Below are 144,179 nucleotides of genomic sequence, written 5' to 3' on the forward strand. Positions count from 1 at the left end.
GTTTGCTTTCCTCTTCTAATATGCCAAAGGAGGGAGGGAGGAGATGTCGTTTCTCTGACCTAATGATATTTATTTAAGGAAAAGATTTGCATATTGCACTCTGCGCATGGTGTGCAGTCCTAAATAGTCAAATCGCTTTGATAGAGTACAGGAAGACCCCTGTAATTATGAAACCCACCGAAGAGAAGGCAAAAGATCTTGTAAAATGACATCTCCCTGTTTCCATAGCATTGAGGCATGAGAGTTCAAGTGGTGCAAAACTGAATTAATTCTATACTGCAGATGCACTCATAGTTCTGGAATGGGACTAATACCAATCTCTAGTTAGATGTTGTTGGGCTGCCACTCCCAGCTGCCATAGCCAGCATAGCCAAGGGTGAGGGATGGTGGAAGATGCAGCCCAACAATACTTGTGTAGATGCACCCTAACAAATCATTTTGAGCTTCACTTTGAGCAAATAACCTAGCCACATCCTCAGGTGGAACAGATTGTAGAGAACCCCCAAGGCTTTATGAAGCTAGTGGAAATGATAGACTACTGCAATATGTTCTACTTGGGGCTGCCTTTGAAGACTGTCCATAAGCTCCAAGTAGTTATACAAGGAGCACACAACCCCCCCCCCCCTTTATGTCAGGTCTACTTGCTGCCAGTTTGCTACCAGGCTTTGGCCTATAAAGCCCTAAACGGTTCTGGCCCAACATATCTGGCTGAACATATCTTCCTCTATGAGCCAGTTAGAGTGTTAAGATCTGCTGGGAGGCCCTGCTCTCAGTCCACTGCAAATGTGACTGATGGGGATGAGAGACAGGACCTTCTCAGTGGTGGCCCCTCAGTTATGGAACTCCCTCTCCAGTGACATCAGACTGGCCCCCTCACACAGGTAGTGCAACTGTAGTGCAACTCAGGATAAATTGCTACTGTAGTGTTCGGGGAGTAGTGCAACTGTCTTAACTCAGGATAAATTCACCTTGATCAAGACACCACCACACACCAAGGCTGTAGGTTTTGTAGTTTATTGAGAAAAAGCAAAATCAAAACAGAGAAATAAAGATGTAAAGTTCAATAGGCAAAAGAGAGTCCTAAATACAAAGGCAAAGTATCCAGGTTCCAAAGGCAAATAACATGAAGCATAGTCCTTTGGCATTGGTTAAACAAGAGTCCATGGCAGCAAGACAAGGTCTCTAAAAATCAGGATCAAAATCAAAGAGTCAGAAGCTTTCCGCAAAAGCCAAGGTAATTCCACAGAAGTTAACAGGGTAAAAGCAACATTGGACTGGCAAAGAATGCCCTTCGATCAGAACATTAAATACGTTTTTCCAACATGAAAGCATTACGTTGACCTCTAGCTTCACGTTTGTTGGCAAGGCATTCACTTCTGCGAACTCTTAATTGTAAACGGTACTGTCTAATCAAGTCTCCACTATCTTCAAAGCCAGACAGCTCATTATCTTTGCCCTATTGGGCCTGGTCACCCTGGGAACCAAGAGGCCCTGAGCTCCCAGAAGGAGACTCCATCTGGAGTTCTGAATTTTCACTATTTATTTATTTATTTATTTACTTCGCTTATATACCGCAATTCTCAGCCTAATGGCGACTCATTGCGGTGTACAACATAGAAAAAGGTGCAAAATACAAACATAGTGAAAAATAATCCGCAGTACATCATTATCAAAACATCTCATCAAAACATCAACATTATTACAAAGCCATTCCGAGTCGTCTCATCGTCAAGTTCACAATCCGATATCATTTCCGTTGTTCCATTCCTATGGTCAAATTGCCAGTCATTGCACTTCTTAATCAAATACCTTCTTAAACAGCCAGGTCTTTAACTTCCTGCGGAATATCAACAGGGAGGGGGCTAGCCTGATGTCCACGGGAAGGGTGTTCCACAGCTGAGGAGCCACCACCGAGAAGGCCCTCTTTATCTTTATCTAAAACCACATTCTTTTCTCTGGGGAACGGAAATGCCGTCTCTTCTTCAGAATCAACACTGTCTGCTTCATTTGTCTCACTAACCGGAACATGTTCAGAAATCTGTAGCCCATCATCCTCCTCGTCCTGAGGAAACTCAGGCTCAGAAAGCTCAGGCTCAGACTGAACCACAACAGCAACATGGAATCCAACTTGAATGTAGCAGCTGGAATAATGACTCTGGGAGATTAGGCACTATGTTTTTAATTTGTTTTATTGTATTTATGTTTTAACTGCTTTATAACCAAGATGTTATATTTGTTTACCTGTTTGTATAATGCAGCATTGAATTCTGCCATAATCTGTAAACTTCAGGGTCAGAGGATTGGGATATAAATATAGTAAAAAAAAATCAATAAACAATGACTGGAGGATACTGGAAACGTTGGTCTAAAGTTACTATATCTAAATCATGGTTTATCTATTCTTTTTAAACAAAGAGTTCAACCAACCAGCAACCTTAGCAATAGCGGTTAATGTTCTAATGGCTTTCTGTTGGCACCAAGCTTGGAACAGACTCATAAAGATCATATCCATTAAAAAGGTAGTGTCGGTATGTTTGACGTGTTGTGTACAAAATGGTTTCCTAGCACCCCAGGTTTCTTTTGGCTGATAGCACAGTTTGGTTTGGGATTTCCAACTGTGGCAAGGAGATTGCTGGTGGAGATAGTGAGAGGATGCAAGGGCTTCCGATGCCGAAGATGCACCAATCTGTCGCCACCATCCACTTCCCCTGTCTAGACACACCTTGAGTTGAGCGAGATGACAAAAGGACTGGATCATGCCAATGGCTTCCTGGGAAATGAGTCACCAATCACAATCGACAAAGTTTTGAACTCTGAAAAACGCAAGGAGGGGCAGGCTGGCAAAGACACAGCAATCCCCTTCCCGGTCCTATCCCCATGACCTAGATATTTTGAATATCTTCGTCAGCCCGAAAGGCTAAATATGATCTCTATAGGATTGTCTTTCCTCTCTGCCCCTCTCACAGGTCTGGGTGCCTCATAATAATTGCTAGCATACATTTTTAAAGGATTATAAAAATCCAGAAATGACAGGTGAGTCATTTACTGCACTGCTGTTTCTTTTTTCTACCTGTGGTGGGATTTGCAGCCTGAAAAGTAGACTTTCAGGTAGAGTGTATGATCCTCTTAAACACACACCCTTGCCGCAATCGCCTTTCACAACTTCTCTCATCCCTGGTCACAGCTTAAATATGATGGTTATCTTAGCACAATTGTCGGATTTCTTCCTTCTTTGCAATGGGATCCTAATCAGTCAGGGATGTCATCGTGCCTCGGCAATGGTTCCCAAAACTTTGAACTTCAACTCCCAGAAGCCACAGCCAGCTCGGTCAACAGTGGAGAATTCTGGAGGGTGTCAAAGAATATAGGTGTCTCACCAAACTGGAAGAGAACAGTTTGGGAAACACTGGGCTCAATCAGGGATCTTGGGAAGATAATAATAATAATAATAATAATAATAATAATAATAATAGTTTACTTATACCCCGCCACCATCTCCCCAAAGGGACTCGGAGTGGCTTACATGAGGCCAAGCCCAGCAATACAGTAGAAAAATATACAATAAGAACACAACAGTAAATTATTTATTTTTTTAGCAATTTTGTATACTGGTCTTCTCCCCTCTATCGGGGGACTAGGGCCGGTTTCCAACAATAAAATCACAAAGCAATAATTAAAAACATCATATAACATATTCAATTAAAACGTTATAACAGCAAAATGCAATCTCATAATAACAATGGTCAGTCGTCATAGTGAATTCATTGTCCATCATTCATCGTCATCTATCCGATCACAGAAATATTGATTCACTCGTCGAAAGCCAAACCCCATAGCCAGGTTTTCACCCATTTTCTGAATGACAGAATGGAGGGGGCAGTTCTGATCTCCAGTGGGAGAGAGTTCCAGAGTCGAGGGGCCACCACCGAGAAGGCCCTGTCCCTCGTCCCCACCAGACGCGCCTGAGAGGCCGGTGGGACCGAGAGCAGGGGCCCTCCATATGATCTTAACAACCTAGATGGTTCATAGGGGAGAATACGTTCGAACAGGTAAACTGGGCCGGAGTCGTTTAGGGCTTTATAGGTTAACACCAGCACTTTGAATTATGCTTGAAAGCTAATTGGCAGCCAGTGGAGCTGGCGTAACAGGGGAGTAGTATGCTCCCTGTACCCTGCTCGTGTTAGCATTCTGGCTGCCGCACGTTGGACTAGTTGGAGCTTCCGGGCAGTCTTCATAGGCAACCCCACGTAGAGAGCGTTGCAGTAATCTAAACGGGATGTAACCAGAGCGTGGACCACCGTGGCCAAGTCAGACTTCCCAAGGTATGGGCGCAGCTGGTGCACAAGTTTCAATTCTGCAAAAGCTCCCTTGACCACCGCTGAAACCTGGGGCTCCAGGCTCAGCGATGAGTCCAGGATCACTCCCAAACTGCGAACCTGCGCCTTCAGAAAATAAAATTAAAGACAAGAACCAGTATAAATAAATTTTAAAGTTTTGGGAAAACCAAAGAATGCTAGTTTTATTTTTTGTCGTGTCAGGAGCGACTTGAGAAACTGCAAGTCGCTTCTGGTGTGAGAGAATTGGCCGTCTGCAAGGACGTTGCCCAGGAGACTCCCAGATGATTTTTGATGTTTTTATCATCCTTGTGGGAGGCTTCTTTCATGTTCCCGCATGAGGAGCTGGAGCTGATAGAGGGAGCTCATCCGCCTCTCCCCAGATTCGAACCTGCGACCTGTCGGTCTTCAGTCCTACCGGCACAGGGGTTTAACCCACTGCGCCACCGGGGGCTCCGGTGCTAGTATCTCACCAAGATGGAAGACCAAAGTTTGAGTAACACTGGATTCAAGAGTATTTATTATTTATTTATTTATTCCCAAAATTTCTACCCCGTCCTTCTCAACCCCCGAAGGGTGACTCGGGGAAGCCTACAACAGCAACAATTCGATGCCGATAACACATTACATACAACATTATACAAAAGATAAAACATTAGATTAAAATACATTTAAAACATTATTATTAGCATGTAGCCCAATCAAAGTCTGATTTAGAAACCAACGACCCAGTCCAAAACCTGTCATAGTCAAAATTCCAACATTATGATTACCGCCAAACGTACTATCCAAAGGCCTGGTCCCAAAACCATGTTTTAATCTTCTTTCTAAAAGAAAAGAGGGATGGAGCCAACTTAATCTCACTAGGTAGAGCATTCCACAGGTGGGAGGCCACCACTGAGAAGGCTCTGTCCCTCGTCCCCACCAAATGCACTTGTAAAGAGGGTGGGACTGAGAGTAGGGCCTCCTTGGATGACCTTAAATTCTGAGGCAGGACGTAGAGGGTGATACCTTTGGACAGGTAAGCTGGGCCAGAGCCATACAGAGGAAAGACAAAGATTCATCCAGAGGAAAAGTGCTATTACCGTACATCAAGGGGACCACTGACTGCAGAAGGAAGCTGAGGAAGAAACACAACCTACAAACTAGTATCTACCGTCCCACTAAGAAAATCTAACAAATGCTGTGTTCAGTAAAGGACAAGAGGGATCCTCTCAGCTCTGTGGGAGTCTACTGTATACTAGGCCTGGGTAACAACGGAAAAATTTGTTTCTAAAATCGATTTGTATTTGGGGGTTTTTTTTGTTTCGATATTTAAAATAATTACAAAATTTTCCTTTTAAAAAGTTCGATATTTACGAAATTTCGTAAATGGTAAAAAATTAACGAATCGATTTCCGAAACAATAACGAATCGATTCGTTAATGGCGGATGCGACCGCGAAATACGCTAAAAAACCTCCAAAACCTTCTGAAGCTTCCCTCTCCCTCTGTTGTTGACTGTTGGTGTGATATTATAATTTTTTTTCACTAATTAAACCATAAAACTGGCCCAGACATGCGGAAATAATAACGAAACGACCTCAAAACAATAACGAAACGAATACAATATCGAAATACGAAGTATTTACAAAACATTTTTGAAAATTCGTTTTTTTAAATAATTGCTCCAGAATGGTTCGTTATCATTTTGTAATTGAAAAAATTAACGAATTATTAACGAATTACGAATTAACGAAACGAAACCGCCCAGCCCTACAGTATACCATACAGCTGTGGACAAGTCTATATAGGGACCACCACATGCAGCAATGTCCAGACACGAATCAGGGAACATGAAAGGCTCTGCAGACGAACTCAACTGGAGAACTCAGCCATAGCAGAGCACTTGATGAACCTACTTGCACACAGCATATTATTTGAGAACACAGAAATGCTGGACTACTCTAACAACCACCATGTCAAACTACACAGAGAAGCCATTGAAATCCACAACCAGGTGGACAGTTTCAACAGAAAGGAGGAGAGCATGAAAATGAACAAAATCTGGCTACCAGTATTGAAAAACTCTAAAATAAAAACAGTAAATAAAGAACAACACACTAAAAACAGAGGAAATCCAGAAAAGAAGCGATGAGGGCTAGCTAACACCTCCCAACAAGGATGCTTTGAGGCAGGAAACAGCCAGGCTTTGAAGCTGCAAGACCATTCAATGCTAATGAAGGTGGCCAATTGCAACATTCACACTTGCCTCCAACAGACAAGAGTTCTTTCTCCACCCTGGTCATTCCATAGATATACCAACCTCACTTGCGTAGTTTCCAATAGATCTCACAACCTCTGAGGATGCCTGCTATAGATGTGGGTGAAACGTCAGGATAGAATGTTTCTGGAACATGGTCATACAGCCCAGAAGACTCACAGCAACCCAAACCAAAGAATGCTGGTATCTCACCAAGATGGAAGCCCAAGTTTGTGAAACACTGGATCCAATCAGATATCTTGGGATGAACATGGCAATGTAGTATATTTTTACACCAGTTGAGTTATGCTATGTGGGGTGTTTACACTGTTGACATAATGCAGTATGCAATCACCTTAACTGCCATGGCTCAATGCTATGGAATCTTGGGAGTTGTAGCTCGGTGAGGCATTTGCCCTCTTTGGCGAGGAGGCCAAAGACCTTATAAAACTACATAGCATAGCAATTCAAGGCATAGCCATTCAAGAGGTACAAAACTGCATGAATATCATTTATGGACTACTCTAGAATACACCAGTTTACAAGTTTGTAGAACTGGTAGGCAAATTATGTCATGCCAATGCACACTGCAATTTGCACATGAGAGTTAAAGGAAGTATTGAATAGGAACAACTCTGCAGTGTAGACACTTTCAAAGCACACTGATTCCAGCCAACTTTTCCTATACCTTGTTAGAAGCTTGTTTATCCAAAGTACCCTTCGGCTTGAAAAAGCTTGGTTTCCCAGCGGAACAGCTTAAATTCCCCTAGACTACCAACCTAGATATAAATGTGTTCTTTCTCAGTGTGCAGTTGCTGATTACCAGCTGCTTTTTCAATCCTCAAGTGTTAATCTGGATTTGAAAGGGGTTTAAAAAAAAAAAAAAGCACCCTGCATATTTGTCTCAGTATATCTGAGAACACGAATCTCCACCCTAGAACATTCTTGAATTGTCTGGAGTCAGTTTCCCCACGGCTATTGCCTTAAGAGATCATTTCAGCCCAAGAAAGGCAGAGCAAGGAAGGAAGAGGAGGAACTTCCCCTGATATATATGATCTTCAAAAACATTTGTCTGGCACTTCTGAAAAAGGAGGTGGAAAAAAGATATCACGTGTCCCAACAATGGATGTCCCCATGTCTCAAATGAATAGAGTTTTTGATATTTAGCTGCCATGGTTCAATGGTATTATTATTATTGTTGTTGTTGAAAGCTTTCATGGCCGGAATCACTGGGTTGTTGTAGGTTTTTTCGGGCTATATGGCCATGTTCTAGAGGCATTCTCTCATGACATTTCACCTGCATCTATGGCAAGCATCCTCACAGGTAGTGAGGTCTGTTGGAACTAGGAAAATGGTGCCCCCGGTGGTGCAGTGGTTTAAAGCCCTGTGCTGGCAGGACTGAAGACCGACAGGTCGCAGGTTCGAATCCCGGGAGAGGCGGATGAGCTCCCTCTATCGGCTCCAGCTCCTCATGCGGGGACAAGAGAGAAGCCTCCCACAAGGATGACAAAACATCAGAAATCATCCGGGCGTCCCCTGGGCAACGTCCTTGCAGATGGCCAATTCTCTCACAACAGGAGTAGTTGCTCCTGACACGACCAAAAAAAAAAAAAAAACTAGGAAAATGGATTTATATATCTGTGGAATGACCAGGGTGGGACAAAGAACTCCTTTCTGTTGGAGCTAGGTGTGAATGTTTCAACTGACCACCTTGATTAGCATTTGATGGCCTGGTTGTTTGGTGTGGCTTGTTAGTGCCTGGGGGAATCTTTTGTTGAAAGGTGATTAGATGTCCCTGATTGTTTCCTCTCTGTTGTTTTGCTGTAGTAATTTTAGAGTTTTTAAAAATACTGTTAGCCTGATTTTATTCATTTTCATGGTCTCTTCCTTTCTGTTGAAATTGTCCACATGCTTGTGGATTTCGGTGGCTTCTCTGTGTAGTCTGACATGGTGGTTGTGAGAGTGGTCCAGCATTTCTGTGTTCTCAAATAATCTGCTGTGTCCAGGTTGGTTCATCAGGTGTTCTTCTATGGCTGACTTCTCTGGTTGAAGTAGTCTGCAGTGCCTTTCATGTTCCTTGATTCGTGTTTGGGCCATTCTGCTGCGTTTGGAGGTCCCTATGTAGACTTGTCCACAGCTGCATTGTATACAGTAGACTCCTGCAGAGGTGAGAGGATCCCTCTTGTCCTTTGCTGAACGTAGCATTTGTTGGATTTCCTTGGTGGGTCTGTAGATAGTTTGTATGTTGTGTTTCCTCATCAGCTTCCCTCTGCGGTCAGTGGTTCCCTTGATGTATGGCAAGAATGCTTTTCCTCTGGGTGGATCTTTGTCTTTACTCTCGTGGCTTGTTCTCAGTCTTATTATTGTTTGAAACACAACAAGATGAGTCCAGAGCAGACACTCTGCTGGCTGTTGTATGGGATCACACGTTGGACACTTCCCAAGTGTACTAGGACTGTGTGATGGATCGGCGAATAATGCGTGCAGATCCCAGTAAGCTGGCTTTTTGCAGCTGGCAAATGGTAATTTTGTCAGCGCCAATTGTGTTTAAGTGCAGGCCAAGGTCTTTAGGCACTGCACCCAGTGTGCCGATCACCACTGCGACCACCTTTACTGGCTTGTGCCACTGCCTTTGCAGTTCGATCTTTAAATCCTCATATTGTGTCAGCTTTTTCAGGAGTATTGTGCTTCAAAACTCTGTCTGACTGAATCTGGAATTATTATTATTATTATTATTATTATTATTATTATTATTATTACCCTGCTTTATGTCTCCCAAATGAGACTCAAAGCAACTTGACATAAAAATTGGGTTGTAGGGTTGCTGTGAGTTTTTGTGGCTATGTTCCAGAAGCATTCTCTCCTGACATTTCGCCCATATCTATGGAAGGCATCCTCAGAGGTTGTGAGGTTGGAAATAGGCAAATGAAGCTTATATCTGTGGAATGATGTCCAAGGTGGGAGAAAGAACTCTTGTCTGCTTGAGGTAGGTTGCAATTGGGCACCTTGGATTAGCATGGAATAGCCGTGCAGCTTCAAATACAGCATCGGCCAAACATGAATCAAGGAACATGTAAGGCACTGCAGACTACTTCAGCCAGAGAAGTCAGCCATAGCAGAGCACCTGACGAACTAGCCTGGACACTGCATATTATTTGAGAACACAGAAATGCTGGACCACTCCATGTCAGATTACATAGAGAAGCCATTGAAAACCACAAGAAGCATGTGGACAATCTCAACAGAAAGAAGGAAACCATGAAAATGAACAAAATCTGGCTACCGGTATTTTAAAAACTCTAAAAACAGGACAATAAATAAAGAACAACACTCTGAAAACAGGAAATCCAGAAAGGAAAAATCAGGTTCAGTTAACACCTCCCAACAAAGGATTCCCTCCAGACAGGAAGCAGCCTGGTTTTGAAGCTACAAGATCATTCAGTGCTAATCAAGGTGGCCAATTGCGACATTCACACCTGTCTCAAGCAGACAAGAGTTTTTTCTTCCACCCTGGACATCATTCAACAGATATATAAACCTCACTTGCTCAGTTTCCAACAGACCTCACAACCTCTGAGGATGCCTGCCATAGATGTGGGTGAAACATCAGGAGAGAATGCATCTGGAACATGGCCATACAGCTCGGCAAACTTACAGCAACCGATTCATTCCGCTCATGAAAGCCTTCAAAAACACAAATTGAGTTGTAGTTTTATGAGTTCTTTAACCTACTTTGCCAAAGAGGATTGGTGCCTCACCAAACTACATCTCTTAGTTAAAAGTGATATCAAGCTTCATTAATTCTACAGTGTAGACGCACCCAGAGAAAGAGAGATCTACAGCCAATAGCAAGAAATGCATAGGATGGATATCTGCTTTTTGCTAATGGGTTGTCAAAGCGGTGCCCCTGTAACCAGAAAAATATTTTCTCTGACATGTGTGGAGGCATCTCTGCTATTAGTAGCACAATCCTTTTCTCATTCTCTCGCCACATCTTCTAATGTAAAGTGTGCAGATGTTGTTGCTTTTCTTACTCCCATCAGACAAATGAGACTTGCACTAAGGCATAGGAGTGCAAAGGACCATGCCTGAGATGGCGCTCAAAAAGCTGAAATGCTCAACTGCCCATATGTTCTGTTCCGACCCCGCGTAGAGAACCCAGATGGCCATAGAGCAGATTTTCACTTCTTGGAGGTCTGGAATTGGCATGCTCTTCCCTAGCGTTTTGTGTGAGGTGGCCAGCTGCCAATCCTAGGCTTCCACTTGCATTACAAGCCTGATGCTTCATGTGGACATACGCCAAAGGGAACCATCTAACAAAATTGCCTTCGACTCGACATCAACTGGACAACCCAGGCCTCCGAAAAGATTGCTCCACGCCTGCTGTCAATGGGGATCCCTTTTCAAAAACAGGTGGCTGAACTGGTTTCCGTGGCCTCTTTGTGCACGTTATTTTATTTTATTTTTGAAACAAATAAATAAATAAGTGGAAACGACACGTAAACAGATCTTCATTCCCCAACCTGGTCGGACAGGAATCTTCTTGGGTGTGTCAGCCTTATATAATTAGCTATGTAGCTGGATCTCTCTGATGTCTTTTGTAACATCTCTCGTTGGCTGGCTCTACCCAGCATAATTCAGGTGTTCGTTTTCTCCTCCCCGTTCTTCCAGGTGTGGCATTTTGGTAGTGCTTTCGCTGTCATTCCTCCTCCACTCCTTGCTGGGACAGGAGCTTGAAAAGGTTTGCCTATTTTTGTGACAAGAGCAGGTGAGGCTGAACTTTGACTATTTCCTAACAGGGACCCAAACTTGCAGGCCAGAAAGAAAGAGACAAAGCCCAGAAAGATAGAAGAAAGCCTACGGCATGGAGACGGCAAGGACAAATGGGACCACCGGGAAGCCAGAGGAAGGGAAGAATGTAACCTCTCCTAAGAAGGAGGGAGACGAAGGGAAGAAACCCACCAGCCCAAATCGAGGGGAGAAGGACACCAACAAAAGCAATGCCTCAGTGGAAACAGGCCAACTGAAAAATTCTATTTATGCTGGGGGTGACTGGAAGAGACCAATCATCCAGTTTGTGGAATCATCTGATGAGAAAAGGTCGACCTACTTCAACATGGAGCCCGGGGAGTCCAAGAAGTCCAACTTCCCAAATGTGCAAATTGGAGAACCTCGGAGGCCCCAAGTTTCCTTCCCTGAGAGAGGAGATCTGAGGAAGTCCCTATTCAACATGGAAGCAAAGAAACCCTTTGCTAATGAAGCGGAGGAGAAAAAGTCATTGTATTCAAGTGGGGCGATTTCAGATCTCAGGAAGCCCATCCTCCGAGAATCAGGAGAAGCCAAGAGGAACAACTACAACCGGGCCAGCCGAAGTCCCACTTCCAGGCCCCGTGTTCTGGAAGAGGTCCTCTGTGACTCCTGCATTGACAACAAGCAGAAAGCAGTCAAGTCCTGCCTGGTGTGTCAAGCCAGCTTCTGCGAGCTCCACCTGAAGCCCCACTTGGAAGGGGCGGCTTTCCGGGACCACCAGCTCTTGGATCCCATCAAGGACTTTGAAGCCCGGAAATGCCCCGTCCATGGCAAGACGATGGAGCTCTTCTGCCAGACGGACCAGGTCTGCATCTGTTACCTCTGCATGTTCCAAGAGCACAAGAACCACACCACGGTGACGGTGGAGATTGAGAAATCTGGGAAAGAGGTACGGTCCTATTTTATGTCTTCTTTGTTTACTTGCTGTATAGGTTACCCTTTTCTCCCTACCAGGACCACCGGGTGAGGCATGTTAAGCCAAAGACAAGTGTCCCATTTCTAATACAGCTCAGTATCTCAAATAATGATGGCTGATCTATCTTTCCTTGCTACAGAACCCACAGGTGTTGGTTGGTATGGGCATATCCCTCATTTGATTGCTCAACATATGATGACTTGCAGTATATGTTCAGGTTGTACTTAAAGTTGCATGCTATGTGAGGTAGATAAGAAAATAATATTATTCGAAACACAACAAGATGAGTCCACAGCAAACAAGATCACTCTGCTGGCTGTTGTATTGGATCACACATCGGAAACTTCCCAAGTGTCTAGGATTGTGTGATGTATTGGTGAATAATGTGTACAGATAATTAAAAGACGATTCAGAAGACTACTGCTACCGAAGTGAAGATGATTGGAAGCCGAACCTAAGCCCATTTTCCTAGCCAAACCCACCCTATACCTTCTACCCCTAACCCAACCATACCATTCCTGAGCTTACCCTCCCTCCTTTTTCTTTTAACTTAATCCTGTAATAAGAAAACTTCAATAAAAATATTTTAAAAAATAATCTCAGTAAGGTGGCCTTTTGCAGCTGGCATATGGTAATCTTGTCAGCGCCGATTGTGTTTAAGTGCAGGCCAAGGTCTTTAGGCACTGCACCCAGTATGCCAATCATCACTGGGACCACTGGGACTATCACCACCACCACCAATAATAATAATAATAATAATAATAATAATAATAATATACTAGACGCTTGGGAAGTGTTCGACTTGTGATTTTTTATATGAAATCCAGCATATAGATCTCATTTGCTGTGAGATACTGTGCATTTGTGTCAACAACAACAACAACAACAACAACAACAATAAGGTTTTCCAAAAAAAGGCAAATGTTTTTGTGAGTCCATGGAGCTGACTCATAAATATGTTAACGTTCTTGCTTGATGCCAGTTGAAGAACATGCAACTTGTCCATCTTCACAACCATCTCTTATTTATTTATCTCCTGCTTCCCCAGGATTGTGACCCAATAACTGAACCTTATCATTATCGTCTGCTTTCAAATAATCTCTGATTAACGGTGACCCTGAATAACTAAGATTTATCTCTTGTGTTGACTCTCCAACCAGTAATTGATAATTGGATCTACTCTACAATATTCAATCTGCCGAATCCTTGCTACCAATGTGGGCTTGGGGAGCTTTACTTTGGCATGGAAAAAAGTATTATATTTCAGCATTGTATTGTATGGAAACTGGGAAAGCCGACATCTTTCCTTAAGTGGTACAGGTTTTGTTTTGCTGGGGAAAGGATGAAAGGAAAAGAGAACATGGATCCTGTGCCTTTAACACTTAAGCAGAAGAGAGTTTCAGCTAGCGACTGGTTCAACTTGTCCTGGCACAGGCCTGCAGGCTGAGTAAGGCTGTACGTAGCGGAAGGCACTTTCTCCCTAGAACAGGCAAGAGTCTATTAAAAGAAAAAAAAGTTGGCAAGAAGAAGGAAATATAGATGTCGGGTGCAGATTTGCTCAGAGCCAATGACTTATGTGAGCCTGAAAGACATGGAGACCTGGACTATCTTTGAGAAGAAAGGCTGGATTCATACAGTTGGGAGAGACCTCATGGGCCATCCAGTCCAACCCCATTCTGCCAAGAAGCAGGAAAATTGCCTTCAAAACACCCCTGACAGATGGCCATCCAGCCTCTGTTTCAAAGCCTCCAAAGAAGGAGCCTCCACCACACTCTGGGGCAGAGAGTTCCACTGCTGAACAGCTCTCACAGTCAGGAAGTTCTTTCTGATGTTCAGGTGAATTCTCCTTTCTTGTAGTTTGAAGCCATTGTGTCTGAGTCTCCAGGGCAGCTGAAAACAAGCTTGCTCCCTCTTCCCTATAATTTCATAGAATCATAGTATCATAGAGTTGGAAGAGACCTCATGGGCCAACCAGTCCAACTCCCTGCCAAGAAGCAGGAAAATTACATTCAATGCACCCCCGACAAATGGCCATCCAGCTTGTTTAAAAGCCTCCAAAGAAGTACTCTCCACCACACTCCGAGGAAGAGAGGTCCACTGCCGAATAGCTCCAAATTCAGAAAGTTCTTCCCAATGTTCAGGTGGAATCTCCTTTCTTGTAGTTTGAAGCCATTGTTCCATTGCATCCTAGTCTCCAGGGCATCCTAGTCTCCAGGGCTCCCTCCTCCCTCTGACTTCCTCTCATATACTTATACATGGCTATCATGTCTCCTCTCAGCCTTCTCTTCTTCAGGCTAAACATGCCCAGCTCTTTAAGCCGCTCCTCATAGGGCTTGTTCTCCAGACCCTTTATCATTTCAGTTGCCTTCCTCTGGACACATTCCAGCTCGTCAACATCTTCCTTCAATTGTGGTGCCCAGAATTGGACATAGTATTCCAGGTGTGGTTTAACCAAGGCAGAATAGGCTTTAGACATTAGAATTCTTTTGATGTAGGCTAAAATCCCATTGGCTTTTTTTGCCGCTGCATCACATTGTTGGCTCATATTTAACTTGTCCACGAGGTCTCCAAGATCTTTTTCACATGTACTGCTCTCGAGCCGCGCATCCCCCATTCTGTCTCTTTGCATTTCATTCCTTTTGCGAAGGGTTTGCAGAGTCTCCAGAATCTCCTTGGCAACATACTCAAGAGTAATATCAATCTACACCTCCATATAGAATTCAAAGATTAGTCTGGAATATCACTATGCAAAGTGACAAGGTTCTTATAGCACCTTAGGGTCTGAAAGAACAAACTTGGTAGCATAAGCTTTCATTGACTTATGTAAGAGCAAGTCTCCAGAACTATAGTATTTATTTATGCTCTGAGCAGAGGCCAAAGCAACTATGATGGTCACCAGATGTACCAGGCTGGATCTGCTATGGAATCATGCTAGGCTTCGTCTACCCTTTTGTTCTTATAGTTTGTCCCTCAAACTTCATCTACACTGCCATATAATCCCATTTACGAATCCAGATTATGTGCTTTGAACTGGTAGATGCATGTAATCCAGTTCAAAGCAAACAATCTGGATTCAGAAACTGGATTATATGGCAGGGTATATCTAGCCTCAGGTGCTACAAGACACACATGTGTATGCTCTTTAATGGTTTTTCAGGATTGAGGTGCGCAACACCTCTGTTTGCAACACCTCCCTGTGCTTTTCATCTACCCATCTCTTGTTGGGCCACTCCTCTTCCCATTTTGTGGGAAGCTGCACAGTGGGCCGCTCAATTGGCATGGTGTTGGGCATCCCACCACCAAACTGATAATTAAAGAGTGCAGGAAATGGAAAGAAACACATCATTATTCCTGGTACCGCTTTGTGCCTTGCCAGTATAATCGAATATCTTGCGCTAGGTTTTATTTCAGAAGGTATACTTTCACACGTTCTCCTCTTATTCTCTCCTTGTCACTCTGTTTTTGAGAGAGGAGGAAAAAGGGAGGGATGAAGGCACAATACATGTCTAGAAATAACATGTATTTTTCTGAGAGGATGTACTTGGCATCTACTTACTTACTTACTTAGGTGATTCCTCAATGTCTGAGTAGGATAGTCTTCCAAGGTCAGTTTTCTGGTGGGTCCATAGGTGACAGTGGAGCCCTATTCTTGATCTGCATCTTCTCCCCCAGTGAGGGCATTGGTCTCCAGGTGAAAGGCAGTCTCAATCGGGGTTGGCTTGATGCGCCTTCCTCTTGGCACGTTTCTCTCTTTCGTCCTTCATCCGTGCCTCTTCAAATTCTACAGCACTGCTAGTCACAACTGACCTCCACTTGGAATGCTCAAGGGCTAGGGCTTCCCTGTTCTTAGTGTCTATGCCATAGTTTTTAAGGTTGAGCCCATCTTTAAATCCCTTTTCCTGTCCTCCCACATTCCGTTTTCCATTTTTGAGTTCGGAGTAGAGCAACTGCTTTGGGAGACGGTGGTTGGGTATCTGGACAACGTGGCTGATCCAGTGGAGTTGATGGCAGAGGACCATCGCTTCAGTGCTGGTGGTCTTTGCTTCTTCCAGCACGCTGACATTTGTCTTCTCAAGAGATATGCAGGATTTTCTGGAGGCAGCGCTGATGGAATCATTTCAGAAGTTGCATGTGACGTCTGTAGACAGTCCATGTCTCGCAGGCGTATAGCAGGGTTAGGAGGACAATAGCTTTATAAACAAGCACCTTGGTATCCCTACGGATGTCCCAGTCTTCAAACACTCTGTGCTTCATTTGGAAGAATGCTGCACTCGCAGAGCTCAGGCAGTGTTGTATTTCAGTGTTAATGTTGACTTTTGTGGAGAGGTGGCTGCCAAGGTAGCGGAAATAGTCAACATTTTCTAATGTTACACCATTAAGCTGTATTTCTGGCATTGGAGGGGGATTGGCTGGTGACTGCTGGAAGAGCACTTTAGTTTTCCCGATGTTCAATGACAGGCCGAATTTTTAATGTTAAAAGAGTCATTACAGTTACTGCAAACTGCAGACAAAGCTTCCCTGATTATATATCCTTTTGGTTACACTATGTAACATGATTTTTGTTATTGGGTTATAAATATCATTTCCTAATTGGTATGTGGTCCACAGTAGTAGTTAGATAGCAACTCCTACAACCCTTGATCATTGGTTATGTTGGCTAGAGCTGATGGGAGTTGGAGTCCATGAATATCTGGAACACTACATGATTCAGACTGCTGAGTTGGAGACTTTTGAGTCTGGTAGACAGTGGAACCCACAGCCTTTCCCTGTGGAAATCCATTTGTGGTGACTCCAAGCTTTCTCCGCTCCTGCAGCATAATGAAGGGTGTGTGTGGGAAAGTCATTTTGTTTCTGCTGCTTGTGAGTCGTTGGGAGTCAGGAGTCTTTGTCGGTCTGTTGCAAATCATCCTGGGATCTGCAGAAGATCAAGGCATGCTTCCCAACCCCGTTGTAGACTAAAGACTCAGCAATAATAAGCTGGGTCATTTCCATCCCCACCCTGGAGTTTATTTGCAGGCAACGCTTTGCTGAGTGTGAAGAACTTGGAAAATCTATCTGCAGGTTTCAGGCTTTGGATGTCAAGATGGTTTGGGCTTCAGCTTCCAGAAATCCTTACTAATAAAGCCATTCAGTTGAGAACACGTGGAACACCAAAGCTTGAGAACTAGTTTAAATTGGCCACCCAAATCACATGAAAACTAGAACCTTGGAATTCCAGCATAGCATTGAGCATCATGGGATAAGGTGTGTGAAAGAGTTAAGAGGGTATAGTGTGATGTAGGATTGAAGTTTGTATCTTACTTGATCCAATTCTCAAGTACACTTTTTCTGAGCAAGATCTGTAAGAAAGCTTCTATGGAGGTACTGTACATTCTTAATGAGATTCTCACAGTGGGAAGAATACTGCTAAAATAAGTCTTTGCTTCTTTTGAGAATGGAAATAGTGAAGCATCTCATAGTTCATCCCTGGTTTATTCTCTTGCATCTCTGGTACCAAGTTATAAGGAACCTGAGAGGTCAGCCAAAGTAGACAATACTGGGACAGATGGACAATTGGCTTGGTATAAGAGAGTTCTCAAATTCTGAAGAACCACAATTGTTTACTCTTTGACTTCAGTCACTTCTTGATTTATGATGAACCCACACATTTCATGGGGATTTCTTAGCCAGCGAATACTCAGAGATGGTTTTGCCAGTCCTTTCCTCTGGAATAGATCCTAGACACCTGGGATTCAATGGTGGTCTCCCATCCAAGTGTGAATCAGGGCTTAGCTTCTAAGATCAGACAGGATCTAGTGTTTTTAGGTTATATACTTTGTTTGCCTGTTTGTTTTGGAAAATAAACTCTGAAAAGCCCCTGCAGTGATTGGAATATTTGGAGGAAAAAGTTTTGGGGTTCGATGCCATCTGTATGCAGATGACATCCAACTCTATTACTCCTTTCCACCTGCTGCTAAGGAGGATGTTCAGGTCCTGAACCGCTGGTTGGCAGAAGTGACGGTCTGGATGAAGGCGAGCAAATTGAAATTGAATCCAGACAAGACAGTCATAAGGCCGGATAGGCTGGTCAGTCATAAGGCCGAATAGGGTATAGGTTTACCACCTGTACCGGATGGGGTTACACTCCCCCTGAAGACATAGATCTGCAGCTTGGATTCTCCTGGATTCATCACTGAGCCTGGAACCCCAGGTTTTGCTGGTAGCCAGGGGTGCTTTTGCACAATTAAAACTTGTGCGCTAGTTGCGTCTGTATATTAGGAAGTCAGACTTGGCCATGGTAGTCCGTGCTCTTGCTACATCTTGAACAGACTGCTGCAACATGTTCTATGTGGGTTTGCCTTTGCAGACTGTTTGGAAGCTCCAAGTAGCCCAATGGGTGGCAGCCTGATTATTCACTGGAGCGATGTTGCGCCCATATCTTAGGAAGTCAGACTTGGCCATGGTAATCCGTGCTCTTGTTACATCTTGGATAGACTACTGCAACACGCTCTATGTGGGGTTGCCTTTGAAGACTGTTTGGAAGCTCCAAGTAGTCCAATGGGTGGCAGCCTGATTATTCGCTGGAGCGATGAACAGGGAATGTACAACCCTGCTGTCGCGTCAGCTCCATTGGTTGCCAGTCTGCTACTAAGCACAATTCAAAGTGTTGGCTTTAGTCTATAAGGTCCTAAACAAGTGGTTCTCCACCTGTTTAGGAGTTGTAGGTTCTCCACCTGTTTAGGAGTTGTAGGTGTTTTGGCCTACAACTCCCAGAACTCCCAGCCATTTTACCAGTCATTAGGATTTCTGGGAATTGAAGGCCAAAACACCTGGGGAACCATGGGTTGAGAACCACTGCCCTAAACAGTTCCTGCCCAACTTACCTATCCAAATGTATCTCTCCCTATGAACCAGATAGAGCATTGAGATCTACTAGGGAGGCCATGCTCTTGGTCACACACCCCTCAAAGGCATGATTGGTGGGGATGAGAGACAGGACCTTCTCAGTGGTGGCCTCTCATCTGTGGAACTTCCTCCCCAGTGAGACCAGACTGGCCCCCTCCCTCCTGGCTTTTAGAAAAAAGGTGAAAACTTTGTAATTAGGTATTTGAGTAGTGCAATATGTATTCGGCATAATGTAGCAACACAATTGATGACTGCAGGACTACGTATTATGTTTTAATGGTATTTAAACATTTTAACTGTTCTATTGCTTTTATAATGTATTATATTGTATATTATGTTGTATATGTAGCACTGAATTTTGCCAATCTGTAAGGCACTCTGAGTCCCATTTGGAGATAGAAATAGAGTGAATAAATCAATAATAAATAAATAGGACAAGTAATGAGTTTTTAAAAATCACATGGAAAGTAGTAATGATGATGATGATGATGATGATGATGCTACTACTACTACTACTAATAATAATAATAATAATAGGAAGTGTTCAACTTGTGATTTTGTAATACGAAATCCAGCATATATATCTCATTTGCTGTGATATACTGTGTTTTTGTGTCAGAATAATAATAATAATAATAATAATAATAATAATAATAAGTGGTTATTCAGACTGAGAAGATGGCATTTTAGCATGCACACTTCCCAAAGAACGAGCCACATTCCTTCCTACTTTGTCAGCCTCCCCAGTTTTGTTCCAAAGACTTAGGTGCAGGCTGTGATTCACACAAGGCATGCTGTGACTTGATGAGTTAGTTGAAATTAACTGCAGATCCATTGACCTCATTCACATTGCTAATACAGCAATAGACTGGAATTTATTGTTTTTTCCTTCTTCTTAAAAGAAGTCATTGCTCATTGAGCATAAACCGAGTATAAAGGTTGCCAAGAGACGTTTGCATTGAAGGCTGACAGAAGTGAGTAGCATGAGAAGCACTTGGAAACAGGAACGGAGGCCTGCAGCCCTGCCAGCATCAAAAACAGGGTATTCATTCCTCTTTAAGCCAAAGCCAAGAGACCGAACACCCAAAAAATGGTTGACCCAGTTTGAACTGAGCCAGGTGTTCTGTTCTGGAAGTAGAAAAGGGGGGAAAAACAGCACAAGAAGGAGTTTGAAAAGAACGTGATTTCGGAGGCCTGGCTTTTTTGTTTTGCTGAGCTGATTTATTACCTTTCCACTCTAGCTTTTAAAAATATTATCCTAAATGATATAATACCCTCCGACATTTCGCCAATGAAAACTGGGACAAATGTGATGGTGGAGGATTAATTGGGACTCTCCAAATTGGGACATTTGAAGGATATGCATGATCATCTTTTATAGTCGCAACAAAGCTATAAGTCCCTATGTTTTTCTGTGCAGCATTTCATATATATTCGAATATAAGCCGACCTGAACATACTGAGGGTGGAAAATGCAGCAGTGTTCTGTCATGCGCTGGGCCTGTAACAGCTGTACTTTTCTATAGGACATATACTTTAAGCCCAGCGGGAAGCCAGGGGTGCCTCAGAGAGGTTCTCAGGGATTTTTCTGTAGTGATGGTCTTTAGAGTCTTTAATGATACAACAAAGTCTTTATTATGGAACAAACAACAAATCTTCAATGGTTCAAACAACACTTCAAGACTTTCTCAGTCTAGTCCGCAATGGGCTGGTACCTGACTTTAATTAACTGAACCTTCTCTGTAGGAAAAACCCTATTTAACCTCTCCCAGGCTGTTTACTATCTATGCCTCATCGGTGTGGATCCTACTACCGATTCCAAATGTGTCTGGGTATCGAGTAGACCTACCAGCCAAGGCTTGAAGATATTTCAGCTGGAGTTCCGTGGATCTGTAGTGTTGTCCGCCCTCAGAGAATTCTTTGAGAACTTCAGGGCTGTTTCCCCTATGTTTGCTGTGAGGCTGAGAGGCTGTGAGCTCTCAGCCAGAGCATTGGGACCTTTTCCATGGAATTTCTGTTTCTGTTTCCCCGGATGTTCCTTTTCCCTGGATGCTCCTTGAGAAAAGAAGCTTTTCTACAGGACGAGCTGGTCTACGTCCTATAGTTTAGCTTCCTTATGAGAGACTGCCCAAAAAATGGGTCCTTTCATATTTTATATAATCTCTGAAAACAGAATGGGGAGGAGGGGCCCGCAAAGCCCAACAAAATGGATTGAGAGAGCCGGATTTTATTGGTTCCTGGAGAGGAAGGAGTTAAGTCCCCAATACACCTGAAGCAGGGACTGCTGTGGGGCTCCTGAAGAAGATGGGATTATTGCAGCATCTTTTTCTCCTTCCCTGGCACCTGTCTGTTTCTTTTTGGAAAGTTCCCTAGGCTCCTCCTCCAGAGAGGGCTCTGCAGGGAACTCACTCTCCCAGCAGCACTTGCATGGGGCAAGCATTGAAAAGTCTCCGAGTTCCTCTCAGAGCATGATGGGAGTTGAAGTTTTTTTCTCGCTCTGTTTCTCAGCCAATAAAAAGCATGGTTGTGTCCATGCTCTGATTGGGTGAGAATGGACACAACAAGCAACTACAATTCCCAGAACCATATCTTGTAATGTGTCTTATTTTTTAAATAATGTTATGGTTAAAACTTTAAATAATTCTTAAAAAATCAGTAGATTGGAGAATTGTTTTGAAACTTAGCAGGCCTGCAGTTGTACATGGGGTCTAAAACTAAGGTAGGTTTCATGCAGAGAGACCTTAAAATGACTCAGGATTCAGACTCTAAAGTTTCCTATTGCCGTCAATGGGTTGAATCTTTGCTGAATGAAAATGGCAGCACCCCTCCCGATTAGAGTATCTTCCTAGTAAACAGAATGAGGGGTCAGCTGACAGTGGACCCCGAAACGACATGCCTTTAGGCCAAATTGCACACCTCTAATGATTAGTAGACACTGTAGGCTAGATTTCAGAAGAAGGAACTGCCAACACCATTTTTGAGTACTACTTGCTTAAGAAAACCTATGGTTTATATCCACGAAAGCTCATGCACAAATAAAAGCAAGTTGGTCTTAAAGGTGCTGCTATGTTGCATCAGTTAGGCTTAACTGATTTCGAAATGGACCAAAACACAAACAAATTATTCATATACCTTATAACAGCAGCCAGGATAAAATTTGCACAATTATGGAAAACTAAGGAAATGCCAACTATAGATAACTGGCTATTGAAAATCTGGGACATTATGAACATGGACTTACCTACCCAAAGAATAGCGGATAATAATTTAAGGACACAAAAAGACAAATTGGGAAAAATTCACAGAGTATATAAAGAATTAGAACCCAGAATTAAACTGGCAATAGAAAGGAAAATGAAGGTAAAATAAGAGATAAGGCAACCGGAGTCAACCTGGAAGTCATCTTACCCTCCTCTTCAGTTTTACTTCCCTCTCCCCCCTCTACATTTTTTTTCTTTTTGCTCCCCCTCTCCCCCCTCTCTCTCTATCTTCCCCGTCTTTCCATTTCCTACTGTCCTACTATCCTAATTCCAATTGTTCCCACACTTTCCCTGTATCCTTTGGAGTCTAAATTTTATGTGCATTGGAAAAACCAATAAAAATATTTTTTAAAAAGAAGCCCTACAATCATCAAAAGTCTCCAGTGGTGCAATTGGTTAAACCCTTGTGCCAGCAGGACTGAAGACTGACAGGTTGGAGGTTTGAATCCAGGGAGAGCGTGGATGAGCTCCCTCTGTCAGCTCCAGCTCCCCATACAGGGACATGAGAGAAGCCTCCCACAAGTATGGTAAAGCATCAAAACATCCAGGCATCCCCTGGGCACCGTCCTTGCAGACAGCTTATTCTTTCACACCAGAAGCAACTTGCAGTTTCTCAAGTCGCTCCTGACATGAAAAAAATTCAAATATATCTATAAAGATTTGTCTTTTTTTTAAAGAATCTTTTTTAAAATAATTTTTATTGTGCTTTTATAATATTCACAGCGAAGCTGGGTGAACACATAAATATTTTAAGAGTAGCGAGGAAGGAGAAGAGGGGAACAGAGATAGAAAGAAAAGAGAAAGAAGAAAAAAAAGGTTTTAAAAAAGTAAAAATATTTTTATTTTTATATCAAAGAATCTTGATAAGATTGGCGAAGCTGACACCTAGGGTTATCCTCTCTGTTACTGGTAAGCTAGGCTTTTCCCATTAGCAACTTGAGAGTCAAAATCTTTTGGGATTTATTACTTTTCAAAAATTAGTTTCCGATCTGGGATGCTGGAAGGATTGGATGAACTTTTTCATCCTTGCTGCTCTATTTGGATCAAAAGAGATGTTAAGGCCCCACAAGATGTCATATTAGCAACCTGATTATCTTTTAAAACTCCTTCTCTTTCTTTTGTTTTTCTTTTTTCCCTCCCAAGTTACTTTTTCCAACCTTCTAGTGAATCCGGCAAGCTCTCAGTCCTGTCGTTTTAAGGAAACAGATTGAAAGGGGAAAAGGTGAGAATCTAAGTAGGAAACACAGTGGGAGAAAAGAGAGATCACTGAGTGAAATTCTCTTTCATGGGCAGAGTTGAAACACAGCTTTTCTTTCCCTGGTGAAACATGCAAAATAGTCTTACAAACAGAATCGGGAAGAACTTCCAGAAAGTCAGTTTCCTTTTTTAAAGCACACACTCATGCAGACACGCAACCCAGCAATTTGTTTTTGAAGGTTGTTTTCCTTCCCGCTTCACCTGCTTCAGAAAACAACACAGGAGCCTAACAAAGCACCAGAAATATCTGACAACCGTCCGTCTGGAAACAACAAAGACGTGCAGGTCCACCCTTCACCGCATGTCAGAGCTCATCTCACGGGATGGGTTTGAATTCTTCTCTTCTCCTTCCTCCTCTCCCTCTCCCTTTTGTGGAGTTTAATGAAGTGCCTTCCAAGAGCCATTGGAGATGGCAAGGGGAGTGTTTCTCATTTAAAGAAAGTGCTTTCGTAGATGAAAACCTTGTTCAAAGAGATTCTCCTGCCTTTGATAGCAAACCTGCTGGAGAGGGCTTTGGGGATTTCCCCGATTGGTTTGTACAAAGATTTGTGTTTTGGAACAAGTGTTCTCTTGGAGAACAAACACGGCTTCAAGGATGCGCCTCAGAGAGAGACTCTTGTGAGCCCTTGCTGATGAAAGAAGGCTTGCAATTAGAAAGGGCTCAAGATGCCTACCCTGGATGGTGAGACACTATGTCCGTCACCTTCTGTAAAAAGCCTTGGTGTCTTATTGGACCCTCTGCTCACAATGGAGGCCCAGGTTTCTGCTGTGAGCAGATCTGCGTTTTTCCACCTATGTCAGGCTAGGCGACTGGCTCCCTTCTTATCTAGGAACGACCTGGCTACGGTGAACCAGGCGGCGGTCATCTCGAGGCTTGACTACTGTAACGCTCTCTACGTTGCCCTTCCTTTGTCAGTGATCCGGAAACTGAAGCTGGTGCAAAATGTAGCGGCTCGTCTTCTCGCCGGGGTGTCGGCGAGGTGTCGTATCACCCCAATTCTACAACAGCTGCACTGGCTACCAATTGAGTACCGGATTACTTTCAAGGTGCTGGTACTAACCTTTAAGTCTTTATATGGTCTGGGGCCAGTGTACCTGAGGGCCCGCTTATCCCCCTCCCAACCCCAGAGATTACTTGGGTCCGAAGACCAGAATTTGCTTGAAGTCCCCAACATCCGGACTTATCATCTGTCCTCTACTAGGCAGAGAGCCTTCTCGATTGTGGCCCCTTATTTATGGAATGCCTTGCCAGTCGAAACCCGAACCATCCGAGAGCTACTTGCTTTTTGGAAAGCCTGTAAAACCTTTCTTTTCCGACAAGCTTTCAATGGGTGAATAACTCGGGACTATGTCTGTTCTCTTTTTTATTGTATTTTAAAATTGGTTGTATTGTTTTAATCTACTGCTGTAAACCGCTCCGAGCCAAATTGGGAGTGGCGGTATACAAGTCAAATAAATAAATAAAATAAAATAAATAAGATTCAGCATCCACTTGTGGCTGAGGTTCGGACTGGCAACTCAGGCATTACTGGAACATAGAATCATAGAGTCAAAAGAGGCCCCAAGGGCCATCTAATCCGCATCCCTTGTCAAGGAGGAACATGCCAGTAAATCCCTCTCAGGGTTATTGTAGGTTGTTTGGGCTATATGGCCATGTTCTAGAAGCATTCTCTCCTGATGTTTCACCTGCATCTATGGCAAGCATCCTCAGAGGTTGTGAGGTTTGACCTCACAACCATAGATGCAGGTGAAACGTCAGGACAGAATGCTCTTCTAGAACATGGCCTTATAGCCCGAAAACCTACAACAATCCAGTGATTCCAGCCATGAAAGCCTTCGACAATAAATCCCTCTCAATTGATGACCAATGGGATTTTGGCCTGCATCAATAGGAGCATCGTGTCTAGATCTAGGGAAGTCTTGCTCCCCATGCTCTATTCTGTTTGGTTAAACCACACCTGGAATATTGTGTCCAATTCTGGGCACCACAATTCAAGAGAGATATTGACAAGCTGGAATGTGTCCAGAGGAGGGTGACCAAAATGATAAAGGGTCTGGAGAACAAGCCCTATGAGGAGCGGCTTAAGGAGCTGGGCATGTTTAGCCTGATGAAGAGAAGGCTGAGAGGAGATATTATAGCCATGTATAAATATATGAGAGGAAGCCACAGGGAGGAGGGAGCAAGTTTGTTTTCTGCTTCCTTGGAAACTAGGATGTGGAACAATGGCTTCAAACTACAAGAGAGGAGATTCCATCTGAACATAAGGAAGAACTTCCTGACTGTGAGAGCCGTTCAGCAGTGGAACTCTCTGCCCCGGCGTGTGGGATTTTGGCCTACATCAAAAGAATTCTAATGTCTAAAGCCTATTCTGCCTTGGTTAAACCACACCTGGAATACTATGTCCAATTCTGGGCACCACAATTGAAGGAAGATGTTGATGAGCTGGAATGTGTCCAGAGGAAGGCAACTGAAATGATAAAGGGTCTGGAGAACAAGCCCTATGAGGAGCGGCTTAAGGAGCTGGGCATGTTTAGCCTGAAGAAGAGAAGGCTGAGAGGAGACATGATAGCCATGTATAAATATGTGAGAGTAACTCACAGGGAGGAGGGAGCCCTGGAGACTAGGATGCAATGGAACAATGGCTTCAAACTACAAGAAAGGAGATTCCACCTGAACATTGGGAAGAACTTTCTGAATTTGGAGCTATTCGGCAGTGGAACTCTCTTCCTCGGAGTGTGGTGGAGAGTACTTCTTTGGAGGCTTTTAAACAAGCTGGATGGCCATTTGTCGGGGGTGCGTTGAATGTAATTTTCCTGCTTCTTGGCAGGGAGTTGGACTGGTTGGCCCATGAGGTCTCTTCCAACTCTATGATACTATGATTCTATGAAATCATAGGGAAGAGGGAGCAAGCTTGTTTTCAGCTGCCCTGGAGACTCAGACACAATGACTTCAAACTACAAGAAAGGAGAATTCACCTGAACATCAGAAAGAACTTCCTGACTGTGAGAGCTGTTCAGCAGTGGAACTCTCTGCCCCGGCGTGTGGTGGAGGCTCCTTCTTTGGAAGCTTTTAAACAGAGGCTGGATGGCCATCTGTCAGGGGTGATTTGAATGCAATATTTCTGCTTCTTGGCAGGGGGTTGGACTGGATGGCCCATGAGGTCTCTTCCAACTCTTTGATTCTATGATTCTATGACCATCTGTTTTGTTGTTCATTCATTCAGTCATTTCCGACTCTTCATGACATCATGGTCCACGCCAGAGCTCCCTATCGGTCGTCACCACCCCCAGCTCCTTCAAGGTCAATCCTGTCACTTCAAGGATGCCATCCATCCACCTTGCCCTTGGTCGGCCCCTCTTCCTTTTTCCTTCCATTTTCCCCAGCATCATTGTCTTCTCTAAGCTTTCCTTTCTTCTCATGATGTGTTCAAAGTACCATCCAGCCTCTGCTTAAAAGCCTTGAGAGAAGGAGGCTTCACTGAATTTCCCAGCACCTTCAAACAGCGCTTTCCACCAGGAAGTTCTTCCTAATGTTTAGGTGGAATCTCTTTCCTGGAAACTTAAATCCAATGCTCCATGTCCTACTCTCCAGAGCAGTAGAAAACAAACTTGCCCCTTCTCAATATGTCATCCTTTAGCATGACTCTCATATCCTTTCCAAGCTAAACATTCCCAACTCCCTATGACACTCCTTATAAGACTTAGCTTCCAAACTATTGACCCTTTTGGTTACTTATGAGTTGCAGTCCAAGAACTGGATACTGGACAATTCCAGGTGAGGTCTGACCAAAACAGAATAGAGTAGAATTCTATTTGAATTCTACTCTACTTCCCTTGATCCAAATGCTATACTCCTATCAATGGTGTTTACGATCACATTGGCTTATTTTAGTTGCTACATCACGCTGTTGATTCAGGTTCAGTTTATGGTCTTCTAAAATTCCCAAATCCCTTTCTTCTTCTCTTGTTCCCTATCCTGAAAATGCAATTTGGTTTGAAATACAGAGGCTTTGTTCTCAGGGCAGGTTTGACAACTGTAATGAAGCACCCTTTGAAGAAAATGAGGGGTTATATTGAAAGATCAGGCCATGTTTGTGATAGTACCTGCTGGCTTTCATGTCAATGAGACAATGAAAACAGGCTGGGCTTTAAACACAACTATAGAAGAACTATGCAATCATAGTTGTTGTTCTTCGTGTTATGTGCCTTCAATCTGACTCGTTTATGGTGACCTTTACACAACCTTTCCAAGATCTTGGCATCTGGTTCTCCAGACAAAATCCCAGAAAAGGAAGAGCTCTTGGTCCAAATTGTATAAAACTTTAGTGCAGTGGGCACCAAGTTGGCACATTCCTACTTGATGCAAGGTCTTGTCATATCATAGGTGAAGAAAGCTCTGAAGCAGTGGTTCACAACCTGGGGTCCCCAGATGTTTTGGCCTTCAACTCCCAGAAATCCTAACAGCTTGTAAAGTGGCTGGGATTTCTGGGAGTTGTAGACCAAAACACCTGGGGACCCACAGGTTGAGAACCACTGCTTCAGAGCTTTCTTCACCTATGATATGACAAGACCTTGCATCAAGTAGGAATGTGCCCACTTGGTATGTTAAGTCTGTTGATCTTGGAGCACTTTCTGAGGTCACTGCTGAGTAGTAAGATAGAAATCTCAATGAATCAGTCAATAAGGAAGTAGCAGGAGATCACTGGTGTTGATCAGACAAAGTCTCAGGTTACGGGAAGAAGGTGTTGGGTAAATGTGGAAGAATAGAAGTACCAGAATAACTGGGGTAAGATTAGGGGTTCATCCACACTGCAGAATCATGCTGCTATTATTCCATTTTAACTCCCATGTTTCCATGTTAAGGAATCTTAGGATTTGCAGCTTAAAAAAGAGGAATGTAGGGTCATCAGCAAGACTGTTTCAGTGCTCCACCAAACTATAAACTCCAGGATTTCATAGGCAGTGGAATAAGTGGAATCATGGCACTATAATGGTATGATGTGAATGGTCCCCAACCCAATGGGTCTCAATTATAAGGAAGTTGTGTTTGGAAAGTTGTGTTTGGGAGACCAGACTGCACTTTTGTGGAAGATCTATCAACCCAAATACTTTAGAAAAGTCATTTGTAGTTTTTCTAGTCCTTCATGCTAAAAAGGATACAGATGAATTCCCATAGGAAACTCACAGGGTCACATTGAGCAAGTCATACCGTCTCTTCTCTGAACAAACCTTGCTAAGCCATTGGGTTGTCATAATTCAGAAATGACAAAGGCACCCAAAAAATACACCAACAACCAGCACCTGTTGGATTTGTGATATATGGACTGCATTGGAAGGCAGTTTTGGCCAACTTGAATAATAGAGTCATCACAGGGTGTCCTAATCCATGATGAAAGAATCACAGACTGACGTCTTCAATGCTCCTTTCCCATTAAAGTAGTTCTGTTTAAACAAGGCTCAAGCAAATGACTGGAGGACATTTGGGAGAAAGCCCAGAACTTCCATTGAGGACTAATGTGAAGTTTCTAGTGCCTTTAATTCATCCCACTGATTTCTGGTCATGTTTCCTTGTTGACTTATCCATGCACTAGAGGGATGTGCTTAAGTACATTAGAGCTCCAGCTTATTTCTCACCTGGTTAGTCATCTGATGTAAGTCACTGTTCCAAAAATACCACCATGTTAATACATTCTAACTAGAAAGTGTCCTTCCAAAGAGCATATCAATTTAAGGCAAGATTACACAAAATGTTTTTCTTGGGTGAAGCATTGAATGCATGTATTGTGTCAGGACACATTAAGAATGCTTTCTTTCAACCTTTTTTGTTGACTTGGGACCACTTTGACCAGGGACCACTCTCCAACATTAGTACCAAAAGGGTTACGAATCAGTTTTTGCTCAACTTTAGATTCAGTTTGGTTATTTGGGGTGCTGAGTCAGAAGATTACATTGGACAGATCACATCAGCTCTAGTTTCTGATACAGAACGTATGCCATCTAGTAGTCACCATCTGCTCACCCACAGAAAACCATATTTAATAAACCTCTGCACTATAAGAGGGTTTTGTGAGACCAGTTGATCTCATTGCTATGATGTAGTAACAGTGAGGTCACGGGTCATATTTTAGTTCTTGAGGAGCACTGGTGGTCCACGGACCACAGGTTGGGAACCACTTTTGTAGATGCACCAAAGCTAAGCTACTTATACACAACCAAGACAGAGAGCTTGTTTATCTTAGCTCCAGGCCTAAATAAATGACTACAAGGGTATCTGAATGAGTCTATTCACCTGGACCTTATCTCTGCAATGGAGCCCTTCTCTTGATTAGAGATGTCATTTCTTCTCTAAGTTCCTTCTTGAAATAAGACACAAGTGATTTTAGCCATTTTCTTCTTGCTGTGAGAACCTCTTTGAAGAACTGCACTGTTTTCAAAGACTATTTCCAGTACCAGACCTATTCTGTGCAAAAATGAATGCAACTATTTGCAATTGACCATCTGAGATCTAAAGTACATCAACATCTGGAGAATGAATGATTCCTCATTCAGACCTAAGCAGATGTTCTCATCTGTAAACCAATGGAGTTGGCAGCAAGGAGAGCCATGCAAAAGGCCAAGATTGATGGATTTCACCTAGTAATTTTTTCAGAAGTTATTTTTGTGATGTGCTTCTAGAACAGGCATGGGCAAACTTGGGCCCTCCAGGTGTTTTGGACTTCCAGGTGTTTTGGACTTCTCCCACCATTCCTAACAGCCTCGGGCCCTTTCCTTTCCCCCTTAAGCAGCTGAGGGGGAAAAGGAAAGGGCCTGAGGCTGTTAGGAATGGTGGGAGCTGAAGTCCAAAACACCCGGAGGGATGGATAGTTTCCCCATGCCTGTTCTAGAAGCGCCTTGATGGGACTTTGTTTTGCAGGAGGCATTCTCTTACGAATAAACCCATCTATCAGAAATTAATAAAAGAGCAATGAGCCACAGAACAAGAAACACAAGTTTCCTTATCATGTTAAGAGGTCACTTCTGAAACCCTCTTACGAATAAAAGGACGAAATTGCTGCACTTTAAAAGACAACGTTGCAAGGACTGAGTGGACTCCTCCAGGGCCTGAGAGGCTTCTCAGAATGATTACTTCTCAAATGCTGTGATGGGTACGAGAAAGAAATAGCTCACAAGGAGTAACTTCCCATACTCTAATCAGTTTCATGCAGGGCATGAACTGATGTGATAGCCCCTCATGTTCCTCAGCATTTCTGCTACCACAGACCTTTTATATCCATTGTTTCTAACACTTCCATAATCCCAGGAGAACTTCAGCCAACTTTTCCACTTTTAGAGCTTGGAAAAATGTCTTTTTAGACTTTGTAGTCAACTACCAGAAACTTGTCTTGGGGGACCTTATAACTGAGAGACTTCCAACTCACACAGTGGTCTGCAGCTCTGCTTTATTGAAGCCATATTCCTTGGAATATAGTTTCTTTCCAAGGACTACAACCCAAAAATTCAAGGGGCTACGGTTGATGGGAGCTAAAACACCTAAACATTCTTTTTCCAGGTTCTCCTGAGCTTTAGGTTTGCATAATTGTTAGGCAAATGAAGCATAGGTAAATTCCACTTTCATAGATTGTGAGTAATCTGTCCTGACTCAGACAGGGCTGAGGAGATCTTTTCAAGAGCGTATTCAGTGGAATGGAATGAGAAGGAGAACCTCACTGTCTGCATGGCTTTCAAGATAGGTTGTATTGTGCTCTTGATAAGACACAATAAAGCAAAGATTGCCAAAAGCTCACCTTAAGAGTGAAGAAGAATAGCTCCATAGAGAGACCGACTACAGGTTATGTGGTTTTGGGACCTGCGTTCCTTTGTTCCTCCTCTCCGCACCAAGCTCTATTTAATGCATAATAGAGTAGCTTCTAGGATTCAGGCACTGATAATCCTCAATGCTACGGGTCATGGATTAACCAGGAGGAGGACATTGCTGTGAAAATTGTCCATGTTTGTTCAGCAATTGTCAAATGCTTTCTGTGGGAGCCAAGTTCCCATATGATGCTCTTAGTCCTTGCCCAGTGATTGCAGTGGCATCTGGACCAGAATCACAATTGCCTACTTACATTAAAGTTCCGAAATGTTTGGATTACTTTCTTCAGTTCTGAAGCCACCTATGAGCATAGCATTACACAAGATTCCAGAGAAGACACAAACAGTTTATTGAAAAAACACAAAAAAGATATAGAGTAAGAAAGCAGGAATAATGAAATAATGTGTAGAATCCAAAAAGTCAAAAATCAATTGTCTCTTATAAATCCAAAAGCAATACAGTCTAAAGATAGTCCCAAAGGCAGCTTAAGCCCACAAGCAAAACTTGAACAAGAATAGAAAGCAAGAACATAGAGAATGCCCAGAATACCTTAATCCAAAACCAAGACTTGAAACAAGAACTAGAGAACCCAGGCCTAGCTATACTTGAAAGCCACGTTGCCTGAACTGAAATCAGAGTGCCTGTTAGCTCCTAATAAACAGACATGAAAGCATTATGTCTGCCCTGGAATTTCTCCTTCCCACAAAGCCGTGTTGATCTACAAAGCTGGCTATCTAAGGTGCAAGTGTGTTTCCTTGCTTAGGCCAGTATTGCCAGGTGCTTTCCCATGAGAGTTTCTCATCAATTCATATTTGATAGACACCTTATCTAGAGAGGATGATTCCAACTCATGTGACTGACTTTCAGGTTCAGAGGCAATAACATTCTCAGGCCCTACATTTGTCCCTATCTGAAATGGTTTCACTTTCTTGGCCTGCATTAGAATAAATCCCAGGAAAGCCCACAATCCCATCTGACTCTAAGTCATTAGTGAACCCATCAGCTCCTGACTGCTGTGACTGCTGATGAGCTACAACAGAAGGGAGGAAACTCAGGTTGAGAATGCCCTCTTGAAAAGTGTGCATAGATATGTATGTTTGTGTGTGTATCTTCATCTATCTGGTATTGTCTTGGTGACTATTTAATGTAATAGTTTACATGCAACACAACTATGGACCCTTCCTCTGTGATATCACAATGGGTTGCCTCTAGTCCTGGATTTGAACCCTGGAATCATAAGGTCTGAGACAGTCTTAAAATGGTAATCCAGGACCAAACAAGAAACTCTTTCAAGCTCAATGAATATGTTTATATATAAGTAATGTCAACATGATGTAGTGCAGTGTTTTTCAACCTGGGGGTCGCGAGGAGGTGTCAGAGGGGTCACCAAAGACCATCAGAAAACACAGTATTTTCTGTTGATCATGGGGATTCTGTGTGGGAAGTTTGGCCCAATTCTATCGTTGTTGGGCTTCAGAATGCTCTTTGATTGTAGGTGAACTATAAATCCCAGCAACTACAACTCCCAAATGTCAAGGTCTATTTCTCCCAAACTCCACCAGTGTTCACATTTGGCCATTTGAGTATTCATGTCAAGAATCATATTTACATTACAATTCAAAACAATAGCAAAATGACAATTATGAAGTAGCAACGAAAATAATTTTATGGTTGGGGGTCAACACAACATAAGGAACTGTATTAAGGACTCACGGCATTAGGAAGGTTGAGAACCACTGGTGTAGTGGTTTGGTTGTGAGACTAAGGCCCCTTCTACACTGCCATATAAAATCCAGGTTATCTGCTTTGAACTGGATTATCTGGCACTGTAGACTCAGATAATCCACTTCAAAGCAGATAATGTGGATTTTCAGTTTTGATAATCTGGACAATCTGGCAGTGTAGAAGGAACCTAAGACTCTGAGAGACCAGGGTTTTTCTCGGCTCCTCCCTGATCATAATCCAACTCCAATTGAATTCCTTTTCTCTCTCCTCTCTTTTGTATGATGATGATTATACTAACTGTGTTTCTGAGTTCATTGGACTTTTACATTGCCCCAAGTATGATTGGACAGTGATAACTCTTAATAACCCACAAATCCTTTTTGCATGACAAATTTGATCCCACCTCCACTGGATGCACATCTGCTAGGATGCAAAGTATTTTGTTTTTTGATAGCTACTCTCGACCTATGGAACTTCTCGCTGATGGAGGCTTTTTCAGCATCTCCTCCATCCTTATTTATTTATTTATTTACAGCTTTTATATTCCGCCTTTCTCACCCCACAGGGGACTCAGGGCAGATTACAGTGTACACATATATGGCAAATATTCAATGCCAATTTTTGACATACAAACATATACAGACATACACAGAGGCTATTGAACTTTTTCTGGCCCCCAGGGGAGCTGTCGCTTTCATCGTCCATCTGCAACACTGATGAAGTACTTCCACATTCCCCGCATGCTTCCTCGCTGGAATGCTTTGCTGGAGTCTTCTTTATGGCCTCATAAATCAGTTAATTTAACCTCCCCACACAAGGTGGTACCTAATTTTCTTACTTGACAGATGCAACTGTCTTTAGGGTTGCAAAGGTCGACAACAGGCTACACACAATTGGTTGGAAACCCACTCCAACCCAGGCTGGCTTCGAACTCATGACCTTTTGGTCAGAGTGATCTTAATGCAGCTGACATTCAGCCAGTTGCGCCACAATCCTGGTGCCACCAGCTGCAAAGGCCTCTTTGTTCAGGCAGGCCTTTGGTATCTAAAACGGACTGTTCTTGTTCCAAATTAATGCATTTTTATAGATACTGGAGTCAGAATCACCCATGCCATAGTATTCCCAGTTTCGAGGTGTGGGTGCAAAAGGTGAAGAAAGCTGACAGGAAGAAAATTAATGCATTTGAAATGTAAAGCTGGAGGAGAGTTCTGCAGATATTATGGGCTGATAATGAAGGCTGAGCCACCTTTATATGGAAATTGGAAATCCAAAGACCTCCAAAACCCGAAATGTTTTACCACCAACCACCCCTTTTTGCTTTCATGGTGATGCCAGTGGTGGTCCTCCTCTCTGATTTGCAGTTCCTCTTTGTGCCAGAGATCTTTTTATGTCTTACTGCATTTCTGGCAAGAGCTGATAGGACTTGAAATACAATCTCCGAAGGTCCACCTTTAATCTTATGGACAGCAGCCTTCCAGGGTTTCAAACTAAGGCTTTACAAGAGAGAGACATCTTTCCTGTCATCTAGTACAGGACTAAGGAACTAATCTCCCAAAGTTACTGAACTAAAGTTCTGATTGCTTCTTCTGGTTATGTCTACTGGAAAGTGCATAATAATAATGGAGGGCTTCCATCTTTGTGGAATAGAGTATCAGCTTTGAGTTTTAGTCCTAATTTCACAGGACCAGGCATAGGCAAACTTTGGTCCTCCAGGTGTTTTGGACTTCAACTCCCACAATTCCTAACAGCCTACCGGCTGTTAGGAATTGTGGGAGTTGAAGTCCAAAACACCTGGAGGGCTGAGGTTTGCCCATGCCTGTATTAGACATGGAGGCCACAAGCCACAACTGCAGTTGCAGGATCTAAGGGAATACAGGTTGCCCAGTACTGATCTCCAACTTGATCATGGAAAAGCTGTGGCTTGTACCAAGGCATCCACATCATTTAGTTTGAGCTTCCTTCTGATTTATACTGATTTTCTCCATCCCATTGTGAGCACTTTTAATATATGACAAAGCACATTTCTCCCATCACTTTAATAAATTGCACTTCTCTGCTGCTCATGTTCTTTCTCACATTTGCCCCCCTCTTTTCCCCAAAACATTTGGCATGCACTGTGCAGGAGCGTCCTCATGCTTCTTTCCACATAAATCTCTGGGTCGGGCACATTTCAATTGCAATGACTGAGACTTAGGCGACTCTAAATTACAGATGAATTTTCATTTGCAATCACTCTGGTTGTCCTGCTGTCTCCCATAAAGATGGATGTTGACACACCTTCCAGCCCTACTAATCAAGGATGATCAAAAGGATGGGAGATTATACAATGAATGAATAACTGAAGGGTTAGAAAAAGTTCCTTCCTTTCTTCATTGTCATCTCCCTCTTTGGAATCACCCAAGTTCTATCTAGAGCAGTGGTTCTCAACCTTTCTAACACCGTGACTCCTAAATATGGTTCCTCATGTTGTGGTGACCCCCAACCATAAAATTACTTTTGTTGGTCCTTTATAACTGTAATTTTGCTACTGTTACGAATTGTAATGTAAATATCTGATATGCAGGATATATTTTCATTGTTACAAATTCAGCATAATTAAAGCATCATGATTAATAAGAAAAATATGTTTGGGGGAGTATGGAAAACAGATGATAAGATTTGCAGTACCTTCAACCGATTCAGCTCTGACTTCCATAGACCACTGAGACCTCCACACAGAACTCGCATGTCAAACAAAAAATACTGGAGGGGTTTTTGTTGTGTATCTTCAAGATTTGTTTTTGTTGTGTATCTTCAAGATATTTGTAATTTCTGGCAACCTAAGATGAACCTAATACCAAGATAACATCTTTGTTAGATTTATTCAGAGGGGATTTGTTGGAGGGCTGCTAAGCTGTCAGCTAAACCAGCTAAACCAGTTCAAGTCGGAAGTGGAGATGAGTACTGAGACTTGGAATGGGATATGTCTTGTCTACACTCACTTGATAACTACAGCCACAGGCATAGGATTTGCTTGGATGCAATCTGCATTTGGGTAGAGCTATCCTTACCCAAAAACCACTAGAGAGTGGAATGAGTGTTGATAAGTCACAGTTACTCAGAGAAAGGCAATGACAGATTTCCATATGAGTAATTCTAGGCAAGGAAATCATCTTAAGATAGAATCAACTTGATAAAACTCAAGTCCCTTTGGAGATGCAGTTCCCAGAATCCCATAGCCTAGGAAATCTAGTCTGAAAAAGCCATTCTAGCTCAGGAGCTTCTAACTTGGGTAAGCAATGCCTTCCACCTAGAACAGTTGTTCTCAACCTGTGGGTCCTCAGATCTTTTGGCCTTCAACTACCAGACATCCTAACAGTTGGTAAACTGGCTGGGATTTCTGGGATTTGTAGGCCAAACATCTGAGACCCACAGGTTGAGAACCACTGACCTAGAACATATCCCATATTTGTAGAACATCTCCCATATTTGTAATGCAAATGGAGTTGTTCTCATGAAACTTCCTTCCCAAACCTTGCATTGAAAGAGGCACTCAAGGGTTCCATGAGGCTGTCTCCCATTAGCTTGATCGTGGTAGAAACTAGAAATTTTTGGGACAAGAGCTCCCCAACGTCTCCAGATAGCTTGGTCCATAAAGTCCCAGCCACCATGGCCAGCATACAGATAGGAATCTGAGACTTGCAGTCCCCAAAAGTTACTTTCTGGTGACTACTATAAGAGAACTAGTGAGGAACAGGAATCAAAGGTGAGTCTTAGATCTGGCTGTAACTTTTTGCTTGCTTTTTGCTCGCTCACAATTTTCTTTGACTGGCCTTGGGCCAACGATTGGATCTTGTGCAAACTCGCTTTGCGGAAAAGCACGGTAAGGATAAAACGAGATGAAAGTTTTTCCTGCCCTGAGCCTGTAGGGATGAGAGAGAAATTATCATATTTATAATAAAAAAGGAGTCCACCCAGGAGATCTGATAACGTTGACTGTGTTCCTCCCTCCCCATAAGTTATTCAGCATATGGATGGGTGATGTTTATCTACCGTTTGGATTTATTGCCGCGCAGCCTCTTCTTATTAATAGCGCCAGCTTCTCTGAGAGTTTTGCTATTCATGTCCTGAACTTGGCAGAGGGTAATAACTCAGTGTTTGCCTCCCTTTTGTTTTCTTGTATGAGTAAACAACGCAGGTTTAGAGTAGGAGCTGCTCTCCAGCTTCAATGAGTGGCACTACAGGATCATGAAAATGTGCTCAGAAGCGGCACCTTGGCCATTTTAATCAAGACGACGAGACAGCCAAGCAAAGTAGGAAGTGATGTGTGTTTCGCTTTCAGTCACTGGAAATTAATGGTGGCTTATGCTCAATATTACCCCTAAGTGGAAGCGCTGAAAAGGAAATCATGAGATCATGATGAAGGGGATGAAAAGAAAATTTACATAGCACCCACAAGTATTCAAAGCTTTTCCTTATGGCTATCTAATAGAAACTTTTTTAAAAAGCAGACGGAGATACACAGTCGTAGATTTGCATTGTGTGGTGATCCATTACTTCTCTGGAACCAAATGAATGTGCTCTGCAATAGAAAGGTAGAATGACACAATCCAAGAATTGGAAGTGATCTCAAAGGTCATACAGTCTAACCCCCTTCTTCCATGCAGCAAGATGTTATCTGAGCACTCCTGACAAATGGACATCTAGCCTCTGTTTAAAAGCCCACAGAGAGAAGACTCCACTGGACTGCGAGGCATCAGAGGATCTCATTGTCAAACTGTTGGGAATTGGAGCCATTAGGCTCAAAATAACCCTCACTTGGAGTGATTCCCCCCCAAAAAATTGCAGAGTGCTAGAAGCAGACTTCATAACCAGCAGAAACGTACGTGTGGCAAGTCACAATTAGCTTCAATTTAACAGGATGGCGCAGGATTGCAGAGCCACAAATTTAGGTTCAGTATATATATTTATTGAAGTAAAAAAAAAATCCATTCTAGATAGAAAAGGTTCTTGGAGCTATCTTACTAAGCTCATATTCTAAGGAAGGTAAAAGGATAAAATATCAAAAGTATCCATGCAGCTACATTTTGCCTGGTGAATGACAAAATGCGTCCTTAATGGAAGGAAGACAAAGGCAGAAGAGAACGGGCCAAAATGGAGAATGACCATGTAGCCAACAAGCCAGGGCAATAAAAATACCTTTAAAGAGGAAGTTACTTCATCCCTCACATAGATTACATTGTTACATCTTCAAAGAAGGGAGGAGATGGTGGCAAGAGAAGAAGGAGAGTAAAGACAGAGCCCCTTATGGGAAAAAAGACATGCATAGGAATGAGGGGAAAGGAATCCCTCATTCTAATCCTATCTAGCTACTCATTGAGGACTGGAGACTCGTGCAGTCAGGGATGAAACCCAATACAAACAGCTCTGGAAAGTAGGAAGATCATCATCATTATCATCATTATCATGAGGAAAGTAGGATCATCATCATCATCATCATCATCCATGACTCCATGTCCTAGTCTCTGGAGGCAAAGAAAACAATCTGGCTTCATCTTCCATATGACATCCTTTCAAATACTTATTTAAGCATGGATTTTGTGTCTCCACCTTAACTTTTTCTTCTTCAGCCTAACGCTCTAAGCAGCTCCTCAGAGGGATTCATAGTTTCCAGACCAGATTGTTGCTGCTATGTCGTTCCTAGTTGGCTTTGTCGTATGTCCTATCCTAAGGAGTTCTTGGGGCAAGATATACTTGGAGGACGTTTGCCATTGCTTATTTCTGTGGTTGAAAGATTCTGATTTTTCTAAGGTCACCAGTGAGTCTGAATGAGGATTGAAACCCTTGGATACATCCCCAAATTTTGCATGCAAAATTGTGGATAACAGAAAACCTTTCTGAAATGAAGGACTTCTGGTCCAAGAAGACCATACTGGAGGACACTGATGATGCAGAGAGAGGCATATTTTGTGGATAAATAAAACTACTGGCACCATTTTCATGGATATGGAGGTTGAATTTGGAATACTGGTCTTGGGGGAAATGAGGTCTAAAGTGATTGGTTCGCCAAATACTAATTGAAGCCTAAACTGAAAGAAGACACTTGGATATTCCTAGCCAAGTTCTGGCTATTACTCATGCTCTCAGATATTCACACCAAGAACTTTTTGAAAACTAAACTGAATTAAGAAGAATTGGTGTACACTGGGGTAAAAACTGAAAAGATAGATATCTTATTTTTTCCCAGCCTAAAGAAATGTTGAAAATACTTGCAATGCACAAAAATCATCTGATCCAATGCAAACAAAGCATCCACCAACATATATTGGGGTTCCTTCACACTCTTCCCTTCTTTATCCATCCTATGCAATTTGCCCTTTCAAAAGAGCCCCCGAGAGACTGATACGAAGCAGCAATTATGGTTGCAATTCCTTATCTTGTGCTCATACTCCAGTACGAATATTCTTACCATTATCTCTCTGCTGGGTGACAAAGTGAAAGATTTCCTGCATTTATCAAAGAGGAGTTTTGACACTTGTGAAGCTTTTGTGTGTGCTAATTGTACAACCCATTTTTATGCAAGCTACTGTCCTAATGCCTTGTTGCATAGACTTTTAAAAAGCTAAAGCATTGGCTTGCATCTTTCAGGTCAATTAACTATGTGCTTCCAGAGACTAGAAGCTGCTTGCACAAAAGTGCTTGTTTCACAGGTTTTGCACTGCGGTTGAAAAACTTCCCCAATGTACCAATTTTTTCTTCTTTTTCATGGATTAGCAATTTGGAATTATACCCCAGATGGGGTTGAACTCTGACTCATATCATCCCCAGCCAGCCTAAACAATGGTCATGGATGCTAGGTGTTGCAATCCATCAGCACTTGGAGCAGTGTTTCTCAACTTTCCTAATGCTGCGACCCCTAAATACAGTTCCTCATGTTGTGGTGACCCCCAACCATAACATTATTTTTGTTGCTACTTCATAAATGTAATTTTGCTACTGTTATGAATCGTCATGTAAATATCTGATATGCAGGATATATTTTTATTCACTGGACCAAATTGAGCACAAATAGCCGATGCACCCAAATTTGAATACTGGTGGGGTTGAGGAAGGGATTGATTTTGTCATTTGGGAGTTGTAGTTGCTGAGATTTGTAGGTTACCTAAAATCAAAGGGCATTTTGAACTCCACCAGCAATGGGATTGAACTGAACTTGGTACACAGAACTCCCATGATCAACAGAAAATACTGGAAGGGATTGGTGGGCACTGACGTTGAATTTGGGAATTGTAGTTCACCTATATCCAGAGAGCATTGAGGACTCAAACCATGATGGATTTGGACCAAACTTGGCATGGATACTCAATATTTCCAAATGTGAACACTGGTGGAGTATGGGGGAAAAAGAACTTGCCATTTGGGAGTTGTAGTTGCTGGGATGTATAGTTCACCTACAATAAAAGTGCATTACGAACCCCACCAATGATAGAATTGGGCCAAACTTCCCACACAGAACCCCCATGACCAACAGAAAACACTGTGTTTTCTGATGGTCTTTGGTGACCCCTCTAACACCCCCTTGTAACCCCCCCCCCCGGGGGTCTCAACCCTCAGCTTGAGATACACTGACTTGGAGGGTTATGTACTTTCCACCTCTACCTTAGCAGGAGCCATCTAATAGTTTATTTGAATACTCCATTTGTCTCCTTATGGGTGCATTTTAACTGACATGGCTCAATACTATGAAATGAAAGGGAGCTGTAGTTTTACAAGATCTTTAGCATTTTCTGCTATTGAGTGCTGGTGACTCACCAAACTACAACTCCCAGGATCTACAGCATTGAGCCGTGGCACTTAAAGCATTGTAAAAATGCATTAATTCCACAGCGTGAGATGCACTCTGGCTTGGGGTGTGTTTTAAATACTTGTTGGGCGATTTCTGTATCTCTAATGACCCAGCTACAGATATTACTGTGGGAATGGAGTGTCAATTTGCATATACCATTAATTTACCTAATAGATCATAAATTAGGTATGGAAAGTAAATGCAACCGCCACATTGAGATGCAGTATGCATATTCAAAGTGCAAAGTTAGTTTGCATTCAGTTAACTCAGCAACGGGGAGAGAAAGGGAAATCATCTCAACTTTCCAAGAAGACAAAAGCAAACCGCTGCAGCCTCAAACTGGTTTGTGTGTTGTTCCTCATTCATAACTTCTTGCCATCTTGACCGCATTCGGATGCTACTTGCCCACATTTGCCCTGGTGTTTCACCTCTGAAATGTTTAATGGCATGACGTTGATGTTTTGGTTGGAGCCATTTTGCAAATACCAAACATCTCCAGGTATGGCTAGACCACTGCTGCTCTTCAGAGTTAAGACATGGACCATCCACCATGTACCTATCAAGGGTCTCAGCCTTTGTGCAAGCAACTCTCTCCCACCTTCAGCCTGCCCTTATCATGCCATGGAAGGGCAAAACCCAGGATGAACGAATCCATGGTCATGTCTAAACAAAATTTCTGCCAAGGGCGTTGCCTATCTGTTGCAAGACTGAAGGACGTCATCCCGTAATTACCTGAAAAACTGTTATTGTTGCAAAAGGCACACCTTGGGCAGGGCCCTTTGCTTCAAATGCAGCTGGGTTTTGAAATCCACCTCCCTGCCTCCTCTCCTCTCCTCACCCCAAGCCATGCCTCAGCTGGCAAATGGCTCCATTCTGGAGGAAGAGGAACAAGTTCACATTCTCCTCTTCAACCCTCAACCCTACTGTTTGTTAGAGCCATTTGTGGAAATGGATTGGACTTTTCAGGACCTTTAAAAGTATGTGCGTGTTGGAGAGAGTGTGTACTGGAAAAGGTACCTAAAACACCCAGAATACTCCAGCTATAATTCTGGGAGTTAGCATTTATAAGTTCTTTGGTGTGTATTTGCATTTGAATGTGTGCTGTTGGATTATTTTCCCCAACTGGAAAGATGTCTATGTATGGGCTGGTCCAAAAGTCACAAGAGCTAATGAGGGTGGAATTCTAAATTTTGAAATACTCCAAAATCATCCAGATACAGAGGCGGCCCTAGGTAATTTTCAACGGTAAGCCCCCCCCCCCCCTCACACCAATCACTGATATATATTTTCCGTTTGTCGTGGGAGTTCTGTGTGCCATATTTGGTTCAATTCCATAATTGGTGGACTTCAGAATGCTCTTTGATTGTAGGTGAACTACACATCTCATTAACTACAACTTACATATGTCAAGGTCTATTTTCCCCCAAGAACGCCTCAAGAGCGCCCTGGGCAAAATCAACTGTACTGCAAATGCTTACTTTGCGTAATGGGTTGAGCCACCCTTGTCCAGATAGCTGACTGAGGTACTGACTCTTTTGCTTTCTGATGTTCCAAGGTATACAAACTTTGTTTCATGCAAAACATTATTATGGATACATACTGTTTTATTCAAGCTATGGGTAAGGTCTAGGCCTGTGCAGACTAGGCTGACCTGCTGGCAAAGCAATTGTTTTAATGGAGTTGACAGACTGCTTTTAAAATGATGACTTAAACCAGCAACTGTTTGATTGTTTGAATGTTTTTATACTGTTTTTATATTGTTTTTATTTAAATTGTATGTTTATGCTTTTGGTTGTGGACACCATGGTGTGTCGGTTGTTAGCCGCCCTGAGTCCCTCTGCGGAGGTCGAGATAGGACAGGATACAAATATCATAAATAAATAAATAAGGTCAATAGATGTCTTGTTGAGACTTGAGTACCATCTTCAAGATATCTTATTAAACACAAGGGATTCATAATCTGGGTCAAAAAAAAGTCAACAAATATATTGAACAGTTAGGATGTGTGGTCCTAGCATTTTGGCTAAGAGATATGAAACATCTTGCTAGGAAACTATATCTTGTGGGTACTGAGATCCATGGCCAAATGTGTACACCAGTGGTTCCCAATTTTTTTAAGATCGGGGACCACTTTGACCAGCAACCACTTTGACCAGGGACCACTCTCCAACATTAGTACCAAAAGGGTTGCGAATTGGTTTTTGGTCAACTTTAGATTCGGTTTGGCTATTTGGGATGCTGATTCAGATAGACCACATCAGCTGTAGCTTCTGATACAGAACATATGTCATCCAGTAGTCACCATCTGCTTGCCCACAGAAAACTATATTTAATAAGCCTAGGCACTTTGTGAGACCAGTTGCTCTTTTTAAACAGTGAGGCCGTGGACCGTGTTTTAGTTCTTTCGGACTACTTGTGGTCCATGGGCCACAGTTTGGGAACCACTGGTGTACACAGCATGATGTATCTACAGACCTGGAAGCTGGCTTTGTGCAACACACTTTCATTGGTCTCCTTTTTCTCCCCCAGACTGAACTCTCTCTGCAAAAGGAGCAGCTACAACTCAAGATCATTGAACTTGAGGATGAGGTGGATAAATGGCACAAAGAGCGGGACCGTATCAAGGTGAGCATGACGCCATTCCTTCCTTCCCTTCCATCCTCCTGCCTTCCTTCCATCCATAAGTCTCTACATTCTTACCCAGTGGCAGCTGCTGTTCTCCATGTCACATGTATGAATCTGTTCTGGGATTTAGTCTGAACATTAAATATCTCTACCTCAGCCCCAAATAAGCTGAGCACCTTAATGTTCAAACTAAAACCTAGAATTGCTTCAATACCATAGAGACCACCAGCGATTACTGCTCTTGTCCTTCACCACCATTGCTGATGGACTTGCTTCCTCCTCTTCTTTTCCAAATGCATTTAAACTGTAAAATTAAACCCTACTTTAACTGTTATGGAGGTTTGGGGATGTCCAGTTTGTCGAGGCACCAGCACTCTTTGGCAAAGAAGGCAAAAGACCTTGAAAACTACAGCTCCCAAGATTCCATAGCATTGAGCCATGGCAGTTAAAGTTGTGTCGAACTTCATTAATTCTATAGTAGGCATGGGCAAACTTTGGCCCTCCTGGTGTTTTGGACTTGAACTCCCACAATTCCTAATAACCTTCAAGCCACATCTGCACTATAGAACAGGCATGGGCAAACTTTGGCCCTCCTGGTGTTTTGGACTTCAACTCCCACAATTCCTAATAGCCTTCAAGGGCACATCTGCACTATAGAACAGGCATGGGCAAACTTTGTACCTCCTGGTGTTTTGGACTTCAACTGCCACAATTCCTAATAGCCTTTAAGGGCACATCTGCACTATAGAACAGACATGGGCAAACTTTGGCCCTCCTGGTGTTTTGGACTTCAACTCCCACAATTCCTAACAGCCTACCGGCTGTTAGGAATTGTGGGAGTTGAAGTCCAAAACACGAGGAGGGCCAAAGTTTGCCCATGCCTGTTCTATAGTGTAGATGTGCCCTTGTTGTTCACCTTGTCCTTTTCACTCCCAAACTTTCCTCTCATCTAATATTTTCCCTCTTTGTGAGTTTCTTCTCCACTCTCTCTCTTTCCGCATTTTTCCTTTGGAGGACCTCTTGAGAGCTTGACCAACCTCGTGGACTGGGAAAATGTCTCCTGTGCAATGGACTTGGCATCAAGCCTAGAACACACAGCGTGTTCTCACACTCTGGGGAACTTAAGCTCAGCGCATTAAAGTTTTGTTGTGTGCTGGCACCTTTGCCCAAGATTTCTGCTTATCTCGCTTGCCGGCATTCATCCTGGCATATCTGAGGGTGTTGCGAAAATTACGGACCGCAAAATATGCAAAGCCCTCTCACACGTGCCAAGTTGTGAAGAGAACCCCTGAGAATGTAAAGTTTTCTATTATCTGAATTCATGTAAAAATCCTTCATTGCTTGTTCCTTGTGATATATTTATCCTGCTGTCTTTCCTAAGAGTGCAGCGTTCCATAGTTTTCTAACTTATGTTTGCATTATCCTTTCAAAAACCATGAGAGGAAATACAAGTAGCCTACGGTGAATCTTATGGATGGATCTCTCAATGGCCGCCATCCATATCTCCCAATTGTTCCAGTTTAGCAGGGGAGTCCAATTAGAACCATATAATCATAGAATCAAAGAGTTGGAAGAGGCCTCATGGGCCATCCAGTCCAACCCCATTCTGCCAAGAAGCAGGAATATTGCATTCAAATCACCCCTGACAGATGGCCATCCAGCCTCTGTTTAAAAGCTTCCAAAGAAGGAGCCTCCACCACACTCCGGGGCAGAGAGTTCCACTGCTGAACGGTTCTCACAGTCAGGAAGTTCTTCCTCATGTTCAGATGGAATCTCCAATTAAACCTCTTCCATCCCATTTTTCAACCTGACTTTAAAATGTCCCATTTTTTTTCCTCTCTCCCACTTTCTACCATTGCTTGCTTCCATTCCTACAAAACTGAGCTGAAAGTGCAATTCTCATGCACTACTCGACAATCAATTGAGTGGACCTAGTGGGGCTAGTCAACAGAAGGCGAACGCAAGCTGAACCAATGAGGAAAATGCGCACACATAAGCAGTTCTCTCACCCTTGCCCTGGAGAGGAGGATCCAGGCCCTGAAAATTGGCAACCCAGCTCATCTTTAATGTGATACGAATGTGGCTGAGAATCCATGTGTAGGTGGAAACCTTCTCAGTAACTTTGTTAGCTGAATAGGAGCCTGGGAAGACAAAAATTGATGGTGATGTCACATCTAAGTGCTTTGTTCTCTCCCTGCCGGGAGTTATATTGTGAAGCATGAAAGCATCCTTTCAAGCTTCTCTTTGCTCAGCTGCTGTTCACAATACTAGCAGAATGCTTATATTACAAGGCAAACCCAGAGCTCAGCCGAACAGTGAGAAAATCATGCCATCCGACAGTTCTTCTATTCATCCACCGCTTTCGTTTTCGGCCACCTTTCCCCTTCCAACTGGGACTCCAAGTAGAGAGAATGATAAATAATGAATTGCATATGGGTAAAACCATACAACCCATTGTTCTGCAAAGGTATTGCGGTAACAACAAAATTGGCACCATGTGGACCTCCAAGGTCTTCATCTGAAAAGTCAGTAATGAAAGAACCATCTTAGGCTCGTTCTCCACTGCCATATAAAATCCAGATTATCTGTTTTGAACTGAATTATATGGCAGTGTAGACTCATGTAATGCAATTCAAAGCAGATAATATGGTCTTTCTGCTTTGATAATCTGGATTATATGACAGTGTAGAAGGGACTTTAGATTAAAAGAAAGGGAATTCCAGGGATCATGCTCTTCCATTTAGTATGATCAGGGATGATCACACAATCATGTTGGAGGGCCTACAGATTCAAAGAGAGCTGTTCTAGATTTTTTAAAAAATAGGCTTGTTTTTTTTCACTCACAGTTCTTCCACTTTCATGGAGGTCCTACACCATATTTAAAGATCACCATATTTAAAGGTCACCATATTTAAAGATCAGCTTCAAAACATGAAGAGGTGAAAAACCCCCATTATGAAGCCATTACACCCCTGAATGGTTTAGAAGTTGACCTCTAGCTAGGCATATACAAACATGACCATAACATCTGAACTTCATAAGAGGCCTTGTGAGATGAGTCCACATGCATCTCTTTCTTATTCTCTGTCTGTCTTTAGAACTTTACCACCAACGAGAAAGCAACAGTAGACCAGCATTTCAAAGAGCTGATCCGTGACTTGGAGAAGCAGCGGGATGAAGTGAAGGCTGGCCTGGACCACAGGGAGAAGGTTGGGGTGGAGAACATCAAGGAGATTGTGGAGGAACTGGAAGAAAGGACCAAGCTGTTGCAAGAAGATAAGGAGACGAGGGAGCAGATCAGCCAAATCAGTGACTCAGTGCTCTTCCTACAGGTAAGCAAAACTATTCTCTGCCCCACCCTAGAGAATAGGCTTAGATCGTAACACATTTGCATGCTTTCAAGGTGAAGAACTGGTGGGGTAGTCAACTTGTAGCTCCTTAGTGCCACCACCTGGTTTGTACCCCGTTCGGATATAGCTACTTTATGTGTACCTCCATTTCTTCATCCAACCAGAAAATTAAATACAGGCTCCTGAAACAATGTCCTTAAGCCTCATGGTTCAAGGAGGTCCAATTATGAATGTCATATCAACTCATAGATCAATCCCATTTATTCTATGAGTCTATTTTAATTTAAACTAACTGAGGGATTCAGAGTATTATGTAAATGAAATTAGTATGTGCAGCTCTAAATGCATATTTTATTCTTTTAGCAATGAGGAAGGTGGATTATCTAGCTAGACTTATTGACATACAAGATTCCTGATAAACTCTGGACATTCTGTTCTGAGCCTTAGATATTTCATAAGATTATGATCACATGCATTGATGCTTATCTTTATTGTCCTCTAAACTGCACCCAGTTATCTTTTTTTTTTAGACTGAATATTTGAATAATCTGCCCTTCTTCTTCATGATTGCTTGACATCCTACTTTGCTTTGATGTTTTGCTCCACATATGTTTGGCTGTTGTTGACATGATTATCATAATGTGGCAGGAATTTGGTGCAATGATGAGGAACTACACAATCCCACCATCTCTGCCAACCTACAGCATCCTGCTTGAAGGCGAGAACATGAGCCCATCAATGGGGGTCCTTAGGGATGACCTCCTGAACGTATGCATGAGACACGTTGAGAAGATCTGCAAGGCAGACCTCAGCAGGAACTTCATTGAGAGGAACCACATGGAGAATGGTAGGTGGAACCAAGCTATGGTCAAATGCCTTCAATACATTTCTGACTTATGTCAAACTTAAGGTGGATCCATCATGGGGTTTTCTTGGATTTCTTCAGAATGGGTTTGCCATTGCTCTCCTCTGAGTCTGGGAGAGTGTGACTTGCTCAAGATCTTCCAGTGCAGTGGTTCTCAACCTGTGGGTCCCCAGGTGTTTTGGCCTACAACTTCCAGAAATCCCAGCCAATTTACAAGGATTTCTGGGATTTGAAGGCCAGAGCATCTGGGGACCCACAGATTGAGAACAATTGTCCTAGTGAGTTTCCATGGCTGAGCAGAGATAGGATCCCTGGTCTCCAGACAGCCCAATGCCCAAACCACAACACCATGCTGGAACTAAATGAAGGTTTGGCAAGCTAGAATTTAGTCCAGAATGCCACAGCCCTGAGTTTGGGAGGCCTGAATACAATGTGCCCTGGAGCTCTCTCATTCCTATGGTGGACATGTCAAAGTATTTGATGGCAGTTGACCATGGTAATTAGCGAGAGAAACCTTAAATTCAAAAAATGAGTTAACTGCTAGTAGATGGTTCTGGAAGAGTGTATGTGTCTTTGGTGTTGGGCAGAAATAGGGCATGAAACTATTGAGAACTACAAAACAATGTCTTGGTGGAGCTACATCTGGCCCTAGGTCTGCCCAATGCCCACACCTGGGGCCTTTTCACATTATAGAATTATATTAATCTCCTTAATTGCTATGGGAACATCTAATAGAATACTGAGATTTCCGGTTTGGGAGGAAGCATTTAGAATTACCAGCCTGAGAGGTCACCAAACTACAAATCCAAGCATTCCACAAGCTGCAGCCATATGGCTGCGAAACTGACCCAGAGTGACAGTAAATAAGTGAGAGGGGGGAGTGTAAGACCATACTCTTTTACATGTTTCAGTTACCGATTTGCAAACTGGGGACAGCCTTTCTCCACATAAAAAATAGAAAATGCACATTAAAGAGGCGTTAAAATTGGCACCAGCCAGTGTTGAGAACCAGCCAGAGGCATTGATAGCTCATCTTCTCTCCTCCCCAAGTCAGAATCTGTTTAGCCCAGGTCACGGGAGTTGGCAGGGATGGATAACTAATAGCTTGCCCATCACCTCTCTGTTTGCAAAGGGAAGGCGAGGAGCCGGAGTTAGACTTCGGGAGCAGGGCAAAGGCTTTGATGTGGCTCTTGATGAAGGTTGCCATGGGAACCCCAGATCCTTATCCTTTCATTAAGATCGGTATCAAACAGGCTTCTGTTTATGCCTTGGCAAAGGGTCTCAACATCTCTCCGGGCTTCAAACACATCTAAAGACTGGAGACGTGCTGGAACACTCCACTGCAATCGCAATAGATATGAAGGAGCAGATCAAATGCCAAGTGGAGGTGGAGGCGGAGAGGGGTGTGATTCAGTTGTAGCGCCCAAGGCTTAAAACTGAAGAGTCCAAAAAATGAATAAGTCAGAATTTTGGGAACTACAGATCCTAGAATCCACCAGCTAGCCTGCCTGCTGGGAGATTTGAGGAGCTGCAGTCCAGAAAGCAACATTTTCCAAGGGCTGAAAGTAATGCACATCTTGGTTAAACTTGACATAGGCTTTGGAAAAGTACTGCATGACAGTCATCTGCAGCCCCTGGTCCCCACCATTGTGGAAGTTGTCATTCCCACTTCCGCAAGTACCCAAAACCACATTTGGCCCAAATTGTCCACAAGCATGTGGACAATTTCAACAGAAAGGAGGAAACCATGAAAATGAACAAAATCTGGCTACCAGTATTAAAAAACTCTAAAATTAGAACAGCACAACAACAAAGAGGAAACAAACAAGGACATCTAATCACCTCTCAACAAAAGATTGCTCCAGGCACTGCCAGGCAATCAAATGCTAATCAAGGTGGTCAGTTGAAACATTCACACCTAGCTCCAGCAGACAAAAGTCCTTTGTCCCACCCTGCCATTCCACAGATCTATAAACCCTTTTTCCTAGTTCCAACAGACCTCACTACCTCTGAGGATGCTTGCCATAGATGCAGGTGAAACATCAGGAGAGAATGCCTCTAGAACATGGCCATATAGGCCGAAAAAACCTACAACAACCCAGTGATTCCGGCCATGAAAGCCTTCGACAATACGTATATCTGTTTTCTTCTACAGAACTTCTCAAAATAGTGGTATGGAGTGACAGGACATGCTTCTTGTTACCATTTTTTGGGAGGGAAGACAGAATAAAATTTAGGTTTATAGGCATCTTTGGGTGCAGAAGGACTAAGTCAGTGGTTCTCAACCTTCCTAATGCTGCAGCTCCTTAATACAGTTCCTCGTGTTGTGGCGACCCCAACCATAACATCATTTTAGTTGCTACTTCATAACTATAATTTTGCTACTGCTACGAATCATAATGTAAAATATCTGATATGCAGGATGTATTTTCATTCACTGGATCAAATTTGACACCAATACCTGGTATGCTCCAATTTGAATAATGGTGGGGTTTGGGATTGATTTTGTCATTTGGGAGTTGTAGTTGCTGGGATTTATAGCTCACCTACAATCAAAGAGCATTCTGAACTCTGCCAGTGATGGAACTGAACCAAACTTGGCACACAGAACTCCCATGACCAACAGAAAATACCGGAAGGGTTTGGTGGGCTTCAGTTTGGAGTTGTAGTTCACCTACATCCAGAGAGCACTGTAGACTCAAACAATGATGGATATGGACCAAACTTGGCATAAATACGCAATATGCCCTATTGTGAACACCGGTGGAGTTTGGGGAAAATAGACCTTGATAGTTGGGAGTTGTACTTGCTGAGATTTATAGTTTACCTACAATCGAAGAGCATTCTGAACCCCACCAACAATAGATTTCACCTCTTTTGCACTTTACAGCTCAGTTTACAGCAACTGGGGTGGATTGAGGAGAAGGAAAATGGAAAGAGGAGCACAGAACTAGACATATTAAAAATAGCAGGAAAAGTGGGATGACAGAGGATTAATTGAAATTGCCCTTGCCCAATTGGAGCAAACTGAATGTTTAAAGTGGTTTGAGGCAAAAAAACACTTTTCCCAAAAAGTCATGTTTCTAAGGATAAGGGGGTAAAATACCACGTTCCTTCAATGCAAGACTAAATTATACTCTCTCTACTTTCTGCTCACCAGAAAAAGGAGGAAATGTGGAATTGGATTTTCCTGTCTGGTTCTGTAATTGTCGTCTCATTTTGAAAATATTGCCGTGGCATTTTCACAGCTGGACAATTCCATGGGCAGCTGCAAGGAGTGTAGATAAGGGAGCTGGAACCAAAAAAGACACAGAGGAACTCTGCTGCGGTTGATAGTTATTGCTGCTGGCAGCTGGTAAAATACAGGTTCCGTCCTAAAATTCTGGCTTCCAGGAAACAGCCATTCCTCCCAGCCAGTGGGATTTCTGTATGAGAGACTCATTTAGCCACACAGGATATGATCCCCTGTGCTTCTAAGTTGGAAATGCACATCCTTTTTATTTTGTACTAGCCGTCCCCTGCAATGCATTGCTGTGGCTCTCATGGGGGTTCTGTGTGGGAGGTTTGGCCCAATCCCATTGTTGGTGAGGTTCAGAATGCTCTGTGATTGCAAGTGAACTATAAATCCCAGCAACTACAACTCCCAAATGTCAACATTCTATTTTCCCCAAAACTTCACTAGTGTTCACATTTGGGCATACTGAGTATTTGTGTAGAGTTTGGTACAGATCCATCATTGTTTGAGTCCACAGTGATCTCTGGATGCAGGTGAACTACAACTACTACAATTTTTATTTGTTTGTTTCTTAATTGATGGGTCAGGTTATCTATGTTTCTAATTTCCAGCATTTTAATTATCCATTTTTTAATACTTAGGATTCATTTCCCTCTCCAATAACGGGCATAGGCTATTCTTGCTGCTGATATTATATAGTTAAATAAAACATATTTACTTTTAACCAGATTAAAATCTATAACCCTCAAGAGAAAATGCTCTGGTTTTAATTGGACCTTAACTTGGAGAATCTCTTGAGTCACAACAATAAACAATAGCAACAATAATGCAAAACAATAAATAAACTCATAAGCAAAAAAAATAAGCAATAAACATTAACAATAACACAGAGCGTTTAAAAACCTATGGCTGGGCCAAATGTAATAATTATTTTTTTTAAAAAATAATTCTGGGCATGACAAGGTGACATGTAACTGGAATAGAAGTTTTGGAGAGGGATGAAATGTGCAGATAATCTTAGATCACTAATAAAGTGCGTTTAGGGACATATTGCTGGGAGTTTCCTTACTCTGGGAAGGCACACTGAAACAACCATGTTCTCAGGTTCCTCCTAAAGACTGCCAGAGTTGGGGATTGCCTAATGTCCTTGGGGAGTGAGTTCCAGAATTGAGGGGCCACCACCGAGAAGGCTCTCTCCCTCGTTCCCACCAATCGTACTTGTGATGGTGGTGGGAGCATGAGCAGGGCCTCTCCAGATGATCAAAGAGGTCATGTGGGTTCGTACAGAGATGCAGTCACGCAGGTAGGCAGGTCCCAAACTATTTAGGGCTTTGTAGGTAAGCACCTGCACCTTGAATTGGGACCGGTAAATGAACGGCAGCCAATGGAGCTCCTTAAAGAGAAGGGTTGACCGCTCCCTGTAAGGAGCTCCAGTTAACAACCTGGCCGCCGTTTGTTGAACCAGTTGAAATTTCCGGGCCATTTTCAAGGGTAGCCCCACGTAGAGTGCATTGCAGTAGTCCAATCTGGAAGTCTTGCAATTGTTGCCCCCTGTTTTTCTGCAATATGATGTTATGACTGATAATATTTCTTTCCTTGTATTTATTTTATCTAGGAGATCACCGCTTCATGATCAACAACTACTCTGAGTGGAACCAGCCAGATAGCCTGAAGAGGTTTTCCATGTTCTTGAATCCAAAAGGTATGGAAGAACTATCAGACTTTGGATGTATCATGAGATGGGATAACTCCTTAGAAAATATTATAATGCTTGGTAAGGTAGGCATCAGTAAGGAAAAAGGCAAAACACATTACAAGTGGAGGCAGGGTAGAAAATATCCCCAAAAGAACTCTGAATTTGGAAGCTAAGCATGGTCAACTTTGGTTAGTACTTGGATGGGAGTACGCCAGTGAATGCCATGTTCTGTAGCCTATATATCAGAGGGCAGAAAAGACAAACCACATTTGAGTATTCCTAGTCTTGCAAAACACTAAGAAATTTCTGGGGTTGGGATAAGCCCACAGCCAATTTGAAGGCACGTACATACATATGATCGAAAGGCCACAGGTTTGAATCCAGGGTGCAGTGTGAGCTCCCGCTGTTAGGCCCAGCTTCTGCCAACCTAGCAGTTTGAAAACATGCAAATGTGAGTAGATCAATAGGTACTGCTCTGGCAGGAAGGTAATGACGTTCCATGCAGTCATGCCGGCCACATGACCTTGGAGGTGAGCACCAACCCCAGAGTCAGACATGACTGGATTTAATGTCAGGGGAAAACCTTTACCTTTACCCATATAGATATGCGAATCACTCATGTGCAAAACCTGTTTAGAATAATCAGTCCTTAATCACAGATTTTTCTGCAGAGAAATTGGAAATATATTTCTGGATAGAATGTTCTCTGGGCAGAAAATTCTGTTTTCTGCTTTAAAAAATCATACGTGAATTTTACACAGACTCAATCCCAAACTGTGAAAATTCTTGCAGTGCAGAATTCTTCTCCTTGCGGTTTTGTGACACTGGAAACACATGTTTTTCCCCAAATGTTTTTGAATTTCCATTTCTCCTCTGTACTAAGGAAAAAAGACATGTTTGTTTGCTTCATTGTTTGTCTTAAAGAAATGCATACGGAGTTCATACACTGGGGAACATTTTGCACACAAGCATGAAAAAAATATTGTAGGGACAATAACATGGCAGAAAACATGGGATATGAACTTTTTAAATAAATGCATGTATTTGGGGAAAATTTTGTTTGTGGATTTGGGGTTTTGTACGCCGCTTTCTTTGGCACTTTAGCAAAGAGCATTTTAAATTAGCTCTAGGTCAGTGCTTCTCAACCTGGGGGCCGGGACCCCTGAGGGGATCTCCAGGGGGTGCCAGAGGGGTCGCCAGAGACCATCAGAAAACACAGTGTTTTCTTTTGGTCATGGGGGTTCTGTGTGGGAAGTTTGGCCCAATTCTATCATTGGTGGGGTTCAGAATGATATTTGATTGTAGGTGAACTATAAATCCCAGAAAATACAACTTCCAAATGTCAAGGTCTATTTCCCAAACTCCACCAGTGTTCATGTTTGAGCATATTGAGTATTCGTCCAAGTTTGGTCCAGATCCATCATTGTTTGAGTCCACAGTGCTCTCTGGATGTAGGTGAACTACAACTCCCAAACTCAAGGTCAATACCCACCAAATCCTTCCAGTATTTTCTGTGTCCCACGTTTGATTCAATTCCATTGTTGATGGGGTTCAGAATGCTCTTTGATTGTAGGTGAAGTATAAATTCCAGCAACTACAATTCCAAAATGACAAAATCAACCCCCCCCCCCACCCAATCCCACCAGTATTCAAATTTGGGCATATTGAGTATCTGTGCCAAGTTTGGTCCAGATCCACCATTGTTTGAGTCCACAGTGCTCTCTAGAAGTAGGTGAACTACAACTCCAAAACTTAAAGTCAGTGCCCACCAAACCCTTCCAGTATTTTCTGTTGGTCATGGGAGTTCTGTGTGCCAAGTTTGGTTCAGTTCCATTGTTGGTGGAGTTCAGAATGCTCTTTGATTGTAGGTGAACTACAACTCCAAAACTTAAAGTCAGTGCCCACCAAACCCTTCCAGTATTTTCTGTTGGTCATGGGAGTTCTGTGTGCCAAGTTTGGTTCAGTTCCATTGTTGGTGGAGTTCAGAATGCTCTTTGATTGTAGGTGAACTACAAATCCCAGTCCAAATAACAAAATCAATCCCCCAATCCCACCAGTATTCAAATTTGGATGTATCAGGTATTTGTGCTAAATTTAGTCTAGTGAATGAAAATACATCCTGCATATCAGATATTTACAGGACGATTCATAACAGTAGCAAAATGACAGTTAAGAAGTAGCAAGGAAAATAATGTTATGGTTGGGGTCACCACAACATGAGAAAGTGTATGAAGAGGTTGTGGCATTAGGAAGGTTGAGAAACACTGCTTAGGTCTCTTTTTTGCATTGCTTGAGTCTCAGCAGGCCTAAGATGTATTACCTGGGACATAATTGGTCTGAGAGAGATCATGGGGTGGCAAATGAATCTAACTAACCACCACTCAGATGGAGATTAAGGTCATTTCGCTCACAAGTCCCAATGGTGCGGTAAGAATGGGCAATTTTATCCACTTGCTCCCAGGGCTTGCCTTATTCAATCCGTTCCCTTACACCTGGCTTCTGATCTCCTCATGGGAGAATTGCTTTGATGATAACCCAAGGTGGAGCCCCAGATTTACTAGTTTCAGTGATGCCAACTAATTCCTGAACTGGATTATCTTGTTTAGGAGGGAACTACAACTCCAGATCCTGGGAGTTTTCTACCATGCAGACAGCTGCGGAGGAGACGCTTGCAACAGGGAATTCTGCTTTCTCCCTGAAAGGTATGTCTTCTCTCCAAGCTTCAGTGGGATTGGTAGTGGGTCACCTTCTCCTCTCCACTTCCTTTGGGATGGTGATCATCTTTCTTGCAACTGCCAGTGAAGTCAGAGATAAATCTGTTGTGTACCCAAAAGATTCAGGGTCCACATCTTGGCACCTCCTTCTCTTCTGCTTTATAATAATAATCTATATAAATAAAATGTAATGTTCGTTTGTGGGATTAACATAACTCAAAAACCACTGGACGAACTAACACCAAATTTGGACACAGGACACTTATCAGGCCAACAAGTGACTATCACTCACAAAAACACTGAAAAACACAGCAAAAAGGACTTAAAAAGCCAAAAAAGCAAAAAGACACTACAACGCATGTGCAAAACAACTCCCCCAGCCAAAGAAACACACAATAGGATATCCACACTCTCTTCCAGATTACAGTTCCCAGCATCCCCTAGACCAGGCCCTTTAGGAGAGAAGGATGTTCCAAATGCACTGCTTCCAAGCTGCAAGCTTTCTTCTCCTTGGATTTCTTTGAGAGCATCCCAATCCCTGCACATTTCCAATTTCCTATTCTTGGACTGCAACTCCCAGCAATCCTCCAGATAGATAAGATAGATTAGATAGAGATAGATAGGTAGGTAGATAGATGGATCAGGAGGACTGCTGGGAGTTGCAGTCCAGGAATAGGTAGAGAAGGAAGAAAGGAGAGAAAGAGGAAGGGAAAGAAAAGGGGGGAAGGAAGGAAAGAGGAAGAGAAGGAAGGAAGGAAGGAGAGAAGGAAAGAAAAAAGGAAGGAAGGAAGGAAGGAGAGAAAGAAAGAAGGAGAGAAAGAGGGAGGGAAAGAAAAGGGGGAGGAAGGGAAGAGGAAGAGAAGGAAGGAAGAAGAGAAGGAAAGAAAAAAGGAAGGAAGGAAGGAAGGAGAGAAAGAAAGAAGGAGAGAAAGAGGGAGACAAAGAAAAGGGGGGGGGGAGAAAGGAAGAGAAGGAAGCAAGGAGAGAAGGAAAGAAAAAAGAAGGAAAGATGGAAGGAGAGAAAGAAAGAAGCAGAAAAAGAGGAAGGGAAAGAAAAGGGGGAAGGAAGGAAAGAGGAAGAGAAGGAATGAAGGAGAGAAGGAAAGAAAAAGGAAGGAGAGAAAGAAAGAAGGAGGGAAAGAGGGAGGGAAAGAAAAGGTGGGAGGAAGAGAAGATGAAGAGAAGGAAGGAAGGAGAGAAAGAGGGAGGGAAAGAAAAGGGGGGGGAGGAGGAAGGGAAGAGGAAGGGAAGGATGGGAGGAGAGAATGAAAGAAACAAAGGGAAGGAAGGAAGAAAAGGAGGAGAGAAAGAGGCACGGAATTCTGGCCACAGCAACACATGGTGGATACAGCCAGTACTACCACTACTACTACTAATAATAATAATCAAATAGGAGATAATATCTTCTAACTGAGACTTCTTAAAAGCCACCACCATCTAGTCCTATTGAAGTGGATCACATAAGCTAGAAATTGGCAGGAAATAAGAGAAATAAAGCAATCGATTTTCCTTTCCTATTCAAAATTGGTTAGGAGATTCAAAATCTCTCTCTCTCTCTCTCTCTCTCTCTCTATCTGATGTCTCAATCTTCCTGTCTCGATCCTATTTCTCATTAATTTCTGGAACTTTTTAAAATATAGAAGGTTGGTGTGTGTGTGTGTTTCTTTCCCTCCCTCTTTCCAATGTAACCCATGTAAATTCCCACTTCTATCTCTATTGTCTTGATTCCTCCTACACTTCTGGGAAGTCAGGTGGGTGACATTTTGAATGAGGCTGTGACTTGCAATGAAACCTTTCCATTTATCCTCCTTCCTGTGTAGCATTTCCAGACTGAACATTTCTTTTTTTCCCTTCCCACCTTTCTATTACTATTATATTGCTATGACTATAACAGCAGATGGAATAAGATGAGAAATAAATGTGTAAGAAAGAGAACATAGATACTAGAGAGAGAAATGGAAGGAAGTGTGTTTTTCATAGAAGGGAGGGAGGAAATAGTGTCGACTATTAACCATCTCAAGTAAGAAAACAAGTGAATGCAATCGTGATATTTTGGGAACATGACTGGATACTGGAGTCAGAATAACCACTGGAAAGTGTGAAGTTTAGAGCCACACTAGGACTACATTTACTGGAGCTTTTGGCCCATTTGTAAGAGATGTCAATTTGCAGATATATAAGAAATCAGTATGTGAAAGATCTGAAAACATGGTGATAGAAGAACATTCTAGATGTCTTCTAGATGATGAGTAAAATTGGAGTTAGAAGTGTTGTGCATCAGAAAAAAGCCAAAGAACTAATGTTTGTCTTGGTTGTGTCAATAGAAGTATATTGTCTTGATTATAGGAAGTAATAGAGGGTTGCTCCAATCAGTCCTGGCAATGTGCTCTTTTCTGGGCACCATATTTTAAGAAAAGTATCAATAAGATGAAATATGTTCGGATGATAGTGAACAGGTGAGAGAAATCAAACTTGTTGTGGATCAGTTGAGGGTTTGGAGCAGTGGTTACTTATCCTTTTTTGACCAAGGACCACTTTGACCAAGGACATCTCTCCAACATTAGCACCAAAGGGGTTACAAATCGGTTTTTGGTCAACTTTAGATTTGGTTTGGTTATTTAGGGTGCTGATTCAGAAAATGGCATTGGATAGACCACATTGGCTCTAGTTTCTGATACAGAACATATGCCATCCAGTAGTTGCCATCTGCTCACCTACAGAAAACCATATTTAATAAGCCTCGGCACTATTAGAGGATTTTGCGAGACCAGTCATTCTCATTGCAACAGTGAGGTCATATTACATTTCTAACAGAACGAAGCAAACAAACAAAGAAAATACAAAATGTGTGAGTTTGGTAGTTGATTGAATGTCCTTTGACCAGTATCTGGCCACTTGGAGTGCTTCTGGTGTTGCTGCAAGAAGGTCCTCCCTTGTGCATGTGGCAGGGCTCAGGTTGCATTGCAGCAGGTGGTCAGTGGTTTGCTCCTCTCCGCACTCGCATGTCGAGGATTCCACTTTGTAGCCCAATTTCTTAAGGTTGACTCTGCATCTTGTGGTGACAGAGGGCAGTCTGTTCAGCGCCTTCCAAGTCTCCCAGTCCTCTGTGTGCCCAGGGGGGAGTTTCTCATTTGGTATCAGCCATGGGTTGAGGTTCTGGGTTTGAGCCTGCCACTTTTGGACTCTCGCTTGCTGAGGTGTTCCAGTGAGTGTCTCTGTAGATCTTAGAAAACTATGTCTGGATTTAAGTCGTTGACGTGCTGGTTGATACCCAAACAGGGGATGAGCTGGAGATGTCTCTGCCTTGGTCCTTTCACTATTGGCTGCCACTTCCCGGGGGATGTCAGGTAGTGCGATACCGGCTAGACAGTGTAATTTCTCCAGTGGTGTGGGGTGCAGACACCCCGTGATAATGCGGCATGTCTCATTAAGAGCCACATCCACTGTTTTAGTGTGGTGAGACGTGTTCCACACTGGGCATGCATGCTTGTACATACAATCTATGCAAATCCCACCAGGAATTGCAGGAAAAAAATGCTTTCTGTTTAGCAAAGCAAGTGCTTCTTGTAGTCATGCTGCCTAGAGAAAATAGAGATGAAGTCCTAAAAGGTGCTTTCATATATTCCCTGCTTATATTATGTACATAACCATGTGAAGCTGGAGACTGGTGTTCTATTGAAAGGTTACCCACAGACACGCAGGTTCTTTGACATTATACTAACAGTAGGTAGGAGTTAATAGATTGACATGACCATACACAAGCACAAACCTGCTTCTCCTCTCTGTTCATGATCAGAATAATGCCTGAATTCTGGCGAAAGCCTTGCTCGGCATTTGGAAATCTGCAGTTCAGAGCAGCTGTGCAATATTCTGTATTGTGCGTTGCCCCTTTACAAAAGTCACCTGGTCCTCTGAAAATAGCAAAGACAAATTGCTCCAGAGTATACTTCTTGGGCATTGCAAACCAGAACACGAAGCGGGAACACAACTTCAAATACAAAGCAGTGTGAGGGTGAGAGGCATAGACCCCAACGCAACCAAACTTCCCATAGAACTCTAGGCAATGGAAAATTTAAAAAATCTATCCAAACTAGGAAGGCTATGTAAGCCCGTTATAGCAAAAACAGAAATGAAATCTGTCAGCTAATTAAATAAAAGTTTAATAGGGTTCCTTCTATGAATTTAAATTAATTCATTAATGATAGGTTGATTAAACATTCACATATTTGCAAGGGAGCTGAAGCAGGCGCTCTGAAGCTTTTTCTTTTGTGATAACCATATTTTCAAAACAATGATTGCCCAGTTCATCAAAAGTACTTTTAGAGTATGCTTTAAAAAAATTGATAAACATTGCAAGCTTTAGAAGAAATGTTGTTTTCAGAATTAGGTTCTGGACTTGTTTATTGGAAAATTGGAGGAGAACTTGGCATCTGGTTTTATGCCATTGGGAAAACACAAGCATTGGTAGGATAGGATTCTCATTCATTTCCCTAGTTTTACAAATATTATTACCTTCAGTTCATCTTTTACGAACCCAGGTGGCACAATGGGTTAAACTTTTGTGCTGGCAGGACTGAAGACATACAGGTCAGAGGTCCGAATCCGGGGATGAGCTCCCTCTATCAGCTCCAGCTCCCCATGCGGGGACATGAGAGAAATCAGACTACACATGTCAGACTACACAGAGAAGCCATTGAAATCCACAAGCATGTGGACAATTTCAACAGAAAGAAGGAAACCATGAAAATGAACAAAATCTGGCTACCAGTATTTAAAAACTCTAAATTTACAATGGCACAACAACAGAGAGGAAACAAACAAGGACATCTAATCACATCTCAACAAAAGTTTGCTCCAGGCACTGTCAGGCCATTATATGCTAATCAAGGTGGTCAGTTGAAACATTCACACCTAGCTCCAGCAGACAAGAGTCCTTTGTCTCACCCATATATATATATATATATATATATATATATATATATATATATTTGTCATGTCAGGGCAACCAGTCATATTACATTACTAACAGAAAGAGGCGGCCCTAGGTAATTTTCAACGGTAAGCAAACAATATTTTGGCGCCCCACCCCCACCCCAACCAATCATTGATATATATTTTCTGTTCATCATGGGAGTTCTGTGTGCCATATTTGGTTCAGTTCCATCATTGGTGGAGTTCAGAATGCTCTTTGATTGTAGCTGAACTATACATCCCAGTAACTACAACTCACATATGTCCAGGTCTATTTTCCCCCAAGAGCGCCTCAAGAGCGCCCCTGGGCAAAATCAACTATACTGCAAATGCTTACTTTGCGTAATGGGTTGAGCCGCCCCTGCTAACAGAACAAAGCAAACAAACAGACAAAATACAAAATTTGTGAGTTTGGTAGTTGATTAAATGTCCTTTGACCAGTATCTGGCCACTTGGAGTGCTTCTGGTATTGCTGCAAAAAGGTCCTCCATTGTCATTCCACAGATATATAAACCCTTTTTCCTAGTTCCAACAGACCTCACTACCTCTGAGGATGTTTGCCATAGATGTAGGCGAAACGTCAGGAGAGAATGCCTCTAGACCATGGCCATATAGCCCGAAAAATCCTAGAAAAAATGAGAGAAACCTCCCACAAGGATGGTAAAACATCAAAACATCCGGGCATCCCCTGGGCAACATCCTTGCAGACGGCCAATTCTCTCACACCAGAAGCGACTTGTAGTTTCTCAAGTTGCTCCTGACAAGGGGAAAAAACAGTGTGAAATTGAAGCCATAGAGATGGATCACATCTTTTCCTTTCTAGAGATGAGTGAAAATTTCCTTTCCTTTCCTTTTGGATGTGGAGTTATCCCAATTCTTCAAAAAAAATTTTTTTTAGTTGTGTCAGGAGTGACTTGAGAAACTGCAAGTCGCTTCTGGTGTGAGAGAATTGGCCATCTGCAAGGACGTTGCCCAGGGGACACCTGGATGAGTTGATGTTTTTATCATCCTTGTGGGAGGCTTCTCTCATGTCCCCGCATGAGGAGCTGGAGCTGATAGAGGGAGCTCATCCGCCTCTCCCTGGATTCGAACCTGCAACCTGTCGGTCTTCAGTCCTGCCGGCACAGGGGTTTAACTCACTGTGCCACCAGGGGCTCCATCTTCAAAATAAGATTTGCCAATCCCAAGAGAAGAGTGAGAATGTCTTTCCAATTCAAAGAGTCCAAAAGTCTCCAAAATTCAATCAAGGAAATGGACAGATTTGCCCGCCATTAATTCCACCTGGTTGCCATTGTCAATCCTGCAACTTTCGGCATTGGTGCGAAGGCACATGGGACGAGGCCCAACGGGATGGAGATGTGAGAAACACAATAGTGTCCAACCCCATCTCAATGTAATGTTGCTTCTTCTATTTTCCAGTGGGCAATGGGACCAAGATGCCATATCAGTTCTCCCCAATTGGTCACGGTTCACCCGGCGATTTCAGCAAGCATTCCGATGGGAGCCTCTATACTAAGAATGGTACCTTCGGGATTGTGTACACTTTGGGTTCTGCCCTCCCTTCTCCCATCTTCTTAACCGGTTTTTCCTCGGGGTGGTATGATTTCCAAATGCCCCGATCTGACCTGGCATTTTGGACTCCTTGCCTTACTAACTTGGAGACGGAAAACACAGCAAACAATCACACCTACATATAGATAAGAACTCTCTCGCTTTCTCTCGCTCTAATTTGGGAATACACTGAGTTGCATGCAAGCAGGGCTGTTGAAGGGAATAACCTCAGCTGCCTTCTGTCTTCCCCAGCTTACCCTTCAATAGTGAGGCACCAAACTGCATCTAAGGCTCAGCCCCAGACATGGAAATCTTCCAAGCAGAGCATGCTGGTAAGTTGTTACACCTGCATTTTCCATGTCTTCCATGCGACAAACCTTTAAGGTCCAGCAAAGGAGTTGGATAAGCATGGAAGCCGATGCTGGGAATAAGCCGTATTTTATTGTATTGTTGAAGGCTTCCATGGCTGGAATCACTGGGTGTTGTAGGTATTTTGGGCTATATGCCCATGTTCTAGAAGCACTCTCTCCTGACATTTCACCTGCATCTATGGCAGGCATCCTCACAGGTTGTGATGTCTGTTGGAGACTAGACAAGTGGGGTTTATATACATGTGGAATGATGTCCAGGATGGGAGAAAGACCTCACAACCTCTGAGGATGCCTGCCCTAGATGCAGGCGAAACATCAGGAGAGAATGCTTCTAAAATATGGCCATATAGCCTGAAAACCTACAACAACCAAATATTGTATTACTGAAACTCCAGAAAGATCAGTAGATGAGGAGAGGGCCAAATGAGGGTGCTTCCTCAAATAAGAATTCTGAAATTTTCTGAAACATCCAAATTTTTAGCATTGTGGAAACGAAAAATTTCAGGAAATCATTTCCTAATACAGTTGGGCTTCCAAAGAAAAGAGACAGGCAAAGGGACCGAGGGAACGAGAAGAGAGGAAATCAACGAACTCTCAAGGCATTACTCTCACCAATGCTGGAATGGAGCCCTTGTGTCGGCTGAACTGCTCACCTGAAAGACGGTGATTTGAATTTGCAAGACAGGGTGAGCTCCCATCTGTCAGCTCCAGCTTCCCATGCAGGGACATGAGAGAAGCCTCCCACAGGATGGTAACAAATCCGGGCATCCCCAGGGCAACGTCCTTGCAAACAGCGAATTCTCTCACACCAGAAGCGACTTGCAGTTTCTCAAGTTGCTTCTGACACGATAAAAAAAAGAAATCAATGCTAGAAATTTGGGGATAGAAGGAAAATTTCATGGGGGAAAGGAGAATCTTTATTGGAGGAGCAATTCCTCATTTGAGCTCTAGTTTCTATCGCTACTTATACAACTGAGAAAGACCGAAGGAGAAGGTGAGTGGGAACCAGAGCGATGAAGGAACTGAGGTCATTGTGCAGAAATTAGTCTTGGAAAAGTGATGATGATAATGATGATGATGATAATAATAATAATTTCCTACCTGCCTTTTCCCATAGACTGAGAGTAGACAAAGCAAAAATGGGAGCACGTTTGGCTGTGTTTCCATGCCTATTACTCTCTGTGGGAGTATCATGCTTAGCACAGGTGTGGTTTTTCCAACACAGACTACCTGCCTCAGACCTCTTCAAGTAGGTGTAGGCAGCTATCTATGACTGTGACAACTCATGGGCCAAGCCCTGACTTTCCAGAGGCCAATTTAGAGACTGAGCTAAATCCAGTCATTAACTGGACTTCCAAATGTCCTACTGAGTTACTGTGTCTACTTTAACAAATAAGATGAAACACTGTAGATCACGGGTCCTCAAACTAAGGCCCGTGGGCCGGATGTGGCCCTCCAAGGTCATTTACCTGGTCCCTGCCCTAAACTTTAGACTTGGGTTTGCCCTAAGTCAGAAATTACTTGAAGGCACACAGCAACAATCCTAATTAACTTGACTATTCATCCAAAAGTAGGTCCACACTTCCCATTGAAAGATGGGTAAGTTTATGCTGCTGAAAATTGTTCTTCATTTACAATATTATTTGTCTTTCATTTTTCTTTTGCATTACAGATAAGATATGTGCAGTGTTATAGGAATCAGACCATTTTTTTTCCAAACTATAGTTTGCCTCCCAAAAGTCTGAGGAACCGTGAACCGCCCCCTACTTAAAAAGTTTGAGGACCTCTGCTGTAGATGTTGCTGGATTTCAAGATTCAGTCACTCTAACCAACATTGCCAATAGTGAGGGATGATGGGTGTTGCATTCCAGCCACACCCAGAGGACCACAGAATCTCTACTAGCATAAGCTATATGCACAATAATGGACCAACTGTGGGATAACTGCTCCCTCGGGCTGAGCGGTTCACCTAGAGAAGTAACTATCAGCCAGCTTCAGCAGAAGAAACACTGTTTCTAAGTGGAACCTGGCATCTAGATTTGTGTATTTCGGCTAAACCTCAATCAGTTTCTGCTGGCCAGATTCCGGTAGACCACCATATACATTTTCACGTGCCCCCCGAAAATGGGCAGTTAGCTGGATAGCTTTTTTCGGTCCGCACCCAAAAAATATGACTAGATTGAGCCTATTCATGACAATGGGGAACTTGATAGAATAAATATAAATATAAATATAAATATAAATATAAATATAAATATAAATATAAATATAAATATAAATATAAATATAAATATAAATATAAATATAAATATAAATATAAATAATGTTCATTTGTGGGATTAACAGAACTCAAAAACCACTGGACGAATAGACATGAAACTTGGACACAATACATCTAACAGTCCAACGAGTGTCCATCACCCCTAAACACATACACACACACACACACACACACACACACACAAAACCCCAGTGGAACAGACTTAAAAAACCCCAAAATACATCATATATGCATATACATATACACTCATATACATATACACAGGCACACATTCATACACACACAATATATATGCACAAACACACATGAATATACACATACACACATACATACAGATATACGCATATATACATATACATATGCACTAGGGCTGGGCGGTTTCATTCGTTAATTTCGTAATTCGTTATTAATTCGTTATTTTTTTGATAACGAAGCGATATTGAACCATTCTGGAGCATCCAAATAACGAAACGAATTTTTTTGATCAATTTCATAATTGATTCGTAATTGATTTGTTATTGATTTGTTATTGATTCGTAATTGTTTCATTATTATTTCCGTATGTCTGGTGCAAGTTTTATAGTTGTTGTTTGTTTTATCAGTGATAAAAAAATAAATTATCACACCAACAGCCAACAACAGAGGGAGAGGGAAGCTTCAGAAGTTCCCCCTGTCCCATTTGGAGGTTTTTTTGCGTATTGCGCAATCGCGTCCGCCATTAACGAATCAATTACGAAATTTACGAAATTTCATAAATAATGAAATTTCTTTAAAGAAAATTTCGGAATTCATTTAAAAAACGTAACGCAATGGATCCCTAAAAACAAAACGAGTTTAGAAACAAATTTTTCCGTTGTTACCCAGGCCTAATATGCACATACATACACACATATATACATACAAATATGCATATAGACAAGCACACACATATACACAGTGAGGAGGAGGCGATCCCTCGTTGGACGAGTAAGATGGTCTTCCTTGATGACTATTTTTGTGGGTTTGTAGGTGGCTGTGGAGCCCTATTCTTGACCCGCATCTTCTCCCACAGTGAAGGCATTGGTTTCCAGGTGGAAGGCGGTCCTGGTCGGGGTTGGCTTGACGTGCCTTCCTCCTGGCACGTTTCTCTCTTTCACCCTCCACTCGTGCCTCCTCGAATTCTGCAGCACTGAATACATGTGCACATATAAACACACAAATACAAATATATATACACACATAAACACACACATATATACACAAAACACATATACACAAACTGGACCACAGCAACGCGTGGCAGGGGATGGCTAGTGTGTGCGTATGTATATATATGCATGACACTGATGATCATTACAACATCAGATCAATGCTGACTTATCAATAGCCTTAAACACACAGCAAGGAAGCTTGGGGACCAGAGCTAGGTAGAAAATGCCTGGCGCTTAAGGAAAGTTGAGAACAACAAATACACAGCCACCCGCTTTCTCCCTTTTAAGAAATGTGCATGCAAATAACTAGTTCTGACACAGAGTTAAAGATATAGGCTTTCCTCACATAAGGCTTGTATGACACATGTTTCATACAGGTAACACATCCTTGATTACAATCAGAGCAATGAATCAAGCCTTGAGATGGTAAGCAGGCCTCTCTCCTCCAAAAAGGTTGCCTCTCAAAAAAAGGTAGCAAAACAGAGCAAAATGGCAAAATGGGGGAAACAAAAGGAATACATCCCCTTTATATCCCCTTCCAGGCATGTGCTCAGATAGCCTACGTGGCTTAGGACACATATCAGATGGGGGTCAACTCATTCGCTTACCTGCATATTTAAATCAGGTGCAACAAACTTTGGAATGTGAGGTCACATTACTTCATGGCACAAACAGGAAATGTGTGTGAGATTGCCTATGCGCCCAACAGAACTTATGAGGCTCCCCTTTTCCATTCCTTGGACCCTTTCCTTTCTTCCTTCAAGGGAGCCTGGGTTTCAGAAATGAGATTAAGGAAGCAGACATAGCTTGTGTAAGATATGTCATGGCTTCTTCTACTTCAGTTTGTGCAACAGGTAGGGCGCACAGGGAAACCCCCATATGAGCAGCATGTGGCAGCCTCTTAATAATAATAATAATAATAATAATAATAATACTTTATTTATATACCGTTCCATCTCCCCGAGGGGACTCAGAGCGGTTCCCAGGTAACATCACAAAACATACAAAGTAAAACAACATAACCATAAGATTAACAAAACAAAATATAAGCATAAAAATTGTTGCCATAACACACACATATTAAAAGCAATCCTGCCTGTTTAAGGCAATTTAAACATTTAAAAGGCTGGAGCAAGATTTGTGCAAGTCCAAAAATCCTGGGAGGCCCAGAAATTAAGTACAATGCTATGGCAGGGAACAATAATATTAGGTACGAGTCTGTGGCTGTTCATTCCAGGGCTGATTAGAGGAAATGATGTGGGTAACTGGTAGGAAGAATAAGGCTGTATTAGACAATGTGTGGGGCTGAGTTAGAACTGGTCATTTTCAAAGGCTTGTTGAAACCATCACGTCTTCAAGCTCTTATGAAAGGAAGGGAGGAATGGGGCCTGTCTTATTTCCCTTGGAAGGGCATTCCAGAGGCAGGGGGCCACCACTGAGAAGGCCCTCTCGCTCGTCCCCACCAACTGCACTTGAGATGGTAGTGGGACTGAGAGGAGGACCTCCCTGGAAGATCTATAATATTAGGTACGGGTCTGTGGCTGCTCATTCTGGGGCTGATTAGAGGAAAGAATCAGGGTAATTGGTAGAAAGAATAAGGCCGTATTAGACAATGTGTGGGGCTGAGTTAGAACTGGTCATTTTCAAAGGCTTGTTGAAACCACCAGGTCTTCAAGCTCTTATGAAAGGAGGGGAGGGATGGGGCCTGTCTTATTTCCCTTGGAAGGACATTCCAGAGGCAGGGGGCCACCACTGAGAAGGCCCTCTCGCTCGTCCCCACCAACTGCACTTGAGACGATAGTGGGACTGAGAGGAGGACCTCCCTGGAAGATCTATAATATTAGGTACGGGTCTGTGGCTGCTCTTTCTGGGGCTGATTAGAGGAAAGAATTAGGGTAATTGGTAGAAAGAATAAGGCCGTATTAGACAATGTGTGGGGCTGAGTTAGAACTGGTCATTTTCAAAGGCTTGTTGAAACTACCAGGTCTTCAAGCTCTTGCGAAAGGAGGGGAGGGATGGGGCCTGTCTTATTTCCCTTGGAAGGAGGGGCGTTCCAGAGGCAGGGGGCCACCACTGAGAAGGCACTCTCTCTCATCCCCACCAACCGCGCTTGAGACGGTAGTGGGACCGAGAGGAGGGCCACACCGGAAGATCTTAGAGTTCACGGCGGTTCATAGAAGAAGATGCAATCACGGAGATAGGCGGGGCACCACATGGTGCCGAATAGGGGAGGAGGAGCTGCCACATGGTCCTGTAATGGATGAAAAAACATGACGGCTGGGCCCTTACCATTTTGACCATCCAACCAAGCTGAACAAGCCGGATTGGCCAAAGAGATTCCGAATCCGTGCACAAGCCTACTGGCAACCTAAGGTTGTCAACTCTCCCATTCTCTGCTTTGAATCTTTTCTGCATGTGTCACTCACACATCCATTATAGCATCGAGGACTTGGGGGCTTGAGGAAGGGATTAAGAAGGATCAAGGGAAAGAATAGTGGCTCAGCTCCACCGATGAAGGAGAATCTTGATTGTTAATTATTGGCGCTTAAAAAAAAAACACAACAAAATTAATCCGCTACATGCCGTCTTGAAAGGCAGAATGCAGCCAGCTTGCAAATTTGGCTCCAAAAAGGGACAGTTTGGCATACGCTTCCCACAAAATAACTAAGGCATTTGCTTAAGCTGACTAATAACACTGGGTCAAGCGCACATGAGTACATCTGACACAGAGCTGGGAGAAGTCAGTTGTTTGGACTGCAATGCCCAAATCCCATAGCAAGCAAGCACATCCAATGCCATGTTTTTTTTTCCTGACCACTGCTGGGAAAAGTAACATTGCTGAAAACACCCGAGAGTTTCCTATGAAAGTAGAAGAGATATTGGGCATGGGCTCAGATTCTGGTTTGCCTCATTTTCACCATAAAGGAGTCCACCAGTTTACATATAGACTTTTGTATCATTTTAAATGGTAATGCAACACATTTCAGACCAAGGGGGAGATCAAGTGAATTGTGTGTGGTCAACTCCCTAGGTCTATAATTATGGATGGAGACCTTCATGGACACTCAGTTTTGCCCTCTTAAGGGTATTTGTCTCAAAACCGGACATAGAGTTTATCTTGTTAGGATGGAGAGATATAGATGAAGAAAGAGAAGAAACAGATGCATTGTTCTTCCAAGTAAAGATTCTGCTACCCAAAAATTTTACTTACATTTCAGTCTACATTGCAGTAAAATGGCAGTTGAGCATTTCACATTGTGTTAGGCCTGCAAAGAAAGCGGGCAGGCATAGGGACTAAGGCAATTCAAACCCGCTGAATCAAAAAGTTCTAGATTTTCAATATCTCACTCATTGCAATTCTGGTAAATGTGTGGACTATTGGATGATGATGTGTAGAATTATTCTTGGTTGGGCAGCATCTTAATTTTGGCCTCCACCCACTGCTGCATCGGATTTTACAAGGGGACAGCTCTTGTTGTTATTGTTGTTGTTATATTCTGCTTTTTTTCTCTCTTAAAGAAATTCAAAGCAGCAAACAGTAGTAAAAACAAAATTTATTTACGACATTTATATGCCGCCCTTCTCAACCCAAAGGGGACTCAGAGCAGCTTACGAGTTATTTGTATTATATTATTAGTATAGAACAATATTAGTATTATATATTACTTTATTGTGCTATACCACTATACTGTAATATTATTAGTAATATTACAAGTAATATAAAATATATAATTATATTGTGTTATTATTAGTGCTATATTGTATTACATTATAATAATATTATCAATATTATTATTATCACTATTATATGTGTATATAATGGACCCCTCAGTGGCGCAGTGGGTTAAACCACTGAGCTGCTAAACTTGTTGACCGGAAGGTCGCAGATTCGAATCCGGGGAGTGGTGTGAGCTTCTGCCAACCTAGCAGTTCGAAAACATGCAAATGTGAGTAGATCAATAGGTACCGCTCCAGTGGGAAAGTAATGGCGCTCCATGCAGTCATGCCGGCCACATGACCTTGGAGGTGTCTACAGCTTAGAAATGGAGATGAGCACCAACCCCCAGAGTTGGACACAACTGGACTTAATGTCAGGGGAAAACCTTCACCTTTTTACCTATGTGTATACAATATATTATATTATTAGCATAGCACAATATTAGTATTATATATTACTATATTGTTGCTGGGAGAAGGGGCTCCCAACTGGTGATTCAAAAGACATGGTGGAACTCTTTGTCTTCCTGGTTCCTATATATCAGTGTTTCTCAACCTTCCTAATGCCGCGACCCCTTAATACAGTTCCTCATATTGTGTTGACCCCCAACTCATGTTGTGGTGACCCCCAAATTATTTTCATTCCTACTTCATGACTGTAACTTTGCTACTGTTATGAATTGTAATGTAAATATCTGATATGCAGGATGTATTTTCATTCAATGGACCAAATCTGATGCAAATACCACATACGCTCAAATTTGAATACTAGTGGGGTTGGGGGTGATTGATTTTGTCATTTGGGAATGTTGGAGTTGCTGGGATTTATAGTTCACCTAAAATGAAAGAGCCTTCTGAACTCTGACAATGATGGAATTGAATCAAACTTGGCACACAGAATTCGCATGACCAAGAGAAAATACTGGGAGGGTTTAGGGGGCATTGACCTTGAGATTGGGAGTTGTAGTTCACTTACACCCAGAGAACACTGTGGACTCAAACAATGATGCATCTGGCTCAAACTTGGCATGGATACTCAATATGCCCAAATGTGAACACTGATAGAATTTGGAGAAAATAGACCTTGAAATTTGGGAGTTGTAGTTATTGGGCTTTATAGTTCACCCACAATGAAATAGCATTCTGAACTGCACCAACGATAGAATTGGACCAAACTTCCCACACAGAACCCCCATGACCAACAGAAAATACTATGCTTTCTGATGGTCTTTGGCGACCCCTCTGACACCCCCTCACAACCCCCATAGGGGTCCCAACCCCCAGGTTGAGAAACACTGATGGTCAACTTGGTGTAAATATATATATAGACTATAAACATGAAAATAGAAGTAAATTTCATACTATTTAAAATGAATAATTAAAAGCAGAGCACATTAAGCTTCAACAGTAGCATAGGGTATGCCATTCAAACAAAGGAACACTGAGTCTAACCAATGAGGAAAATGCACACATATTATTTTCAAAGCAGCGCTGTCACCCTGAAATTCCTCCTCTTTCCACAACAAAGGGACTCAGGGCTCCCTAACTCACCCTCTTCCAGGTTGACCATGCGAAGTGTGGCGCCATGCATTTGGAGCAGCTGCTTGGTTTTAATGCTGCATTTATATTCACCGATTCCACCCCAAAGCAGAACAACCAAACTGATAAATAAAGAGCATTAAAAAGTCCCAGAATAGATGCACTTCCACTGGGTTGCGGAGTCTCGGCAGGAGCTTTTATGGTCTAGTGGGCCAGTAATCCACCTTTTTAAAGCCGCTTTCAATATTATGTGTTTGCGTAATCCCTGTAAATTTGGGGAAGGCCCATAAATATGAATTCTCACCCTCAGCCTGCGCTTCGGGAGTCTTGTCCCTCCAGCCTGTGGAGGATTATTTAAAGGGTAGCTTATTCCCCTCTTTAATTAGGGACAAAATTGGTGCGGTAAAGCAAATGGGTTGTAAGACTCCAGGCAATGGCTGAGCAGCAGGTACTTGGAAAGAATGGACGGGCTGCTAATCCACTACCTATTATGGGTCCTTTACTATCAGTATAAATCTCTTTAACCAGTTGAGTTAACAGAAATGTGGCTAATGCTGCACAGGGGTAGTGTTTAAAGCAAAGTGGCAAGAAGCACAATGGTACATGAGCCCCACCATGGCGAGCATTTGGGAATGGATCACATGGTGGCAATAACAACAACAACAACACATCACACAGTCCTAAACTCTTGGGAAGTGTTCGACTTATGATTTTGATATGAAATCTAGCATATAGATCTTGTTTGCTGTGTCATACTGTGTTTCTGTGTCATAACAACAACAACAACAACAACAACAACAACAACAATAATAATGTCCCACCACTGCCACAATTTGGGGATGAATTTCACAGTAGTACTACTTTTACTAGTGCTACTAATAATATAGTTCCACTATGGCCACCATTTGAGAATGAATCACATAATGGCAACAATGATGATGATGATGATGTTACTACCTCAACTACTACTATTACTAATAATAACGTCACACCATGGCTATCATTTGGGGTGAATCATGCAGTGGTAATAATAATAATAATAATAATAATAATAATAATAATATCACATCATGGCCATCATTTGGGGGTGGACCACACAGTAGCGATGATGATGATGATACTACTACTACTAATAATAATAATAATAATGTCATGCCAAAGCCACAATTTGAGGGTGAATCATTCAGCGGCAATAATGATGATGGTGATGATGATGATGATAATGCCACACCGTAGCCACCATTTGGGGGTGTATCACACAGTAGCAATGATGATGACGATGATGATGATGATGAGGAGGAGGAGGAGGAGGAGGAGGAGGAGGAGGAGGATAATGTTGCACCATTACCATCATTTGGGTTAATCATGCAGTGGTGGTGGTGGTGGTGATGATGATGATGATAATGTTGCACCATTACCACCATTTGGGTTAATCATGCAGTGGCAATGATGATGATGTCACATCATGGCCACCATTTGAGGGTGGCAGTAGTAGTAGAAGTAATGTCCACCACTATTTGGGGAAGGGGATCATACAGCAGCAACACCACCACCAACAGTAACAACATAGCCATAAAACCTCCACCATTTGGGTGTAGATCACACAGTGGTGGTAATAATAATAATAATAATAATAATAGTAATAATAGTAATAATAATAATAATAATAATAATAATAATAATAATAATAGCGGCTTATACGAAATCCAGCATATAGATCTCATTTGCTGTGACATACTGTGTTTTTGTGTCAGTAAAATAATAATGATGATGATAATAATAATATATTTTACTTGTTAGCTGCCTCTCCCCATGGCTCGAAGAGACATATTGTTGGGGAATCTGAGTTGTTAGGCTCAAAAATAACCCTCAGTTGGGGTGATTCCACCATAAATATAGCAGAGTACCAGAAATAAACTTCATAACCAGTAGAAACTTACGTGTGGTGAGCTGGGATAGGCTTCTATTTTGATAGAATGGCTAGCAGTGAAGAGAAAAGACAAAGCCCTTTAGGGAAACATGCATAGGAATTTGGGGAAAGGAATGCCTCAGCCTAGCTACTCATTGAGGACTGGAAACTTGATGACACAAGAGACTTGTGTAGTCCAAGGATGAAACTCAATAGTTGAAATACACAGATAAAACCAAGGGCCATAAAAGCACATATATTTAAAAACACAGAACAGAGGAACTGCCCATTGGCTTGGAGCAATGTCCCTCTCATTGCTGTGATGGCCATCTTCCTGCTCATGCCTTTGGTTTGGTTTGGAGCACCTCAGAATGGGTACCAGTTTCTCCTTCTCAAAAGTTGTGTGTATAGATGTGTTAAGTAAATGGTGTTACTCACAACTGACTGCAGAATGAAAGTGAGATGGAGAGCCAAGCCAAGTTTTCAGGTGCCTCTAATTGATAAAGGCGGAAAATGGATTTTGTGACTCTTCAGCCTGGATGGATGGAGGGATTTGTGGAGAAACACACATACGGGGGGATTTGATACAAACCAGGGAAATCCATCTTGGTGTTTTTTTCCCCCTTTAAGTTGATTCCCTGCCTTCTTTCTCTTTGCAGTCTCACTACCGCCCTTTCTACGTGAACAAGGGCAATGGAGTCACTTCCAATGAAGCGCCGTGAGTTCTGAAATCCACAGGAGCGGCTGATCAACGCTGGGAGGAGAAGCGGAAACGAGAGTTTTCACAGAATGCCCCTGCTATTGTATTAACCTTACTGTGTTTTAATCTTTTCATTGTGTTTTTTTAGGGGGGAAAGGGGATTCTGGGGAGTCAAGGACCCACTCTGAATGACAAATGGTTCTCTAGGTGGATTGGCCTTGGAGGACATCATGTTGTGATGGGATTAATCCTTTTTACAGCCACCGAAAACAAGAGCCCCCATGCAAACCAAGACTCATGTTGGGAAGTTACTTTTTTGGATGACAACTCCCAGAATTCCCAGGCAACAGACAAAAGTTTCTAATCATTTATATGCCCTTCAACACTTCAGACTGAAATGTCAATTTTTCCATTGGAACAAATGCCATAATGTGCTCTTCTCTGGTTGAAGGTGATTTCACTGCTTGGGAGTTGGGTCTATCTTATCCAGTTCCTCCTGACAGAGAAACCAAGGCCCATGCTGGCTATGGGGTTCTGAGAGTTGTAGTCCTCAAAGATAATTTCCCCATGCAGTGATCCCTCCATTGCATCCCTCTTCCCTACATATCTGTTTCAGGAAGAGCTCTCTCAGCTTGTATCCATCTGCTTTCTTCCTTTGTTGGAGACCAATGCCATGGAAGTTCCCAACATAACTATCAAAGGCTATGAAGCTTTGAGTGGTTTGTTTTCAACGCAGCTTTGCCCCCTCCCACACCCCATTTGTGGTTTTAATAGTTGCAGGGGGTGGATTAATGCCACCATCTAGCCATTTTTGGACCACATCTCCAAGCCTTCTCCACCATTAATGGTGCTGGTTAGGAGATGCAATCCAACAGCATTTGGACAATCTCATAATTATTGCCATGGCTGTACAAGCGCCATATTGGATAATTATATTAGTAGTTAACATTAATATAAAAAGAAACCCCAAACAAATGCTAACTGTGCTTTGGCAATACCGCTCAGGTGGAACTGATAGCCGAAAGGTCCTCCGGTAGTCCATTAACCCATCTCCCGTCCCTGCCTCCAGCTCCCTTTTCAAATTAAAGAAGAAAAGGGGGGAAATCTATCCCGCTAATAGAAGATTGATTAGATGCCGTAGCTATTCCCTTTCCCTTGCTACCTTCAGCTAATATTGGCGGATGCGTTTTGCTTCAGCTGTTCTGTTTTATCTACCAGAAGGATGGTTATTGGTCATTTTGGAGATTTATTCTACGACACACAAACGCCGTGTTTGCAAAGTCTGTGCATAAACAAAACTATTGCAAATTTAAGAGTCAGGGCAAGCTAAAAATCAGGGTGACCCTTTGGAGGATGCGGACTTAAGGAGAGACCAATCAGCTACAGTCGCCATGGGAACCATTTTGGCACAGTTCCTAGAATTGGCACCTAAGCTTAAATAGGAAGGATGAAAATCTTTTGGCTATTTTGCCATCCCATAGTCGTTTCCTTCCTGCTGCAGGACAACAATTTCTAACATTTGCAAATGAATATATTTAGGACAATCTCCTTTACAATCAAAGTAAAGCACAATCAACGATAAAGAAGCAAAAAAGAAGACATAAAGAAAAGGGAAAAAGGGACATAAAACTTTATAGCAATGTCACTGTGTTCTCTTTGTTTTGTAGTGAAAAACGGAGAGAAGTGTCTTCATGACATAGCAGGGAAGATATCTAGTTCTCATGATAGTTCATTCTAGACTATACAAAGTTTTACACACACACACACACACACACACACACATATGAAAAGTAAGCTGAAACTTGCAACCCTATATAATAGTTTCACAGTAGGAAAATCTATTGAACTCAGCGGCATACACACATAAAAGATTGGGCTGTAATATATGTATATATTGACATCGTTGCCATTGTTAGGGCAAAACTGAGATTGGAAAGTTTGCTTATTGTTGCTTTGAAAGATTATGTGCATGTTTAACATGAGGCTTATGACTGCAGGAGCATCTACACCAGTGGTTCCCAAGCTTTTTTTGACCAGGGGCCACTTGACCAGGGACCACTCTTCAATATTAGTACCAAAAGGGTAACAAATCAGTTTTTGTCAACTTTAGATTCAGTTTGGTTATTTGGAGTGCTGATTCAGAAAATTACATTGGATAGACTACATCAACTGTAGTTTCTGATACAGAACATATGCCATCCAATAGTCACCATCTGCTCACCCATAGAAAACCATATTTATTAAGCCTCAGCACTATAAGAGCATTTCACAAGACCAGTAGCTCTTGTTGCAAAGGTGTAGTAATGATGGTTCTTGTGGATGACTGGTGGTTCATGGAGCACAAGTTGAGAACCACTGATCTAGACTGTAGGGCAGGCATGGGCAAACTTTGGCCCTCCAGGTGTTTTGGATTTCAACACCTGCAATCCCTAACAGCCTAAGCTGCTAAGGAGGAAAAGGAAAGGGCCTGAGGCTGTTAGGGATTGTGGGAGTTGAAGTCCAAAACACCTGGAGGGCCAAAGTTTTCCCATGTCCGCTGTTGACTTAATGCAGTTTGACATCTTTTAACTGTTATGGCTCAATGCTATGGTAGATGACAGTTTTAGAAGGAGTGCCAAGGAGTGTCCATGCACCAGCAAACTACAAATTCTATAATTCAATAGTATTTAGGCATGGCAGTTAAACTGATATCAAACTGTGTTAATTCTGACAATGTGGATGCCCCCATTGATGGTTACTGTCTTGCTCACAGAGAAAGTGCAAAGCGATATCCACAGTGTTCCTGCATCTGAACTCTTGCAAAGCTTGTCTTGTATATTGCAAAACTGCCATCCTAGAAAAGGCAGAATGATACAAGACAGAAGAAAGTAATGTTTTGCAACACTTCGGGAGACTATGCATTGTGTCGGAGAGGTCAATTGGTCTTTAGAGAATCAGTTGATCCTGAAAAGGGACATGCTTTTAAACATTCTTCTTTTACTCTTCATTCTCCATTTCTTCGATATTGGGAGGAAAACCAATAATTGCAGCTTGAGGTGTAAATCTAATTTTAGCCTGAATTGGAGGAGACCTGATTAGATCAATGAAACTTATATAAGGGGCAATTGAGACGATCTTTTCAATGCATCTGCTCTAGATAGGACTAAAATTGGGTTACGGTGAGAATATGTTCTGCTTTCATAAAATGTGTAGTTGGGTTCTTCAGAGCTTGTCCTGGATGACATTAAATTCCTTCCTTCTGGTATTAGTGATAAAATGGTAAGTGTGAGAGTGCTCCAGGGCATGTACAGAGAGTTTTTTGGCTTTATGGTCTTTGATAGGAAGTCATTAATAGAATTAATGCAGCTTGACACCACTTTAACTGCCACGGTTCAATAATAATAATAATAATAATAATAATATACTTTTTTTTAATATTCTGCCCAGGGTAGATTGCAGATCACATATATATCAAACATTCAATGCTGACACACAATTAAGAAGGACAGACAATACATAATAAAGGCTTTCCCATTTTTTTTTCATTTTTGGCATCTGGAGACTGTGCTCGACTCCGGTCACAAGGTGGTGCTGTTGCTCCATCTTCCATGCCAAGGAGTTTTGTTGTCCATAGATGTCCTCCTGATCGAGCCGCCAGCATGTCCTTATGGGTGACTTTTTTTTTACCTCCTCGCTTAGAGCGGTACCTATTTATCTACTCACATTGCTGTTTTTGATCTGCTACGTGAGCAGAAGCTGAGCCTGGTGTCAGGAGCTCACTCTGACCTGGGCTTGAACTGCCAACATGTTGATTGACAGGATTTTCTGCAGCTTATCAATTTAATCATGGAAAGTGCAATTTGGAGAGGCATCAGCACTCTTTGCAAGGAAGGCTAAAGACCTTGTAAAACTACACTGAGCCATAGCAGTTAATGTTGTATCAACCTACATTAATAATTACACAGTGTAGATGCACCCATGTTCAATGCAAAATTTATGGCTACCAGCAAATTTTGGCTATAGCAATTCATTCTTCTTTGGGGCTGGATGGAAGGAAGGAAGAATCCCAAGTGATTTTTTTTGTATGTTGAATTTTCTGAAACTGCTGGGTTTTTTAAAACACTTTAGCGCTGCTAATGCATACACTTGCCTTGATGTTGTCACATTCTGAGCTTTTGGAGAGAACTGGGGGTACAGCTTTATAAAACACCTTCCGTGACAAGTTAAATGTTAATTTCCTTAAACATGTTGTTCTTGAATACTGTTTAGCTTTGTCTTTGAAAACAGAATGTTAGAATAAAACAAATGTCTTAAATTTTGGATTTTCCTCCTCATTTTTGTTTGACAAACATAATGCTTCTACAATGTTCTATTCCTTCTCCATCATTAAGATACACACACACTCCTCCATTTGGGTGTGTACAATTTAGGCTTCATAGAATCAAAGAGTTGGAAGAGACCTCGTGGGCCATCCAGTCCAACCCCATTCTGCCAAGAAGCAGGAATATTGCATTCAAAGCACCCCTGACAGATGGCCATCCAGCCTCTGTTTAAAAGATTCCAAAGAAGGAGCCTCCACCACACTCTGGGGCAGAGAGTTCCACTGCTGAACAGCTCTCACAGTCAGGAAGTTCTTCCTCATGTTTAGATGGAATCTCCTTTCTCTGTATATAGCTGTGAGATAGAAGAAAATGATACTATAAATCAGTGTTTCTCAACCTTCCAATGCCGCAGCCCCTTAACACAATTCCTCATGTTGTGGCGAGCACCAAACATAAAATTATTTTTATTGCTACTTCATAACTGTAATTTTGCTCCTGTTATGAATCATAATGTAAATGTCTGATAATGTAAATATCTGATATGCAGGATGTCATTCACTGGACCACATTCAACACAATTACCCAATACACCCAAATTTGAATACTAGCGGGGTTGGGGTGGTGGTTTGATTTTGTCATTTCGGAGTTGTAGTTGCTGGGATTTATAGTTCATCTACAATCAAAGAGTATTCTGAACTCCACCAAGGATGGAAATAAACCAAACTTGGCACACAGAACTCCCACGATCAACAGAAAATATTGGAAGGGTTAGGTGGGCATTGACTTTAAGTTTTGGAGGTGTAGTTCACCTACATCTGCAATGCACTGTGGACATTGCAGATGTCCAAAATTGGCCACAAGACACCTACTAACCCAAGGAGTGACCATCACTCAAAAACTTGTGTTTGTCATTTGGGAGTTATAGTTGCTGGGATTTATAGTTCATCTACAATCAAAGAGTATTCTGAACTCCATCAAGGATGGAATTGAACCAAACTTGGCACACAGAACTCCCAAGATCAACAGAAAATACTGGAAGGGTTAGGTGGGCAATGCACGATGGACTCAAACAATGATGGATCTGGACCAAACTTGGTGTGAATACTCAATATGCTCAAATGTGAACACTGATTGAGTTTTGGGGAAAACAGACTTTGACATTAGGAAGTTGTGGTTGCTGGGATTTATAGTTTTCTTACAATCAAAAAATATTCTGAACACCACCAATGATAGAATTAGGCCAAACTTCCCACACAGAACACCCATGACCAACAGAAAATACTGTGTTTTCTTGTGGTCTTTGGCAACCTCTCTGACACCCCTCGCAACCTCCCCAGGGTTCCCAACCCCCAATGACTCAATAGAGCATGATTCTATTGATGAATGAAGAGCAGAGGCACCTTGTTTCAGAAACAAAACAAGAAAACTCACATTGTCCTTTACTTTGGCTTGTGTCTTCATGGTGATCATTCAATCAATATTATTAACAGCTCAATGTTTGATGTTAGATTTATTTCAAATGCAGGGTTGCCAACTTTTCACCCATTCTGTGTTGCTGTGTCATTTAGGAGCAACTGGGACATTAGCAAGATCAATTCCCATGATGATGATGATAATATAGTTTATTTATATTCTGCTTTTTCTCCTCGGAGGGACTCAGACTAGATTTCAGTATACATACAAGACAAACATTCAATGCCTTTTTATATGAACAATGACATACAATACACAGATAAGGTAAAGGCCTTCCTCTTTTTCCATCTCTGGCGTCTGGAAGCGATGCTCAACTTTCAGCCATGGAGAGTTGCTCTTTTCCATTTTCCATGCCGAAGGAGCCTAATGTCCATAGACATCTCCGATCTGTTTGCCGGCATGTCTCCATGTTTGCCCCATTTTACCTTCTCGACAAGGCAGTACCTATTGATCTACTCACATTGCATACTTTCAAACTGCTAGGTTGGCAGAAAGTAGGACTGACAGTCAGGAGCTCACCCCAACTCACAACTCCAAACTGTTGATCCTCCAGGCAGCAGTCTTTCCTGGAGCTAGCAGCTTTAAACGCTGTGATACCTCGGCCCCTGATTGGAATATGTATGACCCAATGATTCCTGCAAATATCTATGGGAAGAACACAGGAGCAGACAAGACCATTTGCTTCCCTCATCAGTTGGCAACTGCAGGTGAGGCCACGGTTGAGGCTTCAACACTATAGAGATTCCCAAAGCCTCCCAAATAGACGGCTGAGATTGGAGGCATGTCAGCTCTGTCTTTTTCGTCACCTGCATCTTAAAAGAGGGAAATTATGGTCATTTCAGAGCTTGTCCTGCCATGATTGGAAAGGCAGGCGGTATTTCCAATGAAGAGGCAGGGGCTGTTAAGTGGAGACGGCCATAAATTCTCCCCATTTATCCAACATGTGTGGACTTCTTGGCTCTTCTCATCCTTTCCGCTTGCTGCCTCCATTACCATTATTACTGTGATTAAAAAGCAATCAGAGAAAATCTCCTCTTCCCAAAATGGCAGCAAATGCTTTGCTTCCACCTCCTTGTGCTGAAAAAAAAAATTCGGTTACTGCTGGTTTTGATGCTTCAGGAGTCTGTGAAGGAAACTATAGCCATGGCTCAACTGAGAAGTCATTTTAGGCCATGAGTCTGAAACTGAAACAAAAATCTACTATTCGTATGCTTTTATCAAAGTCTTCTCCTTCGTTGCAACTTTCAAAATTTGGCCTAAGCTAAGACCATATCCTCCAATGCCCCCAATTTCAACTGGACAGTTCCAGTTAATTCCCTGTATTTCCACATTTTCATCTGTTTTTTTAATGTTCTGATTTCTCTGTTGTTGTTTATTGATTCAGTTGCTTCCAACTCTTGGTGACCTCCTGGACCAGCCCACACCAGAGCTCCCTGTTGGCCATGGCCATCCCCAGCTCCTTCAAGGTCAAGCCAGTCACTTCAAGGATGACATCCATACATCTTGCCCTTAGTCGGCCCCTCTTCCTTTTTCCTTCCCTTTTCCCCAGCATCATTGTCTTCTCTAAACTTCCTGTTGTCTCATTATGTGGCCAAAGGACTTCATCTTGGCCTCTACTATCCTTCCCTCCAATGAGCAGTTGGGTTTTATTTGCTGAAATATGGACTGGTTGTATCTTCTCGTGGTCCAAGGCATTCCCAGAATTTTCCTCCAACACCACTGTTCAAAAGCATCTATCTTCCTTTGCTCTGCCTTTCTTAAGGCACAGCTCTCACATCCATAGGTTACTATGGGGAATACCATTGTGTTAACTATGTGGATCTTCGTTGCCAGTGTGATGTCTCTACTCTTGACTATTTTATTGAGATTGGTCATTGCTCTCCTCCCAAGAAGTAAGCGTCTCCTGATTTTCTGGCTGCAGTCTGTGTCTACAGTCATCTTTGCACCTAGAAATACAAAGTCCATCACTGCCTCCACGTTTTCTCCCTCTATTTGCCAGGTATCAATCAGTTTGGCTGCCAGAATCTTGTTTTTTATGTTTAACTGCAACTCAGCTTTTGCATTTTCATCTTTTATTTATTTATTTATTTATTTACAGTTCTTATATTCCGCCCTTCTCACCCCGCAGGGGACTCAGGGCGGATTACAGTAAACACATATATGGCAAACATTCAATGCCAGTTTTTGACAAATAACGTTTAACAGACAAATACACCGAGGCTATTTAACTTTTTTCTGGCTGCCAGGGGAGCTGCTGCTTTTCATCGTCCATCAACGACACAGATGAAGTTCTTCCGCATTCCACATTCCCCGGAGTTCTCTTTCTTTATGGCCTCATAAATTAGTTAAATTTAGCCTCCCACACAAGGTGGTACCTTATTTTCCTACTTGACAGATGCAACTGTCTTTCGGGTTGCAAAGGTCGACAACGGGCTACACAATGGCTGGACACCCACTCCAGCCCGGGCTGGCTTCGAACTCATGACCTTTTGGTCAGAGTGATCTTAATGCAGCTGACACTCAGCCAGCTGCGCCACAATCACCTTGGATAAAAGGCTCCTCAGCTCCTCCTCGCTTTCTGCCATCAAAGTGGTATCATCTGCATATCTGAGGTTGTTAATGTTTCTTCCAGCAATTTTAACTCCAGCCTGGATTCATCAAGCCCTGCACATGGCATGATGTGCTTTGCATACAAGTTGAATAGGTTGGGTGAGAGTATACAACCCTGCCGTACGCCTTTCCCGATCTTGAACCAGTCTCCTGTTCCGTGGTCAGTTCTGACTGTTGCTACTTGGTCCTTGTACAGATTCCTCAGGAGAGAGACAAGGTGGCTTGGTATGCCCATCCCACCAAGAACTTGCCACAATTTATGATGATCCACACAGTCAAAGGCTGATTTCTCTATCCTCCCACTTTCCTTCTTTGCCCTCAGTTCAGTCCCTGCAAACTTATTTCAAAATAGCCTTCTTTAAATTAATGCAGGAGTGAAATGTTGGAGGGTATCTTCAGCACTAGTCTACCTTCAGTTGAAATGGACATGGTGGTTACAAACTATCTATAGATATAAACTGCCTACAGACCCACTAAGAAAATCCAACAAAGGCTACGTTCAGCAAAGGACAAGATGAATCCTCTCACCTCTGTAGGAATCTCCCAGATACCATGCAGCTGTGGGCAAGTCTACATAGGGATCATCAAATGCACCAAACAGGAATTGAGGAACATAACGGCACTTGCAGACTACTTCAACCAGAGATGTCAGCCATAGCAGAGCACCTGATGAACCAACCTGGACACAGCAGAATGCAGAAATGCTGGACCACTCTCACAACCACCATGTCAAACTACATAGAGAAGCCACTGAAATCCATAAACATGTGGACAGTTTCAACAGAAAGGAAGAAACCATGAAAATGAACACAATCTGGCTACCAGTATTAAAAAAATTCTAAAATTATAACAGTAAAACAACACTTAAACACAGGGCAACTCCAGAAAAGAAACAATCAGGGACAGCTAATCACCTCTCAGCAAAAGGGAAGTCATGCTCCCCCTCTATTCCGCTTTGGTTAGATCACACCTGGAATATTGTGTCCAATTCCGGGCACCACAATTCAAGAGAGATATTGACAAGCTGGAATGTGTCCAGAGAAAGAGGGCGACTAAAATGTTCAAGGGTCTGGAGAACAAGCCCTATGAGGAGCGGCTTAAGGAGCAGCTGGGCATGATTAGCCTGAAGAGGAGAAGGCTGAGAGGAGACATGATAGCCATGTATAAATATGTGAGAGGAAGCCACAGAGAGGAGGGAGCAAGCTTGTTTTCTGCTTACTTGGAGACTAGGACGCAGAACAATGGCTTCAAACTACAAGAGAGGAGATTCCATCTGAACACGAGGAAGAACTTCCTGACTGTGAGAGCTGTTCAGCAGTGGAACTCTCTGCCCTGGAGCGTGGTGGAGGCTCCTTCTTTGGAAGCTTTTAAACAGAGGCTGGATGGCCATCTGTCAGGGGTGATTTGAATGCAATATTCCTGCTTCTTGGCAGGGGATTGGACTGGATGGCCCATGAGGTCTCTTCCAACTCTATGATTCTATGAAAAGATTCCCCCAGGCACTAACAAGCCACACACACACACACACACACACACAAATAAAACTGCCAGGCCATCAAATGCTAATCAAGGTGGCCAACTGAAACATTCACACCTAGCTCCAACAGACAAGAGTTCTTTCTCCCACCCTGGACATCCCACAGGTATATAAACATGAATTTCCTAGTTTCCATCAGACTTTCTGAGGATGCCTGCCATAGATGCAGGTGAAACTTCAGGAGAGAATGCTTTAAGAACATGGCCAGACGTCCCGGAAAACCTAGAACAACCCTAGAGATGTGTTTGCCTCCAATAAAGGGGAGTCCCTCTCCTTCCAAGGTAGTCTATTCCACCATCACAAAGTACCACCAGTAAAGAAACCCGTGCAATCTTCCCCCTTTTGTCTGAACACACAGGACATTTTTAGGAGAATGGAAAATACATCGAGTCCATATTCTTTGCTTTGTTCCTGCTGGTGTCACAAGCTGGTGTCACAAAGCGAAAGGATGGACGTGGTCATGGAACAGAAGTTTCCAGCAGATGTCACTGTTCCACTGCACTTCGCATGGACCATTTTGTTTGCTCTTCTGCTATTTTCCTTCCCTCGGGTTTTTTTGGGGTTCATTATCTATCACATTTGCCAGAACACCCACCTGGATGTCACGGAAATGATTTGGAAATGTAGCCTACCGCCCCCACGTGTGTTTACATACAGAATATTTAGAAAAACTTGGGGATGTGCAAACACAGGGCGAGGATCGCGCAGAATTCTCCTCTCCACCTTTTTCATCCCAACTGAAGTATCCAGAAAGCCTCCTTCCCCCCTAAACTGTGATTTCTTTTTCATCTCTACTTGAAGGTCTGCCATTTAATAGTCTGAATCCGCAGTTCATTATCATTTGATTAACTCCTTGAGCCTGAGCAGTGAAAACCCCAGGCAGTTTCCTCCAGAGTTGCCTTCTGCTTAATATGAAGTACGCAAGACTCACATCATAGTTTGGGATGCAATTATGTTCCAGAAATATTCCAGAAAACAGAATGTCGGTGGACAGGAAAAGAGATTTAAAGATGGGCTCAAAGCCAACTTTAAAAACTCTGGCATAGACACTGAGAACTGGGAAGCCCTGGCCCTTGAGCGCTCCAGCTGGAGGTCAGCTGTGACCAGCAGTGCTGCAGAATTTGAACAGGCATGAATGGAGGGCGAAAGAGGAAAATGTGCCAAGAGGAAGGCGCATCAAGCCAATCCCGACTGAGACCGCCTTCCACCTGAAAACCAATGCCCTCACTGCAGGAGAAGATGTAGATCAAGAATAGGGCTCCACAGTCACATACGGATCCACAAGAATACTGATCTTGGAAGACTATCCTACTCAGCCAATGAGGGATCGCCTAAGTAAGTAAGTAAGTATGTTTGACATACAGTAAACCCACTGAAGCAAAGGGTTTTACCTATGAGATGACTCACCGTTGTCCTATATTTTTACTGGGTCTACTCTAGGGTGCATCTAAACTGTAGCATTACTTACTTACTTAGGTGATCCCTTGTTTTTCGAGTATGATGGTCTTGCAAGTGTAGTGTCTTGGAGAAGGATATGTAGGTGACTGTGGAGTCCTATTATTGATCTGCATGTTCTTCCACAGTGAGGGCAGGTGGAAGGCAGTCCCGGTCAGGGTTGGCTTGATGCACCTTCCTCTTGAGACGTTTCTCCCTTTCACCCTCCATTTGAGCCTCTTTGAATTCTGCAGCACTACTGGTCACAGCTGACCTCCAGTTAGAGCACTCAAGGGCCAGGGCTTCCCTGTTCTCAGTGTCTATGCCACAGTTTTTAAGGTTGGCTTTAAGCACATCTTTAAATCTCTTTTCCTGCCCACCAACATTACGTTTCCTGTTCTTGAGTTGAGTGTATAGTAACTGCCTTGGGAGATGAGATGGTGATTGAGCATTCAGATAAATGTCATTCATTCATAAATAAATAAATAAATAAATAAATAAATAAATAAATAACATGGCCGGTCCAGTGGAGCTGATGGAGTAGAAGCATGCTGACATTTGCTCACCTCTCTTCCCAAGAGATTTGCAGGATGGAACGCTGATGGAATCGTTCCAGGTGTTGAGTGTGACGTCTGTAGACAGTCCACGTTTCACAGGCATATAACAGAGTTGGGAGATCAATAGCTTTATAAACACACACCTTGGTATCCCTATGGATGTCCTAGACCTCAAACACTCTCTGCTTCATTCGGAAGAATGCTGCACTCACAGAGCTCAGGCGGTGTTGTATTTCGGTGTCAACATTGACATTTGTGGAGAGGTGGCTGCCAAGGTAGAAGAAATGGCCAAAATTTTCTAATATTACACCATTAAGCTGTATTTCTGGCATTGCAGAGGGATTGGCTGGTGCCTGCTGGATGAGCACTTTGGTTTTCTCAATGTTCAATGAGAGGCCAAGCTTCTCATGTGCTTCTGCAAAGGCGTTTGGAGTGGCTTGTAGGTCTTCTTTTGAATGCGCATAGACTACATCATCAGCTGTGGCCTTAATACACTTTGAGTCCACTTTAACTGCCATGAATTCTGGCATTTGAGTTTCTTTTGCCTATATTCATAAGCTGACCATTGGTGGTGGCTCATAATACTAACTTTCCAATGGATTTTGACTCCCTTCTTAGTCTTCTTGTGTAGCCTTGGCCTAACAATTCTCACAGAGAGAAACTCTCAGCTCTTGATTTTTTAATCCATGATCTTCAATGTTTTACAGAGATGTAACCCGATGGGTCTTAGACAAGGGAAGCAGGGAGAATAATAGTGAGACATTCTCCACTCATCATCTCCATTTTTGGGGCCATCTTAACTCCCAAAGAGAAACATCCCTTGTCTATCACAGGCCATCATCAATCATTTGTTGGGTCCTGAAAGACCTCACTATCTACAGATGGCCCACATGGAGTGATCTCTACCACACAGATCTGAGAGTAATGAATCACAGATTCAGAAAGGTTGCCTGACTCGGTCAGGCAGAGCAACTCCATTGGACCTCATTACAATATTCACAGATTTCTAACAAGGGCTTTGATGTTGGGTTGGGAGGGATGATTTTGTACTGAATGTGCAGGAACCGTCACCCCAAAACTCAAAAATGAATCAGTTCTCAACCATAACTGGCTCATTTGCATTCCATCTCCATCTACTAGCCGAATTCATTTTAAGGAGCTCTCCATTAACCTTCCTATTTTTGAAGGGAAGGAATGGTTCTTCAGGAAGGAACAGGAGGTTAATACTTGTGCAACCTCTTTTGTCAAAGGTTAACAGGAGAGAACATATGGCCAGATGCTTGTGGTAATTAATTTATGGGGGATTTTTCTCCCCCAGTGTGCAAACTGAAACTAGCCGCCTCATAGACCTCCATCAGTCATCCACATACTTTCCAGACAGTCCCCGGACTGAGCCAAACATAATCATTCCAATCATTTGAAAATAATTGCTATTTCATTGTCCCCTACTACCAAAAATGGTTTCCAATTGCAAATGTAAATGTGTGAATGCAAATATCTGGGGAAGGCAAGAAAAAATATTGTTGCAGAGAATGGAAAAAGCTGGGTAATAAAAATAATAATAATAATAATAATAATAATAATAATTGCACTAGGTGCAGTGCCTAAAGACCTTGGCCTGCACTTAAACACAATTGGCGCTGACAAAATTACCATCTGCCAGCTGCAGAAGGCCAGCTTACTGGGATCTCCAAGCATTATTCGCCGATACATCACACAGCCAGCAGAGTGATCTTGTCTGCTGTGGATTCATCTTGTTGTGTTAATAATAATAATAATAATAATAATAATAATAATAATAATAATATCATCCCTTTGGGGTGCATCCACACTGTACACTTAATGCAGTTTGATACCACTTTGCTTGCCATGAATCAATGGTAGGAAATCCTGGGAATTGCCATTTCACAAGATCTTTAGTCTCTGGGTTGTTGTAGGTTTTTTCGGGCTATATGGCCATGGTCTAGAGGCATTCTCTCCTGACGTTTCGCCTGCATCTATGGCAAGCATCCTCAGAGGTAGAGGTACCTCTGAGGATGCTTGCCATAGATGCAGGCAAAATGTCAGGAGAGAATGCCTCTAGACCATGGCCATATAGCCCAAAATAACCTACAACAACCCAGTGATCCTGGCCATGAAAGCCTTCGACAATGCATCTTTAGTCTCCTCTACTGACACCTTCCCAAACTACAACTCCTATGATTCCATAACACTGCGTCATGGCAGTTAAAGTGGTGTCAAAGTGCATTCATTCTATAGTATAGATGCACTCTTGAAATGAAAACACCAATACTGCAGCCACCTAGACATGCAGATGGTGTTTCCCCTTCTAGACTTTTCCAAGGCCCTTTCTATACTGCCTATAGTTCAGATTATCAGAGCAGATAATCCACATCATTTGCTTTGAACTGGATTATATGAGTCTACACTGCCATATAATCCAGTTCAAAACAGATAATCTGGATTTTATATGGCAATGTAGAAGGGGCGCAGATCTACCTGTAGATTATTTTTCTTAGGTTTTACTTCCTTTCTTCTTTCTCAGAGATCATTCACTGCTTTTTATCTTCCTAGCTGGAGAGCAACAGGCAGCACATGAAGCACATGAAGTCTTCATAATGGATTTTTCTCTCTCCTACGGGGCTTTCTATCACCAAATGTAGGACTTTACCTGCGCCCTTTGTCTCCTACCTTTAAAGATACTAATTTACTATGAGCATCCAAAGTACTTACGCCTGTTTTATAGCCATACACTCACAGCACTGGCATGCCACGCTCTGCGAGCATAAATTCCAAGTGTGCTTACACCTCCTGTTGCTAAATTATTCACTTTGTGCCATCTCAGTGGGCAGAGCGGTGTACGTGGAAGAGGGATGAAGTCTCAGGAAATGAAGATTTCACTTTCCAGGAGTTTAGGAACAGCATGTTTGTGGTATCTTCCTATTTGTTTGTTTGTGTGTTTGTCCTCATCCAGCCTTTTCCAAACATCACAAATCCTTTCCTGTGTTATCATCAGCCCTCACTTCTCTCCTTCCCATTCCTTGTCTCAACTAAGCATGTCTCAAAGGAGGCTCTCTGGGTGAGATATTGAAATTTTTGGTTCTTCTTTCTTTTCATTAAGAAGATGAACTTGTGTTGATTATGCACAAATGTTTGCAAGTAAAATGTTTACACGTTGGTGGTTCTCCACATTCATGGGTTCTTCATCCATGGACTCACCCAACAATGGCTGGAAAACATTCAGGGGGAAAACAATCTCCAAAAGCAAAGCTTGATTTCCTGGGCACCAAGCACTACATTTCCAAAGTCGAAGGTTTGATTGTTTATGTCTTCAACAGGACTTGTGTGTGACGTGAAGTGCATTGGTCAATTGCTCACCTTCTCCTTATTTATTTATTATTTATTTAAAACTTTTATATCCTGATCTTCTCACCTCCGTAGAGGGACTCAGACTGGCTTACAGCAAGGATTCAATGCTACTAATACAAGTTAAAACATCATACAACAATACAAGATTAAAATACATATAGATAAAATAGATATATACCAAATCGCCAAGGTAAAATCAGATTCAACTCAGTCCGCATATGTGGTCACTCACTTTGGTCTGTAACCAGTCTCAGCCATTATTCTGGGAATGCTTCATTCCATAACCAGGATTTCACTAGCATCCTGAAGGACAGGAGGGAAGGGGCAGATCTAATTTCACTCGGGAGAGAGTTCCATAGCCAAGGGGCCACAACAGAGAAGGCCCTGTCTCTCGTTCCCACCAAACACACTTGCGAAGGTGGTGGGACTGAGAGCAGGGCCTCTCCGGAAGATCTTAATGTCCTTGATGGTTCATAGGGGAGAATATGTTTGGGCAGGTAAACTGGGCCAAAACCATATAGGGATTTATAGGTTAAAATCAGCACTTCGAATTGTGCTCAGAAGCTAATTGGCAGCCAGTGCAGCTGGTGCAACAAGGGAGTTGTGTGCTCCCTGTACCCAGCTCCCGTCAGTAGCCTGCCTGCCAAGCGCTGGACTAATTGCAGCTTCCAGGCAGTCTTCAGAGGCAACCCCACGTAGAGAGCATTGCAGTAATCTATATGGGATGTAACCAGAGCATGGACCACCATGGCCAAGTCTGACTTCCCAGGGTATGGGCACAGCTGGTGCACAAGTTAGTACATTAGTTACCAAGCTTGAGAGATCTACTATGCTTCCAAGAACTCCCTGCCCAAATTGTGAAGCCTGGGATTACCTTTGGAAAAACTATTGGCACCCCACCCTTTGCCTCTTTTTAAAATGTGTGCAATATGTGAACTTGCTTCCTACTTTTGATTTTGGTCCATCTGCCCTTAGAATCCTCTTTCCATCATTTCTCCAAACATGCCCAAAGGAAGGCAACCAAAATAGTAAAAGGTCTATTAAGAGCAGATGGGAAATCTGGGTATGTTTAGGTTGGTGAAGAGGTGACACGGCAGCCATGTTTCAATATTTAAAGGGATGTCATGAGGAGAATGAGATGACAGGAGCAGAATTCAAAAGGATCTTAACAGAGAGATGAGTCAAAACTAACAAAATAAAGTTCAACAGGGACAAATGCAAAATACTCCACTTAGGCAGAAAAAAATGAAATCCAAAGATACAGAATGGGGGACGATGCTTGGCTCAACGGCAGGACATGTGGAAAAGATTTTGGAGTCCTTGTGGGGATGAAAGTGAACATGAGCCAACAAAGTGATGTGGCGGCTAAAAAAGCCAATAGGATTTTAGCCTGCATAAATAGGAATATAGTGTCTAGATCCAGGGAAGTCATGCAACCTCTCTATTCTGCCTTGGCCAGACCACTTTACCTGGAATCACACAGTGTCCAATTCTGGGCACCACAATTGAAAAGAGATGTTGACAAGCTGTAATGTGTCCAGAGGAGGGTGACTAAAATGATCAAGGGTCTGGAGAACAAGCCCTATAAGGAGTGGCTTAAAGAGCTGGGCATGTTTAGCCTGCAGAAGAGAAGGCTGAGAGGAGACATGATGAGGGCCATGTATAAATATGTGAGGGGAAGTCATAGGGAGGAGGGAGCAAGCTTGTTTTCTGCTGCCCTGGAGACTAGGATATGGAACAATGGCTTTAAACTACAAGAAAAGAGATTCCATCTGAACATTAGGAAGAACTTCCTGAACTTCAGCAGTGGAACTCTCTGCCCCGGACTGTGGTGGAGGCTTCTTCTTTGGAGGCTTTTAAACAGAGGCTGGATGGCCATCTATCAAGGGTGCTTTGAATGTGATTTTCCTGCTTCCTGGCAGAATGGGATTGGACTGGATGGCCCAGGAGGTCACTTCCAACTCTAGGATTCTATGATTCTTGTCTTCTGCTGCTTCAAAGATGAAGAGACTGAGCAACGGATTCAAACTGCAGGAAGAGAGATTCAATCTACACATTAGGAAGAACTTCTTGATGGTAAGAGCTATTCTATTTATTTATTTATTTACAGTATTTACATTCTGCCCTTTTCATTTCGCAGGGGACTCATGGTGGATTACAATGCATATATACATGGCAAACATTCAATGCCATTAGACATACAACATACACACACACACACACACACACATATATACATATACATATACATATATTGATTCCGTCCACAGGGGGAGCTGCCCTTCACCATCCACTTGTGCCACCGGGTCCTTCATGAAGTACTTCCTCATTCTTACGCATGCTGCTGGAAGGTTTTATGGTGCCATAAATTAGTTAAATTAGCCTCCCTGCATAAAGCAGTACCTAAATTTCTTCCTTGACAGATGTAACTTTGTTTTGAACTGCACAGGTCATCAGCAAGCTAGACTATCAATGGCCGGGAGTTCACTCCGCCCTTCAAACTCATAGACTCTAGTAGTGATTTAATGGCTACTAACTAGTTGCCCCACAGCCCAGTCCTATTCAAGAGTGAAATATGTGGACTCCAAGTGTTGCGTGTGGACTCCCCATCTTTGGATGGCCCTTGCGATCTTTTCCAAATCTATTCCAGTCCACGACATATATGCAACCAATTTCCCCTTTAGGAGGTATTCCCTTAACAATAAGTCTACCTGGGTGTGATTTGTCTGTAAAGTTCCTCAGTGGTGAGTTAAAACGGCAACAACGTTGTTGTTATAGATAAAAATAGAGACGTGTCTGATCTCTCCTTTCCTCCCACCTTCTTTCCACACTCCCACATATTCAACGTTGCCAAAGGGCCTTTTTTGTCACTTGCTGTGTGTTAAATTCATTTACTTGGTCCTTCACCGGCTTCTGAAGCATTGTGTGTCAGGAAGCGGACCATAACGCAGCCTCCTTTAAAGACTTCATAAAATGTTCAGTAAAATGTTTAATCTCACCACGGAGCCCGTTGTACATAATAAGGGAGCAGCTACAACTCCAACACATTCTGCAAACATTGACTCTTTGGGCCGCAGTTCGTGAAGGGATGGGAAGGGAACTTGCGCGTACGTGTTGTGCGTTAATGCAACGGATGGAACAAATATTAGAAAACATTTGAAGAATGGTGAAATAAATGTCTTTTGTGAGTGCTGCGAATTTTAGATGAGAAGAATTCTGGACAGATGAGAATACCCACAGCTGAGACTCCGCATAAACATCATCAAGCATTTCCTATGCAGAAAATAATTCTGCCTTCCTATCTATCACTTAGGATGGCATTAAAAAAAGTTTAACTATATTTAAGGTATAAAAGAATCAAATAAAAGGCGAAAAAAAATCACAATAATACACAAATATCCAGCTACTTTGGTTCCCCCTCTGGGTGTCAGAACCCAGATGCCTTAAACAGTCAGACATAGGAGTATGTCCAAAACAATAGTTTATTAAAGCAAAGTAAACAGGACTCAGAGACACTTGTTTCAGTGCCTCTGGTCAAAACTCAAAGTTTGTAGCAATTTGCAGCTTGAAAAACAAACTCAGAAAATAAACCGGATTAAACTGGCAAAAAACCCAGATTAAACAAGAGTTCTTCCAAAACACACCAAAATCACACAGTTCAAAGAAAGCAAGCAAACAAAGAGCTGCGAAGAGAAGCCATTGTCCAAAAGCAGTCCAAAGTCGAAGAAATCCCAGTTGAAAGTTCCAAAGTCCAAAAGGCAGTATCGTTGTCAAAAACAGTCCGAATCCAAGCCGGTTGGTACACGAAGCAAACTGCAACCTGCAGATCCAGGACCCAAGCCCAACAAGAAAGCGGTAGTGACAAGATCCAAGGCACGAAACCAACACTTTGCCTACTGTAAAGTTCTATCATTCCAGTGCCTTCATTTATCTTACAGCTCATCATCCGATGATGAGCTGCCCTCCACCCCGTCCTCATCACTATCAGCTGGCTTAGCTTCTACAGCTGAACGCCAACGCCCATCCCTCCAACTCTTCCACCTCTTGTCAAGACTTAGGTTTCCCCATGATTCCACAGTATCACCAGATTGCCAATCCCCGCCAACCAGAAAACCCTGCAAAAGTGTCACTGGACGTTGGCTGAGTACACACATTCTGAACCTTCTGTACCTTGGTCCAATCCAGTGGTTCCTCTTCATCCCCATCGCTCCCAGACCCATCATTCCCAGAAAAACCCATGAAATCCTCTTCCTCTGTGGGAGCAGTAAGTATGTCACGGATCTTCTTTCTCTGATGCTTCTCATCTGACTCCTGCTCTCGAGTAATCCTCTTAGTTCCCCTATTCCCATCTGTATCTCCTTCCTCCTCCTCACTCATTTCACTCTCGGAGAAACCTTCAAAGGATTCTTCATCAGTGGGTGACATAAGTATCTCCCAGATCCTCTTCCTTTGCTATTCCTCATCTAACCCCTGGGCACCTCGTTTCCCTCCTCTACCACTCCTACTACCAATTGCAGTGTTGCCAACAGACTCTACTACAACACTGGGAGAATCATGAGCTGTCAATCAATTGATTTAAAAACCTAGGAGTCCCTGGTGGTGTAAAGGGTTAAACCCTTGTGCCAGCAGGACTGCTGACCAAAAGGTCAGTGGTTCAAATCCGGGGAGTGGGGTGAGCTCCCATCTGTCAGCTCCAGCTTCTCATGCAGGGACATAAGAGAAGCTCCCATAGGATGGTAAAACATCCGGGTGTCCCCTGAGCAACGTCCTTGCAGACAGCCAATTCTTTCACATCAGAAGCAACTTGCAATTTCTCAAGTCGCCCCTGATACACACCATTTTTTTAATAAAAAACCAAATATTTAATACACGCACAAGTATGTGCCTCTCCATTAGATTTGGTTTCTATTTTCCTTGGGACCTCCTTCTCTCCCTCTTTCAGGATTTTTAATATCGAGGGAATCAAGGTAAATGTGGAAGAATGCAAACTTTTTTCGAAGTTTGCCTCTTTTCAAATTTGGAAATGGGCCCTTCCTTTAAGAACCTCTGAATGGGACTTATGTTAATCACCATATTATGGTACTGATTCCAAACATAGCCTTTTAAATTAAAGGCTTTGAGATTCGAATAATTTCATCCTATTTGAGCATAGTTTTAACTGCGTTAACCTGTTTGAATTGGTTATCTGGCTTAATGCATTTTAGATTAGAAAAGGATATTTTGCTTTCTCACATCTAAAATAATTTAAAACCGTTAACTGGATTTTCAAATTATACACCGGTAGAAATGCTTTAATAAATAATGGGGTGGGCGTGTTTTAATAAATAATACATAATTAAGGCAGGGGTCATGTATCAGATGTGTCTTCCTGGCTCATTGGAGACTACAGATGGAATTAGTCGGTGTGCTATTTTGAGGGTTACTTCTTTCTATTCCTTGGCATGACCATTATTATCCCTTCTGCAACTGTGATCATCTACCTAAACCCTAGTCTATGCATAGCTTTTGCATTTGAATGAGTCCACTTTATTCTTTTTTGGTGAAATTACATGAAGCTGTTGAGGGAGATCATCCAGAGTTTTGGGGTGTGGAGTCATCTGTATGCAGATGATGTCCAACACTATCACTCCTTCCCACCTGCTACTAAGGAGGCTGTTCAAGTCCCGAACTGGTGCTTGGCCGCTGTAACAGACTGGATGAGAGCGAACAAATTGAAACTAAATCCAGACAAGACAGAGGTCCTCCTGGTCAGCTGCAAGGCTGAACACAGCATAGGGTTACAGCCTGTGCTGAACGGGGTTACACTCCCCCTGAAGACACAGGTTCGCAGCTTGGGAGTGATCCTGAACTCCTAGTTGAGCCTGGGACTCCAGGTTTTGGAAGTGGCCAGGGGAGCTTTTGCACAGTTAAAGCTTGTGCCAGGCATGTAGCTGGCGGGGGGGGGGGGGGGGGGGGGGCGCTCGGGGGGCTTCAGCCCCCCCCCCCCTGAAATTCTCATGGTGGTTCGCGAAAAGGCCTTACTGGTGCATTACTTAAACTGTTATGTTTATTCATATCATGATCTGATCACCATACTCAATATATCCCATATGCATGGGGGTATTGGGGTAATGATACAAAAGGTTTGCTAGGGTAGACCCTCTTTCACTCAGACTCAGTCCCCCCTGAAACTCAGTCCCCCTGAAACCCCCCTGAAATAATTCACGCCCCCCCCCCCCCGAAACGAAATCCTGGCTACGGGCCTGGCTTGTGCGTTAGCTGCGCCTGTATCTTGGGAAGTCTGATTTGGCCATAGTGGTCCACACTCTGGTTACATCCTGAATAGACTACTGCAACACACTATATGTGGGGTTGCCTCTGGAGACTGCCTGGAAGCTGCAATTAGTCCAATGTGCAGCAGCCAGGTTGCTCACGGGAGCTGGGTACAGGGAGCGCACAATTCCCATGTTGCGCCACCTCCACTGGCAGCCAATTAGCTTCTGAGCACAATTTCAAAGTTCTGGTTTTAACCTACAAAACCCTTCACTGTTCCGGCCCAGTTTAGCTGTCCTAACATATTCTCCCCTACAAACCATCAAGGGTGTTAAGATCTTCTGGAGAGGCTCTGCTCTTGGTCCCACCACCTTCACAGTCACGGCTGGTGGAGACAAGAGACAGGGCCTTCTCTGTGGTGGTCCCCCAGCTATGGAACTCTCTCCCGAATGAAGTGAGATCTGCCCCCTCCTTCCTGACCTTTAGGAAACAAGTGAAATCCTGGCTTTGGATCGAGGCATTTGCAGAGTGATGGCTGAGACCAGTAAATGACTAAAGTTATTGACCACAATGTGTGGATTGAGTTAGATGATGTTTTTTATCTTGGTGAATGGTTTTATATATATATTTTTATCTTATATGTATTTTAACTTATTGTTTATGTATGATTTTTAAAGTTATATATTGCTAGCATTGAATTCTTGCTGTTAGACTTTCTGAGTTCCTCCACGGAGGTAGAGAATAACGAGATATAAAAGTTTTAAATAAACAAATAAATAAATTGAAGTGCCAATATCTTTAAACACTATCTTATCTCCAATCATTGCTTAGAAGCAGGAGAAGGAACTTGTATGCCAAATTTGGAGAAATGTCCTTAAACATCTTATCTCCAATCACTGTTTAGAAAACGTAGCAGAAGGTGCTAAATTTACCAAATTTGGAGAAATGCCTTTAAACACCTTCTTATCTCCAATCACTGTTTAGAAAATGCTGCAGAAGGAGCTTCTGGACCAGGTGAGAAACTCTCTTATCTCCAATCACTGTTTAGAAAATGCAGCAGAGCAGGTCATGTGCCAAATTTGGAGAAATACCTTTAAATTCCTTCTTATCTCCAATCATTGCTTAGAAGCAGCAGAACGAACTTGTGCGCCAAATTTGGAGAAATGTCCTTAAACACCTTCTTATCTCCAATCACTGTTTAGAAAATGCAGGAGAAGGAGCTTTTGGACCAGATGAGAATCTCTCTGATTTCAAATCACTGTTTAGAAAATGCAGCAGAGGAGGTCATGTGCCAAATTTGGAGAAATGCAGCAAAATGGGTTTCTGGGCTAGATGAGAATCTCTCTTATCTCCAATCACTATTTAGAAAATGCAGCTGAAGGAGCTTCTGGGCCATGTGAGAAATTCTCTTCTCCCAATCACTGATTAGAAAATGTAACAGAAATTGCTGTGTGCCAAATTTGGAGAAATGCCTTTAAACACCTTTTTATCTGCAATCACTGTTTAGAAAATGCAGCAGAAGGAGCTTTTGGGCAAGGTGAGAAACTCTCTTATCTCCAATCACTGTTTAGAAAATGCAGCAGAGGAGGTCATGTGCCAAATTTGGAGAAATGCAGCATAAGGAGCTTCTGGGCTAGATGAGAATCTCTCTTATCTCCAATCACAGTTTGGAAAATGCAGCAGAGGAGGTCATGCTCCAAATTTGCAGAAATGCCTTTAAATGCCTTCTTATCTCCAATCATTGCTTAGAAGCAGCAGAAGGAACTTGTGCGCCAAATTTGGAGAAATGTCCTTAAACACCTTCTTATCTCCAGTTACTGTTTAGAAAATGCAGCAGAAGGAGCTTTTGGGCCAGATTAGAAACTCTCTTATCTTCAATCACTGTTTAGAAAATGCAGCAGAGGAGGTCATGTGCCAAATTTGGAGAAATGCAGCAAAATGCGTTTCTGGGCTAGATGAGAATCTCTCTTATCTCCAATCACTATTTAGAAAATGCAGCTGAAGGAGCTTCTGGGCCACGTGGGAAACTCTCTTCTCCCCAATCACTGTTTAGAAAATGTAACTGAAATTGCTGTGTGCCAAATTTGGAGAAATGCCTTTAAACACCTTTTTATCTGCAATCACTGTTTAGAAAATGCAGCAGAAGGAGCTTTTGGGCAAGGTGAGAAACTCTCTTATCTCCAATCACTGTTTAGAAAATGCAGCAGAGGAGGTCATGTGCCAAATTTGGAGAAATGCAGCATAAGGAGCTTCTGGGCTAGATGAGAATCTCTCTTATCTCCAATCACAGTTTGGAAAATGCAGCAGAGGAGGTCATGCTCCAAATTTGCAGAAATGCCTTTAAATGCCTTCTTATCTCCAATCATTGCTTAGAAGCAGCAGAAGGAACTTGTGCGCCAAATTTGGAGAAATGTCCTTAAACACCTTCTTATCTCCAATTACTGTTTAGAAAATGCAGCAGAAGGAGCTTTTGGGCCAGATTAGAAACTCTCTTATCTTCAATCACTGTTTAGAAAATGCAGCAGAGGAGGTCATGTGCCAAATTTGGAGAAATGCAGCAAAATGCGTTTCTGGGCTAGATGAGAATCTCTCTTATCTCCAATCACTATTTAGAAAATGCAGCTGAAGGAGCTTCTGGGCCACGTGGGAAACTCTCTTCTCCCCAATCACTGTTTAGAAAATGTAACTGAAATTGCTGTGTGCCAAATTTGGAGAAATGCCTTTAAACGCCTTTTTATCTGCAATCACTGTTTAGAAAATGCAGCAGAAGGAGCTTTTGGGCAAGGTGAGAAACTCTCTTATCTCCAATCACTGTTTAGAAAATGCAGCAGAGGAGGTCATGTGCCAAATTTGGAGAAATGCAGCATAAGGAGCTTCTGGGCTAGATGAGAATCTCTCTTATCTCAAATCACTGTTTGGAAAATGCAGCAGAGGAGGTCATGCGCCAAATTTGGAGAAATACCTTTAAATTCCTTCTTATCTCCAATCATTGCTTAGAAGCAGCAGAACGAACTTGTGCGCCAAATTTGGAGAAATGTCCTTAAACACCTTCTTATCTCCAATCACTGTTTAGAAAATGCAGGAGAAGGAGCTTTTGGGCAAGGTGAGAATCTCTCTGATCTCAAATCACTGTTTAGAAAATGCAGCAGAGGAGGTCATGTGCCAAATTTGGAGAAATGCAGCAAAATGGGTTTCTGGGCTAGATGAGAATCTCTCTTATCTCCAATCACTATTTAGAAAATGCAGCTGAAGGAGCTTCTGGGCCATGTGAGAAATTCTCTTCTCCCAATCACTGATTAGAAAATGTAACAGAAATTGCTGTGTGCCAAATTTGGAGAAATGCCTTTAAACGCCTTTTTATCTGCAATCACTGTTTAGAAAATGCAGCAGAAGGAGCTTTTGGGCAAGGTGAGAAACTCTCTTATCTCCAATCACTGTTTAGAAAATGCAGCAGAGGAGGTCATGTGCCAAATTTGGAGAAATGCAGCATAAGGAGCTTCTGGGCTAGATGAGAATCTCTCTTATCTCCAATCACAGTTTGGAAAATGCAGCAGAGGAGGTCATGCTCCAAATTTGCAGAAATGCCTTTAAATGCCTTCCTATCTCCAATCATTGCTTAGAAGCAGCAGAAGGAACTTGTGCACCAAATTTGGAGAAATGTCCTTAAACACCTTCTTATCTCCAATCACTATTTAGAAAATGCAGCTGAAGGAGCTTCTGGGCCACGTGGGAAACTCTCTTCTCCCCAATCACTGTTTAGAAAATGTAACTGAAATTGCTGTGTGCCAAATTTGGAGAAATGCCTTTAAACACCTTTTTATCTGCAATCACTGTTTAGAAAATGCAGCAGAAGGAGCTTTTGGGCAAGGTGAGAAACTCTCTTATCTCCAATCACTGTTTAGAAAATGCAGCAGAGGAGGTCATGTGCCAAATTTGGAGAAATGCAGCATAAGGAGCTTCTGGGCTAGATGAGAATCTCTCTTATCTCCAATCACACTTTGGAAAATGCAGCAGAGGAGGTCATGCACCAAATTTGGAGAAATGCCTTTAAATGCCTTCTTATCTCCAATCGTTGCTTAGAAGCAGCAGAACGAACTTGTGCGCCAAATTTGGAGAAATGTCCTTAAACACCTTCTTATCTCCAATCACTGTTTAGAAAATGCAGGAGAAGGAGCTTTTGGGCTAGAAACATCTGCCGGCCACATCTGGCGTAATGGGGTCCCTCATCCTCAGTTTAGATGAATGTACACCTCTTCCCTTTCTCAATCTCCTCTTGACCCTTCCCTCAGACCTTCAAAAATGATCAGGAGTGATGCTTCTAGTGAAAACCTGAAGCCAGGACTGGTGGGGGTTTGCCTTCCCATCCCTTCCTCCGCAGCTCTGCCTCTGCTTGCTTCTCAGCTGCTTGTGGATTCTGCTGGCCACCTCCTCTTGCAAATCCTGTAGGATTTAATATCCACTCTGTAATCTATTGGCACCAACAGGCATTATCTAACTAAACCTTAAATTGAAAATGTGAGTCTCTTCATTTCCCCAGACTATCAAGAGAAAAGTGTCGGGGGTTTTCATGGCCCAGTGTAATTTACTCTCTTGCTAATTAAAATATGTCCATCAGCTGGTCTGAGCAAGGCTCTTCGATGGCTAATATTATGGGTCCTTCAAGGCACAGCGGCGTGCGAGTGGCACTAGCTGCGATGGCAAAGACTTGTGCAGGGAGAATTGTAATGGCCTAGATGATGGCAGCAAGTAGAAAAGAGTGACAGGTAAAGTGGCCATAAAACCGGGAATTAAGACTTAGAATATGTAGATGGAGCAAATTATGGCTGGAATCCTGTTGGTGACATAGAGAGACATCATGTCGTATTACACCTGCATATGTTTTTTAATGCTCATTACAGACAAAGGTAGGCAATATCTCCTCGGTGACTTCATGTGCTTTAGATATGTTTTACTGTTTCAGTCCCTCCATATCTATTTATTGGCTACTGCCATGAACAGATGGGTTTTAGAATCCTTGTTGGCATTGCAGCCAAGCAGTAACAGTTATCCAGTTGGCACCACACGAGTTACTTTGTGTCCGGTGGGTCCAGTTTTAGTTTTGCAATTCAGGTCAGGGCAGTAAATGTACTTTTCATCCATTTGCTTGTAACTTTCTCATAGCAACTAGAATGGGAGAGAGATTGCACCTGCATAGTTAGGTCATAATTAAGTCTCATAGTTAAGTTGTCAGTTCTGCCCTTTGTAACCTCAGATGTCCATCACCCAGAGATGTTGCTGAGGATGTTTATTGCAACTCATAGATCCATTATTCAGCCATTGACCTCTGAATTGTTGGCCTTTGGGTGGCTTTGCTAGAATGCATTGCTCAGGGACCCAATTCTACTGCTTGTTGTGAAGTCATGTTGCAATCCATCTGCTAAAAAGGGCTACAGTGTGGATCTTGGAGTGAACATGACAATGGCTGAGCTTGAGTAGTATAATATTACAGCAGTGAAACTGGGCCACTGGGTGCATCTACACCAGCGTTTCTCAACCTGGGGGTTGGGACCCCTGGGGGGGGGGAGGTGTTGTGAGGGGGGTGTCAGAGGATTCATCAAAGGCCATCAGGAAACACAGTATTTTCTATTGATAATGAGTGTTCTTTGTGGGAAGTTTGGCCCAATTCAATTGCTAGTGGGGTTCGGAATGCTCTTTGGTTGTAGGTGAACTATAAATCCCAGCAACTACAACTCCCAAATGTCAAGGCCAATTTTCCCCAAATTCCACCAGTGTTCACATTTGGGCATATTGAGTATTCATGCCAAGTTTGGTCCAGATCCATCATTGTTTGAGTCCACAGTGCTCTCTGGATGTAGGTGAACTACAAGTCCCAAACTCAAGGTCAATGCCCACCAAACCCTTCCAGTATTTTCTCTTGGTCATGACATTTCTGTGTGCCAAGTTTGGTTCAATTCCATCACTGGTGGAGTTCAGAATTCTCTTTGATTGGAGGTTAACTATAAACACCAGCAACGACAACTCCCGCCAGTATTCAAATGTGGGCATATTGGGTATTTGTGCCAAGTTTAGTCCAGTGAATGAAAATACATCCTGCAGATCAGATATTTACATGATGATTCATAACAGTAGCAAAATTACAGTTGTGAAGCAGCAATGAAAATAATATTATGGTTGGGAGTCACCACGACATGAGGAACTGTAGTCAGGACTTGAGGCATTAGGAAGGTTGAGAAACACTGATCTACACTGTTGATATAATGCAGTTTGGACTCACTTAAACAGTGTGGCTCATTGCTATGGAATCATAATTTGGTGAGGGATCAGTAGTCTTTCACAGAGAAATCAACAGACTATGTAAAACTACAGCTTTCATAGTGCCATAGCATTATAGAATCATAGAATCATAGACTTGGAAGAGACCTCCTGGGCCATCCAGTCCAACCCCATTCTGCCAAGAAGCAGGAAAATTGCATTCAAAGCACTCCCGACAAATGGCCATCCAGCCTCTGTTTAAAAGCCTCCAAAGAAGGAGCCTCCAGCACACTCCAGGGCAGAGAGTTCCTCTGCTGAACAGCTCTCACAGTCAGGAAGTTCTTCCTAATGTTCAGATGGAATATCTTTTCTTGCAGTTTGGAGCCATTGTTCTGCATCCTAGTCTCCAGGGCAGCAGAAAACAAGCTTGTGCCCTCCTCCCTATTACTTCCTCTCACGTATTTATACATGGCTATCATGTCTCCTCTCAGCCTTCTCTTCTTCAGGCTAAACATGCCCAGCTCTTTAAGCCACTCCTCATAGGGCTTGTTCTCCAGACCCTTGATCATTTTAGTCACCCTCCTCTGGACACGTTCCAGCTTGTCAATATCTCTCTTCAGTTGTGGTGCCCAAAATTGGAAACAATATTCCAGTTGAGGTCTAACCACAGCCACAGAAGTTCACACAATATCAAACTGCATTAATTCTGCAGTGCAGAGGCACCTACAGGCTATAAAGTGTGCTTATGTTACTAACTGGATTCTGAGATGGCAAATTATGCAGTTTCTGGCCTAATCCAACAAGATATCAGCTTCCTCCATGACAGTCTAACAGTAAAATGTGTCTTCTGAGAATCAAACAGAAACTATCACACTTTATTCATGACCAACCAACTTTCTGCTAGTAACACCTGTTGCCCAACTGTTCTACTTTGTCAACCAGCTGGAGTGGGACCAAGGGAGGTAGAAAGGAATCTCAAACGTTGCTGCTGAAATTCACATTTTCTGTGCCCAGATGTAGATGAGCAAGCAGATGATTAACCTTGCTCATTGCTGTGTTTCCAAGTAAGAGAAGCCTGTTCCCCGAAACTCTTCCTGCCTTTTGTTCATGGAATGTCATCTCAGGGAAACCATTGAGCCCTGAATGCCACTGAATATTGCTCATTTCCTTTGATGAGTTTTATTTTGAAAAGGGTGGACGTATGGGGGAAATGGCCCACATGCCAGCATGCAAAGGAAGAAGAAGTGGTGGCGGTGGGAAACCGAGCCAATCTTTTTTCTGCACCACTTGGCTGGAGGAGATTTCATAACAATCAAGCCTCAATATGAACTGGTGTTCCAAAGAGCGGAGAGTGGGAAATTGAAGCAAGGAGTCATTTCATGATCATCAGAGTTGGGGATGGGAGAGTTGGAAACAACTGAGGCTGTGACTCAAGTTCCAGTCTCAGAAAATGGCCACAAGTAGGGATGAAATGGAACTCAAAGCTGTGGCAGATGAGAGGTCAGCAGTCAAAGCCCACTTGAATTCCCACCATGAAATAAAGAGAACAGACTCAAGAAAATGGATCTAAAGGGCCATTTTCTGACTGATTTATCAAAAGAACTCGTAACAACCTGTAAAGGGAAAAATCTGTAAACATATACAATGTAACGCCTAGTAAGCCTAGCTCTCTGACCACTTCCAAGGACATGCATGCACCAAGGATCCCAAAGGCCAACCAAAATTCTGGGTTGGCCGATCATAGTTGGAAGGTCATCCTGAAGGAGCTCTCTCCAAACCATAGGGTTTTTTAAAGACTGAAAACTTGCAATCCATCCCTAAAGGGTAGCTCCAATTTTATGAAACTTATAGGGACTTTTGTGGGAGTCTATCCTTCACCCCCTAAACTGAGGGTGCCATGCTGCTTACAATGACTATTTAATCTTTATCATGTCTATGAATCTTATTAATGACTCAAGGAAACCTATTTAAATGACACCATCCCAAAGCCAATTCCCACACCCATCTGAAACAGTGTGGGGTAGATGACCCTCTCTCCAATGTAAACTTGGTGGGGGGGGGGGATCCTACCTGGCCCTTCCATAACTAGTTTATACTCACACTGTCCATAGGATACTAGAAATAATATCATACATAAGCTGACTGGCACAACGTAGGGATCACAACCAGAAGACATCTGCCCTTGATGCCCTTTGCTACTCTGCTGCTGAGTATGCATGCCCATCTCATCATGCTAAAACAGTGGATGTGGCTCTTAATGAGACATGTCGCATTATCACAGAGTGTCTGCAACCTACACCACTGGAAAAATTACACTCTTTAGCCAGTATTGCACCACCTGACATCCACCGGGAAGTAGCAACCAATAGTGAAAGGACCAAGGCAGTGACATCTCTGGCCCATCCCCTGTTATTTATTTATTTATTTACTTTGCTTATATACCGCTGTTCTCAGCCCGAAGGCAACTCACAGTGGTTCACACACAGTAAAAACAGTAATAATTCAATGCAACACATAACAATAGACCACTTAACACATTATCCACTAATAAACAATAAGCAATTATAATAACAGTTATTACAATAACCAAACCCAATCGTCTTATCATCAAAGCGTAGTCCAGGTTCATCGTCCATTGTTCCATTCCTATGTTCAATTACCAAATATTGCACTAGATTACTCGATCGCCTGCGCAAACATCCAGGTCTTCAACTTTTTTCGGAATGCCATGAGGGATGGTGCCAGCCTAATGTCCGTAGGAAGGGCGTTCCACAGCCGAGGGGCCACCACCAAGCATATCAACGATTTAAATCAAGAAATAGTTTTCTAAGATCTACAGAGGCACTCGCTGGAACACCTCAGCAAGTGAGAGTCCAAAAGTGGCAGGCTAAAACCCAGAACCTCAATCAATGGCTGATACCAAATGAGAGACTCCCTCCTGGGAACACAGAAAACTGGGTGACTTGGAAGGCACTGAACAGACTGTGCTCTGGCACCATAAGATGCCAACCTTAAGAAATGGGGCTACAAAGTAGAATCCACGACATGCAAGTGTGGAAAAGAGTAAACCACTGACCACCTACTACAAAGCAGCCTGAGCCCTACCACATGTACAACAGAGGACCTTCTTATAGCAACACCAGAGGCACTCCAAGTGGCCAAGTACTCGTCAAAGGACATTGAATAGAACGCCAAGTTTGCAAACTTTGTGTTTTTTTGTTTTTCTTTTTGTTTGTTTTTTAAAAATACAATACAACTGTTTGGTTCGCTCCTGACATGAAAAAAATAAAATAAATAACATAGGGAGGAAGGGTGGGTCACGCTGGCAGGAGGTCAACTAAAAGAGGGGAATGGAGCAGCCTCCTCTAACTTGTTGCTCTGCTTTCTCACATGCCTGGCCAAGTCTGGCTACTTTATGGAGTCATTCAAATTGCCCCCTCCCCCCCCCCCCCACACACACCTCTTAAGTTTTGCTTGGCTGTGGCTGAAGTTATAGATTAGACTAGATGAGCTTTAGAGTCCCATCCAACTATATAATTTTATGATCCTAGGTCCTTGATTCAACTAGAGAGAGGTGCTGAGAATGGCCATCATTTTCCTGCCTCACTTTGTGCAAGAATAAACATTTGAGCTCATCTCTGAAATGACTTTGGAATGTCTGCAATGACACTAATAACCACCTAAGTGCTTACAGGCACCACACAGTGAGTTTTTAACATGCCAAAGGTGCATTAGCTAACTGTACTCATCACAGACTCCATCACTTGGTTCAGACATTGTAAACCAGTTGGTAAACCCAAGAGCATGAGGCCATGGGTTGAGGAATCATTCATCATGAGATTCCTCCTCCTTGCATTGCAAACTGGAGAAGAGAGTCCCGCGATCTCAGAACTCTAGCTTCCTCTGCACTATGACAGGAGGGCAAATAATTTGGTACAGCTTTTCAGTCTGTATCCAACAAGCCCCCACAAAAAGCAAAGAGCAGGATCTCACTTTGCAGTTGCCATGGCAAGTGGTGCGACAAGAAGTAAATACCGTCCTTTTAGCCTTTCTGCATCAAGTGCTCGCATTGTGCATGATGTTTTCCTTCCTTCCTTCTTTCTCCTATGAAATGCAACCCATTCTGGAATGAAAGCTGGAATGGGTGGATGAAGGAGGGAAGAGGACTGTGGGGCTGCCCTGCAGCTGATAAGCAGAAGAATTGTGCCATTTTCCGATGGGCTGGGCATGTAGCAAAGAAGACTATGGTTCTGGCAGGTAGCTAAAGAGAGGGTTATCTCCCTTAGCCTGCAGGTGTTTGGAAATGCTGCCTTTCCTTGATAGAGAGCCTTGAAGAATGCCTGGATTTCATTAGAATTCACAAATGAGCAAAAAGGCACAACATTTGTGTTGCAATTTCATTGTCTTTCTCAGAGGTGCCATAGAACAGTCTTCCCTTAACATTTTACTCCCAGTGTGCCAGGGATTGATACCCTATTCGTGCCACATTATCATCCTATTTGCATGGTGTCCTTGAAAATTGGCACGGACTGTAATCAGCCTTAGGACCACCACTTTATTTTGCATGACTATGGATTCTTTTGATGCCACAGATGAGTCTTCTCAAGGTTGAAGGAATTACTAAGGTGCTGAAGCTGTTTTAAAGATAGGTTTCAGCACTATGGAGAGCTCCTTCAAAGTTGAGACTGGAATCTAGAATGGATTCACTGATATCCAAGTTTTCAGAAATGCATAGAATCATAGAATTGGAGGGGGACTAGAGGTCATCAAGTTCAAGCCAGCGCAGGAACTGAATCTAATGTATTCCTAGCACTTAACAGTCCAGTCTATTCAGTAGATGTACAGAGAAAGAGATCCCACTACATATCTAGAGAATTGCTTCCATCACCAAATCACACTTTTTGTTACTACCATTAAGTCAACATAAACGTATTGCAGTCTTATCAACCAGTGACCGCCAAGTTAATTAGGTTTTCATGTGAATTTGTAGCTTCCAACACTCTTATTACTTTATTTTATGCTTCCTGTTGTGGTTAGGCTTACAGTGTCCAGAAGAGTGCAATCTCTACAAATATCAACAACTGTTCCCAGTTTCCACAATTGGCATTGCAGCACTGACTCCACTTTGAGGATATTTGCCAATGTTGAGAGACAAAACTGAAACATCTTCCCAGAAAAACAATACTAACAGCTTAGAATTTTGAAGTTAAGCCTTTTAAATGTTGTCAGGTTATGTCAGATCTCTTATGAAACACACAATGCACTAATTATTCTCTGCCTCCAGAGAAGTCTCAAATCAGGGTGGTATTATGCATCCAAGTCATCCTGTTATCATCAGCCCTGTTCAGGTCTTGCAAACTCATAGTCATGGCTTCCTTGATGGATTTTATCAACCTGTAATGTAATAATGATGATGATGATGTTTTAATTGTTTTTAATCTATTGTTTTATTTACTGCTTTATATTGCTGTCATACTGTATTTGTCAAATTTGTTGCGGCATCGAATTGTTGCCAGTGTAAGCCACTCTGGGTCCCCCTCCCAGGGGTTGAGAAGGGTGAGGTAGAAATGTTGTAAATAAATAATAATAGTTATTATTTTGCTCTTTTCCTACTGCTTTGCCTTTGCCAAGCACCATTGGATAAGTATAGGATGAGGAATACTTGTGAAAGGGACTTGCAATGCCAATTGATCACAAGTTGAACATGTGCCAATAGTGTGATGCTGCAGAAAGAAGGCAAATTAAAATCTGGAGCGGAGTCAATAAACATCATTTGTGTGTGTGTGTGTCAGGAGAGACTTGAGAGACTGCAAGTTGCTTCCGGTGTGAGAGAATTGGCTGTCTGCAAGGACGTTGCCCAGGGGACATCAGGATGTTTTGATGTTTTTACCATCTTTGTTGGAGGCTTCCCTCATGTCCCCACATGAGGAGCCAGAGCTGACAGAGGGAGCTCATCTGTCCTCTCCCTGGATTCAAACCTGTGACCTGTCAGTCTTCAGTCCTGCTGGCACAGGGGTTTAACCCATTGCACCACCGGAGGCTCCTAATAAACACAATTGAAAGTATGTAGCCACAGATCTTCCTATATATATCACGATCAAGCATGGAAGTGCCAGAACCCAAAGAGTGCACCTTCCCCAATGGTCCCTCTTCATCCTTGAAAGAAGGGACTAGTGGGGTGTATCAGGGTTTGGTCCTGGGCTGTTCATGATCTGGATGAAGGTTTGCAGATGTCAACAAATTGGGAATGTGAGTTAAATCTCCAGAAGACAGGATCAGAATTCAAAATGCTCTCAACAGATTAAAGAGCTGATTGGCCAAAGCTAACAATATGAATGTCAACAGGAAGAAATGTAGGGCATTTCTCTTGGGCAGAAAAATGAAACCCACAGACACAGGGTGGGTGATGCCTGGCTCAACAATAGTGTTGCGTGTGAAAAATACCTTTGAGTTGAACATGAGCCAATAGTGTGATGCAGCAGTAAAAAAAGCCAATGGGATTTGGGGCTGCTTCAAAAAGAATATAGTGTCGAAATCAGATTTTTTCAAACAGTATTCCTCCAGATGTTTTGAACTTCAACTCCCACAATTTCTACCTGCTGATAAGCTGGCTGGGATTTCTGGGAACTGAAGTCCAAAACACCTGGAGGAGCACAGTTTGAGAAAAACTGCTCTAGATCAAGGGAAGTCATAATGGTTCTCTATTCTGCTTTGGTCAGACCTCACCTGGAATACTGTGTTCAGTTTTGGAAAAAACTATTCAAGCTGGAAGGGGTCCAGAGGAGAGTGACTAAAGTGATCAAAGGTCTGGAAACCATTAATCCCTATGAGGAGTGGCTTAAAGAGCTGGGTCTGTTTAGTCTGCAGAGTAGAAGGGTGAAAGGAGACATGAGAGTCATGTTTAAAAGCTGTTCTAATGAAGAGGGAGGGGGGTTGCTTTTTGCTCCTCTGGAGACTAGGACTCAAAGGAGCCATGGGTTCAAATGACAGGAAAGGAGATTTCACCTGAACATTAGGAAGGAGAGTTGTTCAACAGTGAAACTCTCTGCCTTGGAGTCTGGTGGAAGCTCCTTCCTTGGAGGATTTTAAACAGAGGCTGGATAGCCATCTGTCAGGGGTGCTTTAATTGTGCTTTTCCTGCATGGGGTTGGACTAGATAGCTCAGGGGGTCCCATCTCTGGATTCTATGATCTAAATCTAGATTTCCACAGTCCTCATCCACAAGGTACTTCCACTATGTCACCTTTTCTCATTCTGTTCTGTTCTTTGTCACTTTAAGACACGTTAAAAAAAAGAACCAACACTGGAGAGTGGATCAATACCAAATCTAAGATAAAAGATTGCTCAGAACAAGCAAAGCAATAATTTAAAGAGAGAAAGGAAAGCAACAATTAACTGCCGAGATCATTATTCGCCAAACAGACAAAGCCAATAACATATACGGAGAGAAACCGAAAAAAAGGAGATGTAATTACCCCAATAACAATGAAAAAATTATTATACATTTCCCACCGATCGACAAACACAAAAAGCAACAAGACTGGGAAGAATCTGGAGCCTTGTGTGCTTTTCAGTGTCAGGGATTGCTGATGTGTGCACAATGCATTGTGGAAACGCACAAAGGGTTACAGTTCTCCAGAAACGAAAGCATTGCAATTGAATGTTTTTCAGTACGGTCCCTGGAAGAGTTGGAAAAGTTCCTTTTTTTGGATGTTGACTCCTGGAATCCTGCAAAATATTGAAGGTTGTAATCCTAAAAGTAACCTTTTTTTAAAAAAAAGGTAAAGGTAAAGGTAGTCCCCTGACATTAAGTCCAGTCATGTCTGACTCTGGGGTGTGGTGCTCATTAGGGCTGGGCGGTTTCGTTTCGTAATTTCGTAATTCGTTATTAATTCGTTATTTTTTTTGATAACGAAGCGATTTTGAACCATTCAGGAGCAACTAAAAAACGAAACGAATTTTTTCCAATTCGTTTCGTAATTGGTTCATTATTGGTTCGTTATTGATTCGTTATTGATTCGTTATTGATTCGTTATTATTTCCGCATGTCTGGTGCAAGTTTTAGGGTTGCTGTTTGTTTTCTCAGTGAAAAAAAATATAATTATCACACCAACAGTCAACAACAGAGGGAGAGGGAAGCTTCAGAAGATTTTTTAGCGTATTGCGCGATCGCGGCCGCCATTAACGAATCGATTCGTAATCGATTCGTAATTGTTTCATAATTAGTTTATGATTTCCGAAATTTTGTAAATATCAAACTTTTTTTAAGGAAAATTTCGGAATTCTTTTAAATAACGAAACGCAAAAAACCCCTAAAAACGAATCGAGTTTAGAAACAATTTTTTCCGAGTTTAGAAACAAATTTTTCCAGCCCTAGTGCTCATCTCCATTTCTAAGCCGAAGAGCCAGCGTTGTCCGTAGACACCTCCAAGGTCATGTGGCCGGCATGACTGCATGGAGCGCCGTTACCTTCCCGCCAGAGCGGTACCTATTGATCTACTCACATTTGCATGTTTTTGAACTGCTAGGTTGGCAGAAGCTAGGGCTGACAGCGGAAGCTCACGCCGCTCCCCGGAATCGAACCTGCGACCTTTCGATCAACAAGCTCAGCAGCTCAGTGCTTTAACCCACTGCGCCACCTTTTAGTGGGGGCCATTTACGACTTTCCTCTAGTGCACCTTCCTTCATTGTAGATTTATTCTGCAGGCATCATTCTATTCTATGAGTATCAGTTCTCCTGGGGACTATATGGCCAGACAGAGGCCATCGCTTTCAGAAGGCTGTCAAGAAAATGTGATCCTGTTATTTATTCAGCTCACCCCAAAAGGAGCCTTGCCTTATTTTATTCTTCATGCATATATACATCTCAGGATAAGTGTGGGCAGAAGCTATAATTTACCATAATTGCTTTGCAGCTGCAGAAACACCTATTACGTTTCTGCGGAACGAATGCTGCTTGGTGCAAGGATATGGATGGTGTCTTAGGGTTCGGAGCATCAATTTCTTTCCCAGGTCGCACAATGGAACATAAATAATGCTCACAATGAGAAAGTGTGTCTCAACACATTGGGATAACCTGTTTGGGGAAAAATAATGGTCAATGTCTGCAAGATTTCCCTTGCCCAACCTAGCTGCTGGATCTTAAGGTGCATGAGAGTGGCATCAATGTAGTTTTAAAGCAAGTTTGTGGAATAATAATGATGATGATAATAATAATAATAATAATAATAATAATAATAAACTTTATTTATACCCCACCACCATCTCCCCCAATGGGGACTCGGAGCGGCTTACATGGGGCCAAACCCGAACAACAAATTACAATACAAAAAATACAAAATTACAATAAAATAAATAATAAAATAAAGGGAAAAAAAAGGAAAAAATCAAGGCATATAAACAATACACATAAAACATAAAACCAAAACATAAAAACAACAAATATTACTATTATTTATAATAATAAATATTACTATTATTTATAATAATAAATATTACTAATATTTATAATAATAAATATTACTATTATTTATAATAATAAATATTACTAATATTTATAATAATAAATATTACTAATATTTATAATAATAAATATTACTAATCTGTCAGTGATTTGTAATTAAGGTAAAGGTTTTCCCCTGACATTAAGTCCAGTCATATCCAACTCTGGGGGTTGGTGCTCATCTCCATTTCTAAGCTGAAGAGCCGGCGTTGTCCATAGGCATCTCCAAAGTCATGTGGCCAGCATGACTGCATGGAGTGCCGTTACCTTCCCACCAGGGCAGTACCTATTGATCTACTCACATTTGCATGTTTTCGAACTGCTAGGTTGGCAGAAGCTGGGGCTAACAGTGGGAGCTCACCCCACCTCCGGATTTGAACTGGCAGTTTAACCCACTGTGCCACTGGGGATTTGTAATTACAATATGGAAATATTTTGTTATCTGTAGATGCAATACGGCAGAGCGGTACCTATTGATCTACTCACATTTGCATGTTTTTGAACTGCTAGGTTGGCAGAAGCTGGGGCTAACAGTGGGAGCTCACCCCCGCTCCCTGGATTTGAACTGGCGACCTTTTAGTCAGCAAGTTCAGCAACTCAGCAGTTTAACCCACTGTGCGACTGGAGATTTGCAATAACAATATAGAAATATTTTGTTATCTGTAGATGCGATACGGCAGAGTGGTACCTATTGATCTACTCACATTTTCATGTTTTCGAACTGCCAGGTTGGCAGAAGCTGGGGCTAACAGTGGGAGCTCACCCCCGCTCCCTGGATTTGAACTGGTGACCTTTCAGTCAGCAAGTTCAGCAGCTCAGCAGTTTAACCCACTGTGCGACTGGAGATTTGTAATTACAATATGGACCATCCAGTCCACCCCCCCCCCCTGCCAAGAAGCAGGAAAATTGCATTGAAAGCACCCCCGACAGATGGCCATCCAGCCTCTGCTTAAAAGCTTCCAAAGAAGGAGCCTCTACTACACTCTGGAGCAGAGAGTTCCATTGCTGAATGGCTCTCACAGTCAGGAAGTTCTTCCTAATGTTCAGATGGAATCTCCTTTCTTGTAGTTTGAAGCCATTGTTCCATTGCGTCCTAGTTTCCGGGGCAGCAGAAAACAAGTTCGTTCCCTCCTCCCTATGACTTCCTCTCACATATTTATACATGGCTATCATATCTCCTCTCAGCCTTCTCTTCTTCAGGCTAAACATGCCAAGCTCCTTAAGCCGCTCCTGATAAGGCTTGTTCTCCTCAGGCCCTTGATCATTTTAGTTGCCCTCCTCTTCCCCAGGCAGTAAGCAGCCAGACGTTGAAACTGCCATTAAATGCTAATCAAGGTGGCCAATTGCAACATTCACACCTGCCTCAAGCAGGCAAGAGTTATTTCTCCCACCCACAGATATACAATAAACCACACTTTCCTAGTTTCCAACAGACTTCGCAACCTCTGAGGCTGCCTGCTATAGATGGAGGCAAAACATCAGGAGAAAATGCTTCTAGAACATGGCCCCATGACCTGGAAAACTCACAGCAACCCAGTGATTCTGGGCACCAAAGCCTTTGACAACACATTTCCTCTTGTGAGGATATTCCACAGATATACAATAAACCCCACTTTCCTAGTTTCCAACAGACTTCGCAACCTCTGCGGCTGCCTGCTATAGATGGAGGCAAAATGTCAGGAGAGAATGCTTCTAGAATATGACCTCATGACCTGGAAAACTCACAGCAACCCAGTGACTCTGGGCACCAAATCAACACATTTCCTCTTGTGAGGATATTCCACAGATATACAATAAACCCCACTTTCCTAGTTTCCAACAGACTTCGCAACCTCTGAGGCTGCCTGGTATAGATGGAGGCAAAATGTCAGGAGAGAATGCTTCTAGAATATGACCTCATGACCTGGAAAACTCACAGCAACCCAGTGATTCTGGGCACCAAATCAACACATTTCCTCTTGTGAGGATATTCCACAGATATACAATAAACCCCACTTTCCTAGTTTCCAACAGACTTCGCAACCTCTGAGGCTGCCTGGTATAGATGGAGGCAAAACGTCAGGAGAGAATGCTTCTAGAACATGGCCCCATGACTTGGAAAACTGACAGCAACCCAGTGATTCTGGGCACCAAAGCCTTCGACAACACATTTCCTCATGTGATCTTTGCAGTTTTGTTTCAATATGAGCAACTCCTACTATCTACACCTTGCTATTTCCAACCGGGTGTCTTTCTTCCCCTCCTAAACTTTTGAGAGAATTAAAGTACATTCATAAATACGGTTTGATAGACTTGGGTCAAGGGTTGATCAGAAAATAATCACTTAAAGGAGGAGGTGCTTTGAAAAAGATTTCGCAGGACTGCAGGCTTTTATCTCAGTGCTTAGACTTAATCAACCAACTGGTAGTTATCCCTCCTCCTTCTTCAGTTCACCTTCCCCTTGATTGCTATGCTATCCAGTAACCACAATGGGCGGGAAATTGTAGTATATACACACGGTGCACTGAATTACGCACACACGCGGACCCTGCAGCTATTAGAAGGCAGATAGAAAACCCATTGAATTCCTTTTATTGATCTTAATTGGCTCTTGGATCCAGGCCGAGCTTGAGAATGAAGGGTGATTAAATCCATAAATAGGACAGCCTAATAGATCAATTAGGCTAATGCAGTTATTGCTTCTATAAATACAGAAGAACAGAAAGTAATTTCTTAGCAAGGCAGTGAGAAAAGGGGGCATTTTAGCAAAGAGCAGAGGGGAAGCACACCTGTCTTTAATGTGGAGGACAAAGTACTGACATCCATGCAATGAGTGGGAACTTACTCATCACTTATCTTGTTTCGATTGTTGCTTGAAAAATAGGAGTAGTCAACAAAGTAGTCTTTTATCCTATCTACCATTTTGGCTACTGCTGATGGAACTATGAAGTTGTGCCAGGGCTTTGTCAGGTTATTTATTTGTTGGTTGAAAAGTAGAAGTAGTCAATAAATGCTTTTTATTTATTATTAAAACAATAAATAGAGAAAAATAATAAATGTAATAATAATAATAATAATAATAATAATAATGTATTGTCGAAGGCTTTCATGGCTGGAATCACTAGGTTCTTGTGGGGTTTTTCGGGCTGTAGAGCCATGTTCTAGAGGCATTTCTCCTGACGTTTCGCCTGCATCTATGGCAAGCATCCTCAGAGGTAGTGAGGTCTGTTGGAATTAGGAAAAAGGGTTTATATATCTGTGGAATGGCTGGTGGTAATGCTAATGAAGGTGGTCAGTTGAAACATTCACACCTAGCTCCAGCAGAGAAGAGCTCTTTTCCCCACCCCAGCCATTCCACAGATATATAAACCCATTGTCCTAATTCCAACAGGCCTCACTACCTCTGAGGATGCTTGCCATAGATGCTGGCGAAACGTTATTGTTATTATTACATTTACATTATTTTACTCTCTTATTAGTATTACATTTATATTATTATTATTATTATTATTATTATTATTATTATTATTATGAGCCCCCAATTGCACAATGAATTAAATCCTTGTGCTGGCAGGACTGAAGACTGACAGGTCACAGGTTTGAATCCTGGGAGAGTGCGGATGAGCTCCCTCTGTCAGCTCCAGCTCCCCATCTGGTGACATGAGAAAAGCCTCCCACAAGGATGGTAAAAAAATCAAAATATCCAGGTGTCCCCTGGTCAAAGTCCTTCCAGAAAGCCAATTCTTTCACACCAGAAATGACCAAAAGTTCCAAGAATGATCTTAGTAGCAGAAAGATCACATGCGCAGTATTGAAGCGCTGCCTTTGTAAAAACAGGCCTCCAAGTCAGCAGTTTCTGTTGTTTATCCCCGTGTGTTTCTGGGACACAACGCACATCGCATTTCTTATCTCGGCACAGTTCATAGAGCAGTTGTTCTTTGGCAGCTGACATGCCTTCAATGTTGATTGAGATTATTGTCATGGTTGGTCCTGAAAAGGTATGTTGGTTGGTTTGCTTGTTTGGTTGCATGCTGCAAGTCACTTCTGGTCAGGCCCATAGCCAGGATTTTGATTCGGGGGGAGCTGAGTTTGATTCAGGGGGGGGGGGCTGAGTCTGGGTGAAAGAGGGTCTACCCTAGCAAACCTTTTGTATCGTTGCCCCAATACCCCCATGCATATGGGATATATTGAGTATGGTGATCAGATCATGATATGAATAAACATAACAGTTTAAATAATGTTCCAGTAAGGCCTTATCGCAGACCACCATGAGAATTTGGGGGGGGGGCTGAAGCCCCTCAAGCCCCCCCCCCATTTCTGGAGTGAGAGAATCAGCCATCTATGAAGACGTTGCCCAGGGAACACCTGGATGTCTTGCAATCCTGCAGGGAGACTTCTCTCATGTCTCCCAAATTGGTTAGCACCTTGGAGAGCTCCCTTACATTCAGCCTAAACCAGTGGTTCTCAACCTGGGGTCCCCAGATGGTTTTGACCTTCAACTCCCAGAAATCCCAACAGTTGGTAAACTGGCTGGGATTTCTGGGAGCTGTAGGCCAAAAACATCTGGGGACTCCTGGTTGAGAACCACTGGCCTAAACCCTAGAAGAGATTCCTCATCCCAGCACCAGCCACCACTGGAAGGAACCAACCAAACATTGCAAGGATGAGACTCAAAGAGATATCCCAACTCTTGATGTGGGATGAATCCCCCCCATTGCCCTTGCTTCGGGCAGCAAATGAAGATCACGTCTTCCTTCCTCATAAGTATGAGGCGCCGCAGTTGTCGAATTGCGAGGAAGCAGTACAGTTCACGGCTCTGTCTCTTTTATTATTTATTCCTTCACCTGTGTGGAGCTTAAGCCTTGGCTCAAATTAACCCCTGCTGAGTGACTGATGAGATGACAACTCTAAGCGCCACACTGGAAAAGAAAGGAAAGAGAGAGGGGCCATGGTTTCCATCTCTTGTCTTTAAGCTGCTGCAAACAAAGCAACACGCTTTGGTCGGGGAGATCTGTACCGTTGGATTTACAAGCTGTGTTTTGGCCCCTCAGGTGGCATCCGTCATGCTAATAGACAGGTTTAGATGACAAGCCCCTCTCAGTGAGTGAGGAGGATGAGATCTGTAGCCTTCATGCTTGGAAGAGCAAGGCCTTTCCCAAGAGTGACTTCGGGATTTGCTTCCATGGCCCAGGATTGGAGGAAATGCCCTGATTTTGCCCCGAGGCATTGGCTTCACCTCCTCACAACTATCTTCTAGTCTTTCTATCCCTTTAGCAGTTGTGATTAATTAAGAGTCCAGAGCCAAAAAAGGTGACTACAAAACATTCCAAAATAACCACTGTCAGCTTTGGCACCAGTTGGTAGATTGTAGGAGATTTGGTCCAACAAATTTAAGTGTGGTCCATGGAATTGCAGGAGCTCTTTAGTCCAACGAAGTCAATGTATTGTGCCCATGCTGGATGGGGATACTGGATGATGAAGATGTGCAAGAATAGCTGAATGGCTTATGGATACAGTTGTAGCATTAGAAGACTCAAAACTACTGGAACCATTCATTGGCCACTACGGCAGTGGTTCTCAATTTTCCTAATGCTGTGACCCCTTAATACAGTTCCTCATGTTGTGGAGAACCCCAACCATAACATTATTTTAATTGCTACTTCATAACTGTAATTTTGCAACTTTTATGAAGCATAATGTAAATATCTGATAAGCAGGATGTGTTTTCATTTACTGGACCAAATTTGGCACAAATACCCAATACTCCCGAATTGGAATACTGGTGGTGTTTGGGGGGGGGGGGGGGTTAGTTTGTCATTTGGGAGTTGTAGTTGCTGGGATTTATAGTTAACCTACAATCAAGGAGCATTCTGAACTCCATCAATGATAGAATTGAACCAAACTTGGCACACAGAACTCACATGACCAACAGAATATACTGGAAGGGTTTGGTGGGCATTGACCTTGAGTTTTGGATTACTAGTTCACCTACATCCAGAGAGTACTGTGGACTCAAAGCAATGATGGATCTGGACCAAACTTGGCACAAATACTCAATATGCCCAAATGTGAAAGGTGTGGGGTTTGGGGAAACTAGACCTTGACATTTGGGAGTTGTGGTTGCTGGGATTTATAGTTCACCTACGATCAAAGAGCATTCCGAACCCCAAAAATAACAGAATTGGGCCAAACTGCCCACACAGAACTCCCATGACCAACAGAAAATACTGTGTTTTTGATGGTCTTTAGTGACCCCTTTGACACACTTTTGTGACCCACCCTGGGGTCCTGACCCCCAGGTTAAGAAACACTACACTAGGGTCTGAGCATCTTGAAGGTACCCACACATTTGACAAAGAAATAGCAGCTGTCCAATTCTGAACAAAAGGAAAGGCTGTCCCTGAGCCACATAAGGGCATATGAATATCCATGCTTCCATTGAATAGCTGACATAACAGAACTATACCTAGAACAGAACTATACCTAGGATTTACAACTAGGATGTCCCAGGTTGAGCATCTGATGCAAATGTGTTGCAGAAGGATGTACAGGGTACCTATTTGTGCAATGTCTTTAAATACACTATGATCATAGAATCATAGAATCAAAGAGTTGGAAGAGACTTCATGGGCCATCCAGTCCAACCCCCTGCCAAGAAGCAGGAACATCGCATTCAAATAACCCCCAACAGATGGCCATCCAGCCTCTGTTTAAAAGCTTCCAAAGAAGGAGCCTCCACCACACTCTGGGGCAGAGAGTTCCACTGCTGAACGGCTCTCACAGTCAGGAAGTTCTTCCTCATGTTCAGATGGAATCTCCTCTCTTGTAGTTTGAAGCCATTGTTCCGCGTCCTAGTCTCCAGGGAAGCAGAAAACAAGCTTGCTCCCTCCTCCCTGTGGCTTCCTCTCACATATTTATACATGGCTATCATATCTCCTCTCATCCTTCTCTTCTTCAGGCTAAACATGCCCAACTCCTTAAGCCACTCCTCATAGGGCTTGTTCTCCAGACCCTTGATCATTTTAGTCGCCCTCCTCTGGACACATTCCAGCTTGTCAATATCTCTCTTCAGTTGTGGTGCCCATATCTCCTCTCCTTTATAATCCTCTGAATGAAAGGTTGACAGAGATGTATCCTCTCTTTGCAAGTCTATCTAGCAGTTCCAGTTCAGTTTACAAATTAAAAAAAAACAACACAACAAAACAGGGCAGTTTGGAGGTTTGCATGTTTCCACCAACCATTGGCCTCTGGACATCAGGCTGAGCCAGCAAACGATTCAGCTAGTCACAGTTTTCTTCACTTCAGTGAGCCGAACTCCTGTGTAAAATATTGCAATGCCCTCAAAATTTGCATCAGTCCAAATAAATTACTTTCTACAAATATTATGCAAATTGGCATCCTCTTTTGCTTTTATTTTGGATATGTGCGCACAACGAATTTTCTTTATTGGGTGATTAAAGCCAGTGTTTTGACTAGAGGCCCTTTTGGCGACTGCGATTCTCCTCTGGAGCAAGACGGTTATGAAATATTGCTTGCGTTTCTCCTTGTTACAGGGAAAGGGAGAAACGGAGCAAGGGAGGGAGGGAGGGAGAGAAAGTTGTAAAAAGAGGCGACGGCATAAATTATTGATTCCTCGGCAGGATTAAAATTAATATAGAATGAATATTTACTGCAGGAAATGAAGCACTCAGTGACAGAGCACTTTGCAGGGAGATCTGTGATATAATATCGATGCAGCAAACAAGACCCTTTGTCTGCGAATGTCCAGGGTGGAATGCCCTGCCCTTAAAAATGACAATCTGCGCTCTGCTCTATGGCGACCCGGGTTTTACAGCGAAGGAGTTTTATGACAGGTACGAATGGCAGAAATTAGGGAAATTAGCAGATATGGCTCTCATTTGCATAATTACAGCTGCTTCTGCTAGTTGTGAAGGGAAGAGGCAGGGAGAAACCAGGCAGAATATCCAAGCTGTCTTCCCCTGACCACTACGAATCCTACTCATCCATATTTCGCCTTCATTTTCTAAGCTGTCGCTGCAAGTCTTGGAAGTTTGCTTTGAAAAGAACAGAAATAAGAGGGGAAATGGTTAATTTTAGGCCCCACAATCACCTGGTAGAAAGACCAAATGCAGAACTAAGAGCATAAAATAGACATGTGCACTCAGGAAAAGCACGTCCCATTTCATGTACTGGCTTTTGTTGGGGACCCTGATCTGTTTTTTTTTTTTTTGCAAGCTTCCCAAAACTAGGAAGGTTGTTTTTGGTTCTTTCATTTTGGGGCCTGAAAAGCAGACCATTATGTGACTTTTTTTGGTCGTGTCAGGAGGTATCCTGTACCTCCTTCTGCAACACATTTGCATCAGGTGCTCAACCTGGGACATCCTAGGTATTGTTCTGTTCTGTCAGCTATTGAATGGAAGCATGGATATTTATGTGTTCTTATGTGGCCCAGAGACAGCCTTGCCTTTTCTTCAGGATTGGACAGCTGCAATGGACCCATTGAATCAGTTGGATTTATCCATGTGTTGGTTCACCATTCAGTAATTGAGTCAATAGGTTTACTCCAGTTGAAACTAACCAATAGGATTCACTCAGGGCTGGGATGATGATGATACCAACACATGTGTCACAGCCATTTCTATGTGGGCACATGTAGCATGTCTCTGACATGCAAACAGCATAGCTGACTGATCCAAAGCAGTGGCTTGGATACCATATATCCAGGCTTCAGTATTGGCATCTTTATCTAGACCAGTGGTTCTCAACCTTCCTAATGCCCCGACCCCTTAATACAGTTCCCCATGTTGTGGTGACCCCCAACCATAACTCGAACATTATGAATTTCCATGTAAATAATGATTTGCAGGATGTATTTTCATTCACTGGGGGGAAATTTGGCATAAATACCCAGTATGCCCAAATTTGAATGCTGGTGGGGTTGGCGGGGGGATTGATTTTGCCATTTGGGAGTTGTAGTTGCTGGGATTTATAGTTAACCTGTAAACAAAGAGCATTCTGAACCCCACCAACAATGGAATTGAACCAAAGTTGGCACACAGAACTCCCATGACCAACAGAAAATACTGGAAGGGTTTGGTGGGCATTGACCTTGAGTTTGGGAGTTGAAGTTCGCCTACATCCAGAGAGCACTCTAGACTCCAACAATGATGGATCTGGACCAAACTTGGCACGGATACTCCATATTCCCAAATGTGAACACTTGTGGGGTTTTTGGGGAAATAGACCTTGAGATTTGGGAGTTGTACTTGCTGGGATTTATAGTTCACCTACAATCAAGGAGCATTCTGAACCCCAACAATGATAGAATTGGGCCAAACTTCTCACACAGAGACCCCCATGACCAACAGAAAATACTGTGTTTTCTGATGGTCCTTGGCGACCCCTCTAACACCCCTTCGCGACCCCTCCAGGGGTCCCGACCCCCAGGTTGAGAAACACTGATCTAGACGAATATCTGTCCTTTTTGAGGGTGCATTTACACTGTAAAATGAATGCAGTTTAACCGCACACTAACTGTCATTCCTCAGTGCTATGGGATTATGGGAGCTGCAATAGTGTTGGTGCTTCACCAAATAACTTCCAGGATTCTTATTTTATTGAGCAATGGCAGTTAAAGTTGACCAACCTGCATTTGTTTTACAGTGTAGGTCTTTCAAAACCTTGCATTCATGACAGTCTAGGCTGGTGCTGGCACCACACTCTCTTTGGGTCTCTGTGATCAGTCCTTTCGCTAACTAGGCTAACTCAACTTCTTTCTTTCTTTCTGGAAGGAAGCACCATCTGGTCTCTCCCTATGAAGCTTAAGATGATCCCCGGAGGCTGGTTACTAAACAGCAAACGGGAGGTTTTGAAGATGTCAGACATGACCAAGCATACAGAGCTGATCAGCCCCAATGGGCACCCGCTGGGGAAGACAGAATTAGAGACGGCTGCCATGCTGAGGAAGTGGCCGGCTTAGTAGATACACAGCATGCAGTGTGTGCGTGTGGGTGTATGCAATGGCATACGCAAGGAATATAAAAGAGCAAATCCACCAGCTTTTGCCAGCAGGAAATTATTATTATTATTATTATTATTATTATTATTATTATTATTATTATTATTATTTTATCCTGAGATTTCAAGGAGCCAACCCTGTCTCAGGGTAAGTGCCAGCACCTTGGATGGCTTCTTTAAAGTTTGGATTAAAACTTGGAAGAGTCATAGACATAACTCTTTTGTGCCATATGAAAGCCATCATCCCACACTGGGCACAAATGAAACCCACAGTTTTCACTGAGATGGTGAATGATGAAGTGACTGCTAGGCAACACCACGGAGTACTTCCTTATCAGTGGTGAAGTAGCAGCTGCTGTGAAAGGGAAGCAGTCAAACAGAAGAAAAAGGATGGAAATGTGAAGATTATGTTGGAGAGAAGCCCTGACATCATTTATTTTAGGTATTAAACCTTGCCATTACAGCCTGTTGCTAATGAAGGGAGATCTGCAGAATGAAGGAGGTTGTATGCCATTGGAGAAAACAGCTTCTCTCCTTTCTCACACTAAATTGGTGAGTGAGTATGAAGCATACTTATTACATCATCCAACCTTGAAATTGGAAATCTTCACATATAGAATTGCACATTGATTGTGCTATGCAACCTTTGGTGGGCACCAAGACACGGAGCCTGATGCCCAGTCAAATGTGCATATTGATCCAAGTCCAGACGCATCTCCCTCTCTGAACCTCTTGGAAATTAAGATCTTCTGGGGAGGCCCTGCTCTCAGTTCCATCTCTTTCGCAGGTGCAGTTGGTGGGGATGAGAGACAGGGACTTCTCAGTGGTGGCCCCTCACATCTCCTGCTATGAACCTCTTAGAAATTAAGCTCTTCTGGGGAGGCCATGCTCTCAGGGGGAAGGGAAAGGAAGGGAAGAAGGGATGAAAGAAGGGAGGAGAGAAAGGAAGGGAAGAAAAACACTACACTTGGAGTACCATCATCCTCAGACTATGTGGGATCGCCTTAGTAAATAAGTAAATAGACTTCATGTCATGGGGAAACCTTTATCTTTACTGGGTTAATGTAGGTTTTTTCGGGCTGTATGGCCATGGTCTAGAGGCATTTTCTCCTGACGTTTCGCCTGCATCTATGGCAAGCATCCTCATCCTTTATCTTTACCTTTATCTTGAATCCAATTCTAGGAGAAAAGTGGGCATAAATCCAATATAACGCAATCAATCAAGCGAGTGGATTGAGGTCTATTCAATCACTCTGTGTCCTACTTGGATCAGCACACAGTATTGCTTTCAAGGTCTTTGCATTGACTGTATCCAGAATTCTTGCCATTTGACTATATTTTTCTTAGCGTGCTCCAAATCATCCCTGAAATGTCAATTTATTATCGAAATCTTCCATAGATATCCATATAAATGTACATATATACACACAATCACTCACTTACTTTGACCACCCTCTCTTTGTATGCAACACTTCCACAAATATCAGTATTGTGCATGCATCTGCATAAATGATGGAAATGGGTATTTCCCCCCTTCTCACTACTAGCTTAGCAGTCAACATAATGCAGAACAAGGGATAAGGAAAGGCAAAATGCAATTTCTCATTAACAAGAGTAAATTAGCGCAGCGCTGTTTGGCAAAAGAAGAGGAAGATGGAACATCCCCAATTGTCCCCAGCGGAGAACCTGGGCCCGTCTCTCTTTCTCCTTCTCTTTAACCCCCCTTCTCATGCCTCCCTTTCTTGTTTTATGATCGAGCCTAATTTATTTCCTCCTCCCCCTTTTTTTAAAAAGAAGCACACAAAACCTTCTGCCTGCATTATAAATTATACCAGGGTAGAGAGGGGAAGAAAGAGAGGGGGACTTTTCTGTTTGTGTTGTTGCTGGGATTCTTTTGAGCGAGGCTTTCATTAATCAAAGTTAATTGTAATCAGCTGTTGGGGCCTATAAATAATCAACCCTGTCACCTAAGGAAGGGATGAATCCACTCCAATTATGCAAATGCCATGATTAGGGTTTCTTTCTCTTTTTTTTTCAAAATAAAATCTAAATTTTGGAACAGCAAAGCAATCAGTTGGGGGGAGAAATCCATTTCTGCCTCTCCCTGCGGCGTGTGGGTGTCCAGGGGCAGGAGGTGAGCCCATTAAATCCTTATTTAAAAAAACAATAATAAGAAAATTGAGTTTTTCAAAGGCAAAATGAAAGGCCTTAGAACCCAATCTTCTGCCTAGGAGAATGCAATTGATGTTGCCCCACAATGTGTCCTAGAAAGCTCAAAATGGTTTACAACGAGTAAGCAGAGAGAAATGTTAACTATTTGGATCTGTGCTTTTGGTCATATACAAACGGTTAAATTATCTGAAAGCACATGCTTGGGTTAAGCACATACTGGACTTGTCCCATGTGCTAGAGATGTAGGGTGCATCTACACTGTGGAATTGCCGTATTTTCTGATGTATAAGACTACTTTTTAACCCAAGAAAATCTTCTCAAAAGTCATGGGTCGTCTTATACACCGGGAGCAGACTTATATGCTGGGAGTAGTCTTATACGTCAGGAGTCATCTTATAGAGCGGGTGCTGAAACTTCCAATCTGGATTGGAGAATCTGTGGTTGCCGCATATGGTGGGGGAGCTAAAAAATGGCAGTGGCTGCGTCCCTGCAGTATGCAGCAACTGTATGAAAGCATTAAGGGTGATGCTGTACAAGTACAGTAGAAGAAAATCCATTCATCAGGATTCATGGACTTAATGTGAGGTGAGGTGAAGGGGCGCCTCACTGGGAACGTGTAAGTGACGGGCGTTGCAAGCTACAGGTGTCCAGGGTACCCAAGGAATGGAAAAAAGAGATAGAGTGGCTCTGGGCCCAGAAAAACACAACTCTTTTACCTGTCTGGCCCGCCCTTGTATCCTATTACCGTACCTCTTCCTCTGCCTCTCAGATCTCATTCCTGAAGAATGCAGTGAAGCAGTGCAGGTGCGCATGTGCGAGATCTGAGAGGCAGAGAAAGAGGTACAGTAATTGGAAAATTACCAAATTGAAATCAAATCTGATGTTTTTAAATTTGTATTTGGTGTGCATTGGAAGAGGGGTAATCTTCAATGGTGAGTATATCCCAAACTCTATATTTTAACTGGAAAGGTTGGGGATCATCTTATACACCCAGTCGTCTTATATGCCGGAATATACGGGTAATGCAGTTCAACTACCCAGGCTCAATACTATGAAATCATGGGTTGTAGTTTGGTGTGGTCCTTAGAGATCTGTTCGGTAATTTGTTTGAATTTTAACGTAGTTGATTTCATAGAATCGTAGTGTTGGAAGAGACCTCATGGGCCATCCGGTCCAACCCTATTCTTCCATGAAGCAAGTATATCACATTCAAAGCACTCCGAACAGATGGCCATCCAGCTTTTGTTTCAAAGCCTCCAAAGAAGGAGCCTCTGCCACACTCGAAAGCAGAGAAGAGTTCCACTGTTGAACAGCTTTCACAGTTAGGAAGTTCTTCCTAATGTGCAGGTGGAATCTCCTTTCCTGTAGTTTGAAGCCATGGTTCCATTGTGTCCTAGTCTCCAGGGCAGCAGAAAACAAGCTAGATTCCTGCTCTCTATAACTTCCCCTGACATATTTATACATGGCTATCATGTCTCCTCTCAGTCTTCTCTCTTGCAGGCTAAACACGCCCAGCTGCTTAAGCCGCTTCTCATATGCCCTAAAAGGTTCAGGCCCAGACTACCTGTCTGAATGTATCTCCTGCCACGAACCATCATGAAGTTTAAGATCTTCAGGAGAGGCCCTGCTCTCGATCCCAACACTATCGCAAACACGGTTGATGGGGACGAGAGACAGGACCTTTTCAGCAGTGGCACCCCACCTATGGAATGCCCTCCCTAGAGATATCTGATTGGCCACCTCCCTTTTGTCTTTTAGAAGGAAAATCAAGACCTGGTTATGGCACCAAGCGTTTGATCAGTGAGCAGCAATTGGAAGACGATCCCACAACTTATGGCAATGAATTGATCCGGACTGGTTTTTGGATTTCGATTTTAATGGATGTGTCTTAATTGTTTTAATTGTTCTAATTTTAATATTTTGATTGTACTGTGGTTTGATTGTTGTAGGTTTTTTCAGGCTATATGGTCTCTTGACGTTTTGCCTGCATCTATGGCAAGCATCCTCTGAGGATGCTTGCCATAGATGCAGGTGAAATGTCAGAATGCCTCTAGAACATGGCCATATAGCCCAGCCATGAAAGCCTTTGTTAATACATCGTCTGTGGTTGTTTTTATGATGCTAGCATCATATGATGCTTTTGTTAGGCCACCCTGAGTCCCCCTTTGGGGATTATTATGCCTTGTTCTAGTGTGCCTTCCCAGAATAATGATCCCATAGCACTTTGTCCTCCAAAGCACTTTATATTGTTTTAGGTCTGCTTGTATGTTTCCACAAATGCCCCATCACTTTTTCGCCTATGTCCAGCATTATTTTTAAAATTTTAATTACATTTGGCCTACCCATAGATTTTAAAGCGGTGATAAGAGGCATTTGTATACAGCAAGCGGCTAGAAGAAGCAAGAAAAGAAATGAGCAGATGAAACGGATAACAACAAAACTAGATGAAGCAGAAATCAAACTGAAACAAGACCCATGAAATAAAAAGTTGACATTTGAAATTGAATTGCTCCAGAGGAAAAGAATAGAACTAGAAACAGAACAGTTGGCGAAGAAACTAAAATTTGCAAAACAATCACACTTTTACAATGCGAACAAAATCGGAACATGGCTGGCGAGAAAGATTGGAAAAAAGAAACAAAAGCAATTTATAACGAAAATCATCGCGGACAAAAAAGAATTTACGAAAGATCAGGATATAATAAACCAATTCAACAACTACTACGAAACACTTTATGCAAAAGGAAAATCTAGATGAAATCTCTTGCTATCTGAGCGAACAAAAGTTAGACAAGATCTCCGAACAACACAGAGAAAACTTAAACAAAGAAATAACAAATCAAGAAATACAAACTGCTATCAAGAAATTAGATGCATCCAAAACGCCGGGACCTGACGGATTCTCTGCCGCCTACTACAAGATCTATGAGAAAGAGCTAACACCTAAGCTAAAGAAATTAATGAATCAAGCACGAGAAACCCGGAAGATCCCGGACACATGGAAACAAGCAAAAATAACAATGATACATAAAGAAGGGACCGATAGAACGGATGTAAAGAACTACCGCCCTATATCACTGCTTAACGTGGACTATAAAATATATACAAGCATCATTGCAGAAAGACTCAAACAATTCCTTAAAGAATGGATTCAAGAAGAACAAGCTGGCTTTCTTCCACGACGACAAATAAAAGATAATATCCGAACAGTTGTGAATAATAGAATATTATGAAAAGAACATAGACAAGGAATGTGCACTGCTCTCATTGGACGCGGAAAAAGCTTTTGATCAGTTAAATTGGGAATTTTTTCTCACCTTGATAAAAGAATTAGACATGGGGTACCATTTCACCAACTCGATAGAAGCAATATACAATACGCAAGTAGCCAAAATTTGTGTGAACGGATGCTCGACAGTAAACATAAAAATACAAAAAGGAACCCGGCAAGGATGCCCACTGTCGCCGCTGCTATTTATTATGGCGTTGGAGATACTCCTAAGCAACATCAGAAAGGACGACAGTCTCAAAGGAGTTAAAATAAGGAAACATTCATATAAGCTGAGAGCATTCGCAGACGATATTATTTGCGTGATAGAAAACCCATTAGAAAACTTCGGACTATGGATGAACAAAATTGAAGAATTTGGGGCAAATGCAGGACTGATCATAAACAAAAATAAAACAAAATGGCTAACAAAAAACATAACAAAAGAGCGGCAAAATTTACTGGAAGAAAAACGTGGGATACAAGTAGCAGATAAAATAAAATATCTTGGCGTAATCTTGACTGCAAAAAACTCACACCTACTGAAAAACAATTATGAGGCAAAGTGGAAAGAAATAAGTAAAGAAATGGGAAATTGGAAACACCTGAACCTCTCTTTGCTGGGAAGAATATCGGCTATCAAAATGACAATCCTGCCCAAACTACTTTTTTTATTCCAAGTCTTACCAATAATAAGAAATGTTCAAGTGATTAAAAATTGGAATAAGGAAATCTCAAAATTCGTGTGGAGAGGAAAGAAACCGAGAATAAGATTTACAAGTTTAATTGACAATAAAGATAGAGGCGGATTAGGTCTTCCGGACATGCAACTATATCACGATGCCTGTGGACTGATGTGGGCCAAAGAATGGGCCAATATCAACAAACCAAAAATGCTGGCACTGGAAGGACACGACCTAAGAAGTGGGTGGCATTCATACCTGTGGTATGACAAGAAAAAAATAGAAAAGAACTTCGGAAACCACTTTATTAGGTCGTCAATAATTAGAATCTGGGAAAAATACAAAAGCAAATTATATAAAAAAAAAACTCCGTTATGGATATCTCCTTTGGAGGCTTCTCAAAGAAGAGAATTGGGGTGGGAAACCTGGCCCAAATATAAGGATATATTAAAAAAAGAAAGAGAAGAAATTAAAATAAAAACGCTAGAAGAGATTAGAGGAACATACTGCGAGGTATCCTGGTACCAATACAGACAACTAAATGAAGCATTCAAAAGAGACAAAAAAGATGGATTTGAAAGCAAAGAAGGAATATGGGAATCGATAATGGCAACGGAAAAGAAAGGCATAACAAGACTATACAAAGCCCTCCTGAACTGGAAAACGGAAAAAAACAATATAAATAGCTACACTGCTAAATGGACGGACAACTTAGGCCACACAATAACAACATCAGACTGGGAAAAAGTATGGAAGACTAAATTAAAATGGACTAATTCTTACAGCTTAAGAGAAAATTGGTTGAAAATGCTGTACCAATGGTACTTAACACCGAGCAAACTGGCGAAGTATTACAAAAATGTCAACGAAAAATGCTGGAAATGCATGGACAACAGAGGCACCTTTTTCCACCTATGGTGGACCTGTCAAAAGGTCAAAAAATTTTGGCAAGAGATACACGAAGCAACATCTAAAATACTGGAGTTAAGAATAGAGAAAAAAGCAGAATACTATTTATTAGGAATCTTTGATTTTGAAATAGATAAGAACAAAGATAAACTCTTTTTCCACATGGCGACTGCTGCAAGATTAGTACTAGCAAGCAAGTGGAAGAGTGAAGAATCTCCAAAAATAGAGGACTGGAAATTAAAGTTGATGGACATAAAGAACATGGATACCCTGACACAATACATAAAAACCAAACAGAGGACTGGAAGCAGTAACACTGATTGGTCTCCGATTAGCAAATACTTAGAAGAAAATTAACAACAGAAAAGGTGAATGAAGAAGAAGGAAAGAAGACGGGAAACTTAGAGAGGAAGACCACACAACTACTAACCACAATATGGGGGCAATCAATGATTAAAGGGGATAAGCCAGCTATATATTAACACACTTCACGTCCCACTCTTCCCAACATACACAACCCCCCCCCTCCCGCTCATGATTAGATAGGGGACACCCCCACAAGTCAAATTCACTACACCCCACCCCACCCTACTCATTAGATAGTATTGGCTTTTTTTTTCTTTTTCTTCTCCTTTTCTTCTCCTTTTTTTTTCTTCTCTTTCCCTCCCCTGTCCCTACCCCTCCCAAACCTGCCCTGTTTTTAAAGTAAACCAAGTATGTCAATGATTAAGACCTTATCGCTGTACAACCACTAGAAAACCCAAATAAAAATAATTAAAAAAATAAAATAAAGTGTGTTGTCCTATTGTTAATGCTTATGTTATTGTTTTACTGTCTTGTTTGATTTTAATTGCGTGTATTGTTGTTGTTATTGCTTGTATTGTTGTATTGTGGGCTTGGCCTCATGTAAGCCGCACCGAGTCCCCTGGGGAGATGGTAGCGGGGTATAAATAAAGATTGTTGTTGTTGTTGTTGTTGTTGTTGTTCTCCAGACCCTTGATCATCTTAGTTGCCCTCCTTTGGACACATTCCAGCTTGTCAACATCTCCCTTCGATTGCTCATGACTACATGACCTTGGAGGTGTCTACGGACAACACTGGCTCTTTGGCTTAGAAGTGGAGAGGACCACCAATCTCCAGAGTCGGACATGACTGGACTTAAGGTCAGGGAAAACCTTTACCTTGACCATTGCCTCGTTCTTTTAAAGTTCAGCCTAGAATGCAAAATGGACTCACAATCGTCACCAATTGCCACTGTGTTAATCTCTGAATCCACCAATGTACTTAAGAACTCCTAACTCTGTGAGCTATATTTCCATTTTGTACATTGAATAGAAAAAAACAAGTTTTATCTGAGTTCCTTGTGCTAGTTCTTATGAGGTTTTAATTTTTTTTCTCCTGACTGTTAAGATTTCTCTCTCTTGGGCTTGTATCCAATCCTATTCTCTTTCCATTGATTGCTCCAGGGATTGTCGGAAGGAGCTTGTCTATACAATCTGTTAACCTGAAATAACCCGCCGCTTAACTGGCTTCAATTCCTAACCTGTTTACCCAATGAAAGTGTAAATAGAGTCTGAAGTGAGATTGAAAGTGAAGAAAATAGACTGAACTCAAGATCTGCGAGTCCTTCATTTCAAGATAAGTTATGGTTTGAACAAATAACAGGCTTGTAGGAAGTTAGGTACAGACAAGGCAACTATCTGGTACACTCCACCTTGAAATGAATACACATTGGATGTCATGACGCTTGATACAAAACTATTGTTGTGAACGTACTTGGAATATTGTGTGTACAAGGGTTGAATGAAAAGTAATGCCTCCACCTTCGTAACTCCTCAACAGATGGCAGTACTGGTATGCGGCAGGTACTAGCCTGTTCAGTAGACTCTCCTCTACAGTTCTATTTTGGCAGGAAGCCTAACCATTGAACAGTTGTGTTGTTAAAGTGTGAAGTATGGAACCCTGCACAGATGGTCGGTCAATGCGACTTAAGCAACGTGCAGTCATTGGATTCTTGACAGCAGAAGGTGTCACCTCAACATCTTTAAACTTACTCACCCAGTGACGGACAGTACTCACATCAACATAATCACCATAAACAGTTTGCATTATCTGATGAATCTCCCTTGGGGTGACACCTTCTGCTGTCAAGAATTCAATGACTGCAGGTTGCTTAAGTAGCTTTGACCGACCATCTGCGCAGGGTTCTGTACTTAGCACTTTAACAATACAACTGTTCAATGCTAAGGCTTCCCACCAAAATGGAACTGTAGAGGAGAGTCTACTGAACAAGTCAGTACCTTCTGCATACCAGTATTGCCGTCTGTTGAGGAGTTACGAAGGTGGAGGCATTACTTTTCATTCAATCCTTGTAGTTTTGATATCAGTTTGGTTGGCTTTAAAAGGGCAGAGATGACACTGTCTGGGGGCTAATACAAGAAAAAGTCAACTAGCTTGGGTTTGACATCAAAGGAAAAGTAATCAAAGTAACAGGAAATTGGATTGAATAGTGGAATGTTTACAGAGAGTAGAGAAATAACATGTATGTCCTCTTCTATGGCCCACCAGCATGTTAAACCATTGAGTTACTGAACTTGCTGACTGAAAGGTTGGCAGTTTGAATCCGGGGAGCAGGGTGAGCTCCTGCAGTTAGTCCCAGCTTCTGCCAATCTCACAGTTCGAAAACATGCAAAAGTGAGTAGATCAATAGATACTGCTCCTGTGGGAAGGTAATGGTCCTCCATGTAGTCATGCTGGCCACATGATCTTGGAGGTGTCTATGGACAACACCAGCTCTTCAGCTTAGAAATGGAGATGAGCTCCACTCCCCAGATTTGGACACAACCAGACTTAATCTCAAGGGAGAAAATGGGCCTCAAAACTTAAACTGGACAGGATTGAGTGTATGTATAGCAGCGGTGTCCTTCACCATCTTCTATAGCTGGCATGGGCAAACTTCGGCCCTCCAGGTGTTTTGGACTTCAACTCTCACAATTCCTAACAGCCGGTAGGTGTTTTGGACTTCAACTCTCACAATTCCTAACAGCCGGTAGGCTGTTAGGAATTGTGAGAGTTGAAGTCCAAAACACCTGGAGGGCCGAAGTTTGCCCATGCCTGTTCTATAGCAACTGAACTCAACTCAAAGATATCCAAAATCACAGAGAACTCAAATGAGTGCCTGCCTTCCAACTCAATGCGCAGCACTTTTCGGAGTCAGGAAGACTTAGCCTTGAGGAAAGTTCCTTCCCCTACATGGTTCTGTCTTCCCAGTAAAAGCTTTTGCAGCATTCCCTGGGGTCCTTACAAGAAAATAGAAATTGAACGAAGGTTAAAATGCTGATCCTGAGTTGCTAATATCCCTCAGGGGCTTTGCAAAGCATCCGCTTGGAACGTGTCCCATCTGGCTAACAAGGAGAAAAAGCTCAAGGCACAGAAAATCGAGAATAAAACCTTGAAAGGCTGGCGAACGCTTAGATCAAGTGTATTCCTTTTGCTTGACTCTCTTGATTCTGTGCCGGCTGAGGGGCTGCCCCGTGAACCCAACTGGGGTTGCAGTCTGAACCTTAAATAAAATATCCAAGGTGCTGAAACTGTTTTGGGATTAGGGTTCAGATTCTTGGAAAGCTTTGTTGAACTCTGGTCTAAAAACCAGGCAGAATCATGTTGGGGTCTTTTGCAAGGACCATGTTCCCTGGTGGAATTGGCTTGACATGTTTATCTAGTGTGAAACATCCATATTCCAATCCTGAAAGACAGAGCCGAGAAGAACTACAAGGTCATCTATTCCAGTGACCAGACATAAGGTGAAGGAGGGGAGCTGGAGAGTAAGTGGGGAATCTCTGAGATGGTACACCTTTGGCAGAGGCGGCCCTAGGTAATTTTCAACAGTAAGCAAACAGTATTTTGCCCCCCCCCCCCCGCCCCAACCAATCACTGATATATATTTTCTGTTCATTGTGGGAGTTCTGTGTGCCATATTTGGTTCAATTCCATCATTGGTGGAGTTCAGAATGCTCTTTGATTGTAGGTGAACTATACATCCCAGTAACTGCAACTCGCATATGTCAAGGTCTATTTCCCCCAAGAGCGCCTCAAGAGCGCCCCTGGGCAAAATCAACTATACTGCAAAGGCTTACTTCGTGTAATGGGTTGAGCCGTCCCTGACCTTTGGACTACTGTGGGTTCCTCCAGCTAATGGTCAGAGTAGCCTTCTCCATTCTATACTGTCCCCCATGTTGTTTAACATCTACATCAAGCCTCTGGGGAAGATCATCCAGAGTTCTGGGGTGAAGTGTTATCTGTATGCAGACAATGCCCAATTCTGTCACTCCTTCCCACCTGTTGCTAAGGAGGCTGTTCAGATCCTGAACTGGTGCTTGGCCGCTGTGATGGTCTGGATGAGGGCGAACAAATTGAAACTGAATCCAGACAAGACAGAGGTACTCCTGTGTCACACCTCAGAATAGATTCACCTTGCTGAAATCACCAGAACTGCACACAGACAGAAGTCTTTGTAGTTTCTTGAAAAATAAAAGATGAAAAGTATAAAAAGCAAGTAATGTTCCAAAGATCAATAAAACATAGCACTGTAAAGCAGAATTCCAAATGGCACCAACAAAACAAAGTCCCATGAGAACATGACAAAATCCCAATACCATGGACAGAGGAACATGAGCACAAGATGCTTGGTTGAGCAAGGAAGTTGCTCTGACAAAGGTTTGTTTTCAAACACACTGCTTAATACTCTTTGCAATACATGAAAGCATTTATTCGGCCTCTGACCTCCTTCTTGTTGGCTATTCTCACACTCCTTCAAACTCTGAATTCCAAATGGTCAGCCTGATCGAAGATTCCTGTTTCATACTATCAGGCTGAGAACTGTCCTCCTTTTCTGAGTCAATTTGCACCTGGCTGGTTTCAGTATCAAAAACATCATTCCCTGCTGCGGGAAATTGAACTTGCACACCCTGTTCCTCATTGTCTACAACAGGAACATTCTGAACCTGATTGTGAACCTGAATCCCATCATCCTCATCAGAGTCACTCTGAGACCCCACCTGAGTCACAACACTATCAATCTGTGTCTGTGGTTCCAGCTGGGTCACAACATCCTGGTCAGTCGCAAGGCCAAACAGAGCATAATGTAATTCAAGTCTCGATATGGATGGGCGGACTGGTGCATACAATTCAGAGGGTAGGATTAATAAATAAAATGTATAGATAGTATAGCAACAAATAGGATAAGGGCAATGTAGGAAAGAACATTCTACCTTTGAATATAACAGTAGTAAAGTGCATGGCCAAAATTTTCAAGTCCTAGCTAGGGTCAATTGTCAAGGGAATTGTTTAGTCAACCGCATGGTGGAACATCTAGGTCTTTAGAGCCTTACAAAAAGTGGATAGGGAGGGTGCTAATCTGATCTCCTTGGGGAGGGAATTTCAGAGCTGGGGGGCAACAATAGAGAAGGTCCCCTCTCTCGTCCCCACCAATCGCGCCTGTGACAAAAGTGGAAGTGAGAGAAGGGCCACTGCAGAAGATCTTAGGGATTGTGTGGGTTCGTAAGGGAAGATGCAGTCTTGAAGATAGGCAGGTCCCAAACCATTTAGAAATTTATAGGTGATGACTTGCACCTTGAATTGGAACTGGAAACTTATTGGCAGCCAGTGGATTTGGTTAAACATGGGGGTTGACCGCTCCCTATAACTTCCTGCTAGCAAGAAGTGACAAGTGGAGTGCCGCACGGTTCCGTCCTGGGCCCAGTCCTGTTCAACATCTTTATTAATGAATTAGATGAAGGGCTAGAAGGCAGGATCATCAAGTTTGCAGACGACACCAAATTGAGAGGGATAGCCAATACTCCAGAGGACAGGAGCAGGATTCAAAACGATCTTGACAGGTTAGAGAGATGGGCCAAAACTAACAAAATGAAGATCAACAGTGACAAATGCAAGATACTCCACTTAGGGAGAAAAAAAACAAAATGCAAAGATACAGAATGGGGGACAATGCCTGGCTCGAGAGCAGTATGTGTGAAAAAGATCTAGGAGTCCTTGTGGACAGCAAGTTAAACATGAGCCAACAATGTGATGTGGCAGCAAAAAAACCAATGGGATTTTGGCTTGCATCAATAGGAGCATAGTGTCTAGATCTAGGGAAGTAATGCTACCCCTCTATTCTGCTTTGGTTAGACCACACCTGGAATATTGTGTCCAATTCTGGGCACCACAATTCAAGAGAGATATTGACAAGCTGGAATGTGTCCAGAGGAGGGCGACTAAAATGATCAGGGGTCTGGAGAACAAGCCCTATGAGGAGCGGCTTAAGGAGCTAGGCATGTTTAGCCTGAAGAAGAGAAGGATGAGAGGAGATATGATAGCCATGTATAAATATGTGAGAGGAAGCCACAGGGAGGAGGGAGCAAGCTTGTTTACTGCTTCCATGGAGATTAGGACAAGGAACAATGGCTTCAAATTACAAGAAAGGAGATTCCATCTGAACATGAGGAAGAACTTCCTGACTGTGAGAGCTGTTCAGCAGTGGAACTCTCTGCCCCAGAGTGTGGTGGAGGCTCCTTATTTGGAAGCTTTTAAACAGAGGCTGGATGGCCATCTGTCAGGAGTGATTTGAATGCAATATTCCTGCTTCTTAGCAGGGGGTTGGACTGGATGGTCCATGAGGTCTCTTCCAACTCTTTGATTCTATGATTTTATCCTCCAGTTAACAACCTGGCCACCGAACTTTGCACCAAATGTAGTTTCCGGGCTGTCTTCAGTGGCAGCCCCACTTAGAATGCATTACAGTAATGTAATCTTGAGGTAACTAAGGCATGGACCACCATGGTTAAGTTCCTATATTCTCCAATTTAAAGGTCATTCTAGCATCTAATAAGACACTGGGTCTCTTGGTTCAAATGCTAGACGAGCATAGTTTTGATGAGACATGGTATGAGGGAAGATGTGATACTGAAAGTTCTGTTGTTTCTATTTTTGAGAGGGTTGAGTAGGCTTTATCCATATCTCCACTTTCTTCCAATTTACCAACAGATGCTGAGGTCAAAGACGTGGACAACACAAGCGCTCGGCGTCACCAAATTAATTTCTTTCTCTTGTTCTCTCTCCCTCCGCCCCCTCTTTTATCTGGGCTGTGCCCGCCAGTGATGTCTTCTGTAGGAGAGAATCGAGTCTTCGCTGGGAAGCTGCAAATGTCAGAGAAGCCGTCACCCCCTCGATTTGCCTGTTTCAATAATGAATTGCCCTCGCCGTGAACAATTAAATGCCTTATCTCTAATTTGAGTTTGTTCAGGCATTAATTTCTTTTTATGCCTTCACCTGCGAGATTAAACAGCCTTTTCTGTAATATCCTCTACGTGCTGTCACTCACCAAACATGTTTTCTCAGTGCCTGGGCAAGGCCTTGGTTGACTACCGAAGAGCGCAGGATGGACTTCTCAGGGCGCTCTCCGGCCTGCTTTCAAGACTGGGCAAAGGAGCTGTCCACAGAGCAAAAGAAAGAGCACAAGTACCCTCCCAGCATTGTTTCTTGTGTGAATGTATTGTCGAAGGCTTTCATGGCCGGAATCACTGGGTTGTTGTAGGTTTTTCTGGGCTATATGGCCATGTTCTGGAGGCAATTTTTCTCCTGACGTTTCACCTGCATCTATGGCAAGCATCCTCAGAGGTAGTGAGGTCTGTTGGAAGTAGGAAAAATGGGTTTATATATCTGTGGAATGACCAGGGTGAGACAAAGGACTTTTGTCTGCTGGAGTTAGGTGTGAATGTTTCAGCTGATCACCTTGATTAGCATTCAATGGCTTGGAAGAAACCATGAAAATGAACAAAATCTGGCTACCAGTATTAAAAAAACTCAAAAATTACAACAGCAAAACAACAGAGGGGAAACAAACCGGCACACCAAATCACTCTCGACAAAAGATTCCCCCCAGGCACTTCCAAGCCATTGAATGCTAATCAAGGTGATCAGCTGAAACATTCACATCTAACTCCAGCAGACAAAAGTCCTTTGTCTCACCCTGGTCATTCCACAGATATATAAACCCATTTTTCCTACTTCCAACAGACCTCACTACCTCTGAGGATGCTTGCCATAGATGCAGGTGAAACGTCAGGAGAAAAATTGCCTCCAGAACATGGTCATATAGCCCAGAAAAACCTACAACAACCCAGTTTCTTGTGTGGTTTATAATTTGTACTGGAGGTGGAAATGGTACTGTAGAAAGAACTCTTGGGTCCACAGGCTCGTTCTAGACTGCTGAGATTTATCCCAGCATGAGTACCTCCGTAACAAGTTCCCCCTTTTATGTTGGAAGCGATTTCTTCCATAGATAAAGGTCAAGGTTTCCCCTTGACATTAAGTCTAGTTGTGTCAGACTATGTGTGGTGGTCTTCATCTTCATTTCTAAGTCAAAGAGCCGGCATTGCCCATAGATGCCCCCAAGGTCATGTGGCCAGCATGATTGCATAGAGCACCACTTATTTATTTATTTATTTTCCAATATTTATTGTTGTTGTTGTTCATTCGTTCAGTCATCTCTGACTCTTCGTGACCTCATGGACCAGCCCACGCCAGAGTTCCCTGTTGGCCGTCACCGCCCCCAGCTCCTTCAAGGTCAATCCAGTCACTTCAAGGATGCCATCCATCCATCTTGCCCTTGGTCGGCCCCTCTTCCTTTTGCCTTCCACTTTCCCCAGCATCATTGTCTTCTCTAGGCTTTGCTGTCCCCTCATGATGTGGCCAAAGGACTTCAACTTTGTCTCTAGTATCCTTCCCTCCAGTGAACAGTCGGGCTTTATTTCCTGGAGGATGGACTGGTTGGATCTTCTCACAGTCCAAGGCACTCTCAGCACTTTCCTCCAACACCACAGCTCAAAAGCATCTCTCTTCCTTCGCTCAGCCTTCCCTAAGGTCCAGCTCTCACATCCGTAGGTGACTACAGGGAATACCATGGCTTTGACTAGGCGGATCTTTGTTGCCAGTCTGATGTCTCTACTCTTTACTATTTTATTGAGATTGGACATTGCTCTCCTCCCAAGAAGGAAGCGTCTTCTGATTTCCTGGCCACAGTCTGCATCTGCAGGAAATAAAGCCCGGCTGCTAACTGGAGGGAAGGAAACTAGAGACAAAGTTGAAGTCCTTTGGCCACATTATGAGGAGACAGCAAAGCCTAGAGAAGACAATGATGCTGGGGAAAGTGGAAGGTAAAAGGAAGAGGGGCCGACCAAGGGCAAGATGGATGGATGGCATCCTTGAAGTGACTGGACTGACCTTGAAGGAGCTGGGGGTGGTGACGGCCGACAGGGAGCTCTGGCGTGGGCTGGTCCGTGAGGCCACGAAGAGTCGGAGATGACTGAACGAATGAACAACAACAAGCACAGGAGACAAGGTGGAACTGTCCCCTGCCCCCCCCTCTTCACGCTGGCCCAGAGTGGCAGTTGGTGCCTGGGGGGGGGGGGGGTCCCCAACAGATGACATATGCAGGAGACAAAATGGAACTGTCCCCTGGCCCCCTCTCTCCTCACTCTGTCCCAGAGCTGCGGTTGGTTGTTTAGCCAGACCAGTCTCTTTCAACCTCAGAGGAAGGCAATGACAATCCTTTCTGAGGAAAGCTTGCCAAGAAAGCCCCTTGACAGGTCATCCTAGGGTCATCAAAAGTGACTTGAAGGCACACAAGAGTTCTAGTTTTAGCTACAGAACTCAAACTTCATAGGTATGTATTTCTCCTGATGCAGGATCTTGACCAAGAAAATTACTTTCATTCCTAGAGTCCACGAGTGGTTTATTCCTTCCTTTTATCATCTTTCAACTTCCTTTGTCTCTCATTTTTCACTTGGCTAGAATTTGTTTGAAAGTTTATCCAGGATGGGGAAAAAATTAAAAGAAATAGGGAGCGAGAAATCCATTTACTTATTCTGTGTTGAGACTTGCACTTCGCCCTGCAGCTGACATTTTATTAATTGTTTCTGTTTCATTTGTGTTGCTTATGAGACAGGCGTAATGGGAAGAAGGGAGGCTGGAATGGAGAAAGGTGGAGGAGAAGAGGAGATTTCATTGGCCATAAAACCTCCCACCTTGTGGCATTGCACAAATGTTTGCTCATCACGTCTTTTGTTTTCTCAACCTTACCTTATCCTCTGCATGTTGCAGCATTTCTGTTTTTGTCAGATCTCCTGCTTATGACATCGGTTGGAAAATACCTTTCAGGCAACACAGGTTCTAATTTGTTCAGTTCATTGGCATTGTTGTGCTTCATCTCCCCTTAATACAGTGGTTCTCAACCTGTGGCTCCCTGGGTGTTTTGGCCTATAACTCCCAGAAATCCCAGCCAGTTTACCAGCTGTTAGGATTGAGAACTTAATACTGTGATGGCATTCATCCATACGGACCATAGAGTCAAAGAACTGGAGGAAACCACATTGGTACTCTTGTCCAGATCCTTCTCCTAGTAGAGATAAAAGTTGTTATAAATCGTGTTTTCTACCTACCTACCAACCTACCTACTGACCTACCTATCTCATCTCATCTCTATCTATCTATCTACCTACTGACATACCTACCTCATCTCTATCTATCTATCTACCTACTGACATACCTACCTCATCTCTATCTATCTATCTATCTATCTATCTATCTATCTATCTATCTATCTATCTATCTATCCATCTGCCTGCCTATCTCTACCTACCTACCTACTTACCTACCTATCATCTCTACCTATCTACCTACCCACCTACCTACCTACCTACCTATCTATCTCTACCTACCTACATACCTACCTATATATCTCTACCTACCTACCTACTTATCATATCTATCTATCTATCTATCTATCTACCTACCTATCTCTGTCTATCTGTCTGTCTGCCTATCTACCAACCAACCTACCTATTTTCTCTACCTACCTATCTAGCTATCTCTACTTACCTACCTACCAACCTATCTCTATCGATCTACCTACCTACCTATCATCTCTACCTACCTACCTACCTACCTACCTACTTATCATCTCTATCTATCTATCTACCTACCTATCTTTGTCTATCTGTCTGTCTGTCTGCCTACCTACCAACCAACCTATTTTCTCTACCTATCTAGCTATCTCTACCTACCTACCTACCTACCTACCTACCTACCTATCATCTCTATCTACCTACCTACCTACCTACCTATCTCTATCATCTCTATCTATCTATCTATCTATCTATCTATCTATCTATCTACCTACCTACCTACCTACCTCCCTATCTCTACCTACATACCTACCTCTATCTATCTCCCCCCCTCCCCTCTCTACCATTCAAGTATTCTCACTTCAGCATTGGACTATGACTCTGGGGATTGGGGTTTGAATCCCCGATCAGGTAGGAAATTCCACTGGATGACCTTGGGCGAGTCCCACTCTCTCAGAGGAAGGCAAAGGCAAAACCTCCTTGAACACATCTTGTCAAGAAAACCACATGATAGGTTCCCCCATAAGCTGAAACGGTTTGAACACACACATATTGTTCCCACGTCAAAACTTTCTCTGCAATTTTAAATGACTTTTGGGAAATGCAATCGGAAAGAATAATTTGAGGCTGTTGCACTGTCTTATCCTGGAATTCAATGTCCTGAAGCATTGTGACAGAATTATTCTGCAGAGAAAACCCTCTTGTTTTCTGCACACAAGACCAGTTTCCTGTGCAGAAAACATTTCCTTTGGGCCAGTTGAATATAAGGAGAATTATTCAGAAGAGTATCTTCTCTATAACAAAGAGAATACAAATTATTTTCCCTCATAAGTAAGATTGATAATTAAGGATTTACATTCTATAAGTTTTGATATCACCACTTGGTTCTAATTCAGACATCAATGTGGGAACACAACTCAATGTCCTTGTTTGAATTCTGAAATCCAAAATAAGTGGTTTTTTCCCCTATGGGTGTCATTCTGCTTTGGACTTTTATTTTCACAAACAGCCTTAGTTATTGGGTTGTTGTAGGTTTTTCGGGATATATAGCTATGTTCTGGAGGCATTCTCTCCTGACGTTTCACCTGCATCTATGGCAAGCGTCCTCAGAGGTAGTGAGGTCTGTTGGAACTAGGAAAAAGGGTTTATATATCTATGGAAAGATGTTGGAATTGGACTCATATAATTTTGTAACATCTGTATTAACCCTGGGACTGCCATGATGTTACAATGCATTGGAGTCCATTGCACAATCGAGTTAGTGGCTTTGCAGAAGTGTCCCAGACCAATGTCCAGTGGCACTTGGCACATTAGAAGCACCCAATGTGCATCAATCAGGGCCTTTTTTTATGGTGCCCAAATACATATATCTTTGCAGTTGACAAACTATTTCATTTGCATTTTTGCAAAGTCGCTAGGGACCCAAAAATGTATGAAAGCTAAGATGTAGGATCTCACCCAATTTCTTTTCCAGTTGTTATTCCCCGGTTCTGCACTACAGAAGGAAATCAGCACCTTTAACATGGAAGATAAGTTCTTACATAGGACTGAGTTAACTAGAAACAAATGGAGGGAAATAACTTTCACTTATCGCCAGAGACTCTTCCCCACTTTACATAACCATCCAGATACTTTTGCAAATTATTGAACTATTTATTTTTGGTTTTGTACATGCCAGAGACACAGGGCTAAAGCATCTTGCCGATGTAGATGGTGGTGCACTAATATGCGCCATTAGTGCTTTTCCTGCAAGAGCATTAGCGGCACTTGCCACCTTAATTCTCTGTTGCTATAGCAATGACACATAAACAACCCACTTTCAATAAGGGGACTGGAGGTTATCCTGATTTCCATTCTGCTGTTGGCATTCTTCTATTGAAGCAATGGCACACCCTGCTGATCCCTGTCTTTCTCTTAGGTTCTCTCCCTGCTGGAGACCACACAGGAAATTCACCCATTTTAATTAAGAGTGCTTTCAGAGGAAGAGGAATATTTACTCCCAAGGAAGCTTTGAGTTTGCAAACTATCATATCCCTCCATGTCTTTCTTCCCCTGCTTTATGTCTCTGCACACAGAAAACTGGACGACTTGGAAGGAGCTGAATAGACTGCGCTCTGGCACCACAAAAGGCAGAGCCAACCTTAAGAAATGAGGCTACAAAGTGGGGTCCACGTGTATGGAGAAGAGCAAAGCACAGACCACCTACTGCAATGCAAACTGAGCCCTGCCACATGCACAATGGAGGACCTTCTTATAGCAACACCAGAGGCACTCCAAGTGACTAGCTACTGCTCAAAGGACATTTAATAGAATGCAAACTTTGGGTTTTTTTAAAATACAATCCAACTGTTTGGTTCATTCCTGACACAATGTATATAAATAAAAATGTAATGTTGTTTGTGGTATTCACAGAACTCAAAAACCCCTGGACGAATTGGCACCAAATTTGGACACAAGACACCTAACAACCCAATGTATGCCCTTCACCCCCCAAAAATATGATTTTGTCATTTGGGAGTTGTAGTTACTGGAATTTATAGTTCACCTACAATCAAAGAACATTCTGAACCCCACCAATTATGGAATTGTACCAAAGGTGACACACAGGCAGAATCTCTCCTCTGTTCTGGAAAGACAAAGAACAATTGAGAAAAGCTTGCGTCGCTTATAGAGGTTGTGATGAGGAGATATTGGAAAAATAGATATTTATTTATGTATAAATTTATGTACTTTACAAGCACTGAAATGTATAGAAAAATCAAGTTCTCTCTGTATAGAAAGAATGCTAATAGGACAAGCAAGCTGCTGTCCAGGCACAGCAAGAGAGGGGCTGAAGAAGGGGGGGGGGGTGTTATATATACATTCCAGGAGAGAGATAAGCCTGTCCTAGTTGCAACAGACTGGTACAACTAGGCTCAAAGAAAGGAGCCCCCCTCTCCCTCCTGACAGGTCAAAAGCAGGCCCCCGATGGATGTAAGCTGCATGCTTGCTCTTTAGAAAGACACAGAGACATGCCTTTTGCATGTTGGAAGGTAGAACTTGATATTCGTATGATGCTAAGGTGATGTAGTGAATGAGGTTAATGTATGTAGACGCATGTTCTTTGTTTGCCTGAATTTGGAGGCTATAAAAGGCATAGCCAGCGCCTATATCATTGCTCTGGATGCTTTTGGACATAGTCCACTCCAGAGTCCCAGCTGGAAATAAAATCTGTGCTTTTGAGACTCCGGAACTCTCTTCGTCTCTTTTCCTGAAACCTTCTCCCTGCCATTTCAGTTGTATTAAAAACTCAGTAAATTTCCCATTCTAGGTACAGATCAGTGAAACACTTGGCTTCTGTACTGGCAAAATCAAGATGACTGCACCACAATTGAAGAGAGATATTGACAAGCTGGAATGTGTCCAGAGGAGGGTGACTAAAATGATCAAGGGTCTGGAGAACAAGACCTATGAGGAGCAGCTTAAGGAGCTGGGCATGTTTAGCCTGAAGAAGAGAAGGCTGAGAGGAGATATGATAGCCATGTATAAATATGTGAGAGGAAGCCACAGGGAGGAGGGAGATAGCTTGTTTTCTGCTTCCCTGGAGACTAGGACGCAATGGAACAATGGCTTCAAACTACAAGAAAGGAGATTCCATCTGAACATGAGGAAGAACTTCCTGACTTTGAGAGCCATTCAGCAGTGGAACTCTACGGTGGAGGCTCCTTCTTGGGAAGCTTTTAAACAGAGGCTGGATGGCCATCTGTCAGGGGTGATTTGAATGCAATATTCCTGCTTCTTGGCAGAATGGGGTTGGACTGGATGGCCCATGAGGTCTCTTCCAACTCTTTGATTCTATGATTCTATGACTGCATGGCTAAATGGAATTATCTCTCCTCTCCTCCACTGTTCTTGCTGCAAATGCTTAACTTGCATTTATTTACTCCGATGGCAAGATTTGGGGAGTTCTTCATCAAGAATCTGGGCTATCCAGCTCAAAGTGTGCATGTGGACTGACAGCGCAATCTTCTAACAGAGGGGAAATTCTCCATTTAAAGATGATGGGAAGTAAGGGTGGGTGGTTTTATACACGAGTGCCTGCATTTAGGGTGTATGCATAATACATCACTTGGATTATTTATGCCTTAAGCATCCTTTAACCACCTTGTCTCCCATCTAATCAGCCTGATAGTTTTCCCAAGCCTTCTGCAAGGCATGTTTACAGGTGAAGTGGGGATTCTCAAACACTTTCAGGACTGAGATGCTGGTGTGCGTCTGTGCGCCAGTGGAGAAAAACCACTTGACAAATAAATGGACTACAAGTACGAAGTTGTGATTACAAAGAAGATGGTGTCAGAATTCATTGCAAGGATGCGGGAGAAGGAGGTCTTTTGGAGGACTTTATAAAAGTCCAACTTTTAATTTTCTTGACCCTCTTTCCTCCAAATTCATTTGACTCCCTTTCACTTCTGTAAAAAAAACAACAACAAACCCTGCTGTTTGTTTACAACTCACAGAATCTCCAGGCAAATTTTGGGAGATGTAGGACCTCATTGGACAGAGCAGCATGGAAATGGGGAGGGAGGGGGGCAGCATTATTTCTTTAGGGAGGGAGTTCCAGATGTGGGGAGCAACACGGAGAAGGCCCTCTCTCTCGTTCCCACCAGTCATATTAGGAATGGAGATGGGACCAAGAGTAGGGCTTCCTCTGATGACTGCAGTGCCCAGGCTGGTTTGTAAGAGGAGATGCAATCGGTCAAATAGCCCGGACTGGAGCCTTTTATGGCTTTAAAGGTAATGACCAGCACTTTGTATTTATGCAAATACAAATTGTCTAGACACAAAAAGAAGTTGCATCAATCATAGAATCATAGAATCACAGAGTTGGAAGAGACCTCATGGGCCATCCAGTCCAAACCCCATTCTGCCAAGAAGCAGGAATATTGCATTGAAATCACCCCTGACAGATGGCCATCCAGCCTCTGTTTAAAAGCTTCCAAAGAAGGAGCCTCCACCACACTCCGGGGCAGAGAGTTCCATGGCTGAACAGCTCTCACAGTCAGGAAGTTCTTCCTCATGTTCAGATGAAATCTCCTTTCTTGT

The 144,179-nt window shown here is 42.7% G+C and overlaps 1 protein-coding gene across 4 annotated transcripts; it reads left to right on the forward strand.

Annotated features, from left to right (window-relative positions):
- The first annotated feature begins 11,181 nt into the window (after nt 1-11,181).
- TRIM29 (tripartite motif containing 29) lies at nt 11,182-77,333 on the forward strand. 4 transcript variants are annotated; one of them, XM_060787373.2, is made up of 9 exons: nt 11,182-12,273; nt 43,634-43,729; nt 46,828-47,061; nt 47,728-47,926; nt 52,795-52,881; nt 55,482-55,577; nt 61,980-62,081; nt 62,364-62,443; nt 73,778-77,333. In XM_060787373.2, exons 1-9 carry the CDS (start codon nt 11,440-11,442, stop codon nt 73,838-73,840), a joined length of 1,791 nt encoding a protein of 596 aa, XP_060643356.2. In that variant the 5' UTR covers nt 11,182-11,439; the 3' UTR covers nt 73,841-77,333. The 4 variants fall into 4 exon arrangements, with proteins under 4 accessions (XP_060643356.2, XP_060643357.2, XP_060643358.2 ...); XM_060787374.2 differs by lacking the exon at nt 62,364-62,443; XM_060787375.2 differs by lacking the exon at nt 61,980-62,081.
- Nucleotides 77,334-144,179: the final 66,846 nt, after the last annotated feature.

This window comes from Anolis sagrei, chromosome 7 (genome assembly GCF_037176765.1).
Source record: "Anolis sagrei isolate rAnoSag1 chromosome 7, rAnoSag1.mat, whole genome shotgun sequence".
NCBI classification, from domain to species: Eukaryota; Metazoa; Chordata; class Lepidosauria; order Squamata; family Dactyloidae; genus Anolis; species Anolis sagrei.

What these genes read in the sequence shown, in the direction of transcription:
- TRIM29 (XM_060787373.2), top strand. Translation starts at nt 11,440, where the DNA reads ATGGAGACGGCAAGGACAAATGGGACCACCGGGAAGCCAGAGGAAGGG. An exon ending in GAGGAACCACATGGAGAATG is followed by an intron (nt 47,927 to 52,794) that starts GTAGGTGGAACC and finishes TATTTTATCTAG; the next exon opens with GAGATCACCGCTTCATGATC. An exon ending in TTCTGCTTTCTCCCTGAAAG is followed by an intron (nt 55,578 to 61,979) that starts GTATGTCTTCTC and finishes TCTATTTTCCAG; the next exon opens with TGGGCAATGGGACCAAGATG.